We start from the raw sequence: 136,375 nt of genomic DNA, 5'->3' as shown, positions 1-136,375 counted from the left end.
CAGCTGAGTCACCAAACAGCATATCATCTGTCATACATCCACAGTGGAAGAAGTCTATTTACCTTGGCTGTGAAACACTCTGCATTGGATACCGATTACATACCAGGAGCAAAATGCTTGAACATCTTTTCAGGGCTAGGAAAATAAGACTGATATTCTGGGGGCGGGAGAGAGATTAGGTTTGGAGGGGCTATATGTCTTGATTTGTGACTACTGGACAAGCAAAGTCCTACAGTTTTCTTGACAAGGTTTTTCAGAAGTAGATTATCATTGCCTACTTCTTCCAGCTTAGAGAGAGAGATACTCGCTCAAGGTCATCCAGTCTCCCAGTGTCTAGTTTGATGCCTTAATCCCTACACCAAACTGCCTCTTATTTAGAAAGCTAGATTTTGTCTTTCAGAGTAATCGGGGAGATGTTTTTAAACCAGCGCTAATACATATTGTACATTTCCAGTAGTTACTCTAATTGCAAACTTTTTCTCCAACACTGCACAATAGCATTCACTTTAGAGCAGGGAATTTTCAGCCAAGAACCCTAATTCACTCCTGGGACCTCATAGACCACAGCGATCAGCATTGATTTGCAGTTGCTTCATTAGACAAAAGGGAATGAAAAGGCTTACACAATCAGTTGCTTGAATGATGATGCTTGAAGATGCATTTTCAATTGTTACCAGTCAAAACCCTTTTAAACACCAGCTTATGCTGAAGTCTTGCTTCACAATGTTTCCATTGTCATGAGTCAGCTGTTCTCCAGGAGCTGGATAGGTTCTCCTGGAGAGGAGAAGAACTCAAGACCAGTTATGAAATTCAGCATATTTCTGAATACAAAATGAGGGCCAATTATAGGAAAGAAATATCTAATTTTTATTGGACTCTTCCCTTGGAATGGATGATGTAAAATGTATTATGGCTGCATAGTTTGACTCCTCATGGAAATCTTTGAATCTTAGACTGGAAAAAGTGATCTACCTAGATCAGTGATAGGGAACCTTTTCAGCACTGAGTGCCAAACCAGAATGCACGCATGCACATGTGAACACATGCTGGAGCACCAGAAACAAAAACCAGCTGGCTGGTGCATATGCAGGCACTGGACACTGCGCACACTGGTTTTTGTGTTTCCAGTGCATGCATGTGCGCCAGCCAGCTGGTCTTTACACCACTGGAGCAGCGGAGCGACGGAAACCCAAAGACCAGGTGGCCGGCGCACACATGCACACTGGTCAGGTAGCCTTTGGGTTTCCAGTGCTCTGGCGCACATGTGCGTGCCAGAAACCTAAAGACCAGGTGATTGGTGCGTGCATGCCACAGAGAGGGCTCTGTGTGCCACCTCTGGCACAAGTGCCATAGAGTCACCATCCCAATTTGATGTTTATATGTAGTTATTAATTCAACCAATATTGGTTAAACTAGAAAGTCAAGCACCACTAAGACTTGGAGTACTTGCATGGGGGAACCAGTTACCTAGTTTGATAATGAAATGTCTGCAAGCAAACAACCAAGCTCAAAGGACATCTGGACACCACAATTCAACCCTGAGCTACAAATATTCTTTAAATTTTCTTATGTGGGCTGCTTATGGGGGACATAGGCATCTGCAAGGAAAGGTTATGCAGAACATACCCATAAGTGCCTTGTGATACTATCTTCCTTTGTGTTTTAATGTGCAACTAGGTTTAATGAACTATTGTAATGCAATCACAACCTGGTCCAATTTATGACTGCTAAATCAAAAAAGATTTTTGTTTATGTTATGCTACAATACAGAATGTGACTTTTTAAAAATTAATATTGATAAATTTTTATTTTGATTATAAATGACCATAGAACATAATTTCAAGTGCATTAAAATTGTTAGTATTTCTATAATATTTGGTAATTTTACTTGGGCAAAATAAATATGTTTTCTTACGTAAGTAAACATACTGAAAGATGGAGGAAGGAGACCATCAAACAAGGAATAGCATTTAAAGAGGATCTGGCTGAAAGATCCAATTTCCTTTATATTAACTTGATTACCCTGAATAGGTTGAGAGTTGGAGTGCCTAAGTGTAAAACCAATATGCTGAAGTGGAAGCTCTTAGCAGCTATGCTGTGTGAATGTGGAAAGATGCACATCTGCTGTGATGTCAGCTATTACCAGAAAAACATCCCAATGATTTATTTTTGGCTACAAAGTACAAAGCCAAGAAAGGGGAGGGGACATAAAAATAATAAATGCCAAAGCTATTTTAGATATTGTGTGTTTTTATTGCATTTACCCAAAATGCAATGGAGGGGAGACTCAAATGGTGTATATTTGTATAGATGAGTGTAATTTGTTTAAACAATTAAAATGGAACTTATGCCAAACCCAGCATCTTTTATGATTGTTATTATGTGTAGAAGTAACAGTACATTCATTTACTGCAAAGGGAGGACAACATGTTTCTTCTTCTATTTTATTTTATTATTTTTATGTCTTACACAGCTGCTCATATTATAACAAGAATCCTGGGCAATGCACAAAACAATAAAAACAACTATCATTCAAACCATAAAATAAAATAATCAATAAAATAATTTTTTTCTGTGATTCCTGAAAGGACTTCCAAGAGTGTCTTTAAAAAGTTGAATTTTCCAACATGAGAAACTCTTGAAAATTCTTGTATAAGTCCTAGAATAGGCTTAAAAACTTTATAAATACCCCTTCACCAAAAATGAAGAAAATGAGACATCCTGGCACCATCATTTCTACCTCATTAGTGTGCCCATTGCAACTTTCATTTCTCCTAACTACTATTGTCTCCTCATTTATAAAGCATTTCTGTTCTTTGCAAAATCTGTTTTAAGTGCCTGAATGGACATGCTGTTTAATATTTGAAACATCTTTTCTGAACTGGCTGAAAACCTACAAGTAGATAACTCTTATTCTTAAAATCCATGCAATTTTTGTAAAGGAAGAATGCAACCTACCTAAATCTTGTTTGCATATTTTCAAATTCATTCAATCTGTATTTAACTTTCAATGCTCCTGTTACTTTAAAAAAAACATGCTACCTTAAGCATATTTGAACAGAAAGGTAACATGAATAAAGAATGGAATGGAATGGAATGGAATAGAATAGAATAGAATAGCAGAGTTGGAGGTCTTCTAGGCAAACCCCCTGCTTAGGCAGGAAACCCTATACCATTTCAGACAAATGGTTATCCAACATCTTCTTAAAGACTTCCAGTGTTGGGGCATTCACAACTTCTGGAGGCAAGCTGTTCCACATTAATTGTTCTAACTTGTCAGGAAATTTCTCCTTAGTTCTAAGTTGCTTCTCTCCTTGATTAGTTTCTATCTACTGCTTCTTGTTCTACCCTCAGGTGCTTTGGAGAATAGTTTGACTCCCTCTTCTTTGTGGCAACCCCTCAGATATTGGAACACTGCTATCATGTCCCCCCTAGTCCTTCTTTTCATTAAACTAGGCATAACCAGTTTGTGCAATCATTCTTCATATGTTTTAAACTCCAGTCCGCTAATCATCTTTGTTGCTCTTCTCTGCACTCTTTCTAGAGTCTCCACATCGAGGCGACCAAAACTGAATGCAGTATTCCAAGTGTGGCCTTACCAAGGCATTATAAAGTAATATTAACACTTGTGATCTTGATTCTATCCCTCTATTTATGCAGCCTGGAAATGTGTTGGCTTTTTTGGCAGCTGCTGAACACTGTTGGCTCATATTTAAATGGTTTAAATGGTACTAGAACTCCAAGATGCCTTTCACAGTTACTACTGTTGAGTAAGGTACCACATATACTGTACCGGTGCATTTTGTTTTTATAAGTGGTTCTCGTAATTTGGTTGGATAGAGTTGGAAAAGTGTCCATCTGGGTTCAATTCCGAGTGGTGAAAAAGATACTGGAAACATGGTGGCTGCTTTGAAATATGATTTTAATGGTGGACAGGACCACATGGTTTGAGGTCCTGGGCAAAAAAAAGGGAAGAGATGCTGAGAGTGCCTGGGCTTTATGCCCTCTCTGGGCTTTTGAATTTGATCTTGTATTCTGATTGGTTGTCAGACTCCCAGGGGACATGCAGGGGTAACTTTGTAGGTTGTGTTTGTGTCCCAGGCTTGGTTGAGCCTTGCTGGGTGGTGATGTAATGAAGGAGCTTTGGGCAAGTGCTCCTATGGCTCTGTCTGAAGGAGGTAGATCTTTGTTATGTAAAATAGACTGGCCCAGGCCTTAATGGTCCATTGACAAAGGTCGGGGGTGTGTGTGAGTTTCTGCCTTCATTTTAGGGAAAATATTCTGCCCTTTTACTATTTCCTAAAATATCTCATTTTTCTAGGAGAGGGGTGAGTGGTAACTTCCTACAATTGAAAGTGTGCAGCAGTATTTTTCCTTTAAGGGGATAAGAATGACATCACTGCCTTTGAAATAAATGTTTTAGGAAAGCAAAATATTGATGGAAATTTTTTCAGCATCTTTTGTTTTGAAAAGATGGCTGAAGAACAGTACATATAATAAAACCTCATTTCTAAAGTTTATACTGTGATGTTCTCCATAACATACACAAGGAACTATATTACAACATTATACTGAAAATGCTCCCTCAAAACTACTGCCTAATCAGAACTAAGTTGCTTTGGAGCCAAACAATCACAGGGCCTCCAAAATTAAGGGGCACTAAAACAGGACCATAGGATTGTTGCTAATAAAAATAGTTAAATAGAAAAGAGAGGAAAGTATTTTTGAATGTTTAGAATAGTGCAATGATGGTTAACCTTTTTAGCACCGAGTGTCAAAACTGGAGTGTGCACACCAGTGGTGGGTTTCAAATTTTTTAAGAACCTCTTCTGTAGGTGTGGCCTACTTTGTGGGAGTGGCTTGCTGGCCATGTGACTGGGTGGGAGTGGCTTGCCGGCATGTGACTGGGTGGGAGTGGCTTGCCAGCCATGTGACTGGGTGGGCATGGCCAACTTGTAAAATGTGGTAAAACTCACTTAACAACGCTCTTGCTTAGCAACCAAATTGTTGGCTCAGAAACTCTGGCATTTGAAGCATGCAAGTCTTAAAGCTATCAAGTTACAAGACCCTTGCACCCCTAACCCTTTAGAAAAAAAAATCCAGAGGTGTTCAAACTTGACACACACACACACGGAGCACCAGAACCCGGAATAGAGCAGCTGGTTGGTGCACATGTGCTGGCAATGGTGCACGTGCCCAGAGAGGGCTTTGCATGCCACCTCTGGCACACGTGCCATAGGTTTGCCATCACGGGAATAGTGTAAGAATCCTGCCCTCTTGAGAACTGTAGTTTTTGGTTACAGGAATAAAAACTGAACAAAGTGCAGGTGTCAATCTAGTTCTGAGCTTTTTGGAATACCTGTCTGAAGGCCTGACTCTGCAAGCTTTCTTTCTTTTTCTTTCTTTCTTTCTTTCTTTCTTTCTTTCTTTCTTTCTTTCTTTATTTATTTATTTATTTATTTATCTTTCTTTTTCTTTCTTTCCTTCTTTCTTTCTTTATCTTTCTTTCCTTCTTTCTTCTTTTTTTTTTGAAAAGGGAAAAAAATATTTTTAAAAATGACATTGGTTCCTAAAGATTCCTCTCTTACAAAAGTGTATGTTTGTAATTACCATCTTTTGCACCTGAATCTTATCCCGTTGAATGGCACGATTTCTTCGTAATATACAAGTGCAAAACTCTGGACAGTACATTATCCGCATACAGGATTTACCGTTTAGTAATATGTTGAACGATACTGTAAATCAAACAAGGTTTCAGATTAAGAAGGTGCAGGGAAAACCCCTGCTTCATGCACAGTCTTTCTACAAACTGATAGATGCCAATTAATTGAGGGCGCCCGGCGCAAGCTCTATCAAAGGGTTCTTGGGATTTCATTTTCATTTCTGTGTCTTAAGGACTTTACTGTTTGCAATTAAACACCGCCAGCGCCACCTTATGGCTATACAAATGGTTACTTAATATTTTGCTATTCTTATTTTTCTATGCTTAATTATGGATCCAAATTTAGTTATACTGAGATTAAATTTCATTAGTTCCCTTACTTGACTCTAGCCCAAGATTTTATTATACATTTTAGTTATTTATTTAGTGCGGATTACTTTGCTCTTAATGTATAAATGTTTCCAAGGTTCCTCCCTTTGGGTACATAGTCTAATCTAATGTACATGAATCAAAAAGTAAATAAAATAGAAGGAAAAAGAGGAAAGAAAAAAATGAAAATGGTGATTGGGTTGGTTGCTTAGTTAGCTCATATTATATTGTAGTCTGATTAGCATGTGTTGTAATCTAAGTATCTGCCATTTAAACATTGCAATAAGAATGTCTGCCAGCTAATTACTTTAGCAAAGCATGTGTCCTAATTTCAAGAAAATGAGGGGAAAGAGCGCATAAGAATAAAAGGTGATTATTAGTTCCAACAAAGTTGGAAAGGACCTTAGAGGTCTTCTAGTTCAATTTCCTGCTCAGGCAGGAAAACCCATATCATTTCAGACAAATGGTTGTCCAATCTCTTCTTTAAAATGTCCAGTGTTGGAGCATCCTCAACTTCTGGAGGCAATTTGTTCTGATTAATTATCAGGAAATTTCTTCCAAGTTCTAGGCTGCTTCTCTCCTTGATTAGTTTCCATCCATTGCTTATTGTCCTGTCTTCCAGTACTTTGGAGAATAAGTTTGACTCCCTCTTCTTTGCGGCAGTCCCTGAGATATTGGAACACTACTATCATGTCACTCCTAGTCTATAAGAGACATTGCTCTAGAGCAGTGATGGCGAACCTATGACACACATGTCAGTGCTGACACGCGTAGCCATTTGGGGTGACACGCACAGGATTTCATGCGATTCATCCTCGGCTCCTGCACGGCCACCGAGGATGAAAGAATCTGTGCTGGAGGAACGGGGGGGCGGGACGTGTGATCTCCCCCGCCCACACTCACTTACTGTATCGCCGCCGCCCCTTTCTGAGCGCAGGGGCTGCTGGTAAGGCGTGCGTGCTGTGCGCACACACATCATCAGCGCGGCGAGGGAGGACCCGCAGGAGAGGAGCGCGGGAACAGTGTGCGCCTCTCTCCAGTCAGGCCGGCACAGAGAGTCTACTCCTGGGACTGTCGGTTACGACCGCACCACAGCAGGGAACAGCAGAGTGCCAACGGGAACTGTGAGCGCCATTAGCAGCAACTATTGGGGTGCCATGGACTTGTAATTGCCCACAATAACTGAGATAAGTGAGGGGGAGGTTGTGTTAGCTTGTTAGGCTAGTTAACCCCTAATTGGCTATCTATAATTCTATCTGCTGTCACTGGCCCACTGATGGAGCACCCAAAAAATAAAAAACAAAGGTTAAGTAAAGGGAGTGGTAGTGGCAGTGGCCGACCCTTTCAAGAGACATGGAGCGAGATGTATGGCATTATAGAAAAAAATGGCAGATCATTTTGCGTTCTATGTACTGAAACGGTAGTAAGCAGAACGTGGAATATAAATAGACATTTTGAAACTAATCATTCCCAGCTCTTGGAAAAAAGTGAGGATGAAAGAAGTTACTAAGCAGGTATGTTAAATAATTTGTTTTTGGTTTATTAAATACAATTATATATTGCAATTATACATTTTTGTAGTTTAAACTATAAATTGCGCAAAATTATGTTTTTGTCGAAGTGACACACAATGCGAGTTATGCTCGATTTTTTGCCGATTTTTGACACACCACGCCAAAAAGGTTGCCCATCACTGCTCTAGAGTCTGTATGTTTTCTTTATAAAAAGGGACCCTCTTGAGATAGTGCTTTGGAATTCATAGCAAATAACATTTTATCTTAGTTGCTTCACTAAAAATATCTTTTGAGATGATATCAGATACTAAATGTTGCCATTTGTGACTCTGTAATGATGATGCAATGGTAGTAATGAGTCAGCAGGGTTATTTCACTGTTACCACTTTAAGAGCCTTATAAGGAGCCCGTGTTGGGGCTAATCCCTGTCTCTGTGTGTGCTTCGTGCTGTAAACTGCTGATTGATTGTTTGACTTTTGCCTACAATGTGTATGTATATGCTTTGTAGAGATAAACCACTATTTATTATTTACAAACCTGTGTGAGATATATTTGCTCCTGGATTGTCTCAACTAGTACACTGTACGCACTCTGACATCATATTGCATAGTGAAAGAGCAATTATTTCAAAGGAGTTCTTTGAGCGGATCTTTCACCTTTTCCATTAACATACCTTGATTATCTTGAAAATTATGCCTGAGGTCATAACAACATTCACCTTCACATAATAATAATTCCACAAATAATTACAGCAAGTCTTTACTTCTTGTTGACTGTTTTCTATGGCTAATAATAATAATATCATCACAATTATTAGAGCAAAGGTGCATAAGAAAAGTATTTTCTAACTGAAAATACATGCTATTATACAGTAATGTTGCCATTGTTTTATTAACAGATATTAGTTCTAAAGTAGGATATGCTTCTTACACCAATGGCATTTATTGAAAATACCAATTAGCTCATTGGAAGCAGAAGACAACTGTAATACAAGCAGTTATATGCCAATGTACTGTAGTAAAAATGGCATCCAATTATACATATGGAATCATAAGGATTCTGCTCACTGGAACAGTGAGTGCTGCTGCTCAGAGGCTGGAGACTTGTGTATTGAGAACAAAGCACTTTTACTTTCACAGCTTGTTTATAGAGAGTGATAAGAACCAAAGGACGAATTGTTTACAGGGGTGTCCTTTTGAACTATATCTCTAACCAGAGAAAGTGAAAAGAAGATTTTACTGTCAATTTATGTTTAATCTTGTAAAAATCCTTCAAGCCAGAGCAGCAGTATTTGTCAGCTGGAAATTATGGCACAACTTCAATAGCAGAAAGAAAGAAGCTTTAAGTTTGCAAAAGATAATGTTTGAAATTCAGAAATTATCAAACACATTTGAGAGGATGGAGAAAAAGTTGGAAAATCTAGAGCATCTAACAGTAAAATATGATGAAGAAGTTGGAGATGTTTATCAAGTGGAAAAAGTGGAGGTTAGCGTCCTAAAAACCAAAGAGAAAAATGACCACAAAGAAATCAAATCTGCTGATATCTATGGTGATTGGTTTGTGTCTGGAAATGGAAAGAGTGAAATACAGAAAGAGGAATTAAATGGAGGGGAACTCTACCCCAAATGGCAGGGATACAGAAGAAAAAAAACCCAAAACATTTATGGATTTAAAGAGAGAAATTTTATTAGCAACATCATTGATAACACCACTGACAATTAAATATAAGCTGATCAAGGAAACAGAAGAAGGGCATCGAAATTACATGAGATACTCAATAAGCAATGAGTTGCAAAGAGGAGTCCATATAAATTTGATTAAGGAGATGATTAGAGGACTGATACCACAAATGGCAGAAGACATGAGAGTGTTTTGCTACTGGAAAGATACAGGTTGATAGATGAAAGTGTATTATCTAAAACTAGTGAAATTTAGTGACAATAGATATGGTTAAATAAACAACTGATAATGATAATAATGTATACATATGTATTGGTATGACAAGTAGTAATTGAATATGAATATTGAATGGTACCTATGAAAGGAAGATTAGAAATTATTTGGTTATATATAAAGGTTAATAAAAAAGAATTAAGTTGAATTTAGCTAATTTTGATTATTGGTGGGGAATGCTATGATAATGGGTAGAGTTAAATGAAGGAGGGATAATGATAACAATGTATATTGATAATGAATATATATATATACATATATATACACATACACACACACACACACACACACACACATATATATATGTGTGTGTGTGTGTGTGTGTTGTATTTGTGCTGATAAATAAATAATGGGAGACTTTATATATCTATCCATCTATACACACATACAGATACACACACACAACATAAGGAAATTGTAAACAGTGATTTGGAAAGAGGATTAGAAATATTTTACTAAATATTATTGATGTTCATTCATAATAGGCAAGGATATAGTGTTATTGGACAATATTAGAAATAACAAATGAAATGCCAGTATGTGGTCAGGTTTTAAATCCTGGTACATTTTATGATGAAGGATGTTTAAACAATTATAGTCAAATGAAAATGGAGGTATGTTGATGGTAATTTGTATAAAAATATCTGATTTAAAATACTTGAGTTAATACGAATTTTTTGACAGTGGAAGAGGCGCACAAAAGCTTTTTGTAACCAACTGGTACACTTTCTACAGTATGTAAAGAAGGAGGATTCTTTGTGTTGTGTTTGTTTTGAAAATTTAAAATAAAAAAACTTTTAATAAAAAAAGAAACAAATAACATAAACCAGTGTTTTTCAACCTTTTTTGTGCAAAGGCACACTTTTTTCATGAAAAAAATCACGAGGCACACCACCATTAGAAAATGTTAAAAAATTTTAACTCTGTGCCTATATTGACTATATATAAAGTAATTTTCCCACGGCACACCTTACACTATGTCACGGCACACTAGTGTGCCACGGCACAGTGGTTGAAAAACACTGACATAAACAACATCTCGTAGTGCCACAGAGGAGGAGGAAGATAAACATCATGTTGGAGACTTTATTTTATTTATTTAAATTTATACCGTTTGCTCAAAGGGTCCCTTCATGAATATTTCCTAGGGATGCATAACTCTTATCATCCTGAAAAGTTTGTCACTATAGATGACTCAGTGAAAAGGATTCAATCAATTGTAGTGCAAAGGAAGAGGGGAAAAAGTCTGTCTATCTATCTATCTATCTATCTATCTATCTATCTATCTATCTATATCTATCAATATCAATATCAATATCAATATCTATCTATATCTATCTATATCTATATATCTATATCTATATCTATATCTATATCTATATCTATATCTATATCTATATCTATATCTATATCTATATCTATATCTATCTATCTATCTATCTATCTATCTATCTATCTATCTATCTATCTATCTATCTATATATATATATATATATATATATATATATATCTTTCATGCTGGCAGAAATATTAAAAGATTATTTTATTCTTCAGAACAATTAGAAAGGAATTCAAATAGAACCGTTCGCATGGGGAGCTATTATAGTGCTTCCGGCAAATCTTGGTTTACCCAGCAACAGTAACAACATAAATATTTGGAAGAGAACCTCACAAGCCCATTTTATTTCAAAGCATCCATCATAAGAGCCTGGAATTTGCCTAAATCACAGTTTTTCATTACAAATGCTTTGTGTTCCTTTTTCAGATGGTCACACCAATCCATTACCATCATTCCTCTAGTTAGAGAGCCACTGAGCTCAACACTTACGCCAATTATTGTGACTTCCGTGACAAAGTTTTCATCAATGGCAGCAGCCATAGCATAAGAGTCGCAAGAAACAAAGCCCAAGTGAGGTTTTGCGACTTTTAAAGAATGAGCAAAGATTTTCTTCATGAACCTGGCTTTCTCGGTATTCTGATTTACCCATTCATGGTAGAATTCCTAGGAAGGAAAAAAAAATGTTGAACATTAAAAACCAGCCAAAGAGGGAATTATCGGGGGTGGGGGAGAGATCAATGGGCAATCAGCCTGGGGGAGTCCCATCTATCTTGCTAGAAGCCAAAAGAAGCAGACCCAATAACGTTACGTTGCCGGAACCAGTGGCCTTGGAATTCCTGCCCACGTTTTGTTTCGGAGACTTTAAGGAAGACCTAAGTCATCCATGTTGCCCTGTAAGCCTCCCAAACAGGAAAAATAAGTTTACTATGATACAGAGCATAAATCTAATGAAAGATTACCTGCTAATTTATTAATTATTATTTATTATTAAAATAATAAAATGTTTTGCCTTAGAAGTTTTATTTTTAAAAAAAGATACCCTTTGCAGTTAATACAAAATTGTTTCTAAGGTGTATGGGTATCTGTACATGTGCATTAAAAATATTTTGTGGGATCCAATAAGGATAGAAGTATTTTACTGTCTTGTTAAATTTTCACTGAACCAATCCCAAGCATCATTTTGGTGAGAATGAATTCTGAAGAACCAGAACCAGGAAAGAAAAAGCTATTAACTAAGATAAGACTACTTTAGCATTCTGTAGGGAAACTAGTTGACCCAAACCCCCTAACTGGATCAAACACAGAGATATACAAGCCACCAGCAGATTTTTCAATTACTGTAACTGGCTATGCATCTTTTTTTAACAACCCCATAAATCCCTTATGGGGTGGGAGTCTGGGCAACTGAACGAAGCTAGCCGAGTGTTTTAATAGCTGGATACCCTTCCTGTCGCCAATTCGGAGTTTTGTTCAGCAGATATATTCTCAGTGTGCCCAGAGAGAGAAATCTCTGGCTCTACCTAGGATCAAAGCCCCCTGATTGTGAGGCAAGAGCTCCACTTCTAGGCCACCCCACCACTCCAACTGGCTATGCTTCTGTGTGGTGCTTAATATCTCAGCCCCATCAATTTATACTGTATCTTTCTTGAATTCCCTACCAATACTCCACCACTAAACTGAACATATTAAATGGATGGATACAGACAATAAATGCAGCATAAATGGTGTAGTCTTTAGGATGTAAGATTGAATTGGAAAGATCTGAGACTCTTTCAAATTTCAGAAACTTATTGGAAAACTTTAAAACAGTCACTGTCTCTCAAACTATGATGTCTCACAAGGCTGCCGTGAGAGCCAGAGAAAATATGTGCATTGCTTTAAATTCTTGAAGAGCAAACAGGAATTTGTGATAAGAAACTCCTAAAAGCCTTAGTAAAGACTTGGGGGTGGGGGAAACAAAGCCCTATTATTCCAAACGAGAGAAGAAGATAGTTATATGCACTGATATCAAGTGGGTATGCTTTTACAACAGATTTCTTTTTTCTGATAAATAATATGTGACAACAAATGTTTTCAATTCATTGTTTTATAATTTTAATTATATTTTTATGGAAGCCAACCAGAGTTGATGAAATTGAACAAAATACAAATAATGTACCCTAAGTATTTTCTATAGCTATAAATCATCAGCTAGTTTCATATTTCTAATATGAATTTCCTAATATTCTGTACATTTGTACTGCGATTTAAAAGCGGGAGAACAGCTGATCACAATAAAATAATTTTAAATGGGCGAATGTTAGGCTGTGGTGAATGTTGAAGATATTAGCCTAGAAGTCTTCAATATGTTTCCTTGATGCATTTGAAAGAACAAGAAGTCTTTGACTTATGACCATTCATTCAGTGGTCATGTGAAAAAAAAAGGCACTTGGCAATCTGCCTGCCCTTAAGACCAACTGCTTATTTCCTCCTTATCATCCTGCTTTGGGCCTGCTTTCCCACCCTATTGGGTCTGAAACCCTCCGTCCCATTCCCGGCACAGATTGATCCAGGGGTGAAATTCGACCGGTTCTACCAGGTTCGGCCAAACCAGTAGTGCTGGCGGTGGGAGGCTCCACCCACCCACCCAGATGTCATTGTGTCCTATTTTTGAAGCTCTGCGCATGCACGGAAGATCCTGCTAACACACTCACATTTGCGAACTGGTAGCAAAGGTAAATTGATTTCACCCCTGGATTGGTCACTTACCTTTTTTGGTAGATTTTTGGGAATCAGCTGCTCCTCTGCATGACCTTCCTACACAGCGGAGGCAGCACAGCGCCATTCCAGAAGCGAATAGAGTGAGCCTATGCAACCTAGTTTAATTAACCTATCTACCCAGCATGAAACCCCATTGAATTCAGTGAAACTAATTCCCAGTATAGACAAAAGAGTAGAGAACTCTCTTACCCAGGGCAGTGAGCAGGCACAGGTGAACTCCCAGGCTGCAATATACATTGGGCAGGTATACTCATTTAAGACAATGTAAGCAGCTTCAGGATCAGTTGCAAAATTGAATTCTCCACACACTTTAATATTTCCTCTGGCTAAAGGAAACAAAGACAGAGTTTCTTTAGAAGAACCATTTCAATACTGAAGTAGATGAATTGGAATGAATCTATGTATAATCTCATATGTGAACCTCATGCTCATATAAAAACATATTTTATTGACAGTGTGAAATTTCATAGCTACTGTAGCTATAGCTGAATTGCAAAAATCCAGACAGTCATTTAGTTTAAACATTTTATCACATATAAATTTTGTTGCACATAAAATGCAATTCATTCATCTAACTATGCATAAATGTTCCCTTCATTCACTAACATACCTATAACATTTAAGTCACAATCTATAAAATATACCTATAAATATGGAATACATGTAGCTTTATTTGCATTGTGTGAGAAAAGCTTTTTGCAAACATATTTTAAAATGGTAAGATTGATTTCCTTTTCAAACATATGGTCTTCTAATGACAATATTTGAAATGAAATTGCAGAATACATCCAGTTTCTGAAGATCCTTTGTGAAGGAGAGTTCACCTCTTCACACGCAGCTTATATCGGAGGCTGACAAGTTGTACAGTCAGGATGTTCCTCTGTATTTTAGCCTGGGAATCTTTCTTTCATAACATATAGACAAACTTAACCATAGTTTCAATTAGGAAACTGTGACCATCCTAGATCAAGTCAAGTCTCAAAACATCAGGGAATTTCTAGAAGCCTGGCACTTTGACATATTAGCCATCATTAGACACGTAAGACATAAACAATATCTACAGACCACGCAAAAGAGACAAACAACAACCCAAAAGGGGACAAAAAACCTAAGCACCCCTCTACCAGCAATCAACACCCAGATGAGCAGAAATTAATTCCAAAATTAACATCACACCAATTTATTTAGCATATGGCACGTGTTAGCCAGGGATCACCGAAGCAGCTGGCTGCCTCTGTGAAAGGATTTTTGGGGGGCAGTGTTATCTTACTTGTGGGATGCCTGAATGCCATAGGCAATTGTGGGAGGTTCATTTACTGTCCCTATGTGGTTTATTCATTCACAGGAATCAAACCACCAAGCTGCCGATCTCAGCGGAGTGCAATCTCAGTGTCTTACCTTGTGAGCCACCGCAGCCCCCATCAAACTAATAATCAAGGAGTAAGCATTACCCCAATCAAGGAACTGCCAAGCAAACTAGCAATAAATAGCCCAACCAAAGAACCTCCAAGACCACTCTCACCAACACTGACAGGGCAAGCCTGTCAGTATTAGCATTGATGATGTTACTAGTTTGGGTAATAAAATGTCTTCAAGAAAATATCCAAGCTCAGAGAGCATGAAGGTCCCTCATTTCAATCCTGAGCTACAAATAATATTCTCCTTTATTGGACTCTTTCTTTGTATTTTAACTCACTGATTCTGGTATAAGCAATATAGAATCAATCCATACCATGTTCTGTTGAGTTCAATTTAAATACTTGAAGATCAACTTCAGGTATTTTCTCTAAACATACTTAAGTCATTTGTCTGTTCTTATAAGACTTGGTTTCCAGATTCTTAGCAACTTAGAAGCCTGAGTAGCCTTCTCTGAACTTTGCCTGACTTGTCAATGTCTTTTTTTAAAAACTGTGATGCCCAGAACAGGGCATAGTTCTCCAAATAGGGTTTGGCTGGCAGAATGGAATGATAACTTTGCATGGTCTGAACTCTATGCTCCTGTTCATGCACCCAAGATAGTGTATGCCTTTTCAGCAACTGCAACACACTGTTAGTTTATATTTCTCAACATTCATTTTCACCCTATTCATTTCAATTTGCAAACCTATCTAGCCCTTTTTGAATTGTTTTTCATCTAACGTTATTAAACTTTTCCAGCTTTGTAGAGAGAGAGCCAAGGTGGCGCAGTGGTTAAATGCAGCACTGCAGGCTACTGCTAGATCAGCAGTTCAGCGGTTCAAATCTCACCGGCTCAGGGTTGACTCAGCCTTCCATCCTTCTGAGGTGGGTAAAATGAGGACCCAGATTGTTGGGGGCAATATGCTGTCTCTCTGTAAACCGCTTAGAGAGGCCTGAAAGGCCTATGAAGCGGTATATAAGTCTACTGCTATTGCTATTGCTATTATTGTACAATTTGGTAAGAGTCCCCTCAACTCCCTCATCAAATTCATAGATTAAAAATGTTAAACAGCAGCACCCAAAACAAATTTTTATGGCATTCCATTCAATACTTCCCTCCTGGCTGAACTGGAGCCATTGATGAACATTCTTTAAGTACAGTCATTATACAGTGTCCATTAAATAGTAGCACCTTCTAGCCATGTTTTACTATTTCATGAAGGAAAATATCACAAGGTAAGTTGTCAAAAGCTTTGCTGAGGTCCAGATACACTATGGCCAGAAGTGGGTTCCTACCGGTTCAGCTCGGTTCAGTCAAACCGGCAGTGGTATGCTGGCCTGGGTTGCAGAACTGGCAGTGACCGAGGCTGGCCATGCCCCCGAACCGGTTCCTTGGTTACCGCCATCACCGCTGCCATCTTTTTTTAGATTTCCCCCCAAAAAATTCCGCTGAACTGTACTTGAGCGCATAGCGTACATTCAGCACACGAGCCGCACACACGAGTTAAGCGGCAGTAAAACTGCTGAAAACCACCCCTGAGTTAAAATATTTAGGATACGCATGCATACACTTGGTAGAAATAGATTTGAATTAAAGCAGTCAGGCTTTATCTAAGCAGCCAGAATTAGGTAGTATAATTAGATTTTTTCCCCATAAAAAATGAACAAACAGGTTAAAATTAATTTTAAGCATGCATCTGCCAAATTAGCAGCATAAACACGTCAAATAGGTCCTCTTGAGTTCACTTACATTCAGTATTTCCTCCCATGATGAACAAATTTTTAAGTTTCTTGGGAAGTGATGGGTCCATTTTCACTGCTAATGCTATATTCGTCAGTGGACCAAGAGCAACCAGAGATACCTAAAGATACATTTATTTATTGAATATTATTAAAACACATAACTGTAACACTATATTAATTTTTCTCAGTTGATTAGGCTTCACTTCTTCAGATCAAACTGTTGTGATCGTATTTTTTGGTCCACTTGGAAATAGTATAATCAGTAAATCTTGACCTGAAAGTCAAAAAATATTTTGCTGTACTCATAAGGAATGTACTGTAACTTTATTTGGTACAGCCTAGTTTTGTCCTTGTTCTGATGCCTCTGTTTCTTCTTTCTAGGTTCCTTGTGTTAACAGTAGGGCTACCTTAACTTCCATATCTATCCATCCAAAGTTTCTGAGCGCCAGGCAGCATGCAAGTAATACCTGGGCTGCAAATTCTAGAGAACCACAAGTTGTGAAAACAAAGAGATACAGGAAAAAAATTGTTTTTCATATACTGGCTATGTAGATTAAAAATGTTGTGCTGGAATTCAGACCCTGGGGAGCATTGAAGATGAAGCAAGACTTTGTTCTAGTCCAAATTTATGATAAATATTTATGATTCCTGTACCATCTCACCTGACCTGGCCGCCCATTGATTATTCTTAATATTGCAGTCACAGCATTTTCCTTCTGCAGAAGTTCTGTTCCTGGGGCATTAGGATCAGGAGCATCGCCCAATCCATCTTCACCATGGAACTGTGCCCCTATAATAGGTCCACCAAGTAGAGGAGCAGCAGCTCCAGGATAAACTGGAATCTATATGTGAAAAGATGCCAATATAATATGAATTTTAAAGAACTATTGATCTGCCTAACATTAAATAACAATGTCAAATAATTGAATTGCTCTACAAATCCAGCCACCCACTTTTTTATTTCAAACATATTTTATCGCATTTAAAAACATTTGTCACATATATGTGTGTGTGTGTGTGTGTATGTGTGTATGTGTGTATGTGTGTATGTGTGTATGTGTGTATGTATATGTATATGTATATGTATATGTATATGTATATGTATATGTATATGTATATGTATATGTATATGTATATGTATATGTATATGTATATGTATATGTGTATAACATGTGAGTGCTCTGTCTCTCTGGGCTCCTACACTTCCCTTCCTCTTTTGGACCATCCCCTTCTTCTGAAGGGAAAACATCTTCTTTCATTTGGCTGCTATATTCTGTTTGCTGGTGACTGAAGAGGCTCAAAACATACATCTTCTCCATTCTCCTTCCATCATCTCCCAGACCTGTGTCAAGGTGTAGCCTTTTTTTGCAAACTCTGCCATGCTATTGCTTGGGAGAAGGTCAAATGCGAGTGAAAGAAAGCAGCACAAGTGCCTGTATTATTGCTAAGTAGTAATTGTGTTCTTCCTCAATCTGGAAAACCCTATATGGATTGGTAGGAAACCAAGCAAATAAATACATTAAAGTTTCCACTTCAGACCAAAACTATGAACACACAGTAATCAATCATAGTGGTAACAGTTCCTACTGCAAACCATGAAGTTGATTTAACCCCATCCAAAAAATCATATGTGTAGTTAAAACAGCCACATCAATGTTTTTTAATAAAAGGCAAGCAACTGCTTTTTGAGAATTAGTGGTGTGGCCACACTTCTCTTATGTGTAAAGTGAATCTTACACATAAGCAAATAAGCACCAATCTCACATGCCAAGATCTGATTTTGTGAGTCCCACACACAATGCTATGCCAAATGTGTTGGGTTGTTCAGTTGCAATTACCTCAAGCTTATTACAAACTTGCAGCACACGGAGTACATTTCTTGATGTATTTTCCAACAGGTTGTTCCCATAAGTGCAAGTAATCCCCAGGACTTCTACACTGGGATTTGCAAGAGCCATCATAATTGCTTGAGCATCATCAACACCACAATCAGCATCAATCAACAAAAGTTTCTTCATGTCAGAAATATCTATAGAAATAAAGGAACATCAATAATTTAAAAAACAACCTGTGTATCAGCTGTAACCAGTATTGAAAGGGTACTATGGACAGATAGGAACCAAGTGCTGGATGAACCAGAGCAAGCCCAGACTTGAACAGAATATAACTTTTTTGCAGGCTTGCCTAGAATAACTTTCATAAATGATCCTGATGAATATTGGGTTTGATCAACCCTATGATGTACATTCATATTTTATTTTTAATTAAATATACACACTATTTGAACATACTAGTGCACAGAGAATGCACCAGTATACTGTGGTAGACCGAAACAAGGATATACTGAAATCAGATCAAAATATAACTGATGAAAGTAACAAGAACCAATCCCAAATTCTGACTTAAATCTGCCTAGGAGCAGCTAGACCCCTCCTAAATTGTTTATCATTGAATATCATTTTTAAACAATATTCTGCAATTGGGGCCTTGATGAGCCAAAGGGGTTTGGGTGAATAAATGAAATTGTAGGGTTATGTCATCAGATATGTACGTATATGTCCAGAAGGGTCTCCCAAAGCGAACAGGCCATGATGGATACCCCAGACTAACACTGATCACATCTGCCAACCTGCATTGGACCCCCATGGCAAATTATGGCCTGTTCCTTCCATATGCCAATACAATCTCAAAAACGGCCCTCAATCCCTGGATCTCAGGAAACATGTGGAAGAGGCCAACATCCTGCAGTGGATAGACAATGGCTAAAATGACGATGACAATGATGATGATGATATTATTATTATTATTTATACTTATTGGATAGGAAGAGATTACAAGATAGCAAATAAGTACACTGTGGGGAATGCACATTGAAAGGAATGCTTTGGTATTACCACATGCTTTTAGGAGCTTTTCTGGAACATCCCAACATGCCCCAAAGTGCTGAGGAGATGGTATCTCTGTTTCTTTCTCTCAATATCATTTTTGCACCATGGCAACCAAAACTGAATGCAATACACCACACTTGGAATACTGTATCTATTTTTGGTCGGAACAATAACAGATATTGAGACTCTAGAAAGAATGCAGAGAACAACAACAAAGATAACTAGGGGGATTGGAGGCTAAAACATGTGAAGAACAGTTGCAGGAATTGGATATGTCTAGTTTAATTAAAAGAAGTCTAGGAGTCACATGATAGCAGTGTTCCAATATTTGAGAAGCTCCCACAAAGAAAGCAGGGTCAACTATTCTCCAAAGCACCCAAAGGCAGGTCAAGAAGCAATGGATGAAAACTAATGAAGGAGAGAACCAACCTAGAACTAAGGAGAAATTTCTTGATGATTAGAACAATTGGAATGACTTGTCTCCAGAATTTGTGGGTGCTCCAACACTGCAAGTTTTTAAGATTGGACAACCATTTGCCTGAAATGGAATAGGGTTTTCTGCCTGAGCTGGGGTTTGGACTAGATAGAAGACCTGTAAGGTCCCTTTCAATTCTGTTGTGTTATTCTTTTAGCCTCCTTTCCAGCATTTTGGGGGCTTTTCTTGCCACGGAGTTACCTTACTTCCCTCTATAAGACATGGGGTTTTAAATCACTCCTCTGGAGAATTTCTGCTTTGACCCAGGTGAGTCTGGATCTTTCTGTCTTGCCCCAAACACATGTTCTTAGTCATTGCATATGTGCTTATAAAGACAATGCCTCTGTGTCTGGGAATTCATTATCAAGATAGCTGGAGTGAGTAAAGAGAGTGAAGGAAAATAGATGGAATGGTTACCAGTTCCCTATAATGCAGTGGTTCTCAACCTTCCCAATTCTGTGACCCTTTAATACAGTTTCTCATGTTGTGACCCCCCAACCATAAAATTGGTGTCTCAGTTCCTAAGACCATCGAAAATATGTGTTTTCCGATGGTCTTAGGCGACCCCTGTGAAAGGGTCGTTCGACCCCTAAAGGTGTCCCGACCCACAGGTTGAGAACCACTGCTATAATGCAAGATGGAAAATGTTAGCTTATTACATTTATAATTTGAAAGGAAACAGTTAATGTCCTCATCAGATTTTATAAGCTAACATTTGAAGTAAGTCCAGGTATGAAGCAGGTACTAAAATCCAAGATGCTTTCTCAGTCAATCATTTCCTGCACTGCTCCCCTATCAAAGCTCACTTTTTTTAGTCTTCTGTATTTTAAATTTCAGATATATAATTATTATGTGTGATGGGGCAAAAACCAATCTCTACTAAGGGAATCTTTCCAATATTCCCTTGGTTCCCATGATAGTGAGGATGATTCCGGAGAGGACGCGCCTAACTCAGTGTCCTACATCTTCCTTAGCAGGAGAACTGTCTGCAAGGAGGCCAGTGGGCTCCCTTGGGGGGTTGGTTGGCCACCATAAAAACAGGCTATTGTACTAAATAGCCAGGATCCAATCCACCAGGACATTGCTTATAATTTTATGGGAGATATTTGCATTTTATGACAGCTACCTAGGAAAATGCACCTGTGTGAGTTGTATTAAGAACTGCGAATAGATGTGCTTCCTGAACTGCTTGTGATGTAGTGTTATTCTTGATATCAGAAGATAAAGCAAAATAGAGTTTTAAATGCCCCAGGTCATTTTATGAAACCTTTTGAACTTGGTCCAGTTTATAAGCCACATTATACAAAGCAGTGAGCAGTCTGAGGGAAAGGATTTAACAAGTTAAACTTGGAGCAGCTGGACTGTTTAAGCGCATTTTGCCTTAAAATCCAAGACGAGGAATTTGCTTCCTTAAAAAGAAATAAAGATAAAACATGGATTCGCCTTTCTCACTAACAGACGCTATTAGGGACAGACGAAACTAGGCTAAAAAGCGGGATAAAAAGGCGCTAATGAAAAAACGAGCTAGCGGACGAGCGAACCTGCCGAAGCGACGACAGCAAAGACCGAGCTCGAATCTATTCCTTCCGGCAGGGCGGGACTGAACAGAGAACGAGCGCTCGGAATCGGCCAATCACAAGCTGCCCAACTGCATTCTTTTGGAGTAAATTCCCGTCGTCGTTATGGCAGCCGCCTCCCGAGCGTTGCAGGCCTAGACCCTTCTCGAGAGACAGTCCGGTAGGGAGGGTGCCTTAATGGAGAACTGGATGCTAGCAAGACGAGATGATAGCTGGGCCTCGAGGCGGCTGAGCCACGAGCCCTTGGAAACTAGACCAGCAGATACGTACCAAGATATTTTTAGCCGTGAAAATCCGCCCGGCAGTTGCCTGCCTGCCTGCGGTGTAGCCCTAAGGCAGTGGTCTCCAACCTTGGCAACTTTAAGTCTTGTGGACTTCAACTCCCAGAGATCCTCAGCCAGCAAAGCTGGGAGTTAAAAGTCCACAAGTCTTAAAGTTGCCAAGGTTGGAGACCACTGCCCTAAAGTGCAATTTCTTCAAGGATAATCGGCTCAGCATCGAACGCTTTAATATCTTCGTTGTGGCTTTGCCAGACCTGGTTTCGGGGAAATAACGGACCAAGAATCGCTTCTCCAAGAAGAGGCGCTTGTGGGTTTGTGAAAGAGCCGGCTGAAGGTGGAAGAGCTTTATTGAAACCGGAATCCTACTAATCTTCTGGCACAAAATCAGACTATCCAAACCATCCATTCAGATGCTTCCAGTGCTCTCCAGATTCGAGTGTTATACCATCCGCAGCTCCTCTCCTGCCCGTGTGAGGCCAAAGAGATCGTTCATGTTCTATGGCACTAGCCTATAAAGGCTTCCAGTTAGAAACTGCCACATCTCTCTTAAATCATCAGTCTGGCAGCATCGTTTCAAGCTAAAAAGAATTAAGGGGCAGAAGCTTTCATAATATGTAGTTCGTTTATCAGATGCCTGGAGTGGGTCAATTGGTGTAGAACTTGAAAAGGTTGGATATGCAGCTGCATGTTACTTGTGAGACAGATTTGGAGAACATCAATTAGCAATTGTAATGTATCAAACACCTATTTGTTGGAAACTTCTAAGATAACTTGAAAACTTTTTGAGATGTCAGTTTGGTGGACTCACTCTATGGTGCTGGCAGAGTTTTGTCGTAAAAAGACAACTATGAAATCTATAATGAAATATCCTGGGAAATTAAAGGGCTCTGCTATTCTTTGCATTGTGCTGAGAACTGATGTCAAACTTGTGTCTGTTGATTCTTTTGCAAAACATTTGACTTTCTCTAAAGTAGAATGCAGAGGAACAATGCTGGCAGATAACACCATTGGAAGAGGAGCATGAGAACGGGACTTATTTTAATTTTGTGTTACAAACTGTGGAAGCCTGTGAGGTGGCTGTTAGCTACTTTGCTCCCTTTCCTGTATATATACTATCTGGGTTTGTTGAAATGTCTAGTTATTATGTTAACCTCATTGTTCTTGTCACTTGTGTTAATCAGTCTCAAGGTGATCGTATGCAAATATGGCATTGTGTATGGAAGAATGCCATCTGCGGATTGAGAAAAGGCACCGTCCTTGTCATTAAGGTTGTAGCTTCGGTGGCGAGAGCTGTAGGTGACAATCAGTGAAGTTCTAGTTCTGTAGTCTTCTAGGAATTGATCTGGCTCTTTTGTCTATTGGTTAAGTGGGTAGTTTGGACTCCTGAATGCCTGGCTTAATTCTGTGAGTTAAGCATATCTGTCACAGAACAAATTCAATTGTGATGTGGAGTTTGGCAAAAGGTAGGCTTGGAGAGTTTAAGAGAGCTTTTAACACTACAATTGCTAATTGATGAAGTAATAATATGTTTCACATGTAACCACCCTTTCTTCCCTCAATTGTACTTGTTTTTAAATTTTACTTCAATTTAACTATAACATGCATCTGATGAAATAACCTCATAAAAGTGTATATCTTTCAGCTTGTTAATTAGAAAAGTTGCTATTGGATTTCTTCCAATATTGGCTGTGATAGATTAACCTGGCCCTCTTAATGTCTAGAAAATGAGACGCTTGTTTCAGAATCCAGGAATGCTGTACAAGTCTCATCCGGTGATCAACATCCAGAAAGAATTAAGCGGTAAAATTATATGTTATTGTCTTTCTATGTTAAGCAATTGTATACGTACATTTTGTAAATAGCTGTTACTGTTTTGACTCTTTTTTATATGCAGATCAGTTCTAATACTTGTAAGTTAATTACAAGTTAAAGAAAACTTCAGGAAGAATGGTCCTCCATATGATAAGTACTAGTTTAATAATGCTTTTCTTACCAATTCTCAGGATTGTGCTTTTCAGCCTTCCATTCAGTTACATTTCATGAGGCACTCTATCAAAGAACGTGGATACCACCATAATATGCATAAAAGCCACTTTTTCTGAAGTCACTCTAGTAATAAAGATTCATCCTAAATAGAAATTTGCTGACACTTTCATGTCAGATGTGGATTTAAAAAAAAAATGCCTTCAGGGCTATTTTATCATTCTAAACCTTTTTTTTCCATTTCTTGCTCCAAAATAAGAGAATGTAAATCAACTGAGCAGAGTAGGGAGCTATAAAATACTAATGGGACCTTATGATTATGAACTTTTAAAAAAAAACGCGAACAATCAGGCATGATCAAATTACTTGTGAAGAAAAAGCAGTAAAACATTGGCTTTGTGCAGTTGTGTTGTCTGTTTCTTCTGTCCCGAATTCCACACACTGCAATGGGAATGTCAAACCAGTGTGTCGTCTCCCCCCCCCCCCAATCCAGCAACATCCAAAAAGGCTAAAGGGTAATTTTACAAGGCCAACAATTTCAGGATGCATTATCGTAGAGGCTATTTGTGTTTCAATAGCTTTGCCAACAGCTAATGATAAAAGTGCTGGAGTTTGTGATTTAATAGTACAGACAGAGTTTGTTTTTGCTACAATCCATATTCTGTGAAGTTAGGTCAACAGGATTTTTTTCCGATGACCCACCATAGTCTTCCTTTGTTCTGTTGAGCTTGTTTCACTCGTAGCTGGTTGTTATAAACATTATCCATTTCTTTTCACAAATAGTTGAAACTACAATAGTGGTGGGTTCCGGATCCCGTTGCAACCGGTACAGTTGCAACTGGGCCCGGCATCCACCACATGAACGTGCGCAACGCACATGCACGCAGCACGTGCATGCGTCCTTACCTTTTGTGACGCCTCCGTGAACCTCTGCGACGCTCCAGCTGCTCGGCAGAGTGTCACTCAGGCGCTGTGCACGTATGCAGAAGCGCCGAAGAGCTCAAATACAGGTAAGGAGCTCAGGCAGGCGGGCAGGCCCTCCAGAGCACTGTACCGGAATGGTACCCGGTGCTCCAGGCAGACACTGATATGCATGTACCGGTGTGTACCAGCGCCTGCAACCCACCACTGAATTACAAAATCTGTTGTACCATTCTGTTTCTGTTGTAAAATTCTTTTCTTTTTGGAACACTCCTCCCCGCTCCTCCCCAAGTTTAGATTGGCCTTGATTCTGGATATCAACCCTGCTGGCATTTCATAACATTTCGAACACATGCATAGGGGTTGAACTACTAGTTGGAGTCCATGTAGTTATCAATTTGTAGCAAATTGGCTTTACCTCAATTGTCATTTTGCATGTAGTTTGATTTTACATTATTTTTGTTTTGAATTTAAAACTTGTTAGCTCCCAAGTCACTGTGGTGAGATGGATGACTGTATAAATAAGTGAATAAATTTTAGTTTGTTGGTCACCAGGACCAGAGATTTAGTCTTCTGAGCTTTTGGACTCATACTGGAGCCCATCCTCATGAAAGCTTGGAAGACTAAACCTCTGGTCCTGGTGACTGACCCAGATTGGATCCTGCAACATTATCCTGGAACATGTATATTTGCCTTCATGAAAAATATTTTTGTCCTTACCTGTTCAGCTCTCAAGTTCCCTCAGTCTGAATACTTGCTACTTTTCAACGCTGTGGAACTTAACCGGATTTTGTTAATAATTACCCAGTGTATTGTTAGAATATTAACAATGTATATTTACAATATATTGAATAAAAGAAATTGGAAAAGCAGCAATTTAAATCAATATTCTTAGAGCCAAAATTATGTGGCAGATAATGGAATTGAATTTCCCAACTTTATATTTCACTGAAATATAATAAAAATCACCACTTATTTCATTCTTTGATAAAGTGACTAAATTAGTAGATCAGCAAAATGCTATGGACATAGTATACTTATATTTCAGTAAGACATTTCACAAAGTAGACCACAATCTACTTCTTGGTAAGCTAGAAAAATGTGGAATAGACAACATCACCACCAGATGGATTTGTAGTGGGCTGACAAACCATACTCAACAAGTAGTCCATCCACATGGAGGGAAGTAAGTGGTGGGTACCCCAAGGTTCCATCTTAGACCCAGTACCCTTCAGTATCTTCATAAATGACTTAGATGAGGTAATAGAAGGGGAACTTATCAAATTTGCAGATGAGATTAAGCTGGCAGGAATAGCCAACACCCCAGAAGAAAAGCAGTGAAGGAAGTGGGAAGGAGAAGGAAGAGGGAAGGAAAAAAGGAAGGGAGGGAGGAAGATTATAAGAGGGAGGATCTAAGGGAAGTCCTGCCTTAGTACTTGGCCATCACAGGTGCCCCAACATCACAATCACCTTAGGAAATAGATTTGGTTAAGAAAGAATAATCAGCCCAAAGTCACTCAGTGGGTTTGCATGGTTGTGGAAAGTTGAGAATCTGGTTTTAACCTTATACAAGTTTGACCATACATCATAAAGCTCTCCCAAGTTTACAACCAGTTCTTTGATTCTACAGTTTCATTCTTGTACTTGAAGTCTGTTTCTATTTCTGTAGTTGAATACTGAAATGTTGGTGATATTTACATCTTTTGAAGATTACAATTAGCTTTGTGTTGGTCTGATTTTCTGCTATTGGATTCATGATTCATTTAGTGTTTGATTTTATTTTGATTTATTTTTTTAATTAGAAACTACAAATTTAGTATAAATAACACAAATAAATCTTTAATTATTTATTTTCATTGTAAAGTACCCAGTGATTTGACCTAAACTGTAAAAAAAAGCTTATTGATAAGGACATAGAAGTACCACTATATTTGGTCATCAGTTTTTTTAGAAAATAAAATATTAAAACCATAAATACACTTATAGAAAGAAATAAACACTTTCCAAGACCTAGAGAAAGATATTCTGGCATAATCTTTCAGAAACTATACAGCAGGTAGTCTATAAATGTTTATTCCAGAATATATATTTTTTTCAAAATAGATCAGAGCTACCACCATGAGAATTTATTGGTATGAAAACTTTAGAGAGTACAAACAAATATAGGGCTTAAACCTGTGATCATATTGATTTTTTTTTAAAAAAAATAGTCATCTCAGCATGCTTGTCAGTTCTTTATTTTTTTAAACCCTAAAGACTAGCACATTTACAGCATACATGGACTGAGTGAATTAAGACTATACAAAACAGTAACCAATACTGCTCCAAACAAATAAATAAAATAAAATAAATGCAAAAAGTTTTAAGAAATACAATTGTGCCGGGACAAAACTATGTTCTATTTTACAACAGCTATACATATTGTATATAAATGAAAAACTCAAAGGCAGCAGTGTTGTGTCTGCTTTTACAGAACATGTACAGAATAAGCTTGGCAGTAACTCTATATCCTTTTAATGTTTTGTCTAGGAATTGTACTCAAAAAGGTTAGCATGAGGTTCATACAATAATAATCCCTAATAATGGATTTTCTATGGCAACAAAACAAATATTTTAGAAAAGTCTGCTCATTTGATATTTTCTATATGGATATATGCTTTCTTTAATCCCCATGTTTTTATTGAGCTATATTTATTACCCTTTAGGGAAATCTATGCAAAAGTAATGAAATCAGAATTTTGCATTTGTTTGTCACATATGATGCAGCATTGTACACTGGAGTACTGTTCTCAGAAAGGGTAGAAGAGAAATAATTATTCATTCAGAGAATTTGGGAATTGCTTTAAAAAGTAGTACAATGTTAGCTTTTCACAGCTGTAAGATGGTATAGTACTGTAAATCACAATGTAAAATAAAATTGTAACCTAACTGAGAGTAGCGAAGTATCTTCCATGGCATACATTTTGCAGTGCTGACAGGTCTGATTTAAAGTTCTCTTTTCTGAAAAACCTATAGATTCCTAATGCATATGATATTTGTGTTTACATCAATAGAAATATGTTCACACTAAGTGGAGCAGAATTTCCTTTTTCTATTACAAAATGGGGGGGGATCCTAATTGCTTCTAGGAGAAGATTAATGAAGGAGAATAATACATCGTGCTGGCAGCAATCACTGTAATTAATCTTAAATACTTGTTGTTAGCAACAAGTTTTAATGTCAGACAATTAACGTTAAAACAATTATTTTAGATCCAATATTCTTTCTTGCCAAGGTAACATTTAAAAGGTGAATTATATTAAGTATTTAAATATAAATACATTGTGCACGCAGAGGGGTGGGGAGAGGGTGAACAGAGAAGAAACATTAAATAAACTAACATAAATCAAAAGAAGTTTCTCTCTCGCATTTGAAGTTATCCTAAAAATATAAACTTAATTTTACAGAATTCCACCATTCAATATATTGTATTATACAAACACTAAAAGCTGTAAAAAAAAAAGAGTAATAAAATATAATTCATCCTGCCCCTAGCTGAAGCATCATCCTGGGAAGAAGAAAAGGAGGGGGAAGAGGGCTAGACAGATTCATCCTGGCCCTAGGAAGAGTAGAGAGATGGCATCAGGCCTCCACATCCCTGCCCCTTGTGCAGCTGCTACCTCTGGAGGAAGAGGAAGGAAGGCCAAAGATGTTCTCAGCTGCAAAGAGATACCTTTAGGCAGGGGTGGGCTTCTGGGCGTTGGCAAGGGTTTGGGAGAACCTCTAGCTAAGATTTTGTGCAGCTCAAAGAACCCCCAAATCCCACTCCTGGCTGGCCCTGCCCACCCCGCCCTTCCCAGGAATCCCCACGTGGCCCGTTTTGGATGTGGGTAAGTGCAGGGCATGCCTGGAGACTCAGATAGGGTGAAAAACAGGCCTACCAGAAGTTTGGGACCCATTTCTGGCCTCCAGAGAGCCTCTGGAGTCTGGGGAGGCCGTTTTTGCCCTTCTGGAGGCTCGAGTAAATCCTCCAGAGCCCGGGGAGAGCAAAAATACCCCCTTGGTGAAAGGAGGCCGATTAGAGTTGTTCAGTGCCAGGAGACCTCAGGAAGGGAATATTCTCTATGCAAGATACCGCCCAACTACAGTTTGAAGGGGAACAACTTTTCATGACAGCCTGATTTGTATTTTGTTTAAAATTGTTTTGCAGCTAACTTTCTAGATCAAGGGAAACTTACTTGCAAATCTCAACTTTGTTGATTTCACTGCTTTGCCCTGCTAATCTTAGCTACTACCAGGAATTTCATTAGTAACAGATATGACTATTCCTTTGCCTGTTGGGTTTAAGACTTGAAAGCAGTGTTTCCTAAATTTGGTAACTTGAAGATGTGTGGATTTCAACTTCCAGAATTCCCCAGCCAACATGTTGCGTAAGGGGATTCTGGGAATTGAAATCCACATATCTCCAAGTTACCAACTTTGAGAAACAATGCACGATCAATCAATTCGCGAGACCGCCTACTGCCACCGGTAGCCTCCCACCGTCCAGTACGATCCCACAGAGTTGGCCTCCTTGGGGTGCTGTCGGCCAGGCAGTGTTGGCTGGCAACCCCCAGGGGGAGAGCCTTCCCTTTGGAATGAGCTGCCCCCCCCCTTCGAATAATCTGGTCCTTCTGGCGCGCCCTAAAACATTGGCTTTTTCAGCAAGCCAGCCTGGCCTGAACAGAATAAATTAAATTATTAATTTTAATTGTTAATTTGAATTTAATCCTAAATTTGATTTAAATTGTCAATTGAAAGTTATTGGATTTCCTATTTAATCTTTTTTACCTTTTGTTATATGTGTTTTTATGTTGTACGCCGCCCTGAGTCTTTTGGGAGAAGAGCGGCATATAAGTCCAATAAAACCAAACCAAACCAATTTACTGCATTCTGACGGATCCAGACCGGGCGGCGTACAACATAAAAACACATATAAGAATAAACCATTAAGCTACTAAAAGGTAATATTAAAACAAATTTCTTGGGTCTAGAAAGAACATTTATACCTTCAATAAATATAAAGTGCAAAAAAAGGCAGAATAAAGTAAAATATTTGAATAGTGAATGCATACCAGACTCTTTCTTGAAAATTGCACCATTTTTCCTTTTCATTAAATGGCCAATAATGCTAATGTAAGTAAATTCCTCAAGTATCAGTGGAATTTAAACATGTTGGGGTTAAATTGTTAGAATGAAAAGTTGGAAGGATTTCGCAACCTGCCTACAGCTTCCAAAGTCCATCCAACTGCTACTACTGAACTGTAGCATTTCAGCTGATAAACATTCACACCCATAAAAACATATATAGTGATCTTTTAATCAAAGTTGTTATATATTAATAATCATTTGATGAATATGTACTGGTACCACTATATTTTTCAATATAGTGGTAGTTCATTTTGCTTTTAAAGTTTGAATTTGTTATAGGGATAATGAACAACGAAATAAATTATAGTTTAACAACATCAGGAGAGTGTTCATGGAAATTTGGGGTTTGTTACAGATTAATTCCTAAGTAAGCAATAAGCAATTTAGCAATCTTGCTAAATAATGTGGGAAATTATTCCCCTTCTTTGTGAATTCATTAACCTGAAATTCAAACTCTGATGTTCTGGAACAAATTGTAGATTATTGAGTTTCAAAAATTAGTAATGGGTACTGGAAACATTTTATATAAGATAATATTCAAAGTAGGAGGAAACTCCTACAGGAAAATGATTTCTGTAAACTAAAGTGCACCTACATTCTGGATCGGATCTAACAAGCAAGCATCTTAGGAACTTACAGAATGCTTAAATGCATAGGACAGTTTTTGTATGCAAATATGTTTGCCTAAAATAATTCTTGTCATTAAAAAAAAGGAACTTGGAAGTTCTGACCTGCTACATTCTAGTTTATATTACATATCACTGTAGAATCAGCTAACTCACTATCAAACAAAGTAGGGTAAAGTGACAGATTAAAATTATGATGATGTGGAAGACACAGACGATTCAGCCCAATGAAGTCCTTCAAACTGCAGGTAGAAATCCACTTCTGTTTTGTAAATAGATATGGATACCATACCTTCTGTTTGGCTTCATTGTTTAGGGCTAAGTCATGCTTTACTAGATGCAAACAGTATTTTCTTATGCACAACTATCATTTCCTTGTATTTTAAAAGGATTTTTAGGTGTTGGAATGCAATAGGTTTCTTCCTTAATTGAAATTATCACCTTTCAATTCAGTTTCTAAATCAAGTTAAATAGGGTTATGTGTCAGTATATATAATGTATATACCATATTATTCAGAGTATAAGATGCACCTTTTTCCTCCAAAAAAGAGGCTGAAAATCTGGATGCGTCTTATATACTGAATACAGCATTTTTGGCCTCCCGGAACCCTGCCCCCTTTGCAAAAAATGGCCATGCATAGCCTTTAGGAAGCTTCCAGAGTGCTCCTGGGGGCTGGGAAGGGCAAAAATGAGCGAAAAACAGGCAGTTTTTTTGCTCTCCCCCCCCCGCCTCCAGAAGCACTCTATAAGCCCCCTAAAGGCTATGCATGCTTTTTTTTTGCTTTTTTTTTTGACAAACAACAGGGCCAGTTTCGCAAAAAACGGGCTGTTTTTTAGAGGTCTGCTGAGTGAAAAACTTTTTTAATTTGTCTCTTCAAAATCTTGGTGCATCTTATACACTGGTGCATCTTATACTCCCTACGGTAACTCTTATATACATAGTGTTCTAATAAATTTAAATTCCCAACTTTATATTTTAATGGACTGCTCCGTTTTTAAAACTGAGCCTTTTCTTTTCTTTTTAATACCTGTTGTACTTGTCAAAACTCCTCATTTCCAATTTATTTACTATTTACAGCACTGAGGTTTTAAAAAGTATTATGAAAGTTTTAAATAAAATCAGTATAAAAATGAGGGAAACAGCTGCCTAATTCATAAAATCCTCCACAGTCCAGGAATTATCTTTCTTATTTAGGCAAAGAGATTGATTAACTAATATATGCAGGCATCTTACAGTGGGCAATCATTCTATTAATTTCATGTTATGATTATTCAGCACGTAATTGTTTTCTTTCTATGGAATCCAGTTTAACAAAATTACATGCTCAGTATTTCCTAATGAAACATACAAAAACATTTTTTTTTCTGACATTGTCATCAAAATTCATATACTAAAGTTGAGTGTATTCACATATTTTAACGGAACAACTAATTACAAGACACCGTAATCCTATGAGTCAACTTTTCCATAAGTTCCTTCAGGAGGCCTGTAATACTTGGGGAAAGCCTTCAGCTGCAAGGAATTAAATGCATATTTGCGACATCCAACATTCTTCATTGTATTTTCTCTTCGACAGCCCTCACTGGGGAAAAAGACAAGCACAAAAAAGGGGAAAAAATGACAGCAGTAAAACAAAAACAAAATTACAAGTATTTTAATTAAAATGAAAGGAGTCAGCTATTTCATTTCAGTAAAATATTTGAATTCATAATTAAAAAATGGGCCATTGATGGTGTACATAAAAAAATGTGCCACATGGACTCTTAACAGCTACACCTGCAAATCTAAGCAAGCAACAATGCATATTTGTTTTTAGGAAAAGGAAATATAGACAAGTCTGCCAGCTCCTTCTCTGAATCACAGGGAACATATTGGCAGTATAACATCACTTCTGGAAGATTTTGGCACAGGAGAAGAAATGTTACTGCAGGAATTTTATCGCAGCATTTTCTATTTGGCTCTGAAATCTATTGCACACTTTCATTCAGCAAGACTGAACTCTATTGCAAAAGCCATTATTATTAGATATACATATTTATATATACATAATTACATAAGTAATTTGAATTCTCAAAATATACTTTCCAAGTTTCCTTCTTTGGTTTCTCTAAACAGGAGATGACAAAGGAAAATGAAAGCTACAGAAGCAGAAGACAAAAGTATACAAATATGACTGAGATATTATTTATTTGTAAGTTGACAATGAAGGACAGCAACGTTGAACATGCTCTGAGCATTAACTACAACAGTTTTGTTTCCAATAGGCACTCTGATGTCAGTTTATAATAACTTGGTCCAATTATCAGTACAATGAAAATTCTAGTCAAATAAGATTTTAAAATATTATATTGATTTCCTGGGTATGTTTTGCTGATATTTATTATACAAATATAAATAAAAGACTTTAATTTGCATTCTCTTTTATGGATCACACATATTCTTACATTAATAGGTCTAACTGATTTCATTATGTTTTAAATGTATGGGTTAAATAGTCGATTATTTGGTGTAGTTATTGTATGTAGTGACAACTATTTATATATTTGGTTTCAGCATCATTTCTACCACTGGGCATGTTTTAAACAAAATTCTCCAGACTTATGAGAGGAAATGCATGAAATAAAGATTCATGCATTTCTTGATTTAATAACTTGTGATGTGTTTGCATGTATATATACATACATACACACCCCTATACATAAAAGTCACATACAACTTTAAGTCTAAAGCACTTTAGTATATTTAATGCCACAATATAAGGCAGGACAGCTGAGTTTTTCAAACCAGCCTCCCAAATGTATCCCTCCATTTATTTAAATAATTTGTACACCTCAGTAAGAACTACATTCCCTACATAGAAAATTCATACTTGGATGTTTTCTTTGGGGAGCTGGCTATTTGTCAACCCAGCATTACTTCCTTAAACGCAAGATTGCATTTATGTACTGAACTCTATTGTCTTGGGAAAATAGGTGTGATTGAGAACTCAAGGGCTACTTATATTCATTTGCAAGGCCACACAGATGCATGCAGAGTCAAAGCCAACATTTGGAATAAGTGATCTTGTTGGATAAGCAAAGAAAATGGTGGTATGGAAAAGATTATGATGTGAATGTGCCAAAGATCATGCTTAGATTTGGCATAAAATGATCAATATATTGCTAATAAATTTGTCAAAGGACTTGTTAGTTATCAAGATGTAACTATTGTGGTTTAAAAAATAAAATTGCGGTTCAATTTAAAAATTGAACATTATTGTGTGACATCTACAGGAAGTATCTCATATTTTCATTACCTGGCAAGTGAAAAAAACATGCAGTATAATTGAGCCCTATACCTTTCGCTGCAACAGAATCATATACCTACCAGGAAAGCAGCTACTGTGCTACTCTGTCAAGATCCAAATCAATCCAATCAAGAACACATCTATATCTTATCTTTGTAATACAATTTATATAATGCAACAGATCAGATAAACAACCAAATATTAAATAATTTTATTTATAAGCCTTGGAGCTGCTTTTTTAATACCCAATAGTTAGCTGCATCTATCATCTATCTATCTATCTATCCATCCATCCATCCATCTTCTATCTATCTTTACATGTTCCTAAGCATACACTGATGTTATTTATAAATGCTACCGGGATGTTTTGGGTGAATAAATATTATAATGATAGAAATTAAGATAATTGTATTACAAATTGAATGATTAGGATTCAGGATATCACTAAAATGCATTTGCATCTTTCACATACCTTAAGATTTAAAGTTTAACATTAACCCAAAAGAGCTATTAGTGCATTTTATGGCAATATTTAATGTAAATATTAATTAACATGTGATAGCATTGAATCACACAGATTATAAAAATACTTTTCCAATGATTTGAATGGAATTAGGTGATTGTTAAGCCTACTCTTTCCATATATTCTTTCTTTTTTTTGATGCAGTAAGAAAGTAAACATATAAATATACTGACTCTATATGTTGTGTGCAGCATACTGCTTTCAAGTTCATGTGTTGCAACAGATTTATAAGAAAATGAACTTCACAGTTTTATGTATTGATGATTGTAACACTGTAGAAGTGATGCTTATAAATCAAAGTAGAAAGATGCCTTGAACAGATATGTAGATACATATGTTACAAAGCCCTTCCCTTTTCCCCCTTACCACTTAAATATGAAAAGCAAGACTGTCACTTTTTTAGGATATACAAAAATTTCTTTAGACATAGTTTCTTTTTCTGGATAACAAGAAACATGTGAAACAAAGCTGTATGTAGTTATAAATAAATGCAGGGGAAGAGGATTTGAATGCCTAAAATAGATGATACAGAAACTAATCTTCAGGTTGATTAAATCGCTGAGATAACAGGCAGCTGTTGGACTTACATTACAAGCACTGGAAGCTCAATGACAGTGTAAGCACTCAATACAATTCCTTTTCATAAAAGAATCAGATGTGTATTTTACAAGTTTAGTACAATAGAAACAAAATTGTAAGGCATACTATCATTATTCTTGGCAACAATGCTATGAGACTTTTTCGACAAATCGGTACCAGGTGGCAATATATATATTCTGGCACTTTACTGGATTTTTGCTTGGTTTATTTTACTTTATTTGCAACGTAATTTAGCCACCAAGTATGCAATGCTCAGAAACAGCCACACAATCAGTAAATTGGGGCTTAGCGCTAATAAAGGAATAGAGTAAAGAAGGCTGGGATCTAGCCTGAAATCCCGGAGGGGCACCAGGCCACACAAGTTCTTCTGGATGACTACCTCCCGTGTTCCAATACTGTGAAAAGGAAGAGATTTGGGGAGAAAAAAAAAGAAACAGAAAAAAAAACCACAGGCATGCAATGTATATATCAAAAGATAAAAAGAGAATCAAGATGGCAAAAGAAAAAAATTGATTCAGGAAGAGGAAAGAAAATAAACTTTGAAAAATTCACAACAGAAAGTAGAATGTGTGAGGATAAAGAATAAGGAAATATGCCATTTTTTTCAAAATAATAATAAAAGGCGCAATTACAGAATAAAGGAGAGAGAAAGAGAATAAAAAAGAGAAAATAAGAAAGAATACTGTAGTCTACTGAAAATAAATACATGTATGTCAAACTTGAATGGTTTTCCATGTTCATTTTTCTCATTTGGCTAAGCGATGTTCTATGCGGTTTGTGCCATGCTTTCCACATGCTGCAAAGAAAGGGAACTCTGAAAAGCAAACTGAACATGAATAACCATTGTGATATTTGACCCTTTCAATAATGCTTCAATGCTGGGTTTATTGAATTAATTCAATTATTAGTGTAGTGAAAATCTTCCCTTGAAGAAGCTAGGTAAAACTTATTTCTTAAAATCCATGGCATTAGTTCAGTGGCTTAAGAACTAAAATAAACCACATAGATGTCCTATTACCAGCCTAAAATATACTTGAAAAATGGGTGGAGAACTTAAAAGTTTAAAAAAGTAAATCTATCCACTTTGGTCCCAGATTCTGATGTTATTCACTTTGGTATTCGACGTTTTCAGAAATAAAGATATAGTGGTACGTCTACCAAAAGGCAGGGATTTTTTTTTGAAGAATTAGGTCTGTAAATATCTTAGGCAAGTTAAACTACATGTAGCATTTATTTTGAGGTTTTCAATAAATATTTTAGAAAATTATCAACTATTTAAAAAGCATTTTATTAAAAGATGTTAAATTGAAATTCTACAGAAGAAATATTGACTGCTAAACAGCCTTTTTCAAACTCAGATCAACAAAAGAGTATTCCCTTGCTTCAATTTTAATTTTTGTATTATCAATGCAATGTCTGTATTGCCAGAAAAAAAATTGCTTTGTTGTAAAATAATGCCAAAATGTAGCAATTATTTTGTAACAAGCAAATAAAACAGAATTCCTACTATTAGGTCTACTGTGTAGCATCATCCACATCAATTCTATAGTTTTATTTCTTAAATGCTCAAAGCGCAACAACATGATAATTTTTTCTCAGGATAGTATGAGCTAAAAATGTTTGTTGCATACAACTGGTCCTTGATGTGATCCATATTAGATCACTATGTTAAATTGTACTGAATGCTATCAGAAGAACAACTAATAAAATGGTAAGAATTAATTTTAAAATACTTTTCTCTTATATTAGATATAGTACTATATTCTTAAACTGCTGGCTCAATGTGAAACAATTGCAATTGCACTTTATGGAATTATGTAGTTGCTACATAGGATTTATGGAATTAGAAAACATTTACTAAAGTAAGATGACATTGCACGTAGGTTTTAAAAATAATAAACCATTGAAGGTTTAGAAAGGGTCAAATAGCAAAACATATAGAAAGGATAAGAGAATTGAACATTTGTGAGAGCTTGTGAGAAGACACATGGAACATTTACATTCAGCAAAAGTGAATGTTGAAAGCAGAACTCTATCGTCAAGTTAAACTATGATTAAACACTAAATCTGGATTTCTTATCCTTTCTTGCTTCATATGTAAAACTGGAGCTTTTCAGCAGTGCTTGAAATAATGTATTGGATTTTTATTTAAAACAGAAACTGTGAACATGTCAACTGCTTCAGAAAGCAGATTAAACTGATATGACCACAGTATGCCAGCAGGTTGTGATGGAGTTGTTTGCTGTATCATGAAACATTCATAATGGCAATTTGCTGAAGGGGCAAACCTCTGAGGAGTAAGCATAGGAAACCAATGCAACCTGCAGATGTTTCGCCTTAATTCAGTTAATAATTCTGCATTTTCACTCCCAAGGAAAACTGCAGCCTTGACAATGTTAGTTGTGAAGCTTTCATAGCAGTAAAGCAGAAAGATCTACTTGCTTAGCAATTACTTCCGTTAAATCTCAAGTCCAAGGAGACGGTTTAAATAATTTCAGAGTCTGGATCTCAGACTACTCCGCAATGGCAGTTATATGTGTAAAGAAAAAGCTGAATCATATAGTATTGAATACTCATCTGCAGTTTACAGGGCTCCAGGATTAGAAACAAGTAAGCGCAAGCAAACTAGGTCTTCTTACCTCCTCATGCACTCCAGGGCCTGAGTGAAGACCTGTGGAGCCATTCCATGTTCATGTTGAAGTATGAGACATTGCTCCAGGGTCACCGACATGGCAGTCCGATCCTTGGCACTTTTACAGCTTGTAAACCGAACACCATTTAGTCTGCGGCAAATCTGGGGGTGGGTGGGAAATGCTTGGTATTAGTTCCACTGTAACGCAGGACAAAAATATTCATAGCATTACTCCAGAATTACTAGGCTAATCTCATTGCCAAAACAGGGATGAGATTAGAATTCAAGAAATGTAGAATTTATAGTCAGTCTTGAATTATTTTAGGTATGATTATGTGCTGTCAAATTGTTTTTGACTACTAGCAACCACATATTTCCCTAGCCTATTCTTTCATATCTCCCAATAGTGTACTCAACATTAATATCTGAGTTCATCCACCTGTATTCATTCATGCATGCATGCATGCATACATACATACATACATACATACAGTCATACAGTCATACAGTCTATTTCTGGATGAGAACTTTCCAGATGACAGAGATTATAGCAGAAAAGGCACTTCCTAGTCCGTGCCAGCTGACATATCTTGGCTGATGAGACCTGTATCATGCCTTGCTGGTGGTTGCCCTGTTCTTCATCTTTCCCAGCATTAGAGTCTCTTCCGGAAAGCTGGGACTTTACAGAATGTGTGCGAAATAGGAAAATTGGAGACTGGTCATTTGTGAGAACTCTGAGATGATTTGTTCAAAAACCCATGATCTGTGTTCTTGGATGTCCACAGTATTCTCAGGAATCTTCTCCAAAATCAAAGTTTAAGGGTGTCAATACTCTACCCATGTTACTTGTTTAAATCCCAACTTTTGTTTTCATTGAGTGACACGGGGAATATTATGGCTTGCATGACTCTGATCTTTGTCAGTATAGACAAATCACAGCATTTGAATATATTTCTACACCTTTCAAGACTGCTCTACCAAATCCTAGTCTGTGGCATATTTCATATCTGCTTGTTCCTTTACTGTTCATGGATGATCCTAAAAAGCAAAAGCTATCCATCACTTCAATATATTCTTCTTCTTTCTTCTCCACCTCCTCTTCTTCTACCTATTGTCATTAGTTTAGTTAGATACAGATTACAGATATTGGAGGACATGCCATATTTATTGGGGGCACTGAACAATCCCATCGGTAGAGCCCAGATTGCCTACTTCAGCCATGGAATATCGGTTTTCAAGTGTCAAAATCTACAGAATGGTGGATAAAACTTCATGATGCATGCTCCATCCCTTTTCTATATACATCAATGCCAAGCCCAGCTTCTTGTAAATTTTTAACTCTCTTGTGAACCTCACTGGTCAGGCTATAGCATTGCAATCCTCAGTGCCCATCATTGCCATTTCTATGCAGAACAAGGCAACTGGTAACAGACCTGGCATGTATTACTGAAACCTGGCTGGGCCATGAGGGAGGAGTCCCCCTCTCAGAAATGTGCCCAGAAGGGTTCCAGGTGCTCCACCAACCATGACACCAGAAAGGGGTGGGGGAGTGGCAATTATTATCTGAGGATCATTAGTTCCTCGCAGGATCCCTGCTCCAGAGACTGGGGTGTAAGTCTCTTCTCTTGAAGTTGGACCTAGGGGTTCAAGTGGGCTTGTTTTTGACGTACCTACCTCCCAGCTGCGTCACAACAGCCCTGCCTGCGCTCCTGGAGTCAGTAGCTGGGTTGGCGGTTGAGTTCCCCAGACTGATAGTACTGGGGGACTTCAACCTGCCATCTCTGGGCGAATGCTCTGATGGGGCTCAGGAGTTCATGGCTTCCATGACAACCATGGACTTGACCCAGGTGATTCAGGGTCCGACTCATAGAGCGGAACACATGCTCGACCTAGTGTTTCTCTCGTGATCTTGAGCTAAGGGGAATAGAGATCTCGCCCTTGTCATGGTCAGATCACTTCCTGTTGAGGCTTGATTTTCAGAAGCTACTCCCCCACTGCAGGGAGGTGGAACCGATTAAATGGTTCCGCCCCAGGCGCCTGATGGACCCGCTGGGATTTCAGAAGGAGCTTGGAGAGATACCTGACTCTCTTGCCCACAATCCGACAGAGTCCTTGGTCACCGCCTGGAATACAGTGGCAACTGAGGTGCTAAACCGGATTGCGCCTTTGTGGCCTCTCCGTGGCAGTGGATCCAGGAGGGCACCTTGGTTCACCAAGGAACTCCGGGAGATGAAGCGCCAAAAGAGATGCCTAGAGCGACGTTGGAGGGCTAGCAACTCCGAATCCGACCGAACACTATTAAGAGCTTTATTAGGACTTATTTAGTGGCGATATGGGTGGCAAAATGTGCACATTTTCCCACTCTTATTGCATCCGCAGAATCCCGCCCAGCCGCCCTGTTTAGGATAACCCATTCCCTCCTGAAAGGGGAGGACACGGGGGATGCCTTACAGGGACGGGCTGAGGAATTTGCTCAGTTTCTGTTGGACAAAATCACTCAGATTCGGACAGACCTTGACTCCATTTGGACAGTACCAGCGGAGATGCCGAGGGAGGGTCTTGCTCAGATTTCCTGGAATGAGTTCCAGCTTGTCACCCCTGAGGAAGTGGACAAGGCCATGGGAGCAATGAGTGCCTCCACCTGTTTACTGGATCCATGTCCCTCCTGGCTGGTCTCGACCAGCAGGGAGGTAACACGAGACTGGCTCCAGAGAATTACGAACTCGTCTTTGCAGGAGGGATCTTTCCCACAACCTCTGAAGGAGGCAGTGGTAAGGCCCCTCCTCAAGAAGCCTTCTCTGGACCCAGCTATTCTTAAAAACTATCATCCGGTCTCCAATCTCTTTTCTAGGGAAGGTTGTTGAGAAGGTGGTGGCCCTTCAACTCCGACGGACCTTGGATGAAGCAGATTATCTAGACCCCTTTCAGTCTGGTTTCAGGCCTGGATACTGCACCAAAACCGCTTTGGTCACACTGACCGATGATCTCTGGCGGGCCAGGGATAGAGGACATTCCTCTATCCTAGTGCTCCTTGACCTCTCAGCGGCCTTCGATACCATCGACCATGGTATCCTTCTGCGACGGCTGGAGGAGGTGGGAGTGGGAGGCACCGTTCTACGGTGGTTCTCCTCTTACCTCTCTGACAGGTCGCAGTCGGTGTTGGTTGGAGGGCAGAGGTCGACCCCTAGGCTCCTTAATTATGGGGTGCCGCAGGGGTCGGTCTTGTCCCCCCTCCTATTTAATATCTACATGAAGCCACTGGGTGAGATCATTCGTCGGCACGGGATTAAATGCCACCAATATGCGGATGATACACAGTTGTATCTTTCCACCCCGTGCCAGCTCAGCATAGCGGTGGAAGTGATGTGCCAGTGCCTGGAAGCTGTTAGGGTCTGGATGGGAGTGAACAAACTCACACTCAATCCTGACAAAACCAAGTGGCTGTGGATGTTGCCCCCTAAGGACAGCCCAGATAGTCCGTCCCTAAGCCTGGGGGGGGGAGAAAATTTACTCCCCTCAGAGAGGGTCCGCAACGTGGGGGTTCTCCTGGATCCGCAGCTGACGTTAGAACATCACCTGTCGGCTGTGACCAGGGGGGCCTTTGCCCAGGTTCACCTGGTGCACCAGTTGCGCCCCTACCTGCGGCCCTATTTGGATCGGGGGGCACTGCAAACAGTCACTCACGCCCTTGTCACCTCAAGACTTGATTACTGTAATGCGCTCTACATGGGGCTGCCCTTGAAAAGTGTTCGGAGACTACAATTAGTCCAGAATGCAGCCGTGCGAGCGATACTGGGTGTACCAAGGTACACCCACATTACACCTACCGTCCGCAAGCTGCACTGGCTCCCTATCGGTCTCCGAGCATGATTCAAGGTGCTGGTTATTACCTTTAAAGCCCTACATGGCCTAGGACCTGGATATCTGCGAGACCGTCTTCTGCCGCATACCTCCCAACGACCAATAAGATCGCACCGGGTGGACCTTCTCCAGGTGCCATCAGCCAGACAATGTCGGCTGGCGGCTCTGTAGCCGCTCCGACCCTATGGAATGAACTACCCCCAGAGATCTGGATCCTACCCACTCTCATGGCCTTCTGAAAGGCTATCAAAACCTGGCTATTCCGGCAGGCCTGGGGCTGTTGACCTCTTGACCGAGGTCCAGCCCCGATTAGACTGGGTGCATGATGTGCTTTCTTTTAATTTGTTTTCCTCTGTTTGTTTTTAACTCTTCTTTTTTAAAATTTTATTTTCTATAAGCCACCCGGAGTCCTTCGGGATTGGGCGGCCTATAAATTTATTAAATCAATCAATCAAATCAAATCAACCTCAGTAGAAAATGCGTCAGGCTTCTTCTTCTAGGGCAGCCAGGTTGGCAACAGTGTCAACAGTTTCACAGCATTTTCTTTTTAAATTAGGGGCTGCTAATGAGATTCTTCTAACATTTCTTGAGATATCTACAGAAACTACACAATTACAATATATGTAGAGATATATGGAAAACCAGTTTGGTTTAGTGGTTAAGGCAGGAGACTGTGAGTTCTAGTCCTGCCGTAGCCATGAAAGCCAGCTGGATGACTTTGGGTCAGTTACTCTCAGCCCAACCCATCTCACAGGGTTGTTGTTGTGGGGAAAATAGGAGGAGGAAGGTGTACTGGATATGTTAGCCACTTTGAGTTATTTGTAAAAATAATAAAAGTTGGATATAAATAATCAAATATTATAATAATCAAATAAATGTACTTTAACATCAAATTAACAAGGTAGAAAAAGCATGGCTTCTGGATTTCTTCCCACCTCCTTTATGAACAATGATCATTGGAGTTTTTGCCTTCATCAACCCATAAAATAATGGGTTGTATCTGATGTGTATATATGAGTCTGCTCTTTTCCCCAAAGGTTGTGCATATCCATTTCCTATATACATGAGTGTCTATAAACATGTTTCTACTTTTCCTACATTTCTTCTGTATTGTGTTGTGATTTGTGTATATGTACGCAATGCGAAATACAGAGCAAGCTGCATACATTCCACTATGAGTCACACGATAGGAGGGAGGGGCCTTAGACTGAAGCCATCACCAGCATTCCAAGGCTTTGCCCATCTGGGTTTCCCATTGGGACAGACTGGGGAAATCTGCTCAGCAGGCCTCAACCTTACCTAGTCCATTTTCAGACTTAAATCTGTTTTTTACTGGCATCTTCCTCACATCAAATTTAGTCCTGTACTATTTCCTTTTCAGATAAAGCATATATAATCCTGAAGCCCTTTAAATAAGTTCCAGAATTCTGATGTTAGAAATATTAAAAATGGTCAAAACCTTACAAGATTGTAGCCATTTTTAATTTGATTCTATTTTCTGATGCCCAGACTAAATTTATGCCAACAGTGCCCAGAACCTAAAATTTTGCTAAATCCTGGAGGAAATCATGCCACAATGGAACCAAATGTCAACATTTATTCATTTTTATGCCTATCTTAAAATCAGAAAATTGGAAGGAAATTGGGGTTTACTATAATGCTCTGCATCTTTTTGGTCAAGGAAACAACCTGGCACAACAAAATAGAACATGCAGGGATCTGCAGCTTTCTGTACTGCTGCTTATTCTGAAGACATAACATTGTCATGGGGTGACAACATACTAAGTTAACTTTGTTAAATCTTACCTCAGCAGCTTGCCAAAGAATATCAACATTCTTATTTTTTCTTGCATGTACATTCTGTCCAAGGAACCTCAACAGTTCAGGCAGGCACGTTTGACTCCGAGATCGAGGTAGACCTGAAGAAAAAAATAATAAACACAACTTAACAAAGGCCCGATAGCATTTTTTTCATCTGAGAATGAATAGGTTATGTTTAGCAGCAGACAGTTATTGTTATGACTGCATCTCTCCTATCCAAGCTTCATTAGATGACAGCCTGACATTAGCAATTGGGGGGAGGGGGGATATTTGAATGTAAGGCGGAAGGCGGGAGAGGATGGAAGCTTGTGAAAAGCTTCAGCCAGCCCCGATCAACTATCAGTATGCAGAGCTGGGAACCAACAACCTGTTTCCTAAACATTATAAAGTTAAAGATTCCCCTCACACATATGTGCTAGTCGTTCCTGACTTCAGGGGGAGGTGCTCATCTCCATTTCAAAGCCGAAAAGCCAGCGCTGTCCAAAGACGTCTCCATGGCCATGTAGCCGTATGCCCAAGGCACACGGAACACTGTTACCTTCCCACCAAAGATGGTTCCTATTTTTCTACTTGCATTTTTACATGCTTTCGAACTGCTAGGTTGGCAGAAGCTGGGACAAATAACAGGAGCTCACTTCGTTACTCACTCAGGAACTGGGACTATACATAATAGGAATTCAGAAGCCATTCTTACACATCATATCAACTGATGTGTCGCATCTGATATGGTGAGCTCCATGAAAATTGGTATTTTTTAATAAAATGTGTTAGTTGGAAGAAGTACTACTAGATCCCTTCAGATTTTTGGGAACTGCCTATGAAGGTCACAAGCACTCTTTTGTAATGGTTGCACTTCCCTTTTGAGGGAGCACATAGGAAAAAGAGGTTTGGTGAAAGGTAAGCAGCAATAGTGAAGGGGAAGGTCTAGTATTCTAAACTGTTAAGTTCCTTGAACAATATTTCTAAAATTAATATGAATATCCCTTTTCTTATCCACAACTGAGCATAGAATTGATTTAGTCTCATGAATGTGCTGGCATCATCATTGCAGGAATCAGACTGCCAGCTATTTAAAACAAAACAAAAAGTAGCAAATAAAACCAGTGTTATACTTTTTCATTTCAGTAAGTAGAAGGACTTGAAAAAGGTACTCAAACGCCATGGCTGTCAAAGTGACATACAAAAATCAGAATCATGCAGGCCATTGTATTCTCCATAAAAGTGAAAGTTGGACTATGAAGAAGTAGAATAACAAGAAGATTGGTGCTTTTAAATTTTGGTGTTGGTGAAGACTCTTGAGAATATCCTAAGCAATCAAGAAAACAGATCATTGAATAAATCAACCCTGAGTTCTCACTCAAGACATACTTGACTAGGCTCAAATTATCCTACACTGGACATTATGAGAAGCATTAGAGCTTTCTGAAGAAGGCTGTAATGCTGGGAAAAGTGAAGGAAAGAGGCGAGGATGACCATTAGCGAATTAGGTGGACACCATTACTGTGGCAATAAGTGCAGTACTGGACAAACTGAAAGACCAGGTTAGGGATAAAATCTATGAGGGGTGTCAAACTGGCAGCCCGTGGGCCAAATGCATCTGGCACAGGCCACACCTACACCAATTCCAAAAAGGGGGAGATATCACAAAACTTGTGAGGCCACAAGTTTGACATCCATAGGATAGATTGTCATGGAAAATATTTATGTGGTCACTAAGCAGTGAGTTGATGATGCATATCAATCAATCAACTTCAATTGGAATTGCATTTTTTTAACTCTTGCCATCTATATGTGTCCATGGCCACACAACCACTTCCATATCAGGGTTTAGGGACTGTCCACAGGAGGTTGATACTGTTCCATTTTACCAAACCCAACTCAAAACATTAACTGAGATTAAAGAAACCTCAATATATTCGGGAAACATAGCTACTGATTTTTAATTGTTTTGTTATCATATAAAAGCAGATCTTTTCTTGATTTAAATTGTTTTAAATATATATATCTGTAATTTACACTTACAGTCTTCAGGCAAAACTTCTTTGAACTGTTCAAAGTAGGAATTCAACCGTACTAAGCTTTCCATGTTAATAATTTCCTGCAAGGAGGTATCGCCAAACCTTTAAAAATTTAAAGGTCCATATTAATAGATCTTCCAAACAAAAGATGGGAGAACATCTGCAAGCTTTCAAATAGTTCTTTTCATTTCCATTATTAATAGTTTAGCATTTGCCTTAAACATAGAACAGACAAGGTAACTCATTTATACAAGTGTTTTAAATAGATTTTATAAATTATTGTGATACTAATTTTAATTACTCTATGTTTACTTATTCTATAGTTTTATAAGAACTTTGCCCTAAAATTCAGTAGTAAAAATACTGAAGTAGATTAATAAATTTCAAATGCCATAGACTGCATGTATTGTCTGATTGATTTCTACTAATAATATAAAGAAACAGATACCCCATTTAATAGCTTGCTTACTGTTTCCTTAACAAAAGTAGCTTCCTTAACATAAGGAAATCCAAATACAGACTGCTATTATTAAAGCCATCAAAGCAATACAATAGATTCTCCTATCTTAGGTTTTGCTATAGCTCTTTTGAAGTGGCAAGCACCAGATATTAGATTCTTCAGGGTTTCTGATTCAAAAGGCAAAAGGAGTCTGGCACATACTATATACTAGAACACTTTAAAGCAGCTGTGACTTCCCTGGATTGCATGGTTGCTTTTTATAGTTGAGAAACAATCTTGGCAAAAAGACATCTTATTTATTGTCCATAAGCATTACACAGGCATCCATTTCTTATTCAGTCCCTAAGTTGTGGCAGACTCCTTACAATCCCGTGGAGTACAGCACAATAGGCCTCCCCGTCCTCCACTGTCTCCATGCATGCTCCAAATCACATGTTGCCTTTTGAATATGGATACTGCATGATCTACTAGATAATGTTGTAAATGTCTCAAGGTATTCCATGAAGCCAAGCTTGCATCTAATCTTAAATATAGCAATAGAATTTAGACTTATATACTGCTTTAAATGCTTTACATCCCTCTCTAAGTGGTTTACAGAGTCAGCATATTGCCCCCAACAACCTGGGTCCTCATTTTACCCACCTTGGAAGGATGGAAGGCTGAGTCAACCTTGAGCCTGGTGGGATTTGAACTGGCAAATTGGAGCAGCCAGCAGTCAGAAGAGGTAGTCTGCAGTACTGCACTCTAACCCCTGCACCAGCAAGGCTCAAATATAACATCAGCAGACTATAAAGTGTAGAAATCTATGTAGTACACATATAAGTACTGATTCCACAAAAGTTTTCATGTCATTTAACTTCTTCCTGAGCTATCCTTTAAATAACCTCTTGGAAATTCATTCAGTATATATTTAGGAGGAAAACCAATTCCTCTGTCATCTATTAAACATGAAAGATTAGAAAAGAGAATGTATAGGTATGTACTTTTCTGCTAAAGTTTGCTGTTCATTGATTCCCACGTTGAAAAGTACTGGTTGAACTCTCAGCAACATGCCACTCTGGATTTCACGAGGCAAGGCATCGAATAAGGTGCTTGGTAGTGGAATCCTCACATTAAATCCATCCCTAATTTAGACAAGAAATGTGAAGCTAATCAAGCAATAGTAATATTTTCAGAAAAGCCCCTTTAAAAATATTTAAGACATACTGTATGTTGCTCTCTAGGAAATTGCTAACAGTAACTAAAATCAAAACTCTAAGCATCTCCATTCTTGGCAGTTTTCAGAAAGCAATGGAAAATACAGTATAATAAGAGAATCTAAAGACCTGACTCGAATGTCATATCAGCCCAAGAGGCTAAGCTTAACAAACCATGTTGCACAAGAAAAGCACATTGATATAACCTATTAATTAGCACTTTGCTCAAAATGAATGGATACATTAACTACCACAATACTATAGTTACATGTGCCCAGACAAGGTCAAATTAGGCCAACTTAAATCTACATGAAAACTCACTTCTTGTCCTCCTTTGATTATTATAACATGAATTTCCTAACCCTTTCTGGTTGGTTGGTTGGTTGGTTGGTTAGTAATACAAAACTGGAATGAATAGGCTATATCATACTGCCTGGGAAATTCTTGAAGTGTACATCTCTTAGGGTTGCTGAGATTAAGAAATTCTGGACTAGATATATGCTAGTTCTGTGTGAGAAGACTACATGTCCTCCTCAGAATACTGAAAAAACAACATTTGTTCTCTTCTTGCATACAGTACCAATGCATGTTATATTTATTCCTTGTACAAATCCTTATCCGAGAGCTTCATTCATAATATAAAAAATAATAGCATGGCTTGCATTTTTATCTTAAGCAAAACAGATGGTCAATTATGTTTATATGTTGCACAAGAGTAACACATTGGTATAAACAGTTTACTAATTAGCACATGTTCTAAAATGTTCCTTATTAGGAAACACATTTCTCCTTTCTTTTCCTTTCCCAAAATCTCTTCTCCATTCCCACTCCAATTTTTTACCGATTTCCTGTAATGACTGGCAGCATATCAGCAGAAGCACCGGAAGTGGCCTGAGTTACTTTAAACGTTACATTTCTCAAGTCCATTATTCCCACACTCATATCTTCTAGCATAGCCAGTTCTTCTCCTAAATGAAAAAAATGAACACAATATTAATAATATATATTACAAAATATATGTTTACATTTATTGCCAACTAAAATAAAATAGTATTTGAGGCAAGCTAAAGCCCCAGTGATTCTGAATAAGTTCGTTTAGTTTTCTTGAAAACGAGAGATAATGTATGGGATTTTCTTTTCAATTTCTTAGTTAAATTGTATCTCTGGAATTCCCTAAAGCAGGGTTCCTCAAACCCCAGTCCATGGACTGGCACCAGTCCACAGCATGCCAGAAACCAAGCCGTGCAAATAAGCGAAGCCTCATCCGCGCACTGCAGGCAGCACACGAAACCATGCCCTCTCCAGTCTGCAGAAAAAAATCTGTCTTCATGGAACTAGTCTCTGATGGCCCAAAGGTTGGGGGCCAAAGCCCTAAAGTATCTCTCCAAGAACTAACCAAGTTTGAGCTGCTTAGATTCTGAACCCAGATAAGATGAGCTATGGCTACTGTTCACACTTTAATTGCAATACAACAATCCTACAGCCTAACAGGAACTAGCCGTGCTTCTGGCTCCAACATCACACTCTCATACTAATATGGGTTCCGAGTTGCATCAATAGTGAGATGAGTGGTATATACATTTAATAAATAAATAAATATGATAAAGATGTCTATGCACTGATAGCTAACATGGAGGCATTTCCCCGCAGACTTTATGCCAGCACCATAAGCAGAAATGAAGCCACCGAAAATTGCTTCGGTTTGTCAAATCAGTGGCATGTACATTTAATTAATAAATAAATCCAATTTCTGAAATAACTCGTAAGTTTGGATTGACGTTTCAACTTTAATGTCTCTATTTTGCCAAGGCTTTCAGCTAGAAGGAGTTGCCATTGTTTGAGACAATGTAATCCAACTAAAATTAATTTCAACAAATCCAAATATTTAGGTACCCTCCAACAAAAAGTTTTACATTCTAAAAGGCAGCCAGTGTTCAAATTTGTTTGTTCTGCTGAACAACTCTTCTGAAATTGCTCTTCTGTTGCTTGAGGAACTTATCAGTACACACCAAGTTCATTACAGTTTCTGAATTTGGATCCTGTCCATAATTATCACAAGCAACTTTGATTTTTAGTTGCATTGGATTCTGTTGACTAATTTAAAATTTAATTGTACGTCATGGTTTGATTCTAAACCTACCTAGAGCCTGTTTGTGTTTGAAAAATAAGACCTACATTATCTATGCATATTTCATTAAGTGTAACACTTCAAGGAATTAATAACTCTGCATGCTTTCCCCATGCAATGTTCTTTACCGTAAGTACTTAAAAGGCTTTCAAATTGGGCCAGCAGACCAATGGTATACAGCTGCCTCAGGAATCCGTTATCGTGCAGGCAGTTCCTCAGCTTGATAATGAAACCACAGATCAGGGCTGTAAGCTGCATGAAAGAATACAAAAAGAAAATAATTGAAGATACTTGCCAAGGTTTCTCAAGCTTAATCAGCCAGTACTAATATGGCAGATTGCTTCTGAATGGATGAATCATAAAGGTCATTAGGCTTCCACTGCAATCTGAAGACAGAATTGCAATTGTTTTTCACGCTATCGGTCTTATTGCACTTTTTGTTATGTTCATCCATCAGTGCCTCTAGTAACTGCTATTGGAGATTCAGAAGTTGGAGATCCAATTCCTCTATGCAACCATTTGAAACTTCGCACAAATACTTATCCAACCTTTGCAGTCAGCATCATTTTATTAAATTATGCTTTACTAGATCTGTAAATGACTGTTAAAAGCTTGTCCACCTAATATTATTACTGAAAAATGTGACTGAATACTTTCAGCATTTGGTCAACTTTGCCAAAATGGTAAATGGATATCAGGAAGCAATATTCTATAGATAGGATGTCACCATTCAGTGCTGGAATCCTAAATTAACAGCTTCTAAAAGGATAATCCCAAAGTAAAGTCTTGGAGGAGTTATTAAAATCCAGATGGTCTAGCAGCCCTTTAGGTATACAATTCCCAAATGCCCTTGTTGATTGGAAGCAGATTAGAACTCAGTGCCATTATTTTAAAATTTTCTGGTTAGTTCTATATATTTGGTGCCAATTAATACTGCATGTTGTAATCATCTTGCACCAAGGCTTCAGAACAGTTTCAAAAGCAGGCCAATATGTGATATCCCTACTATGACCATACTTTTTTGGGAAATCATAAAGGTCAAATCTGACAAGGGGCAAATATGAAAGAAGTTTGTAAAGATTAAAAAAAAATGTTTATTTTTATAATTTTGCTTTACAAAGGAAAACGCAGTAGCAAAATGAAAAGAAATTTTACAAAGATGCAAATTCTAATGAAAACATCTCAAATTAAACACTACATGTCCATTTATTTTAAAGAAACAATTCAATTGCCATATTTTTCACATGAATATGAAAGACTGTGCACTAAGTGGTACCATTGATACAGTAAAAGTTAAATGAGCAAAATAAGAGATGGCACAGTGGTTAGAATGCAGTATTGCAGGCAACCTCTGGTCACAGCTTGGAATTTGATCTTGATTGGCTCAAGGTTGACTCAGCCTTCCATTCTTCTGAGGTAGGTAAAAGGAGGACCCAGGTTGTTGGGGGTAACATCCTGATATTGTAAACCACTCAGAATATGCCTGTAAAGCACTATATACGTCTAAGTGCTACTGTTATAAAAAACAAAAGCGAGTTTTTAAAAAATAAGTCTAAAGTACAGCTTTCTTATTATAAAGTGCTGTCCTTTGTAATAAAGGACACACACATATCCCAAAGGTTTATCAGTGCAGAAGAGAAATCTGTGACTGTGTTATCTAACTCCAAAATTGCTAAAGTGCCCTAGGTGATCACTATCCCCTTTTGAGTCTAATCACTGTTTTCAAAATGCTAATCCTCCAAGCACAAATCCCCAAAGTCCAAAACATACATTCCATGTTCTTGCTTACAGTTTGGCAAAAGACCACATCCCTCCGGTACTGAAGGCTTAAGCAAAGAGCTATGGTGGGGGCACTGTCCTGCATTAAAAGAAAGACCATTGCTTTCTTTGCTTTGTCACTCATCATGGCCACACAGTCCGTGAGTGTTGTCAGCAGAGGATAAAGAGCCTCACTCCATTCACCTGCAGGTCAGAAAAGAGAAGAGAGAGCAGTGATAAGAAAGCCACTTCTGTATGTTTATGCTTTTGGCTTTTAAGTACAATTTAAAATCACTTGAAAGCACCTAAGAATCCCAAGACTGCACACATCTCAGTATCAGTCATGATCTATCAGCTGTGTTCAAACATGGTAGGTAGGTAGGTAGGTAGGTAGGTAGGTAGGTAGGTAGGTAAGTAGGTAGGTAGGTAGGCAGGCAGGCAGGCAGGCAGGCAGGCAGACAGACAGACAGATACAGTAGATATAGTTTAGACCTAGTGATAATCAACTCAAGGTAGTATTATCCATTGTTTATTTTGTGAGAAAGAGGCTCTCTCTCCCTCCCTCCCTCTCTCTTCCTCCCTCTCCCTCCCTCCCTCAAAAGTCACTGTAGTAGAAAATTTACGATCAGCAAAAGATGTTAGTATTAAATTAAGAGAATCATTCTGCCCCAAGTTTTTCAAGTACAAATACAATGAATGTAGGGGAAAAATATACATACCTGGGGTGGATTCTTCAGGAGTAGGACTGCAATCTGCATAAAAATGGAGGTGTAACATGCATGATTAAGGGGCAGCAACACATTTTAAAGATAAGCAACTGAAATGCTTAGCATAAGCAGTCTCAAATATTTGGGAGGGGATATCAATTTATACAGGAGTGGGCCATCTATGGTTGTAGGGATGCACATCAGTGGTGGGTTCCTACCAGTTCGGCCCGGTTCAGCTTTGTGCATGTACAGAAGCAAAAATTCGGCCAAACTGGTAGTACTTTAGCGGACTGGGTCACTGGAACCAGCAGCGACCCAGGCCTGCCATGCCCCCGAATCGGTTCTTCCCGCGGCACTGTAGGTGCCACTATTTAGTTTTTTGCTTCTGCACATGCATAAAGCAATTTTTATTGCATTTATGGTCAAATGTGCACATGAACACCGAACCGCCAGCAATGCCAGCAGCAACCCACCCCTGATGCACATGTCCAGAAACTTTTTTCAAAAGCCTTCTGCAAAAAATTCATGTTAAAAACAATATATCACAACTGTAGAGAAAGGCAAAGGAGAAGAACAGAATTCGCACAGAGGGGGGGGAAATTGTGAGAAAAACAGCAAATTGATGACTCAACTCATGTTGCTTCTAGTCTTGTCCACTGTTTGAATAAACTCATTCATCTCTGACATGCAGCTTCCTATAAATTTCTTGCAATGAAAGAAAACACATGGTTGCTTCTTCTTGCTGTAGCCTCTTTCAAGATCCTCTTTTCTGCTTAAAACACACTATACCCTGCTGCTGGGAGGACCAAAATCCCTGTGCTACCAATTCATGGGAGCACCTAGAAACTAGGAAAAATGCAGGTGTATCATTTTGGGCCTTATCTAGTACAGCCTACAGAGTTTGAGCCATCAGCGTCATGGCTTGCATTAGAAGCCACTAAATAGAATAGCAGTATACCAACTATTTGGGGTGTACCAAATAACCCAAATATACACAAATATATTTTAAAGGTGTGCACCTGAAATATTTAATGTGTAGATTTAAAAACGTGAAGAATAAATACGGTGTTTGTAAAGAAAATTCACCAGAAACCAAAGAAAGGAAATTTTCTCAGAAGTGTCAATTCAGTGACAAATTCCATTTCATTTCAAATAACTCTCATTCAGGCTCTATTGAACAGTACAACTGGCAACCCATCACATCATTTATTCCAGCTTTTATGTATGTTTTACACACTTAACCAATGTTAAAAAATTATTTACAACTTTCGGCAAGAAACACATTTATGGAAATTTATTAATACTGTTTAATTGATTTTATTGTCTGTTCTTTAACATTTTTAATAATATTTAATCTCACTACACCACGTTTATTGATGGATTAGAAGTATACATCAGCAACCTAAAGAGCTGGCAGGAGGCTGGTGAAAGCAAAAATCTGTTGGTTTGCTGCAGACAAACTAGAATCTGTGCTTAAAGTGCATTCATAAAAAATACTATTATTCCATTATCTTCCCTATCTTCTTTTAACCTTTTTAACTTTTTATAAGTTTAGTATGTGGTGAAATCACAAGGCAAATCATTCTAACAGGCAACTCTAACTAGGAAGATTTGAGTGATTTATAGTTTGCTGAAAATTTTGTCTCAAAATGTGAGGTTTTTTTAAATGCAATTAATAGGATCCAAACTCTGTCACTGTGAAAGTTGGACCATAAGGAAGGTTGAGTGCCAAAGAATTAAGGCCTTTGAACTCTGGTACTGGAGAAGACTCCTGCGAGTCCCTTGGACTGCAAGATGATCAAACCGGTCAGTCCTAGAGGTGATCAACCCTGACTGCCCTTTAGAAGGCCAGATCCTGAAGATGAAACTCAAATATTTTGGCCACCTAATGGGAAGGAAGGACTCACTGGAGAAGAGCGTAATGCTGGGAACAATTGAGGGCAATAGAAGAAGGGGACTGGACAACAGAGAATGAGGTGGCCCGATGGAGTCACTGAAGCAGTTGGTGTGAGCTTAAATGGACTCTGGGGGATGGTAGAGAACAGGAAGGCCTGGAGGAACGTTATCCATGAGGTCGCGATGGGTCGGACACGACTTCACAACTAACAACAACAACAACAACAACAACAACAACAACAACAAACTGTCACAAATAATAGAAGAACTTAACTCCAGCAGAATTTACTTGGCCGTTATATACTCCCTGTCTCCTCTTCTGTTCCCTTGAACTATGATTTCAAAGCTCTAAAATTAGTTTACACCAAGAGAATAAAAGCCTTATGTTTAAGTGATAATAATCCACCAGAATCAATCCACCGAAGTAGATGGTACTGGATCCCAATCTACCATGCTGAACCAGTGCAGGTTGGTAAAGAAATATTTTTTTTAATTTTTGGGTCAGGGCTGAGTGACTGGCTTAGGCAGCTTCTGTGCCTAAGGAGGATAGGACCTGAGCTTCTCTACTCCTACGCCAGCACTTTAACCCTTTCGTTTTTCTATACCATGATAGATAAACAGACATCTAGATACCTACATATTATATGACAAGTTCCTTAGGGTTGTTCTATGGATGGAGAATGGAGGTAAGGATAAGTGCAAGAAATTCAGGCTGGAACTTCATATGATGGAAAGCCATTAAGGTCAGCATCTTATCATCTTCTCTCAAAAGATTTTTAATGAAGTGATTGCATAACAGTTCAGCTGTCACTTGCTAGAGCAAGAAAACATTCCCCAAGTGACATTGCATTATACATTTAGCATTGGAAAATATTGTTAAAGAGAGAGAGAGAGAGAGAGGAACAAAGCTATGTTAGTTTACGTCTAGTTCCAACCACTGAATTTAATTTCGCAATTTTATAGCATACCTGCAACTAGAATAGAAATAGTATTCTAATAATAGGCAACATTAAAAACTTATAAAATGTTTATTGTTTATTGCTCCTGTGACCCCCCGAGGGCATGGACAAGATTATGGGGAGACCCAGTGCTGCCACTTGTGTGCTGGACCTGTGTCCCTCTTGGTTAGTCTCGGCTTCCCGGGAGGTGACAGGCGATTACCAATGCTTTGTTGAGAGAGGGGTTCTTTCCCACCGCCTTGAAGGAGGCAGTGGTGAGGCCCCTCCTTAAGAAGCCTTCCCTGGACCCAGCTTCTTTAGCCAACTATTGTCCGGTCTCCAACCTTCGCTTTGTAGCAAAGAGTGTGGTAGCCTGTCAGCTTCCCCAATCACTGGATGAAGCTGTCTACCTGGATCCGTTTCAGTCGGGTTTCAGGCCCGGATACAGCACTGGTTTAGTTGGTCGATGATCTCTGGTGGGCCCGGGACAGGGGGCTGCTCCTCTGTTCTGGTCCTATTAGACCTCTCAGCAGCTTTCGATACCATCGACCATTAAATAACCTCGTGATGACTCGGGGGGTTGGGAGTGGGGGGTACCATTTTATGGTGGTTCTCCTCCTACCTGTTGGATCGGTCACAGTTTGTGTTGACTGGAGGGCAGGGATTGACCCCGAGGCATGTCACTTATGGGGTGCCCCAGGGGTCAGTTCTCTCACCCCTCCTGTTCAAAATATATATGAAACCACTGGGTGAGATCATCCGTGGTTTTGGGGTACGGTATCATTAATATGCTGATGATACCCAACTTTTCATCTCTACCCCAAACCACCCAAACGATGCCCTTGACATGATGTCCTGATGCCTGGAGGCTGTGCGGATCTGGATGGGGAGGAACAGGCTCAAGGTCAATCCCTCCAAGACTGAGTGACTGTGGTTTCTGTCATCCCGATCTGTGCATCTTATTCCATCTTTGATGATGGGGGGAGAAATTCTAGCCCCCTCAGAGAGGGCCCGCACTCTGGGCGTCCTCCTGGATACGCGGCTTAGTTTAGAAGAACACCTGATGGCCGTGACCAGGGGGGCCTTTTACCAGGTTCGCCTGGTACGTCAGTTGCGCCCCTTCCTGGATTGGGATGCTTTGTGCACAGTCACTCATGCCCTCGTCCTTTCTCGCCTGGACTACTATAACGGTCTCTACATGGGGCTGCCCTTGAAGAGCACCCAGAGGCTTCAACTGGTCCAGAATGCGGCTGTGCGGGTTATCATGGGGGCACCTAGGTGTTCCCATGTTACATCCCTTTTAGGCGGCCTGCACTGGTTGCCGGTTGTCTTCCAGGTGCGATTCAAGGTACTAATTATGACCTTTAAAGCACTCCATGGCTTAGGCCCGGGTTACCTGTGAGACCATCTACTGCCACCAGTAGCCTCCCACCATCCAGTGCGATCCCACAGAGTTGGCCTCCTCAGGATGCTGTCAGCCAGGCAGTGTCGGCTAGCGACCCCCAGGGGGAGAGCCTTCTCTGTGGGAGCGCCTTCCCTCTGGAATGAGCTGCCCCTGGAGCTTCGTATAATCCCCGACCTCCGGTCCTTCTGACACACCCTAAAAAATTGGCTTTTCCAGCAAGCCAGCCTGGCCTGAACAAAACAAAACAAATTATTGATCATGGTAAATTTTAATTCGATTTTTTTTAATGTTATTGTCAATTCTAATTGGGTTTGTTTGGGATATTCTATTTAATTTTTTTTTAACTTTTATATTATGTGTTTCTTTTAATGTTGTATGCTGCCCTGAGTCCTTGGGAGAAGGGCAGCATATAAATCTAATAAACCTAAACCTAAACCTATTGTTCTAATGATTCTGCAGTCATGCTGATTTTTACAATTTCATATTATAAGCATTTCACTCCTATGCAATTTCACACTTAGAAAAAAATCCTACACGGTTTTAAAACATGACTATGCATTCTCTTCCTAATCTTCTCACTGATGTGTTTTTAAAAATACATACTGCCTACCATGACTTCAGTTGTGTAAATAATCAAGTTAAAAATATCCTGGCTTAGAATGTGATGTTACTCTAATATTTTAGTATGCATTGATTATAGATTAAAATACTTATTGGGGGAAAAACTTTAAATCTTTATACACATTAGCATAAATGTGACACTGACTGTATCAATCCATTGTTTCATTTGTTATCAAACAGGGCAGTATCAGGAAATATTTGATGTAAAAATATTCAATGACCTAATGCTATATACATGATATTGCTCTAGTTGGGTGGGATTCTTTTCCTTATTACCCATCTAGTATATGAGATTCTTCTTAGAAATTGCCTTTATTAATCTGATGTCATCATTGGATTATGCCTATATTTTGCACAGCTTCACAATAAAATCAGAATGTGTATTAAAAATTTAATATAATTGCTATTTGCTATTTGCACATTAATACACTATTCCATAAATAATACATTATTCATTCTTTTACTTTGCTAGTGTTTAACATACAAACTTCAAATAGTAACTAGAATTCTGAACAAATCATACAAGTCCTGTTCTAAATTAATAAATTAAAAGAGACATCAGCTATTTCAGATAATAACACAATTTTACTATTTTAAATAATAATTTATTGTGAAATCACAAACATAAAAACCTGCTGTAAGGAAACATAATGAAGAGACAATATAAGACTATATGTGTTGTAAAAATTATTTTGAAATGTCAAGCAAGCACATGGACTACAATACATTTTTACTCTACATTCTGAAACATTATATATTTATATATAATGTTATGTATTATTCATATTCCAGTATGAACATACTCTGTACTACTTATAGAATATGACCAGCAATTAGGAAAGTAGATTTGCAGATGATCACAGCTTTAGAATAATACTAGTGTTTTTGTAACAAGTGCTATTAATGGATGAATCTTTAAATGTTTTAAATATTATTTAATATTTATAGGTTTGTATGCAAAAAGTTAAATACCTCTGAGCAAACTGTATGTTTCAGAGAATCTCTAAGTAAACAAAAGTTGATACAGCCTCTACCTACCCAGTACAAAATTAGAAACGGCATATTTCTGCAAATGTAAGTATATATTTAGTTTTTATGCGCATTTGTTTCTCTTTGCATTTTCCCGATTGTCCCTTGCAGAATTCTTGTAGCTCACAATATTCTTAAATCTCCTTGCATGTGTTGTATTTGGAGATCTTCCCATTGATTTTCAAAGTATGAGAATTCCAGATCAATATCTTTGATCAGGGATTCCTAAACTTTTGAATACAATGAACTGTATTTGCATGATACCTTAATCTGGAACTGCTATACAAGTATTGGCCTAAAAGAGTCTTTCCCAAAGTGGTGTCCTCTAGTTATCTTAAATTTCAAGTCCCATAACACCCAGCAAATAGATCCAAGAGCCATGTTTGACGTGGGAATTACAGAAGTTTGTCTGGACATCTCAGGGAAGGCTCACTTAAAGAATCAAATTAATTAAAGAAATGCTTAGATGGTAGTTTCCACTCTAGAATGAGTCTTGAATGAGATTAGAGTCACAAAACTCATACACAAATCCTGCCCTGTAGACTGCAAAAATGTTCCTCTTCCAAAGAAGAGAAGAACCACATATCCTTTACTTGTCCAAAAAGGGCAAATACCTACAGGTATTTGAAATACCTTTAGGGCAGTGTTGGTGAAACTTTTCGGCACTGAGTGCTGAAATGGGAGCACACACATGCACCTGCAGGAGCACTGGAAACTGGAGGAGCACTTCCTTGGTGCACATGTGCGTGCCAGGAAGCTGAGCTTCCAGCTTCTGGCATGCACATATGTGCTGGTCACCTGGTCTTCTGGTATGCATGCGTGCATGAAGACCAGCCGTCCAGCGTGCATGTGTGTGCCAGAACCCAGAAGAGCAATGGGCGACGGCTAGCGTGCCCAGAAAGATGGCTCTGCATGCCACTTCCGGCACGCATCCCATAGGTTTGCCATCACGGCTATAGGACTTGCAATTTGCTTTCCAAGCTCACTTTAAGACAATAATGTTGGCCTATAACAGGCCTGAAATTACTATAATTGAAAAAAAAATACTTTTCCCACTATAAATTTGTTTGGACTCTGTGGAGATCTGTAGAATTAATGCAACTAAATTTTTAAATGTTTTCATGTTACTGCAATTTTTATGATGGATGGGCAATACATTCTGTGGACAAACCATTCAATGAACAAAATATTTATTTCATCTTGGTATAGATACAGACCCTGCATATTTTGAGTTCTATATACACCTGAAACACATGTGTTGCAGGCAGAAGTGTTCTAGGGTGGGGAGAATGAAGAAAGGGAAAGCCCCTGGTGGTAGCAGGGGTCAAAAGGAGATAGAAGAAAGAAAAGCACAGAGATATGATAGGAAAGGATGGACAAATAGATCATTCACAATGGTGAGAAAGGGATTATAAAACAAGGTGTGGGGAGATGGAAAAGGGCAATTTGGGAAGTTGGTTTTGTAATGCAGGGTGATGATGTTGCTATGTAGATAGCAGTGGGAGACAAGTGAAAAGAAGATGAAGGAAAATGGGAGGTCAGGGGAAGCATAGCCAGTTGGAGTCATCTAAAGCATGGTGGAGTTTCTGGTGGCACATAGCTAAACAGAGGTGGGGGAGGGAAGGAGTGATAAGATCACTGGAGGGACAGGTGTCCAAGCCACATGGAAAAGGAGAGGACAGAGAAGCAAGGAGCTCCAGCCTTTCCCTACTTGCACTTTAAGACTCTTTTAGAGTTCTCTCAGCTCAAATCCTGACTCACCAAGAAGGTCCAGCAATACATGCATGCATACATACATGCATGCATGTTGTACAGCATGAATACCTCTGGTCTCTGAAACATATGACAGCACTAAAGGTCTTCAACTTAACCAAGTACTTACTAGGTGGCTTGAAACAAGCCACGTTCTCACCTCAGTGTCTTACTTCCATTCGCAAAAAGAGGGAACAAAATACCAGCCTACCTTTTAGATTCTTTCCTCATAGAAACATGCCATATAATATAATCATATGAAAGTATCCTAAAATATCAACCAAATTGAAATCATCAGTTGATTTCTTAATTAGGAGATATACTCACTTCTGAAATTATAACTTTTTTCTATCTTCAGGTATATGCAGGGTCATCAGACATTTTTATAAATATCGAAACTAGAGTCTGGAGTTCTTTATTTTTTTTAATTTCAAGAATGTAAAGAAAATTAATTAAGGCCTGGAATGGAACTTGGTAGGTGTTGTGGCCCAACAGCGGCCGGCTGAGCTGTTGCTGGAATCTGACAGCGATGAACACTATGGGACTACCCTGAAGGCTGAGGAAGACTCTGGGGGGTGTTCGGAGTCAGAGCAGGGACTAGAGAGGCCTGTTGGCCACCAGATGGCATCTGAGTCAGGGAGCAGTGAGGAAGTACAGGGGGAGGCTGTCCCTGACATACATATGCATAGGGCTGAGAGGAGGACGTAGCAGCTTTGGGAAAAGGCTCACAGAAGGAAATAGGAACAGGTGACTACTGATTGGCCCCTCCCGGAGAGCTCATAGGTGGGGGCGACGGGAGGTGAATTTTGCAGGAAACGACAGTTTACAATACCAGGTGTAGTGAAAGATTGGGAGAACTTCGTGAGTTCAAGCCTTGTTTTCATAGAGATAATTTTCTGGGCTCCTAGCCAAGGGGCTGCTTATCTCCCTCCTTAGTTGTGGCAGACAGCCAAGTCAGCATCAGTATATATTAGAGGCTTGAGACACAACAGTAGGTGAAAACATAAATATCTACAGGTACAATGGTGCCTACTAGCACCATGTTATGTACTTCTGATAAAATAATCTACTTTATATTCCAAAGATATTTTACCTAAAAAGGCAACTGGATTTTCTTTGGAAGGGGGGGTTTCTCTGAAAACATTTCACTTTTCATCCAAGAAGCTTACTCAGTTCTGAACTTCTGAACGGAAGAAGCTTCTTGAATGACAAGCGAAATGTTTTTAAAGAAAGAAAAACAACAAGAAGAAAACCCAGTTGCCTTTTGGAAAAAGCACTTTTGGGACAACCATGACCTTGATGATTAAGAAGCTCCATAGACAATCTAATTTCTACTATAGCTTTTTGGAGAGTAATTAGAAGCACTCCCTATTTAATCCTTTTTAGGAAATGCTCTGAAAATTAAAAATGGAAATACAGCAAAAAGACCATGGTTCTCTCATTCCTGGGACCTTACTATTAAATGAAGATTCCTAATATACCGAAAAATGCTTACAATACATGGATCATGATTAAGGAAAAGCTAAGAAATGCAACAAAGCAGAACAAAATGACAACAGCAAAAAGCCACGGCTGTCATACGCACTTGTGATTCTGGGAAAATGGCATGCAGAGGATGAAATGGATGAAGATGATGGTGGGGATGATGAAGATGAGATGATTTCATTTAAGGTCTCTGGCTTTATCCAGTATGCACGGGTATCTTGTTTACCTTTCTTGCTAGAGCAGCTAACTTCACACAGGAAAACATCTTCACAGCTATCACTTTGCAATCGTTCTTTCAGGAGGAGCTTGTCTACCCTCTGGATAATGCATTCAAGACTTTTATCAACATTCACCCAGACTTTTTCCTGGGAAGGAACAAACAGAAAGGGATCAATTACATACTGGTGTGCCCAATATAATGAAAAGAAATAAAGAAGTATATTGAAATAATATTTTGAAAACACTATTTTCACTACTTTCAGTAATTCATAGAAACCATGCACATCAATTGAAAGGAAATAAAGAAACATACTAACCATTTCCATCTAATTGAGCAACTGGGTAAGATAATATTATTTTCTTCTGGACAAAATTGCAAAGACTATCAGTTCATTTACTACTTTCCAATTAATAATAGGAAATCATCACATCTCCAAGATACCTAGAATTAACTCCATAGCAAGGTAGGCAGCAAATAAATTTAACAAATAAATAAATTTAGTTGCTCCATTTTTACTGGCAACTCAAAAAATAGAAACAGAAGTAGAGAAAAAGAAATGAACACCCAATGTCTGGGTTCACAGATTGCTTTATGTCACCATATCATTCATTTATTGCAAGAGTTGCATGACCTCAGCTGTTGTGGTTCCTAGTTTTCATCATATATGTACCCAGCTACTTATTCCACAAACTATATTTAAATCAGATAATGACAGTGCAATCTGTAAAGAGTCTGCTGGAATTAATAAAAAAGGGCTCCAGAAGCATCAAAGCATCTCCCAATAATGATTGCCACAATTGGGTGCATGGATTTTTACCAGTATTTTTAAAAGAAATATGACAATTGGAACACAGGCTCTAAAACAGGCTTAACATCATTAACATCATAATCCTTTCTTATAAAGGACAGTCCTTTATTTTAGAAAACTATCCTCTAGATTTATTTAGCGATTATTTTCTTAGTTTTGCTCTTGAATTTTCCTTTGTAAAGCAAAATTATAAACCTAAATACTTATTCTCTTATCCTTGAGAATCTCTTTCAGAATTGTCTCTTTTTCAGATTTGGCTTTCATTTTTTTGAAGAAAATATGGTCACTATATTTATAGCACAAAGAAAAAAAGATGCAATAATCCATGTTACGTTCACTATGCATCACTAATTAATGCCCACCATGCCTTTTGCTCATTCAAAGCATTTTAAACATAGTTTCTAACCCACAAAACATGATTAAATACCTGGCAGCTGTAATTTTACAAAAGGGAATTGTCTGAATTAAGATTCACTGTAGTATAGGAATGGAATTTTAAGGTAACAGCCTACCCATTCTTCTTCATGCCAGTCCACCTGTAGGGAAGAACGGCTATTTCTTCCTGCCCACCTGGCCACCAAAGTATCTTGGTCATTTCTTAGCACCACTTGTTCTCCTTCTGTAGATGTTGGAGAAACCTTTGAAGCTATATAATCTGGTCTTGCAGTATTCAGGGCATGAATTGAATTTGCCAACAGCTTGCAGTCACAGACAGTGACAAGCTGCCTGGTCTAGAAAGGATAAAGATGACACACAATATTTGCAAACATTGTCTATTTTATAACATGATTCTTTATTGCTGTCCAATCCCAACACTACTAAAGTACAGTAAACAAACCCAGTAACAATTATGTCACTTTTTAAAAACAGTTTAATACAAGGTACACTTTTCTTAACAAATGTGGATATGATTTAGCCTTATGGCTACAGTACAAATCTTAACAAATAAAAAGGTTATTTTAGCATACTAAAAACCTGCTAAGACTGTTCTTTAATGTAATTATAGTGATCTAGGTACTGATTGAGGTAGATGAGCAATCTTTCCATTACTGTAATTTCCATTACAGTGCCAATTGAGAGCACAGCTCCCCATAGAATTTATCATAGAATAATATATTTTCTATAGCATTTCACTGTGAATTTAATTTCAATTTGAATTCAATGAATTGATTCATACAGCACACTAAGCAATAACCTTTCTTAGCTTAATATGTTGTGTAACCTAGACATTGTGGCATTTAATCTGCATCTGATAATATGTTGTATGGATCCCGCCAATTATGGCTTATTTGTTAAAAGAAACTAAATTTAGTGTCAAGTGAATGTAATTACAGTACAGCAAGGAAATATAACATGATTAGCAGGAGGCAGTCAGCACTGACATGGATACCATTACTTGAAAAAATGATCAGGGCCATAAAGATTCCCCCCCCCAAAAAAAACTTTAATTAGCAATTTGAAGAATGTTGTTTTACAGCCCTAAGCATCACCAAGATTTATGATATTAGGTTTTAGATTTTCACAACAGAAATGAAGGTTGGAGAAGGAGACTCTTTTTGCCTCAAGTCTAGTCTGCTGTAGTAGTAGGACTTACAGCAAGATGGGTTGTATTAGATCAAGTGTATTGAAATACAATAATCTTATATGCTGACGTCAGAGAGGTTTAGGGCTCATTACTGATCATTAAATATAGACCAAATAAAGTAAGTTCTTGTTGTCCTTTCAGAATTCTCAGATTTTGGCAGGTCTACAGAGAAGGAAATTCAAAACTGCCAGTATAAGAATATTCAGTTAATATTAAATTAAAGAGGGATCTCAATGGTATAGAGGAGAGGGTGAACATATCCCCTACCTTATCTGCCAAAATGGCAAGTGTTCTCTCAAGTCCATTCGCTGATTTATCCTTGGCAGCTCTGGAAAGTCTTTCTGCATAATAACTAACTTGAGTTTTCAGGGTATTGATCTGTGCAATAATCTCCTTTGCTCGAATAATATCCTGTGGTATGTATACTATAGATTGAGAATTGGTCGCAGTGCTAACAACAAGGGGAAAAAAGAGTATTTTTTTTAAAAAAAATAGAGGAAGATATTGGTTTGGGATCTTGTTCTAACTATCAAGCCACTAAGTACAAAGACTGACAATCTACTATGTTGCAACCATCTTATTCAAACTATCTTGAGATGCACATGATGACAGCATTTGAACAAGATGTATTTATCAAACATGCCATGTGATTACTCAGAAACTACATAGGGAACAGAAAACTGCCAATCAAACAATGCAGCAATAACAGAATTAACAGAATTATTCCTGTTAATCCGATTCCTTGGCTAAGCGTAATTTATTCATTCAAATGGCTGGCCGATCCATTTGCCTTCAAAGATTTCCAGATTCATCTTAGAAAATACTACTGCTATATTATCCTTTCCACAACCATGTAATTGCTCAAGATGATTGAAGTTTCATATGGCTTTGTTTTTAACCTTCTTGCCAACGTCAGAATCCTGCTTAATAAACTCAGATTTGCACTATTTTAAAAGACTAGCCAAACGTAACTCAAGATAGATTTATAGTAAGCTATTTGACATTCCTTTCCTTCCATATATCTGGATTTGTTTTTGTAAATCCAGATATATACTCTACCATCTATTGTTGCTGGAGAGCCATCAGCTTAGTAGTTTATACAATGTACCTGGAAAGGTAAAAATGGTAGGCTAATTCCTTTCTCTTGGCAGATAGCTTCCTTCTAATGTCCCACTGCAAATTTCAGATTACCAGTTGTCTAATTCATTCACAGCAAAACAGATTTATTTAACAAAATTTAAATAAATTTAGCATAAGACAATGCTTCAGAAACAATGCAAGTTTTCAGAATCAGCTTCCAATATAAAATTGAAGCAGGAAATTGTCTAAAAATGTTTTTGGTAGTATGAAACTTGAAACAACATCTCTTCCTTTTAATAAACTTTTAATCTATCTTTGAAAGAATCTAGATAACAATTTAAAAGCTTTTAACCAAAGCTTTGTTCAGCTATCTGGAAAAATACATTTTCAGAAGAAAGGATTTAGACTGTAATTTTTTAAAAAAGGGGGGGGAAAGGAAAAATGTGTCTTTTTATTTTTAGAATAACTTCAAAATTATTATAGGAGTTTTCTTTAAAATGTGATACAGATTGTTTATTTTAAGGACAGATCTACAGTTAAAGCTCAGGCTTTTAAATATTTTTATCATATTTAAATATTTTTAATATTTTATTATAGCAATATATGCATCTTATTTGAAAGTGAGACATCATGCAGAATCAATCTATATACAGTAGCAAACTACATGCAGCATTATTTGTGTTAGACTCATTCTCAAAAAAGAAGCAAAACAAATCTTTTGCTAGAATCAAAGGAAACAATTCGATTAGCTTCTCATGACCATTTCCCCAAATGAACAGCTATCATCCTTCACTGACTTTTAACTGGAAAACATTTTTTCCATCTCCCCCCAAAATTTTATTTCTTTTTTAAATTAGGATTAAGTAGACTAAAGCAGTCCAACTTTTGCTATTAAAGACCCAAGGTCACAATCTTACAAACATAACAGTGTAGTTCCATGGATACATAGGCCAATTATCTAATGCTTGGAAGTATAACTGTCAATTCATGTGCATGGATTAAAGTTTTAGTTCATATCTGATCCAAATCTATGTAAACCTTTTGTATACAAGCTGAACCCTTATCTTAAAAATGAGCCACTTTGTGGGCATAAAATGAATAAATCAGAGGCATATATTCAATAAACTGCTACTAGCCTCTTTACCACACCCCTAGGATAAATACTAGAAATACCTAATCACTAGAGTCTAAACATAGTTGATAGAATTTCCTTTAATGTCTAGGATCACGTAGTAATGTGGTTAAATGTTTTAGCAACATCATACCACTGACCTAAAAATATCTGAATGATAAGGGTAATGGCTTCCAGGCTAGATGAGTTAATATGAAGGCATTTTCATCCTTAGCACTGCAATTTTTAACAAAATAAGCTTGGTGTCTACTATCTCCTTTTCAAATAAACACTTCTTAAAACTAGGTCCAATCAAACTATTTTCTCTTTCCCCTAAAGTAAAAGTATTCAAACAGTATTTGATTATTTTAGTTTTTTCATGGATGAGCAGTTATACATTTAATATTTCCAAATCTCTCTTAAATTGCCTTGTATAATCTAAAGGTTATTTTTAAATGTTAGCTGTTCATTGATAAAGCAAATAATGCAGATGAAGATTACAAATTCATGCCTACGAAATACCGCACTAAACATTTATTTAATGAAGCAAATTAGCGAAGTCAGGATACAATCATAAAATACACCCTGTTAATACATTGTCTGCTTTAGAAAAGGAAGAAAGCTGTGCTAGCTCAGAAATAGAAAACTCACCAACTTTCCTCAAAACTGCTAAAAAAAAAGAAACCAAAAGAAAATTAGCCTTTAAGCAAATATCAAAAGCCAAATGATGTTAGATAAATGTTAATTGCTTTAATACTTCTTAATAATGCTGTGTTTGTATGAAGCAGATGAGGAAAACAAAAAGTATGCAAAATGGTAAATGTCTCCTAAAATGTTATAAGACCCCACCAAAAAATGTATAGATGACTGATAGAACACATAGATATTTTTATGAGACATTCAGTATATACCCTAATGAATTTGAGTCCCTCCTTGACTGCCCTTCTGCCATTCCTTCAGAGATCCTTAATCTCATTTTCCAACCAATAAATGGCAATGCTACTACCAATGATCTAACTCTGCTTACAGTTTTAAATTTTAAAATTTAAGATGATATGGAGATCCAAACTATCTGTGTTCTGTGTCCAAACTATCAAGATGATTTTCCAAAGGTAAAATAGTTCAATCACCAATGTTAAAGGGGTGGTAGGTCCAAGTCACCCAATTACTATCTACTTACTCTATCTAAATATAATAAGCAAGCTATATGCTAGGCATCTCTTCACAAAACTGATGGAATTTAAGAAAAGATTTTAAACTCAGTACATGCCAACTGGAGTAAAATGTTGGCATGTGTTCCAGTTAATGGCATTTCTTATTGCCATTCTTATTGTCATTCAAAAATAGCTGGTATGTCTGAAACATAAAGTGTATCCGTTTTATTTATAAATATTTTTTTTAATGTAAACCTTGATGTTTCAGTAATGTATAGGCAATTTCCAGGACTCAAAAAGATAGTATTTTTGTAAGAGATGCCTGTAATGGTAAAGCACAAACTCGTGCTGTGCACCAGTGTTTCTCATCCCTGGCAATTTTGAGATAGGTGAACTTCAGCTCCTAGAATTCCCCAGGCTGGCTGGGGAAGTCTGGGAGTTGAAGTCCACAGATCTTAAAGCTGCCAAAGTTGAGAAAAACTATTTACACCAACAGAGTGTGTTTAATATTAAAAGCACACTGCTTTCCAGTAGTGCATATATTGCAACAAATCAAATAAACAATAGTGTACAATACTCAAAAGCCACTATCATAATCAGTTAAATATAGTTTCAGAATCCTTATTTCATAAAAATGCATGGTCATTTAAGGGTGACATTTATATTCTCCTTATTATCCAAATAACCAGTTTATTCAGAGTATTATTTTTTATTTTTCCCAAAAATAAAATATAAACTACAAAATAAAAAAAATCACAAGAAGAAAAATAAAAGAAAAATATAAAATTAACAGTAAACATGTAACCTCCACCTTGGTTGAATGATGACATCTGTATCTCAAACAAATATTCAGAACTATATTTTGTACAATTGCTACTAGCCTATCAACATGATTAAGTTTCTTTGGATGTAGTCGCATTTTTACTGTTTATAAATCCTACTGTAATGAATCTTACTAATTATTTAGCTTTGGTTATATCTACTTTTATTTTTAAATTTTTAGCTTTTTAAGTGGAATTCTGGTCATTGACCATAATTAAGAATTAACTGATCTCAGAACAGAGTTTCACTGGATATGAAAAATGGTCACACTGCCTACTAATGTAAGCACAGGAATACAAACATGACATATATTACAAGATGTCAAAAAGACAAAATATGCACAGATCTTTAGATATAGCTTATCTAAAAAGCTATTTTGATTATTTTAACAGAAGCAATTAATATGGCAACTAAGTTACTTGAAGAAACACAATCAAATAATATGCAGATTGTGATTTTTCTAAATATGGTCCTTCTAAGGGAAAATTTACCCCTGGATTAACTGCCTGGTAGATGACTTTTTTTCTGTAGCTATTATTAAAAGTTATGCAAGTAACACAGACTAAAATAAGCAGTGATTTAAGATATAAAACTAAAATAAAGTGCAGATAGGAAGTGTCAGCCTAAATTTAATTCTGACTTACTAACTTTAGAATATTATTGTTTACTGGTCATGTATTGTGGATGGAAAACTGTATCTGATTTGGCAGCATTTAAAGCAACAAAACATCTATCTAGATTCTAGACGTGTCCAACTATTTTGTTCCTGTGAATTCTCTCTTTTTAAATTAAGACTATAAAGGCAATATACTGTAGCTAAGGCAGAATTACTCTACTCCTGAAAATAATAGAAAATGATATATTAATGGTACAATAGGATATTTCAGCTTTTAAGAATCTTCAAGGATATTTTTCTTCAACCTTCTTTAGCCAAGATACCCTGAACTTTTAACAGAATCTGCAAGTTATAGAATGTTTGACAAGCATAATGGTTCCAGTGTTTACATGTTCTCATTATTGGTTAAAATCTCTGATATCCAAAAAGATAAAATTAAAGGATAAATTAATTTCTCTGCTCAAGCAAAAGCAGTACTAGCACTTATTTCAAATCTGTAAAAGATCTAGTATATCCATGTGTCCTGTTTTGGCCCCATTGCTGTATCTTTTAAACTTCTTTCCATCTAGAAAGTAGGGAAATTGCAGAAGAGTGTTTTCAAGTTTCAAATAATGTCATATATAAAAATCAGTTACAAAAGTTATTAAGGTTATCCACTTGAACTCCGCCTCCTTCTATGGCTTTGAATACTATTCTTTATACATCTAATAACACCTGACTCCATACCTCTCTTTCTTTATGGGCATACATGTTTCTGTTTTACGCTACAGTTTCTATCGGGAGAAGGTCACAGGATCAGAATTGTGTGAACAAAACGAACATAAACCTGTTTTTCTTTTTAGCATGTTCTTTCTTTTTTAATTGTTAGCCACACAGAATCATCAGACCTCCAAATTGCAAAAAGAATGAAATAAACATGGAATCATTCATCTCAACAGCAAAAAAAAGTGTTCTGTCTGCTCTTGAATAAGTAACGTAGTAAAAAGCAATATTAGTTAATTGGGCTGTAATCCATGTAATCTGAAGGCACATAGAAGAAATTGTTTAAACTTTGCCTTCTTCAAAAATATTCCTTTTATTTTTTTAAAAAAAATCCCAGTCTAGCTTACAATGTGGTATTTTCTGGCCATTCTCTCATCTAAGTACTAAAAAGCCAACCCTCTTTATTTCTAAATTCAGACAAGGTCAACAAGGTGCTTCCCCCTCTTGAGGGGGTGACCCAAAAAAACTTCAAATGGGCAGTGTGTGTGTGTAAAACAACAGCACCAGGAACAGAGGGGGATCTGGAGGAAGTACCTCTTTGAAAATTCAGCTACTCTGATCAAAAAATCTTGCACAAAATTTCAAGGGAAGTCTCTAACCAATGCATGATTAATCAGCTTTTATATGTGATTAAATAGAAAAATCTGCTAAAAGCTAACATACATTGATCAATTTAAAAAGGGAAATCATTTTTCTAAATTCTTCACAAAAGGTATCTCTACTTGCTATGTGGTTGAAACTTTCTATGTGTGGATAAAAGAGAAAAGAAGGAATGACATTCTGTTTTTTACAAAACTAGAGTCACCAAAAAAAGTGTGTGTTCAACATGCCACTTACTGTTTCTTTGCATCTTCAAATTTATGTAGCTTTTTCCGCAAACCTCCAGATTTAAATGCCTGGCAGTGAGCTGCTGGTGCTCCTATAGTTACAATGTCATAATTCTCATCTAAATATTACAAATGACAGGGAAAAAGACACCATGAGAATTACTGTCAGCTGTCCTAGAATGCAAATATGCAAAAAACCCAACAACAACCATATTTTAAAGAACCAACAACACTTTCTATAAAGTTTATAAACTCTTTAAAATTTCTGAGAATTGCATTAAGGTATCTTTAAATCAAATACAAAGTGACATTTCTGCATCAGTTATTTCTAGTAGAGGAAATTCAATAAATGTATGAATTATAAGAGAGATTGAGATTTGTTTTATTTATATGCCGCCCTATTCCCAGCGGGACTCAGGGCGGCGAACAACTCAAGGGGGAAAGGGAACACAAAAGTACAATACAAGCATTTAAAATAGCCAACAGCCACACAGGTCGAGAGGGGAAGGGAACTCATCAACCCCAGGCCTGCCGACACAGCCAGGTTTTAACGGCTTTTCGGAAGGCCTGGAGAGAGGTGAGGGTCCGAATCTCTGCGGGGAGTTCATTCCAAAGGGCCAGAGCTGCCACAGAGAAGGCCCTCCTCCGGGTAGTAGCCAGATGGCATTGGCTGGTAGACGGAACCCAGAGGAAGCCAACCCTGTGTGATCTAATGGGTCTTTGGGAGGTACTTTCCATTCTACTAAACGGCATGCCATTTCTTGCATTTTTGTTATAGGCCACAGAATATCACGGGAAATACACAACCATAGGATGTGAGAACTGATTAGTGAGTAAGATGGCTAGTCATGTGGACAGTCTCCATGTGTATAACAATACCTGCCAAGAATGTAACTATTAGAACATTATTCATTTGGCCTTAGAATTATGTAAGAGAAATTTATATTTGTTCATGAAGAAAGTCAGCATAGACTTTCTAAATCAACTTGTACTTCTCTGTAAGGTGCTCAATGGGGAAGATGGCTACACATGAACATTTATTTGCAAAGATGGTCATTTTCTTCCATTGGAAAGTATGCAAAATTTTGAACAGGCCTACCCTAGCAAAAATTTCAATTTTATTATACTTTGTAAAAAGATGGGTTAAAATAATGCAGTTTAAACCGGGGATTTTTATCACTTGAATATGAACACAATTTAGATTTATCTGGGATATTTGATTTCCCTCCAATGAAAAGCAGAATAATATAATTTGTAAATGGCAAAGGCCACAGAAAGCTGCAGTTAGTATCACTGTTTAGGTCAGGAGAATGCTAAGTACTATCAATATCTCTCAATTAAAATATCAAGATTTCCTGCCAAGTACAGGTAATTCTTGAGTTACAAATGTAATGGAGCCTGCCCATTCCATTCGTAACTCAAGGGTTCATGGGAGTGAATCTCATAGGTTGAATGGGATCACTCCTTCCTTTCGCTCACGCATTCACTAATCAAATGTGAGGCTCATTAAGTGTACATGAAGTATTTCAAGGTGAGGAAGGCCATGGAGAGCCTACTGATGGAACAGGCCACCCGCCTAAAGGCCTCACCAACCCAATGAAATACCTCATACTCCCTACAATTGCTTCTCTCCCCCATCCTGCCATAGCAGGTCACTTACCAAGCGAAGATCTAGCAAGCTGTCTTCTCTCTAGCCACTCAGCTGTGGGACACTTTGAGGGAGCGAAATCGCACTGCCTCAAAGCATCCCGTCAGCTTGCAAACATTTTGCATGGAAACTGGAAATTTCTGGGTGCCGTGATTTCGTACCCTGAAGTCCCATGAGATGACGGTTCCCAAAAAGTTTCTAGTCTTTGCACAAAATATTTGCAAGGCAATCAAATGCTGGAAGCGAAATTGTCCCGTTCTCAAAGAAACCATGACAGAGAGGAGACAGAGTTTCACAAGGTGAGTCAGGATGGGAAGAGGGAAGCAATTGTGGAGACCTGTTGGGAGCGGGATAGGTAGGGTGAATGTTGCAGTGCCTCTACAGTTGTTTGTAAGTGTGAATAATTGCTGTGGTGCTACAACATTTGTAATTTTGGGACTGAGTCGTAAATATTTGGGGGGATGTTATCGTATAAACATCCACTAAGTGAACTATTGAAACTCAAGGATTACAGGTATCCATTCCTTGGTGTTTAAAAGTTTTTGCAACCTTCTTCATCACTTTTCAGCACAAGCCATTTGTTCTAACCAGCAAATATACAATATACTTCCAACCTCTTTATTCAGGAAACAAAATATATAACCTTTTCCAAATCTCTCATTTTCTTTACCCTAAGGTAAAGAAAGAAAACCAAGAACAAAGGGCACCTAACTCATATGAGCAAAAGAAGCCAAGAACAAAATATGTTTTCTTTAAAAGAAAGAAACAAGAAGTGGGCTCTACAACAGCAAAAATTCCTATTCAGGGATCTAACCAGTCAAGAATATTTCATTTCCTGACCCTTCCATTTTAGAAATATTCCAGACAAGCTTAATTTTCATTAGGCTCTAAAGACTTTTCTTCTTCTGAAAACTTAAATGTATCATGTTGCTAATGAAAAATAAAGATTCATACGTGGAGAACTGACCTTGCTAATAATATAAGTATAAAATGTATTAAGAAGCATAAGAATACCTGATCCCGCATCATCCTGGACTCTCATTCGTTGTATATGTAAATTTGTGGGCATGAATTCAAGCTTTTTATCACCTTTCAGACTACTTGCTTTGAATGATGGTCCTGGAGAAATGAATTGAAAAAGATCAATGTGTATATATTCACTTCACAGAAATATAATAATTAATGAACAGAAAAGAATAATGACCATAAAGAACAATAACAAAATGATAAATAGATCAGCAATTGTATTTCCTATATGTAATCACGTCACAATGAAGAGTCATGCTTCCAATTTCGATCCCCATGAGAAACTGTTGGGGTGTCATTTCTTTTGATTAAAAGAAGGTAGACTTACTTCCAGATGTCATAGTTAACCACCATTACAGTCTCTCACATTACATAATTATTTTTACTTGTATTCACCAAATTGTTCATTGCAATTTTAGTTCATTCTCTGATGAGCTTGAAATGTAACAGGAATATGGATTAAACAACTATCTAAGAGTTTCCAATATACTTTTTGATGGAAAAATAAATGTAGTCGATACGTTGCTTTCAATAAAGTAAATAGAGAAAATATGCCTTTAAGATACTGTTTTAGTGCTGTCTATAAAGTATTTTGGACTAGAGAAACGCAGAATATTTTTGTAAAACTGATTGTAAAAGCATGAAGATAATTTTAGAATACTGTAAGACTTTTTTAAAAAATGTACAGGACATAATAGCAATGGTACATCTTAAAGGCTTAAATATTTAGAGAATAAATGGAAAGATCTGCCAAATTTCATAATTTCGACTTAGTCCTTTAAAAGCAATGTGAAAAAATTTGAACGCTGACTAATAAAAGACGCACACAAAAAAAGAAGAATGCTCTTTTGCCTTGAATCCTTATAATTCCAAAACTGGGCATACTTATTGTCATCTATTTGAAAATGTTAACATTATAAAATGTTGGTTCTAGGATTTTGCTTATATGATTAAAGCTTATGCGAACAAAGCATTTCTTTGCAACAATACTCATCCATCCTTGATGTGCTGCTTTAAGTTTCATTCTGCAAAGCCTTTCCATTTTTTGATTGTATTGCTGTTTTCCCTTTATTTTAGTAGAAATGTTTTCATCAACCTGGCAAAGCTAGCATTCTGGAAATGTGCCTTCTCTGCCGCAGCCCCGATATTCTGCCTTCAGATATCTTGGTTTTTTGTAAGGTCATGAAGACTTGGTTGTAAGTCCAGGGTCTAGAGCTCTGAGTATAGTAAGGTTCCAGCTGTATTCCCATCCATAGTAATAGTTTTTACTTGGTGCCATATATATATTTATTTTGTATTCTTTTACTTAAATTGTTTTATGTCATAAGATGCATGTTGCCCAGAGTTGTACCTACCACCCTGTTAAGGTAGGTAGCTATCAAACTCAAATAAATAAATAAAATTTGAAGAGATCTTCAGAATCACCAGTTTAATGACAAATCAGACCTGACATCCATCTTTTTGTATGATTAATGGCTAAATGTCAAGGACATTGTAGAATCAGGCGGTGGTGGTGACACCCCTCCTGAAGAAGCCGTCCTTGGATCCAGCCATTCTAAGTAACTACCGTCCAGTCTCCAACCTCCCCTTTGTTGGGAAGGTTGTTGAGAAAGTGGTGGCCTCTCAGCTCCGGCGGTCTTTGGATGAAACCGATTATCTAGACCCCTTTCAGTCTGGATTCAGGCCTGGCTACAGCACAGAAACTGCTTTGGTCGCGCTGATCGATGAACTCTGGAGAGCCAGGGACAGGGATTATGCCTCTGTCCTAGTGCTCCTTGACCTCTCAGCGGCCTTCGATACCATCGACCATGGTATCCTTCTGCGGCGGTTGCGGGAGGTGGGAGTGGGAGGCACCGTCCTTTGGTGGTTCTCCTCCTACCTCTCGGACAGGTCGCAGTCGGTGTTGGTTGGAGGGCAGAGATCGACCCCTAGGCCCCTTAAGTATGGGGTGCTGCAGGGTTCAGTCCTGTCCCCACTCCTGTTTAACATCTACATGAAGACACTGGGTGAGATCATTCGGCGGCACGGGATAAAATACCACCAATATGTGGACGTTACACAATTGTATCTGTCCGCCCCGTGCCAACTCAGTGAAATGGTTGACGTGATGTTTCAGTGCCTGGAGGCTGTTAGGGTCTGGATGGGTGTGAACAAGCTTGCACTCAATCCCGACAAGATCGAGTGGCTGCTGTTTTTCCCTCCCAATAATTGGCCTTGTATTCCAACTCTCAGGCTGGGGGGTGAAATTATACGCCCCTCAGACAGGGTTCGCAATTTGGGAATCCTCCTGGATCCACAGCTTACTTTAGAGCATCATTTGTCAGCTGTGACCAGGGGGACATTTGCCCAGGTTCGCCTGGTGCACCAATTGCGTCCCTACCTGAACCGGGAGGCACTCAGAACAGTCACTCACACCCTTGTGACCTCAAGACTGGACTACTGTAATGCGCTCTACATGGGGCAGCCCTTGAAGAGCATTCGGAGACTGCAGCTTGTCCAGAATGCAGCCGTGCGACCTATTGTGGGTGCACCTCGGTACCCCCACGTCACACCTATCCTCCGCGAGCTGCACTGGCTGCCTATTGGACTCCAGATGCGCTTCAAGGTGCTAGTCATTACTTTTAAAGCCCTACATGGTATCGGACCTGGGTACTTGAGAGACCGCCTTCTGCCAATTACCTCCTCACGACCGATTAGATCCCACAGATTAGGCCTCCTCCGGATTCCATCAACTAGCCAGTGTCGTTTGTCAACCCCCTGGGGGAGGGCCTTCTCTGTGGCTGCTCCGGCCCTCTGGAATGATCTCCCCGTGGAGATCTGGACCCTCGCCACCCTTCAGGCTTTCTGCAAAGCCGTTAAAACCTGGCTGTTCCAGCAGGCCTGGGGCTGATGAGTTCCCAGCCCCACTAGAATTGTTGCGGCTGTTGATGAGTTTTTAATCTGTTTGTATTTGTCTGTCTTTTCATTTTTTGTTTTTCCCCTTTCCCCTATTTAGTTTGTTAGCCGCCCTGAGTTCCCTCGGGGAATAGAGCGGCATACAAGTTCAATAAAATTATAAACTATAAACTGTATATATTTGGACTATAATGGAGGTTTGGGAATATTCACCCCTATTCCAGTAGTTTGCATTCAATCAGAAGATTTTAAGTTAGGCCTTGCCTAGATGAGAACTTATCAATGGAAATACTTTTGTCAAAGTCCTTGAATTAAAGCTGAAAGTCTTTACCATTGACATCTTGAATGTTTCATCTGAAATTCAATGTGATGATGTACAGAGGCTGGATGCCAAAAAACATTGTCCCAATAAAGGCAAACCTAACTTTTTTTTAACCTTGACTTTTTTTAACCTTGACCTTGGCAAAAGAGTCATAAAAATGACAAGTCCAGATCCCTCCTCAAAGTTACAGTATTTTGCCCAACCATTTCTTCTTCAACTGAGCTCCAATACGGGAAGTGGCCTCAATGGGCAAAGTGTGTTTAAAACTGCCAGTAGAGTGAAATGTAGTAGACTTCATTATAATGTTCAGCATCCCTTAGTTGTATTCCTCTTTTTTTTTAAGTTAAACTTGTTAGATCAAAACTGAAGAAGTCCAGTATTGTAAAGATATTCATGTAGCTGTTCCTGCTCTATCTAGCTTAGTAGAAAAGGGTTGTTGTTTAAAAACTAGAATTCCATGCAAACACCGAAATAAACAATGCAATTTTTAAAAAGACAAATTATTTATTTATTTTTAAAAAGGCAAATTTTTTGTAAGCTACAAATCCCAGTATGATTCAGAGCATTCTTTCTGTTCTTCCTCAACCTTAGTATTTATACAGACTCATTTCTGATCTATTTTGGACACAAATATATCCGCTGTTCTTTTGCTTTTAATGGCATTTCAAAATGTTTTAGTGATTTTTTTTGTAGCAACTAGATCCATTATTATTTTACTTTGTGGTTCTACTGCCTTTCATTTGTACTGAATGCATAAGCTGTCATTAGTTTTATAGAATTCTTCTTCTATATCCACTTCCAATCTTCCTGGACAAAGAAAACTAGTATGCATCGTAATGGATAGTATACAAGGTTCCACATTCTATACCCATCCTGGTAAAACCAAATGACATAAGCAAACAAAACAATTTCTATGAAACTATGCAATTGGGTCTGTATAAAGAGTACACTTAGACAGCAATTTACTTCTAAAGAAAAGGCAACAAAAACCATCTTAAAAATTATGTCTGAAGCATCTACCTTTATACTGATGAAGATTTGTCATGTTGTCCTGATACGTCAGAATAATTGTTTGGTACTGAGTGACTATTTGCCGACGAAGACTTTCCCAGCAAGGTGACAGCTCTCCCAGTTCTTCAAGTTCACAAATCCTACCAAAACATCCACAAAGAGAGTAAAATACTATTAGATCAGTTATATACTAAATGAAAAACAATATATCCTCCTCGTCTTTTAAAACTATCTATTCAAGCTTACCCATGGACTACTTAAATATTTTATTTTAATTAGAAAACATTTTGAATTTTTTAAGGCCTATGTTAAGCCGTGATTTTTTCATATATTTTTTTCATAAATGATTTTGTCCTTACATGGAGAAAGGTCAAATATTAACCACATTCATATCCCAACTGTTTAATTATTACATTTTCCAGAATTAAGTGAGACTGATGGCTATCAAGTAAATTTTTTGTTTCTTTCAAGCTCTCGTGATGATGACATGCCAGCCATCACCCGTTGCTCTTCCAGGTTCCAGCACACACATGCATGCCGGCCAGCGGGTCTCTGTGTGCTGGGAGTGCTGGAAACAGGAAGAGCAGCTCTCTGGTGCACATGTGTGTGCTGGGAAGCTGAGCTTCCAGTTTCTGGTGTGCACATGCGCCTATGTTCCCGTTTTGGCACTTGGTGCCAAAAAAGTTCGCCAACACGGCTCTAGTGGGTCAAATAAACACTTGAAATGGTTTTAAATCCAACAGATTGCAATTTCTAAAACTCGGGAATTCAGTGGAAATTTTTCTATTGAATTGTCTGCTACTAATTCCAAATCCAAAACACTCTGGATGGAAAATACAAGTTCTATGTAAAGTGCTGAAAAATATTACTTTTTACTGATGTGATTTCATCAAGTTCATTTTTTTCTTTTCAAACTAATCTCTCTAAAAATTTTTCTTTCCAAATATATCAATTTGTAAATACAAGATATACAGTACCAAATATGGAAGATTTTATAACATATTTTTACTAGATCATTCTCATTTGCAGAAAAAGCGGCATTGGGTCACTCAATTTATATCCATACTTTCAGCATTTGGAAAATTATATCAGTACTTCAGCTCACTATAGAATAAAACTAAATAGTGTTGAGATTGCTCATATAACATAAATATGTATGCTTTACCAACAGTAGTGGATTAGACATCCAATTCATTCATGGATCTTATTGAGTGAGCAGAGCTTAGACTTCTCTCCGCTCAATCTAATTGAGTCAGTCAGTCATTGCTTCCTAGCTCAGTCTAGCCAAAGTCCATGCTGGTTGAGAATTTGGGGAACTGAAGTCACACATATCTGGGTAGACATTAGGTTGGGAAATGCTGAATTAGACAAAATGTCAAGGGCGGAAAAAGTTAAATAAATATACCAAAAAGCATTATTTGTCCAATTTATAGCAGCTGATCTACTAAAATTAAGCATTTGATGGTTAATCACAATTAATAGAAAAATAATGATATATAGCTGTGATGGCGAACCAATGGCACACCTACCAGAGGTGGCATGCAGCGCCCTCTCAGTGGGCATATGAGCCATTGCCCCAGTTCATCTCCACCATGCATGTGCACATGCCTCCCACCAGCCAGCTGGTCTTTAGGTCTCTGCCGCTCATGTATGGGGGGGGCATTTGTGCACATGGCATTTGGGGGGGTTTGGGCATGTGCATAAGTGCATACACACACACACACACACCCTTTGGGCATTCGGTCCAGAAAAGGTTAGCCATCACTGGCATACGAAAATCTGGTTTCCTGTAATACTCCCACAGATCCCTCTATGTATGTTCTACATTGACCTATCTATGGATATCTGCTAATTTTATCCTGAAACTGCTCTATTGGGAAGTGCTAATCTTGGCAAGGCCTAATTTAAAAACTTCTGATTGACTGCAAATTACTGAAAAGGAACTGGATAATCCCAGACCTCCATTAGAAGGTGAGAACCATCTAATCACTGTATGAATTACACTGCAATAATGAATCACAGAAGCTGATGACATTTACAGACATCATAGTTTAAAATACCAAAAGGCAATTTTTCAACGAAGGCATATAATGCCAGGATTCTGAGACAAAAAGAAAGACTGCAGAAAACCTAGTAATTTCTCATTAAAAATTTATCTCAAAGCCTGAAACTGCTTTTTATATAGCTCCGGTAATATAACAGCAATTAGATCATTTATCCTGTACACTCATTCTTACAACACAATTACGACAGTGATGTGACAGATTCCCTTTATAGCCAAAAAAATAGCAGGAATGACAATTAATCAACAAATCACTCAATCCATCTTTTCCCAATCTAGTGCGCTACAGAGATACCTTGGACGTGTGATGTCATCCAATCCCAACTTCGAAGTCAATTGTCTAGTGGCAATTGTAGGCCCCAGATTGGACAAAGCACTGGCATGAGAATGTCAAAGATGCCTTCCATGGTAAGAGTCAGATGGGATTTTTTTTCTATCAGTTTATTTACAATACTGAAAATAATCTAGGACAGATATTATCATTACCTTACTTCTACTGTTAGGCCAATTAAACCTGGATTCAAAGTAAATTATGATGAAAAGTAAAATGAACCCCAAATAAAATAGATACCCAATGACAGAAATATCTGGACCAGCAAACTATGTTTGTTAAAAGTGTTGAAAATTATATTACAGGTGTCAGCAGTTGATAAATTAATGTTTCAGTTAAGTATCCCACCCCCTATTCTTCAGAATTATCCTGAATGAACAGAAGATGTGAAATCATTCATCCTATCCATGCTAGTGAAACTTCTGAATACTTTTGATTGGTCATTGTATTACACAGCATTCTGAACTTCATAGGCAGAGTTCTTCTCAAATTTTTATAAACTAGTATTTCAGTATATAAAATTATCTGGATATCAGAGCACTCTTAGCAAGGAGTTAAGCTAGGAGCCACATCTTCCAGAAGACTCAATGCAGCTGCTTTGAAAGCTGTTCCCAGCTACTTCTGCATACATGTGCATGCACAGGGAACACCTCTGCTGGGACGGCACACAGAATAAAGCAGCTCTGTGAAGTGACTCATGAGAAATCCAAAGTAGCAATTGTTCTGTCCCCCCTTCTCAGCTCGTTAACAAACGGCAGGCAGACAAACTTAAAAGGAACTCTCTTTATCAGTCCTCAGCTCAAACTGGCTGCGAGCCCAAAATAAACAGAAATAAAGTCTCTTTCAAGTAGATAACAGAATACAAAACAACTCTTACAAGCAATGCACTTCTCCAAGTGTAGCCTTGAATCAGGGTTACAGGAAACAAAGCACTTCTCCAAGTGTATCTTACATAAACCACGACTGATGATCAATCAATGTTAAACGAACCAAGGAACGTTGACTCCTGCAACCAGGGCGTGGCACCATCCGTCCTTTTATCCCCAGAACACACCACTCACAAGCCCCAGCTGCAGTGTTAATCTTGCATCCTGAAAAGACTCACAGAAGACATCTGCTGAGTCACAACACTATCCCCCACCGCAGGGCCCATTCCCCGGGTTCCGATGGTCTGGATGCAGTGGGAATGACGTGACCACAAGATGACCCACCCCCGTTTCACTTGGTGCCTTTTTCATGAGTCCCAAACCTCTGGAGGCATGTTTCCTTCCGCCCTTCACGGCGTCGACACCCCATCCAGGGTCCTTCACCCTCTGCAAGGTCGACCCACCAGCCCCCCTACTGTCGGAGGTTGACGGCAGCTCTAACCGCTTCAGCCGAGCCTTAACACCCTGTCTATTTTTTTTTTTTTATTTTATTGGGAATTTATATGTGAGTAAGACCTTGTCTAGGCTCCTTCACCCTCTGCAAGGCCGACCCACCAGCCCCCCTATTGTCGGAGGTTGCTAACAGCTGCGGCCGAGCCCTAACACCCTGTCCTGGGTCCTTCACCCTCTGCAAGGCTGACCCACCAGCCCCCGTACTGTCGGAGGTTGACGGCAGCTCTACTAGCTCCGGCTGAGCCCTAACACCCTGTCCAGAGTCCTCCACCTCCTCCAAGGCCAACTCATATGCCAGCTCACCACCGGAGTCTGGCGGCAGCTCCACCGACTCCTGCCGAGCCACCACGCAATCCCCTCCCACAGAGCCCTTCCCCAGGTTCCGACGATCAGGGTGCAGCCCAGAAGGGGTGGTGGCGGTCTCCACGGAAGACGGTCCAAGACACTGGTGCCCCACCAGGAACCTAGAAACAAAGTCCAGTGCTGCGGGGACCAGAGTCGACAATGGTTGGAATCTTGGTGGAGTTCTCCTTGCAGACCTGGCCCATTGGCACTGGGCACATGACTTCATGCACCTCCGCACATCATTTTTCAGATGGGGCCACCAAAATTGATGGCAGGCCAGGCACAACGTCCAAACAAACCCCCAATGTCTTGATGCAGACATGCAATGAATCTGCAAGAGCACCCGTCGAAGGGTGTGCCCTGCGGGAACATAGAGCCAGCCCCGACACTTCAAAAGATCCCCTTTCAAAGTCCATGGGGACGCCGGCCCCACTTCCACCTTTCGTCACTCTACCCAGTCATCACCCCGCTGCGCATCCCGTACCAGAGACTGCATGCTCACGGGATGACAAACGGCAGCGCAGGCTGCAACGGGTAGAACAGTCCGAGGTGGAAGCAAGTTCGCAGGGTCAGAGTTCTCTACATTACTCGGCAGGGCATCCGCCCTGGGACTCCCCACCCCCTGAACGCACGCTACCTTGTGCGAACGGGGTATCACGTCCGCACAAACGTGCTGGTTGTCCGACATGATAGTGCGTTGCTGGGGGACGGCTGCAGTCCGCGCAACCCTTCTGTTCTTCTTGGGGCAGCTCCCCGCTAAGTGTCCAAGATCCCCACAGTAGAAACACAATCCCTCCGCATGTCGTCTGTCCATCTCTGTCTGTGACACTCAAGGTCTGACAGCACCCAACTCCATGGGCTCCTCCCAGTCCACTGCAGTCCCTTGCTGAACCAGCATGCTGGTGGTCTCCTGGAGTACACGGTGAGGCTTTCGCCTCTGCAGCCGAGCGTCTATCCGGAGGCCCAGGTGGACCAACGCGTTGAACATCGGTGGCCTGTCCGCTAGTTCATCCTGCACGGCCTCAGACAATCCATCCTGGAACGTGTCCATTAGAGCTGGTTCATTCCACGTGGAATCCTGGCTACGTAGCCTGAATTCAGTCACATAGTCCTGCAATGAACCACTCCCCTGCTGCAGTGATTTCAGACGTCTAGCAGATGTTTCCCCCTTGATAGGATCTTCAAACATCTGTTTGAAGTACTGGCAAAAACCCTGGAAGTCATCCAACAAAGGACTCTGCTGAACTAACAAGGGGGTGGCCCAACGGGCAGCTGTGTCTGAGAGCAAACTGATAATGAATCCCACCTTCATCTGGTCAGTGGGAAAGTCCTCTGCTCTCAAACTCAGGAACAGCTGGCATTGTCCCAGAAACGCAGCAAACATGGCCAGACTCCCATCATATTTATCTGGCATGGCTACTGGGCACTTCCTCCTTGGCTGGGGGGGGGGGTTTGCAGCTCTCTGCAACTGTTGAATTTGGTCCGACAACATCACGATTTGTTGTGCCATTAGTCTATTTTCAGCCATCAACTGCTCCATAATTACGGAAATGAAGGCTTGTCAGGCAGGAGTCAATCTCTTCTGTCCCCCTTTCTCGGCTCGTTAACAAACGGCAGGCAGACAAACTTAAAAGGAACTCTCTTTATCAGTCCTCAGCTCAAACTGGCTGCGAGCCCAAAATAAACAGAAATAAAGTCTCTTTCAAGCAGATAACAGAATACAAAACAACTCTTACAAGCAATGCACTTCTCCAAGTGTAGCCTTGAATCAGGGTTACAGGAAACAAAGCACTTCTCCAAGTGTATCTTACATAAACCACGACTGATGATCAATCAATGTTAAACGAACCAAGGAACGTTGACTCCAGGGCGTGGCACCATCCGTCCTTTTATCCCCAGAACACGCCACTCATGAGCCCCAGCTGCAGTGTTAATCTTGCATCCTGAAAAGACTCACAGAAGACATCTGCTGAGTCACAACAGCAATACCAAGCAGTTGTTTCATTAAGGTGGATCGGTGCATTCTACAGAACTGCTCTTTGGAAAGCTCTACTACTCTATACATAACATGAAACAAATCCTGTGAAGTGTTACTGTACAGTACTCTAGTACTTTGATGAGGCTGGTGTGTTTTGAACACTTCTTTAACCAGTATCTGTTTTGCTTTTTATTTATTTAAAATTGCTATTTGTTTATATTAACAAATGAAAATCAGCCAATAAATACTTGCTGTGTTTCAGAATTTGATCGTATAAATTTAAAACAACAATGATAAGTAAACTTATAAATAAATACAAAACTTTACATCATGTGTTTTGGGGTGGTGGAGTAATTTCAAAGCAATCAAAGCAAATTCCAGAGGAAACTGAAGGCAAACAAAAATTATATGCTTCTCCCATGAAGCCATTACACAAAAATAATTGTTAATAGTCATTTTATATAGTGATTTCCCCCCTATAAATAGTTTTCTAAAACCAGCCTTGAATCAGAAGCTCAAGCAAGAAAAACTCAGCATGTAGGTAAATGGAGGACAAATTGCCCCCATACGAGTGCCAGTGTACACCTATGATAACTGAAACAACAGATATTTGCCTAAACAACAGCAGCAGCTGCATAGTCTGGAAGAGAACAGCACACATCCTATTCTTTCTTTCTTTTTTTTTTTCATTTATTTCACAACATTTTACAGCATGCTTATTCCTAGAGGACATTGGTTGGGAGACAAATAACAAATCAAACAATTTTCAAATAACAGCATTAATGATGACTAGCTTTGACTTGGTGAGATTTAATCCAGTCTTGTTTTTCACTCACTGACTCCAGGTACCAGTTTTACAGCATCTTTGGCTCAGCTTGATGAGATAATATAAAACATCTCCACATTGATAACCTGGATCATAACTCTGAACTCTGAATCATAATGGTTTCCCCAGTCAGTCTCATGAATGTATGAATTAACATGGAGAAACAAGAACACTAAAATATTCAACACTCAAGTTTACAAGGACTCAAAATGTGATTCCCATGACTATGGATTGTTAGTCACCATTGAGGAAAGAATGGAACAATCACAGAATGGTGCTCCCAGTTTACAACCCTGAAAACAATCCGAAGGATACCAAGGTCAATGGTATCAATGGTATTAAACACCATTAAAAGCTCCAATACTACTCCCAACAAAGTTCCATCAAATGTAAATCAACCAAAGCGATCAATGCCTTTTCTACCCTGTAACACTATAGAACAAACAAGTAATTGTGCTGCATTATTTTCCAGCCTACCAATTATTTACAAAGAAATAAAAGAAAGGTGTCAGCTAATCACTATAAGCAGTGTGCAAAGCTGAACTGTTTGCCTTAATATTGTATTTCCTCGTTAGCATCAACAGTTAAAACTTTATTGCAATGACTTTTACCTTGCAGCATCTTCCTCTAGCAGCAATTTCACAAATTGCCTGGGAATGTGTAAAGAGAGCACACTCTCTCCCATTTGCTCCAAAATCCTCAGATGGTTGCCATCAGTGGTAGGAAAACGATACATCCGACAAATGGCACCTCCAAACACTAAAATATTAAAACATTTAAATAAGTACTTCATTGCAATTAGGCCATGCAAGCTCCATTCCCCTAACACATTAATTTAACAAACCGTTTAGAGACGCTAGAAACCCTGTTAACCTTGAAATGCTAAAAAACCTACTTAGCACATCCAAGCATATTAAAAGCATAGCTTATAAGGTACACTCCTCTCAACAAAAAGCAGAAACAGAAAGTTGAGTTTTGATACAATATGCACAAAAGTTGACATTGAAAAGATTGTTAAGTATTGTATGACCATACAAATGAATATTTAGACTGCAATATTCAGGTCTTCCTAGTTTTTCAGCGTAATGCATTTAGTGATGAGACAAAAGATAGACTTATGGACTGTTCTTGTTTGAAGAACAGTTCTTTTCACTCTGCCATCCATGCACCTGCCTTTGATACCACAGGCCCTGTATGTTTCAACTTAAAAGGAAGACACAACAGAAAGATTGGACAACTAAAATCAGAACCTATGCTGGAAACAGTTACTATGTAAAGAGAACACAGGCTAATGTGCATTCACAATATGTGAATGCCTTTTTAATCACATAATATTTAAGACAGAAACATCAGTGGTGCTAAGCTTTAAATAGTCCTACAAGCATATTAGAGGCTTCTGATCAGTTTCTTTCAGCTTGCAAATTCTTTTGCATCCTCATGGCCTCCTAAAGATCATGGCTTAGATTCAAAACAACACAAAGCTTACAGCCAACTCCCCCTCCCTCTGAAAAAAAGCCAAGAGATCTCTTATGCATAGACAGATGTACAGTAGATCAATGCCGTATTTTCATCTGCATTGCAATCTAGGCCAACTACTTCTGGTGAAGTGACTTCTGCCATCCTCCCCCGCCCTTAATCTAAGAGATTTCAGTGAAATCCTGGAAAAATATTTTTACTTAGAATAAAAGAGAACAATGATTTAATCATTTCTGCACATAGATGACTGACTGACCATAATGCAGATGTAGACGTGTTCAAATGCTTTTATATAGTTAAATCTGTGATGTAGCACAATTTTAAAGATTTGAAAACCATAAAATAATGCAACGGAGCTTTTCCTCTTCAGTATTTATTCACTCTTTTCCATTCACTCTTAAGTCAGCTCCGATCAGTCCCCCTAATACTGATGATGTTAATATTCATTGGATCTTTTCTCTCCACAAAGCCAAATGGAAGAATCCTTTGTCTGATCAATCTGATTACATAAACACTGACATAATATATGGAAGAACAGGCATGACAATGGACTAGAAAAAGACAAATTAAGATGCAGAATACCCATCCATTCAAGAAGCTATTTACCAGATTTTAATAGTGCATCTTTTCGTAATGAAGCATATTTGGATCGGATTCCTAAGGACTCTGTCAAACTTTCATCAACTGGTAGCACAGTCTGAAAAAAAGCAGGAAAACTTATTAATTACAAATACAGAGTAATCAAGCATCATCATTTGTAAGGGCTTCTCAAACTGAAGGAGCACCCTAGAAATTCAGAAACTTGACAAACAACAGATTCCTATAAGTGGAGTTGCAAAGCGCCCCAACCAAGATACCTCAATTCCTAAAATATATTGTATTTGTCTGAGAGGAAAACAACAGTTCTTTTTTTTTTTTAAATCATCACTAATTTACTTCTAGCATGAAAAAGATGTCTTAGATTTATTGATAACACATTAAAGAAAGCAAGTAAGCTTTTTCCTCATTTTCACTTTTGCAGTTGAGATGGTAGTTTATACAGGTCTCTTCCTTTTAGATACATAACAGAATATTTTTATCCAACAAAGGCTGAACTGCTTTAGGGAAAAAAAATTGACTCTGAGGAATGGTGTGGGAAGAATAAGAAGAGTTAGATATATGACAGAAAGACAGCCAACTCACCCTTCCATTAATAGTATCAGGAGATCTGGTCACAGGAGGCCTTTCGTCTGTGTTTTCTTCCATTTGCCATCCTATGGCTGTAATGTTCCCGACACGGTCATTTTCAGCAGATCTACAATGTACAAATTACATGGGATAAATCAATCAAGGTCTATGAGATACAACAGTGACCCTTTCACGAAGAGAGATACAATTGTGCAAAATGGCAAAATTGGACTCACTCTGGCCTCCAAATTCTGTTGTTTATAAAAATGTTATTTCTTGAATGGGATTTTATTCTCAGTGAAAACAAGTCTAATCCCAAATTTCAGACTCATAATTTTGTCAGTGGTAAAGCATACTAAAAAAAGTTGAGTGCACACCCTTTTATTCTTCAGTCTAAGCCACATAATATCTTTTGGAAATAAACAATAATAAACAGATATAGTAAATAAACTATAAACATGTATAGTATAGGTCTTTACCTGGCTCAATAGTAGAAAATACTCAATAGTATTTTCTCATTATGAACTGGGAAAAGCTTGAAATTTTTAATATGGAAACAAAACATTCAAGTAAGAGTTTTAGGAATAAAATGAACAAAATGGGCCTCTTTAAAACAGAAAATATTTAGGACTTAAAATAATTTTAAAGAAACAGTATCTTCACACTCAAAAAGGAAAGGCAATGTGTCAAATATAACCAATAAATTATAGGATTGTATCCTTTAGAACAGGGATCAGGTATGATGGTCCTTTTATGACTTAGGGAATTCAATTCCCAGAATTCCTGAACCAGAAAGGGGGCATTATATCCTACCTTTGCTTTAGAATGAGGGTATATATAATGAATATTTATACATTACAGATATAATGGTGGAAGACAAATATTGTATAGCAAACTGAAGAGGTCAAATGTAATCGATGTGTGGAAAACCTAAGATTAATCATGGATGATTAAGTCCAAAAATTGGGAAAAACAGAGAAATCCGGAATTACAGGAAGATTGGGATTTGGTAAATTCAGTGATGCAGGAAATAGAGCAATCAATTTTTGGGAAGAGAATATTCACAATATTCAGAAAAGCTTCCCTTTCATCTGTTTCCAAAACTAACCCAAACTCTAGTGAGAGATTGCTCCAGAGGTTAGTGTTACTACAGAGAGACAATTGTCTTAAAGCATAAACCTTTGGTTTTGATATGAGTTTTAAAAATGAATTAAACCGAACTAGCATGCAATTAAAAAGCCTGACTTTCTTCAATTAGCATACAGATTATTTTCATATGAAACAAGACTAAATACTAACCTTAGTGTTAAGTGCAGCCTATGACTTTTCTCCTTAAGTAGATCCTGTACAGCAAATATCACAGAACCCAATAAATACATCTGAAGAAAAAGAACAAAAACAGTTCAGTAATAAATTATTACCATTTTTAATTCCAGTTTTGAAAGGCCATTAATATTTCATGTAAAACTAAGTCAAAAATTTGATAGAACAATCCCTTTCTCTCTCAGTTCTCACTCAATTCAGAAACCATGCATCATAGAACCCAGTAATTATAATTCAGAAGCTAAATGATGAGTTAAGGGCCCAAGCATTTAACATAGCTAATAGGTATATAATGTTGTATGTAATAGGTATCTACCATATAATACATAATAGGCTTTCATTTTCCATTTTTATAGTAAATACATGACTCCGTAATCCAGTTACCTCTTGTTTATGTGTTGCTAACCAATGCAAATTCTATCAATTCATATTTAAAATGGCTTGCTTTTGACTGCCTCCATATTAAGATTATACATCTATAATATAAACATTGTTTATCTATATCATGGGTGTCAAACTTGCAGCATCACATTGCTATCACATGACATATTGAGACATTTTCCTCCTGCGATGGGCATGGCCTACCCATGATGCATCTGGCCTGGGCCGCCAGTTTGACATCCCTGATGTATATAAACATGAAAGAGGAAGAACTTTTTTTTCTTTACTTTATGGGGATAATTTATGAAAACAAGAAGAGGAAAGAACCACTAAATGTCCATCATAATTATTTTTTAGAATTCAGATCCAAAGATTCATTTCCTCCCTGCCACAGCAAGGAAATCTTTGGTTCCATTTTAAAATAATCCACCAACTATATACTATGTTTAATTATATAGCATACTACCATCCTTTTTTACTCAATAGATAATAAGCAGGGACATTTAAGATTCATTAACAAGGTAGGGTTGCAGATTTCCTTTTCACACCTGCAAACCCCAAAGAAAATGCCAACCCAGCATTAGAAATGCAGCTGGGGTGATTTTCACTTAATAAATATACAGTATGGCTCGATTGAATTTGTATGTATTTTTGAGCAAGGCATGTAATATGTTTCATATTTAATATAATCTTCAAAATCAGGCTCAGACTGTTATATTTATAATAACTATAATAATGCCATGGCCTCCAGGATCAAAAGCATGCAAGCTTTGGTTCAGATGTGCAGCAATAAGATATTTTAAACTTACAGTTCCCTGAGATCTATCTTTTACATCGTATATAGAAAGCTTAATTTGTGTCATCTGATTAATAAGAGAGTCTTGAAAAAAGGCAATGCTGCTTAGAAAGATGGGATTATTTGTGCCCTGTAATGGAAACAAAAATATATGTATATCAAAAATTAGTAGAGACAAATTGGTACCAGTTGAATTTAATCAGGTTACTGATGTGGCAAACACAATACAACCTACCTCAATAATTTCTGTTTGAGCATGCTTTGTCCAGAATGCTTGAGGTGGTGTAGTTACACTCACTGCTACAAAACAATTTGGCTTCCTATCTAGTGATGGAGTTAACAGTTCACTGCAAGCTGTGGAAAATCAATAGCACCGTTTGTACACAATGAAGGAACTGAATTTCACAAATAGAATACAAGAAATGAAAAATTGTCACTTGCTAAATACAAAACAATCATAATTGCTGCCATTCTGATACACGTTATACCACAAAACACTAGGCTTCTGTCTGAAATAAAGAACAAGTGAAAAGAAGAGAGAGAAAAATAGAAGATACTGATTATGGAAACAATAGTGTGAAAAATGCTTATCAATTAAAGTTTAATTATAACTTAAAGTTGGATAATTTTCAAGGATTAATGAGAAAAAACAGAATTAGTGCCGGCTGTATATTCAGATGACATATTTCACACAAAGGTGTAGAATGGAAGATTGATCAAAAGTGGTAGTGTGCAGAAACAGATTATTAGAATAACAAGCTGCCCAGTTTGTATTAATTTTGATACATTTCTGACATATTTTACACTGCTCTTGCTATTTAATGTTTTAATTTAACAGGCAGTTTTCCTAGAAGGGTGATATATTTAAAATAAATTACCAAAATTAATCCAAAATGATAAATCAGAAAGTGCTGGGGAAGGTAGCTCTAAGTGTGATAGGATCTTGTAAAATACATTTTTCTATAACCAACCATTAAACTGTACATAAACTAACCCCTATATAAGCAGCAAGTATAAAGGTAGTATTTTCAAATGAGTGAGGAAAAACATATTATGAAATTACTTACCTAAACTAAATTCTAAGATTGGCTCGTCTGGATCTTGAATGTTTCCTGTAAAGCACAAAGGTTAGCAAAATTGTGTGCTGCTTTTGGAAAACCCAAATTATTTTTCAGAAAGACTGAAAAGATCCAATAGAATCAAAAGAAATAAAATAAATTGATCATACATTATGAATTTGCCCTCCCCAGATTCCTAGAAAGCCTCGAGGCTGGGGAGGGCGAAAAATGCATGCCAAAATAATTCTGAAAGTGACTCTAGACTTTCAGAATTATTTTGGCACGCATTTTTCGCCCTCCCCAGCCTCGAGGCTTCCTAGGAATCTGGGGAGGGCAAAAACCGCCTCCATCTCCCTCTCCCCACAAGGCCCTCCAGAGGTTTCAGGAGCTTCCTTGAAGCCTCCGGAGTGCGAAAAACCGGCCCTACGAGCAAACTGGAAGTTCGGGAATGGACTTCCAGTTTGCAGTATGGCCGTTTTTTGCCCTTCACAGACTTCAGGGAAGCCTCCGGAGGGTGAAAAATGGCCCTACAGACAAACCATACGTGACTTCCTGTTTGGTCGTATGGCTGGGTTTTGCCTCTGGAACCTTCAGGAAAGCCTCCTGAAGGCAAAAAACGGCACTACGGCCAAACCTGAAGTGACTTCCGGTTTGGCCATAGGACTGTTTTTCGCCCTCCAGAGCCTTCTGAAGGGCGAAAAATGTCTCTACGAGTAAACTGGAAGTCTGAACTTCCAGTTTGCCTGTAGGGCCGGTTTTTCATGCTCCGGAAGCTTCAAAAGAAGGCCAAAGTCAGCATGCGTGCTGGAGCTGACAGAGCAACGCCTCATGTGCCCTAACAAATGGCTCCGTGTGCCACTTGTGGCACACGTGCCATAGGTTCACCATCACGGACCTATACTATATATGTTTATAGTTTATTTACTATACCTGTTTATTGTCTAAATGTAGAACCTTACTTTTTCACCATAAAATTTCATTTTCATGGTCAGACCCAATGTCCAAGTCTGTCAAGATCCTTCTGTATCTTAAGCCTATCGTCTGTAGTGTTGCTGTTCATGCTAGCTTGGTATCATCCACATATATGATGAGTTCCACTTCTATCCCCTCATCTAAATCATTGATGAATATATTGAAGAGTACTGGGCCTAAGACAGAGCGTTAATAATTAATACTAGAAAAGCACAGGTAGGGAACAGATAATCACCTGTCAAGGATAAACCTGACATATCAGAGGCAACATCAACAGTAGAGGCCCGCTGCACTACACGGGATTTTGAATTATGTCGGGGGCTGAGATCTTTCACTGACATGTTGTCATGAGGAAGCCACTTCTTTATACTGCTTGAAGCATCCAAAGAGAACAGAGATTTGGTCTTTTTGCAGCCCTTATGATGTTAGCATGCTAAAATTAAAAAAAAAAGTAAAGTAAAGCGCAAGTGAAATTTGATTTCACACGACAATCATTTTAATGCTTATTTTACCATTCAATTAATTAAATAAATAATGATAATATTAACCCTTTGCTGGTGATGTTAACAGTATACCATTAGCTTTAATAGACATTAACTTTTAAGTCAATAAAGAAAACATGAGAAATAAAACATGAATCTCAAAGTTGCTCTATCACAAACATAAGTACCCTAGCCATAAATTGAGCCAACTGAGCTCTGTGACAGGAATCCTAAATAACTTAATATTGATCTCTTTTTGCAACCAAAGGTAAGACTAACCACAACCTGCTTGAATTTAGATGCCATGAAGAACTGGAACCAATCTAATGAAAGTGATCACAGGAGAAGAAAAGAGAAACACACAAGATTATCTTGCTTTCCCAATTGTATATTGTATTTTATTTCGATGCCAGAATTAAGCTGATTCAAAATTGTACGTAATGTCTCCGTGACTTTGTTTTTAATCTATGATCTGTGACAGCTGGAAAAATAATAGCTCAGCTCAAAATGCAGTAGGACTTCAGTTCAAAATGTTGAAGCAAGTGAACAAAATTCTCCACAACAACTGGAGTTCTGAATATTAAGACCTATCAGGATGATCTTGTTTTGATATGGTACATAAAGAAATGTTTCCAGAGTTTCAGAGCATGCTGTTCCATATAGTATATGTGACTTTGTACGCTATATTTATACTTACAGGAGGGCTATTGTCCTCTTCGATGTGAGCATGGTATTGCATTTGTTAAAGGCCAATTTATTTTCCCATCTGAAAAAAAGCCCATATTTAGTTATTCAATAAAGCATGCAAAGTGGAGATTGATTTTAAAATCCACATTTTTCTTTGACCTTTTTAAAAATCTTTAGCCTCTTTTACTGGCATGTTAACTATTGCAGGTCTTTGTTTCAGTTTCAGATGGAGGCCATCAGCAGTCTTGCGCTTAGAATTTACCAACTTTACTCTAAATGTATTTTAAGACAGAAAGAAAGCAACTAATTACATTATGCAAGTTCTTCCTTCACTTCCTTTCTTCGCTAGCAAAACTATCACTGCTGATTTATGTTATTTACCCATCCTCAAGATGTATGAAAACTATACAGTCATGACATTTGCTATTCTAGAGAGCATGAGCAGCCTGCAAAGTATCTGAGCTGTTGCTAGTACTGCACTTTTCTGGACAGAGAACTTCGAAGTTGTTCCTGGGATCTATTGGAGCCATTCTCCCAGTTTAGGAGTCACAGCTTCAAGTGATCCTACTACCACTTGGGACCACTTTCTCTCTAGCTCCTCCTTCAGGCCCCTGGTATTTCTGCAGCTTTTAATATTCCTCCTTTAATATTCAAAGGGATGTCGCTTTCACTTGGCACCACCTATTATCACTGATGTCTCCTGGTGCTTGTCTATTACTACGAAACGTGTCTATGTGTGTTATATAACATCATCTACCTAGTTTCAGAGATTAATGCTCTCTCTGGGAATCCACATATATAAAATCGATTCTTCAACTCAAGTTAATTTCAGCTATAAATAGAATGCTTAAGAAAATCAGTAGTGCCTGGCAAATTCTGTTTTTCTTATTCATCCCTTCTATGTTTCAACACACACTGTCTTGGCTACAGCATTTTAAATAAGCTATTGGGATATTTTTAGATTTTGGGGAGAGATCCTAGGAAAAAGATACTGTGATTTGAAATCCTTTAATAGAAATAGTCTGGCTTTACTCATACAAGAAAAATAAACTTCAGAAGTCTGAAGAAACTGGTTTATCATTTATTTTTCACAAGTCATGCGGTCATATATACTTTTGATCCCATTTTATTTTACTTGCTGTGAGGATAGCTATGTGTCTTCTGCCTAACACAGTCTGCTTGCTTAGTTTAAGATGCTTGACTTCCAAGCTACACAGCAAGGTGGACGTCCAACTTCAGATGACAGATTCAATGTTGCTTAAGTCAGTTCCATCCAAAAACACTAGTAAAGGCTCTTCCACATGATTGTGCACAGTTTGTGAATACGACAAGAAGAATTTTGGTTTATCATTCTTTGCAGATATAGCTACCATGTTCTCTCTCTCTAACACAATATCCTATGGATTTCTTCCAAACTGGAAGATATAAGAAGCAACTTAAAGTTTGCTTTCATATGAATTTTTAAATGTGAATGTAAGATTGGTAGTACATAGTGTGTTTTGCACATGTGCTGCATATTTTATTGGTGGATTTTTATCTATTAATTCATTTTTAGAACCCTCTTGACAAAGGAATATTATTTCAAAGTATTTTTAACTGGCACTTTAGAATCCCTCCCTTACTCTTTTCCCTAGTTTTAGGGCTAATCCCTCCTCTTTTTCCCCCCTGGGGCACCTTCTGAGCAATGCCAATGAGTGTTGTAATGAGCAATATGCTCCTTATTCCCAAGCCTATGCTATTTTGGGAACTTTTTAAATATTTGCCCTTTTTTTTCCTGATCCCCACCATATACCATATATAGGAGTGCTACCGAAGCTTTGCTTAAAACATTGAAAGCCCTTGTCAAACAACATTTTTTTTTCCTGACTCTTTTGTCCCTTATTTAAAACTGCACTCAGATAAGGTGTTCCTATATCCATTTTTAGTGGAAGCAAGTAAGACTTTTGTGACGCAGTTATTATGGTATCTGACTAGCAAAACTATCTCTTGTATATGTTACATGCTCTTAACTCCCACAGCTTCAACCTTAAACTCTGTCTATCCTGGACCTCACCCGATTCCTAAGAGGTCCGTAAAGGAGCACACCAGCGTGCCTTCCATCCACTCATTTCCCTCGTTCATGTCCATGTTTATACTTACACCCGTTATCTTGTACATGTTTAACAAACTAAATAAAATTAAATAAGAATAAATTAAACCCATGAGTTGCTAAAATTAGCAAGTTTCACTCACACTTTCTCACATACACAAACACACACAGAGCGAGATGAAAAAATTCAGTGTGTCCCACCCCAAAACTAAATATTAATGATGTGGCATAAGCATATTTCTTCCCCACCTTCCCATCCCAGTTGTATAAACTTTCAACCTGTGAAGAGATTCTGTGTCCCAAGCATGCTAGTCTCCCTTGTTAGACAATGCCTTCATGCAGCCTTTTAATGCAAGGATGGTTATTATTGGCTAAAATGAATCCCTTACAGTAAAAAGAAACATTTTCTTCAGAAACACAATTCTCTTCTTTGGAATGATTTTGATCTCTTGGTTATTTTTCTAGCAAGCTAAGATGTCATACTGGCACACTAGTGTTTGCTTTCCTCTAATAATTGGCCCCAGGAGGAATGCTTAGAAAGTAGCATGCATAGGAAGGAAGGAAGGACGGAAAAACACTGTCCTGTTTTAAGGGATTCAGCTTGTTAAATCAACCAAGCAATGATTTCTATCATGCCCACCAGCATCACAATGAGGTGTCTTGGTGGCAAGGATTTAGGATAATTTTTATTCTACATTTCTAAAGATAATCTGATATATCAAAAGACTCAGAGATTGTAGATGGCTGATTCAAATCTTTTGAAATTTTTAACACTGCTAGCTAGGACCACAATGAGTTATTTCAAATGCATTTAATTTTTTGGGTAACATTGCACAATAGACACCAAAGATCAGAGGTGAAATCATTCACAATCCTTTCTTCGAGTTAATATAAAACAAATAACAATTTATAAAATAAACCATAAATTTATTAAAGATCTGCATGGTAACACTGTTTCATCATCATCAGCAAAAGTTGAGTCTCTTTTAAGTCACACTGACTCCTTTGGACTTCATAGGCACATGGGCAGTAATGCAAAAGTGGTTTGCCACTGCCTTCTAGCCTGTTCTTTTCGACTTCCTGGCCCATAGTCCTGGTCTTCTTATCTCCTATCCAAGGACCAATCCTGCTCAGAAGCCAAATCCAGACAAGGTAAATCAACTTAACTAAGATGGATTTGGATCTGAACAGATGGGGAGGCAAGACTGGACAATATAGTGCTGTACAGACTAGGTTTAACTTAGTATTTAAAAAACTGAGTATTAATGTTAAAATTAAAGCAAGTTATATAATTTTAATTGACTGACACAACCTTTTTCTCTATATAAAGAATTAAAATATAATTTAGATGTGGGATTTTTTCTTTCTCATTAATTTTACGTTTTGTTTCGATTTTTTTCAGGGCAGGTGTCCTTTTTCCTTTTCGCTTTTCTCCTCGGTGGTTTAATATATGATGTTTTTCCCCTCCTCCCACTTTATATTTTTTCATATAATAGATTAGGTTTCTTTTTTATAGTCTTTTATGCAATAGGAATATAGTTGTATAATTATATTGCTGTTTGATTACATAAAGAATGATAAATAATTACTGTTTTTAAATAAATATTAACTGCTAATATCGTAAATAAAAGTATGCTAAGCCAGATGCTAAGCCCTGCTGAAACAAATACTTAATAAAAGTACCTAATACAAAACAATATTGCCCGTATTACATACTTGCATCCAAATACCTCTTTCTATAATGCTATACTGACTTGTTATATTATCCTGCAGTGACAGATTCTTCTTTTCTTTTAACAAATGTTTTTTTTTTACCTTACACTAGGGGTCTCCCACTCTGGCTGCAGGTGTGAATTTAACCTTATTTTATTTTTTAAAATGCTATGGTCATCTATAAAACCTTATATACATCAAAATAGAACCATATTAAAACCATATTAAAAATAATCATAATCCAAAACTAAAGAAATGAGTCAAACTCTTAACAAAGAAGGCATTCAAAACAAATTACAATTGCAACAACATACAATAAGATTTTGTTTCATCCTGGTGCTAAAGCCCTTCATACAGAAAAATAAATAAATCAGATCCTAGGTCCGAGCCTGATTTAAAATGTACTACTCCTTTCTTCAGTTTATTTCCTGAACCTTTCAGGCAGCATCAATTTTTAACATGTTTCATTTTGACCACAAGAGGAACAAAATGAACAGGAAAGACTGTAGAAAGCTAACAAAGTCGATATTCTAAAATAGGAAGCAATGGATTTTCAACTTTGCTCTGAAAAGATTCTTACTTCAGCAATTATAAATTCTGCTACTCTAACACATGATATAGAAAGACATGCAGATCTTTCATATCTTCAATTCACATGTAACTTTAACTAAGCATGCTGGGTTTCACCTTGACTCCTTGAATATTTGAAATGATCACTAAAAGGCATATTCTCCTATCCTGTCTCACCACTCATAATTACTGCAAATCCTTCAGGAAAATTGATTGGATGTAATGGATTTTTTCATTTAGAAACTTTTGATAATCTTCCAGAGATCTTCGGTCTTTCTTTAAAAACTGCTTCAGTAAACAGTATCACCACAGAGGTTTGACAGCATGATCTTTCATTTTCCAAGGCTTTTAGCATTCTAAAAAATCATGTTGTAATCGCTTTTATTAAAACTAAGTGCCATATTCTGTACTTGAAAAAATACAGAAATATAATCAAGTGCTGTAATAAGGAAGTTTTCAAAGGGAAAAAACAAAGCCAGATGATCTAAAAGAATCTTATTTCTGCTAGCAATGGAAGGGTAGAACCATTTATTTTTTTTACATTTGCAAAACTGGATTGGAATCCTACTCTGAATCAAAACCAGTTCAACACGGATGTTACAGATGCTTGGTAGAAAATGCCTTATCCCTCAGCTATGCCTAAGCTATGATAATAAATTAAAAGGTTACCTTTCTGGTTTGTCAAGGAAAAGCTGAAAATCACAGAGTAACTAGAGCCTATTTAGCACTTGCTCAATATAATTGCAGAATGCGAAATGAGCCTTGGTCATGTTGCTTTAATTCATTTTCCACAGATATCACATCAATCTGGCTGCCAATCTTTCTGATGCTTTTACATGAAATCTGAAATACAAGCAAAGAGACTATTTGGTCATTGTTTAAATATTTGCAGAATGCTCTGATCAAAACAAAGTCCAAAGCATGTCATTCAATATCTTACTGTTATTATTTAAAAGTATCCCCATGCATCAATAAATATTTGATCAAATTAATGAATATTAATGGGAAAAAGTTCTCTTAGGCCAAGATATTCTGCAATAGAAAAGGAATTTAAAATTTAATTACAGGTCAGAACTTCTATGGTTCAAAAATGTTACTTCTAGAAGTCGTAGCATCACCTTCCCTGAAAAACTATTGTGGCAGGAGTTTGCATAGCCATTGCCTCTAGAACGCCTTGAGAAATTTCAACCAAACTTGGTATACAGATGATTTACTCTCTGAAAAAAAATTGTAGGGGTAAGACACTCCTAAAACCCCAGTGTGTGTGTTCTCATAAGGTACAGTCTGTTGTACCTTAAAATGGCTTCTACTATACTGCCATAAAATGGCTTCTACTGTACAGCGCAGTGAAGTCGCCGTGGTAACAGCTTCACAATACTCCACAAGGGGGCTCCCTCTGGTAAGGGGGAAAATCCAACATTAGAAATTATGTTTGGCCTGGACATTTTCCCTCTATAAATAAATACCCAGGCAACGCTGGGTTAGCTAGTAGAATATAAAATTGCCACTGCAAGTTTAGGCATCTAATCCATTTCAGCTGCATTCTGTATTAGCATCCAGGTTTGCCACTTTTATTTCTAAAAATTTGGAAATTAGCTGCAAGGAAAGGTGAGAAACCAGGTCCCTCAGAATGAGAACTCTTTTGCAATTTGGTTCAGTGATTTGTAAGATTCTCATTTCAAATTACACCTAGAAGAACATAGCAAGGTAAAGTATGTTCAAAAACATACTGTCTTATTTAACATATATATTTGTGAAGAATACATATGATTCATGAAAACAAATGCACTAGAAAAGAGGGTATACAAAATTACAGGCAATAATTTGTGCATCTATTTTCTGTCAAATTTGGAAAAAAATGGGCCAAATTCGCAGCTCACAATAAAAAAAAATTCAGCAGAATCAAATTGATAATAATCAGAAATAAGGCATGTATGCTTCCTCATTCTCCCCCCCCCATTAAAAAAAGAATAAAAACTAGCACAGCTGAAAGAATTTCAGTACAAAGCAGCAGTTAATTTTCCATTTGCTAAAATTTGAAACTAAACCACACACTTTCAAATGGCACAGGTATAGACTTAATACAACAGCTGTGTGTAAAATATACACACAAAAAAGAATCTTGTGTATGCATGGCCTTAATTATGGTTGAAACTACACCAACACAAAAATCCAATCTAAAAAGGAGTTCTTCAATGGATTTGGCACAATAGTTGAACTCTCATAAACATCCCAATCATAAAAACAAGAATATCAGATTTTAACTAAAAAGAAATCTGCTTTTTTAACACATTGTGATTTTTTCTGATTATCTTAAGTCAAAATGAAAATTGACACCTCCAGGGAATTATGTATAAAACTACCAGGGACGTGCAGTCAGGGGAGGCAGGGCCTCACCACTGTCATGATAAAAAGAAAAGAAAAATTAAAAGGAAAAAGGCTGAGGTAGTTGCTGCTAGAGTCACAGTGGATGACTCTGCTTAGTGCTTAACTGCAGGAAGAGGCGAGAGAACCACGTGCCTCCTTTACTCCATCTTTATGATCACTTGAACAGAGTTAAGCAAGGGTTAAAAGGCGAAAAATTCCTTATGCAAAGGAGGCACGTGGTTCTCTCGCCAAGTCCTGCTCTGGCAGCAGCAGCTTTTGCCTTTTTCTTTTTACATTTTTTACATTTTCATCATGGCAGACAAGATGAGAGTTGAAATCCTCTGTGACACAGCTGGAAAAGGTATGTGGGTCGGATGGAGGCATCTCACGTCTATAGCGGACATAAACGCGAGATGCCCCTGTCGGGGACAGCAGCAGGGATGCTGCTTCTCGCCGCTGCCACACTCTGCCGCCTTGCCCCCCGCCTCCTCCGTCCCCGCCGCTGTGTCCGACAGAGGCGTCTCATGTCTATGGCGGACATAAATGTGAGACATCTCTGTTGGGGACAGCGATGGGGACTGCTTCTCACCGCCGCCGCGCTCTTGCCTCACCAACCGTAAACCCCACTACACGTCACTACTTATTTCTTGCACAGAATCAAGATACAATCCTAAAGAATGACTTACTGAATATCATTCTTTCCTATCATTTGACTGAAACCTATATTGCTCACCACAAACACAACTTATTTAACTGCAAAGACTTATCCATCTAGCTAGCGTATCATGTGGAATACAATTGAACAAATCTAATAATTGTCTTTTGCCAACTCCAGACAGCCAGTTTGATCTAGTGATCATTAGGCTACAAAGCTGGAGACCATGAATTCAAATCCCATTTTAGCCATGAAAGCCAGCTGGATGATGGCTCAACCTCTCTCACAGGGTGGTTATTGTGGGTGGGGAAAGGAGAACGAATGTGTGTAGGATATGTTCATCAACTTGAATTATTTGTAAAAGTAATAAAAGTGGGATTCAAACATACAAATAAATAAAAATACAAATTATGGAAATCCCCTTTGAAGGGAGCCTCTTAACCATTAAACCTACACAAAGCTTTCAGCAATACAATCCACAGAGGAAGTCATACTTCTTTCTTTCAAAAAGGAAAAAAAGGTGTCACTTCTCAAATTTTATCTAAGAAAACATTTTTTTTTTGACAATTTGCATCCTGACTAAATGAACATCTGCTAGGACAGTGATGGCTAACCTTTTTTGGCTCGGGTGCCGAAAGCACACATGCCCACACCCATAATTCAATACCCCCTCACATCCCCCCGTGTATACATGCACGACCCCCCCCCGCCCTCCTGAAGCCTGGGGAGGGTGAAAATGCCCCCCCACCCCGCCCTGGAGGCCAGAACTTCCGGTAGGCATGGTAGGCCCGTTTTTTGCCCTCCCCAGGCTCCGGAGGCTTTCCTGAAGCCTGGGGAAGGTGAAAATGACCTCTCCCGGTCCTCCAGAAGTCCTTCAAAGGCCAAAAATGAACTAGCCAACTAAAGCTCCCAGAATTCCACATTCATAGAGTTGAATTCCATGCATCTTAAAAAATTGCTGAGGCTGATAACATTGAACTAAAGGAACTTTGTACAGTTAGTCCTCAATTTACAACAGTTCATTTAGTGACCATTTAAAATTACAATGGCACTTTTTTCAGTGACTTATGACCATTTTTCACACAACCATTGTAGCATCCACAGGGTCAAATTTGATTGCTTGGCAATTAGTTCATTATTTATGACCATTGTAGTGTCCTGGGGTCATGTGATCCCCTTTTGCAAACGTCTGAAGAGCAAAGTCAATGGGGAATTCAGATTCACTTAAAAACCGCATTATTAAACAAATTCACTGATTCACTTAATCACTGTGACAAGAAATATCTTAAAATGGGACAAATTCACTTAATAAATGTTTCACTTGGCAACATAAATTTTGGGCTCAATTGTCGTCGTAACTCGAGGTCTACCTGTATATGGATTAATCCACTGCAGTTTCCATACAAACTTTATAGTTGTGTTATAATCTGCTGTAAAAACCTACACTATGCCGCATATAAGAATGCAGAAATATATGGTACAAATTGAACGAAAATTGGTCCCCACCACAGCTGATAAATGTATACCGGTAATAAATTTGCCCTTACTATAGAAACTATACTGAATGGACTCAATCCTGAATTTTACATTTTTAATCCAGACTATTGCAGAATGGTCAATATCTGATTTTAGATAAAATCAGAATTTATTACAGTGGATACAACAACACAGATATTCCCCCAAAGGCCAAATTTTATGAAACACTGCAGTCCCATGTGATAACTGAAAGTGTTCTGCATTGAAGAAAAGCGGAATTAAGTAGCTTTTCCCTTCTTAACCACTTCCTTCTTTCCAAAACCTTTGCCAGCAGCATTTCCCTTCTACAAAATAACTGAATCCCAAATAAGCGATGGCCGTGAAAGTCAAGGGGTTTTGCATATCTAAACAGCACTAAGATTTTTTTTCCTCCGTCTCCTTTTTCGTTGTTGTTAAGCATTATTTTAAAAAAGAAGGCATTGGGTAACAGCATGATATATTTTGTTACAGGAAGATTTCCTGAGCTTCTTGCCCAAATGAACTGGAGTATAACAAATAAAAAGTGAAACAACATATATTAGCAATAATCTTAAAGATACCAAATCCTGTTTATTCAAATACCTATTTATTACATGGCAAAATACCCAGAAGCAAACATCAATTCAATGTTTATATTGTATTTATGCAATATCTTTCACGTCCAAAGTATCACATAGACAATATCTAAATAAGATGAATATGGGAATTATTATGTTTCTCCATTACTTCAGTGGGAAGCTTATTCTATTTTTTGTGTCTCTGACAGTGGGGGGTTTCAAAAATTTTTAGAACCTCTTCTGTAGGTGTGGCCTGCTTTGTGGGAGTGGCTTGCCAGCCATGTGACCAGGTTGGAGTGGCTTGCCAGCCATGTGACTAGGTGGGCGTGGCCAACTTGTAAAATGTGGTGAAACTCACTTAACAATGCTCTTGCTTAGCAACCAAAATGTTGGCTCAGAAACTCTGGCATTTGAAGCATGCAAGTCTTAAAGCTGTCAAGTTACAAGACCCTTGCACCCCTAACCCTTTAGAGGAAAAAAAAAACAGGGGTGTTCAAACTTGACAGCTTTAAGACTTGTGGACTTCAACTCCCAGAAGTCCTCCTCCAGTCATGTTGGCTCAGGAACTCTGGCATTGAAGTGTGCAAGTCTTAAAGCTGTCAAGTTACAAGACCTTTGCACCCCTAACCCTTTAGAAAAAAACCCCAGTGGTGTTCAAACTTGGCAGCTTTAAGACTTGTGGACTTCAACTCCCAGAATTCCTCCTCTCGCTCTTCATCTTGATGATGTGCGGACGGGCGGGGGGAGGGAGCTGGAACCGGTTCTAAACAGCACTGTAGATTTGTGGAACCTCTTCTATAGAAGAGGTTAGAACTGGCAGGAACCCACCCCTGGTCCCTCAGTAATGCATGATTTCTCAAGACTAGCTTGGACTGCACTGAGTGAAGATGAATTGTCTTGATTTACACACAAAATATATATTTAATGTATACAAATAACAAGCTTCTTTTTTTTTAATTATATTGTGGGACCACTTTACATAGCTGTCCATGCATGATCCATGAATTGGACACACCTGCTATAAGGTCTGTTTTAAATAAAAACTTTTATATGTCTATTCTATGTCTAATGCTACAAAGAAATAAGCTTCAATCCATTCCTACCCAAAACATTCAGATATATTTGCAATGCTGCAGTACAGATTTTCTTAAAAACAGTGCTACTCATAGTTAATTATGACAGTATACCTTAGAAGGATTAGATTAATTAATTAATCATTTAATTTTAATTAATTTGTTAAAATCTGGTGTTATTTTAATTGTATAAATTCTGGAGACACTCTTTATGGATTTTGTTAATGCTGTTTTTGCTCCATTTCTTTCCTATCTAATCATTACCATATTTATGGATGAATATAATGCATTTTATGTAATATTATATTTCAATATTATTAGATGCTATTACAGTTTAACATTTCAACAACTGGCCATCTAAAACCAGAAATGTATTTATCCCTAATGTTATGAGGAGGACAAAAAAGGAAATCATTTCATTTTTGCAATATGAATATGAGCAAATCATTTACTAAGTGCAAAAAAGGAGTGCCACCTTCAAGGAACTTTCAAAGTTCAGACTGTAACTCCTTTCTCCAGTTGTAAGTCAATTCCTAAATTGTAAATATTTGAAGCAAGAGTTTGCATAACTAGGAAGACAAATCCCAGTTTGTTCTTGTTCTAGTTTAAATCCTACATTAGGGATGAAAAATCCGTTGGGTGACTTTCAGCCAGTCACTCCGTCTCAGCCCATCCCACTGCACAGATTTGTTGTTGTCAGGAAAATAGGAGGGGGAACAGAGACGTGCGGTGAGCTTCACGGCCGGTGAGGAAAGTGCGAAAACCCCACCAAAGCCCCGGCGCCGCATCCGCCATAGAGCGGGACCGGGTCGGGACTTTAAAGTCCTCCCGCCAGGGCCCTGAAGTGGAGGCCTGCTCATCTCGCCAGCCGGCGCGCGCACGCTCCACGAGGGAGAAGAGGGCGAGCGTTCAGGTCCTCCCCCGGGAGCGGCTGCGGCGGCTCCTGCGGTCCCCTGGCTGAGGAAGCGTTCGCTCGGCGGCTGCTCCGATCGGGCAGGGAAGCCCCCCCACGCTGGCTCCCCTTGGCACACTTGAATGCCACTCCTGCCGGCCCAGGAGTTGCCCTTCCCCAGGCGCCAAGCCAGGTGTTCCAGGGTTAAAGTCCCCCGCCGCCAGGGAGATCGTCCGTCTCCCTCTGGGGAAAAGGCACAGCCATGGAACCCATCTCGACATGCAGGGCACGGGGAGGGGCGCAGGGCTTCTGAGAGGCCCTGCTGGCGGGCGACGGCTGCACCCTTCTCTGCTGCCTGAGCGACCCCGAGAGCGGCGTGGGCCCCAACTCCATCTTCGACACTAGCGATTCCCACGAGTGGCAGCAGTATCGCTCCAGTGCCTGCCAGCTGAGTGCGTGGAGAGAGAGCGTGCGGAGTGGGGCCAGCCAGCTTCACAGAGAAAGGGAAGGCGGCATCTGTGGACGCGGAGGTCCCACTCCCACCCCACCCCTTCTCCCTCTGCCGGGATAGGGAGCTGGGGCTAGGAAGGCCGCCCACCCCCAGAGGCTGCCCCGTGGCTCAGGCGGCTGACCCTCCACCTTCTCTCCACAGGGCTGTGGTCTCTGACCTACGAGCAGGAGCTCACAACACTGCTGCACATCACGGCCAGCCGCAGCTACCTAGACTGTTTGCGCCACCTGCTGCTGCGCGGAGCTGAGGTGGATCTGGCGCCCGGTGGACAGACTGCCTTGCACGCGGCTTGCGCAGCAGCCACCACTGACTGCATCCGGCTGCTGCAAGAGCAAGAGCTGAGTGCTCGCCCTGAGCAGCTGGCTGCGGAAGAGGAGGGGAGGGGGCTTCGGAAAGCTTTGGTGTGTTTGAAAGTACCCAGACGTTAGGTCGCCAGAGCCGGGTTTCCATGCCGCATTTCCCCCCTTTTGGCTTTTTGAATTGTTGCAAAACAGGGCAGCTGCACTCCACACAGGCAGGCAGGCAGGCAGGCAGGCAGGCAGGCAGCCCCTCCCTCCCTGCCACTCGCGGTTCATCTGGTCGAGATTGAGCCTCGATCATCAAGGTCTATCTTGACACGTGCCTGAGGGCCCAAAAGGCAGCATGCCGTTCCCTCCGGCCAGCGCTCCGCTTACCTTCCACTCGGGCTGAAGTTTGCTCGAAGAACTGACTCCTCCCACCCAACGTAAGCGTACTCAACCAACTTGAAGGCATGATTCGCTGCTCCCAGATCAGGAGGCGGGAGAATCAGTGCCTCCTTTGCATACAAAATTTTTTGCTTTTTAACCCTTTCTTAACTTTTAAAAGGCGAAAAATTCCTTATGCAAAGGAGGTCCTGAGTTCCCTCGCCTCCTCCTATAGTTAACACTAAGCACAGACTCCAAGTCACTGTGACTTGGAATCTGGTAGCAACTACCTTGGCTTTAATAATTTTAAAAAAATTCTTCAAAATTCTTTCCTTTCCCTCAGGAGCCTGGGGAGGCCCCGCCTTCCCTGCCTCTAGTGACTGCACGTCCCTGAGGAGGAAGGACTATTGATGTGTTTGCCCCCTTGAGTTCAGTGGTGGGATTCACTTACCTTTGCTACCGATTCACAAATGTGAGCACGTGCTCGCTTCACTCGCAAACACCATCTGCGCATGCACAGGTCGCACATTACGTCGGGCGGGTGGGTGGAGCCTCCAGCAGCCGCCACTACCAGTTCACCCAAACCAGTAAGAACCAGCAGAATACTACCTCTGCTTGAGTTGTATATGAAAAAAGAGTGGGATAAAATTCTAAAATTTAAAACACCCCTTCTATTTCCCAAGTGAAGTGGAAAGCTTATCCCTGTTGCACTGGCTTTGGAGACACTTGGAAAGCAAACTGTTATCTTGGCACTTCCTAAGCCATTATATTAGGGCGAGCTCTTTTCATTATAGTATCAGGAAAATGAAACCAACTGGTAAGTGCATTTCTGAACCTTCAGATGAGTTATAAATGAGAGTCTCTATTCCTTCAGTATATTCATGCTAGTACAAGGTTTAAAAATGGTTATACTCAAATGTAAGTGCCATTCAATATAATGTATTTCACAGTATAAACCAATATGGTAGCAAAAAGGAATGTTGGCTTGAAAGAAAGATCTTAAATTGAAGACCAAGTTTGTGTAGAATAGTACACCATGATTTTGGTTAAACTGGATTATGAGAATGCCTACGACAGAGTAATCAATATGTTCCAAAATGCCATGTGGATTCTGACATAGACTATAAGAGGAATAAATTGTGAGAAGCATACTCACATGAATAAACACATGAAATGATTAAAAGAAGAATAAATACATTGTGTGTACAGTATATGAATCTAGAAGAAAGGGAAGGACATAATAGATCTGGGTAAATTTATGTATATTGATTTTATGTAGGGGAGATGCTAAATACAAGCAGGAATATTAAGTACATTGAGGCACTTGGTCACATCAGAAAGTGAAAGAATTGAATTGCAAATCATGAAGAATAAATGGATTGAGCAGAAAGAAAGATCAAGAAATTGTGATTGGATGGGGTGATGAAATTTTCAAAAAAAGGTAAGTGAGAAGCTTAAAAATATACCAGTATAATATAATATATGGCAAAATATATGGAAAAGTAAAAGCAACAAAGCCCATAAGGAAAGAACTACATGGAGATGTATAGTGAATAGTGGTCTTGTAAAGTAGTTTTAGCTGAATTTCCCCTTTCTCTCATTATATGTCTTTAATTCTTCTGGCTTAGTATTTCTTATTCCTTTTCTGTACTTTGTATAATGATGCTTATCTCAAACATGCATATGTGTATGTACATATATAAAACAAATAATACTATAACCCAAGACTTCATTATATTATTCTTTGCATCCCTTTGATTCTTTTAATTAGACTCCAAATCAGTAGTCTCAGTGCCAATTTGTCTAAATTTCATACATTGCACAAATGAAACTGCAAGACTTTGTTCAAAAATAGAAGAGCCAATTAAAGCACCTAAACTCCTGGAATTTCAATAATATGAGTGGTTTTGTAATAGCAATGAAACAGTACATTGGATACATAACTTTACATACGAAGATTAAAAATCTAATAATAACACTGAACAGATGTTTTAAACAATATATGCAAAAACTAACATGGTGATACTCATGCCTTTTAAAAAAAAATTAGTTACCAATTAATTACAAAACTGAAACAGGAATCTGTGTGAGATAGGGTTCTCTTGGCTATAGTTAAGAAATTAGAACCAAATAATGTTGAAATAGTATTTTTAAATTACTATATTGAGAATTTCTACACATTCTGTGTACAATAGACATTAGGATGTTCATTCATTATTGAATGCAAGTTTCCATTAAAGGAGAATGGCCAGGTTACAAATCCATGTCCTGTAGAAGGATCCAGAACTGATTTAAATACATTCTTAAAAACCAGAGTATTCATCAATAACTCAACAAAATGAAGATTGGTATCAAGCGGAATGCCAAAGGACTTGACATTTTTATTATTAACTTAGTAGCAAAGAAAATTCAATTTGGAGATGGCATCAAATTAAGATACAGGTAGCCCTTGACTTATGGCCACAACTGAACCCCAAATTTCTGTTGCTAAGTGAGATAGTTAACTTAGTTTCGCCCCATTTTATGACCTTTCTTGCCATGGTTATATAAGTGAATCTTTGCAGTTAAGTTAGTAACATGTTGTTAAGTGAATCTGCCTTCCTCATTTAATTTGCTTGACAGAAGGTCACAAAAGGTGATAACATGATCCCAGGACACTACAACCATCGTAAAGATGACTTAGTTGCCAAGTGTCTGAATTTTGATCGTGTGGGGATGCTGCAATAGTCATAAGTATGAAAAATGGTCATAGTCACTTATTTCAGTGCCGTGGTAACTTCAAGTGGTCACTAAACAAACTGTTGTAAGTCAAGGACTACCTCTACTCTAGAAGACAAAAATAAATTTAAGTCTATCTTGATATATTAAAGTTGGACTGAAAGTATCAGTATAAAATGTATCAACACAAATGCAAAGTTCTTCACTTAAGAAAAAGTAAGTTTTTTATAGGAATAGGGTGGGTGAAAAATGAAACAAGAAAAGATCTTGGAATAATAACTGCTCACAAATTGAATATGAGTCAGCATGGCTGCTAAAAAAGCAAATGTAATTTTAAACTGCTTCAAGAGAAATCTAATTTACAAGCAACTGGAAGCAACAGATACATTATACTCTGCATGGCCAGACCTCATTTTCAGTACAGTTTTCAGTTCTGGGTATATTTAAAGATAGATTCTGAGAAAACTGGAATAATGCAGAGAAAAACAGTCAGGATGTTCAAGGAATTGGAAATTAAGGAGACACTGAAGGAACTGGGCCTTAGGAGACAAAGGAAGATTCTGAAAGCACATGAAAGATGATAAAAGCAGATGATAAAATAAAAACTTCATTGAAGGAGGTAGTATTCCTCATCACTAGATGTAGTCAACATACATCTAGTGCAGTGTTTCTCAACCTTGGCAACTTGAAGATGTTCAGACTTCAACTCCCAGAATTCCCCAGCCAGCATTCGCTGGCTGGGGAATTCTGGGAGTTGAAGTCCGGACATCTTCAAGTTACCAAGGTTGAGAAACACTGATCTAGTGATTCATCAATTTAGGATAGCCTGCTTCATTGTCTGGCGAGTTGGATGTGATGGCCTCTTCTGGGCTATATAATTCCTTGATTCTGCAATTATTTCTGTCTTTCATAACTTCTACTACTAAAAATTACAGTGCTATTTTTTTCTTTCAAGAAAGATGTGGATGAAAAAAGTAGGGTAATATATTATTGATGGTATAAATGTCACAGAACAGTGATGAAACAATGAATGTCTGTAGATATTAAAATGAATACAGTGAAGATATACCTTGATAAGATTAACCAAATCTGAAATTGAATGGAAAAGGAGTAAAAGACCAAAGTAAAAATGGATGTAATAATACTCTGCTCCTCTAAGAATTGGAAAAGACTACATGTTAAAAAAAATCTTAAAATATATACTCAGAAACAATGAAATGATGATTTACATTGATGTACTGTATATACACAAAGAGAACACACACGCATAGTAATATTGGCATATGTTTATATCTGGCATGGGGTTTTTTTGTGCATGCACCAAAAAAAATTTCTATTAATATCTTTGGATGATTCGTAAGGAATAAATGAATAACTGAATTTACACTGGATATAGGGGAAAGAGAGTCTAGAAAATCAAAGGAAGAAGAGTCAAAAATGGAAAGTGTTGGAAACAAAGGATGATGGAAGAACAAAAAATAAAGTGATTGTCTGAAAGACAATAGTATCAAAGGAGTAGAATGAGGGTTTTTGACTTTGGTTATAGGCTTTTGAAGAGTTGTGACACAGAGAAGACAAAAGTGTAGGAAAGTGAAAATGAAAAGAGGAAGATCTAGTGTTGGAACAATGTGATGTGTAAAACAACAGCTTGGGAAAGAAATAATAGAGAAGAATAATTTGTTGGATAAAGGAATATTGGAGCTGGTAATGGAATAAGATAATCAGTTCTTCCATTTGGTCTGTCACATTTGATATTCTGAAATATGATGTCCAGTGATCCAATATTCTGATGTCTGCAGCAACATCACTGCCACCATTGTCATCAATGCAGTTTTACCACAATTGTGTGCTTTGTCTGCTGTGTTTACCATCTCAATAGTGAGTTTTGCCTCACCACTTGGATAGGATGGCAGACAGAGTTGGGGGAGGGGCAGAGTTAAACATGACATCAGTGTATAGTTCTTGTGTTGCCATAAAAGATCAAAGTGCAGCCCCTCCCTGGATTTCATTGACTCTTATCTAGTGCCAATTTAATCCAGCAGATTCTTATGTACAGATTTGAATAAATCATCTATAATGCAAACTATAAATGATCATGATTCTTTGTGCCCTAGCAGTAACATTTTATTATGGTTAAGGTGCATCTACTGAATCTGTCCTTCTATATAGAACAGCATCCCCCAACCTTTTGGGCACCAGGACTGGTTCTACAGAAAAAAAGAATCCATGGACTGGGAGGGGCATGATTTTGCATGTTACCTACACCCCATGCATGCACAGATGAAGCTTTGCTCAATTACATGGCCCAGTACCCAATGGGCCATATACTGATACCAGTGCACAGTCTGGGGTTTGGGGACCTGTGTTGTAGAACACAGGCCAATTGTGAGAACCTATTCACAGGTAACTCTGGATCTAATGAAATGCCACAATATGCTTAACTATAGTTTGCTGTGGCACTAAATCTTTCAGTTGAGCTTTTGATAGTAGACTGAAATATTGAGCCACATCAGATCATCGACTATCACATGATCACTGCCCACTCCTTGAGCACACAGATCCTGTTAATCTGTCAAAGAACTGTGGGCTGTGAAGTAAGAAAGCAGATGTCTCAAAACAGATATGATTTACCTCCACTGAGAACATAGTGACATGGCTATATGTGGCTTTGAAATAGAGGAAATTTAGTTTTTCTCCTTTGTAAAGCTTGTAGAAAGCTTCCTTACATCCTCAGCAGTGAACCTGAGAGCTTAACCGATTTTTTTCTCCTCAATCACTCACTCATATCTGCAAGAAAGATGTCATTAATGCCTCTTTCTAGAGGGTGTTGCTGTCTTCTCTAAAGAGAATTGTAGTCTATCCTTCCCTCTAATTCCTCTATTTTTGACTATAATGACCTACAGTTGAGCAGATGGTGGCCCACAACTTAAGGCACTTCTGAATAATCCTGATTATCTAGATCTGTTTCAGTGCTACTCATTGCACAAAGACCTCTTTGGTTCGTTCCCCTGTTGGACATTCTCTTGAGGAAGCAGCACAGGGGAGTATATATATATATATATATATATATATTAGCATATAAATGTAATAATAAATAAACAAAACCTTTGCTAGTACTCCTGCATCTATCAGATGCTTTGGATATCATCAATCATTATATCCTCCAAGACCATCTGAAGAAGTTGGGGGTTGGAGACATGGCTTTGTCATGGTTTTGTTCCACCCTTGTTGTGACTGATATCACTGAAGTATACTGCTTTCTCAATCAATTTTGAAGTGTTTGTTTTAATACATAAATACCTTTATAGCTTGGGTCCTGCCTCTTTAAAGGAATGATTTGCCCAGATCACCAGCAAAATCTCAATTTATCTTCTTCTGGTCTGTTATGAATGCCATCCAGAAAGGAGGCCTGCTACAACCAACCAGGATTAGGGCTTCTCAGTGGCAACACTGGGTTTGTGGAATTCCCTCCCTGCTTGGTTTTAAGTAACTGATATTACTTTGTTAAAATATTTATTGTTATATTATAAAGCACCAGACTGTTTTCCCAGAAACACGTGAGTATATAAGTCTATCAGTAATTAAATTAATATGAATTGCAGCAACAAATTCCTCTAACAGCAGCACTGCTGGTTGATCAAAGAAAGAACCTTTCTAGCACTTCCTATTTCTCCCACAGTAACAAGCTGCTATAAATATCACAGATATTGTACCACACTGTTTGATATATACCTACTGAGCAATAACTAGATTTTGGAAAGTGCCCTTCAAACAGAAAAGGCTACATTACAGATCTTCACCAACTAAATTCCAGAAATGCATATCAAAACAAAGTATGAAAAAGCCCAAATCACTATATTGCAGCAATGTTGTCATCAGTGCACCATGTTTCACAAGAAAAATGATTCCATTTCAAAAGTATAAACTAAGAGAAATGTAGCTGCCCCTTCACAGAAGGCAGCTTCTAAGTAAGGATTGTAATGAAAATAAACTACACTGATGCTACCATATTGAATATAATAAAATTAATTAATGTTCTACCTTAACCAAGGCATAACCAGTAAATTCAGTTCAGCAGCAATCAAGAGAGTCAAAAGAAAGAATATAAAGTTGGCTTATTTGATCAAGGTTATAATGATTTTATCTCTGCTAACCCTTAATAGATTTTTGCTGATGAGGACTGACAAGGCTTTATTGATTTTATAGGTTAGAGATGAGGTACAGGAAGAAGAGATAATGTGTCGTATTTTAAGAGAAGGTAATGTTACTAAACATATCTATGCTTATATGTATGCATTAATGGTGGGTTGCAGGCGGTATGCCCCGGTACAGGCATACCAGAGCCAACCCGGAGCACCGGATACTGTTCCAGTACGGTGCTCCGGAAGGCCCACCCTCGCTCCTTACCTGTGCTTTAAGCTTTTGGTGCTTCCACGCATGTGCACGGCACGTACGACGCCTATGCAATGCTCCGCCGAGCAGATGGAGCATCATGGAGGCTTGCGGAAGCGTTGCAGGTAATTACGATGCATGCACGCGCTATGCACATGCATGTGGGTGACGCCGGGGACGTTCCAACTGGTATGGTTGGAACCCACCACTGGTGTGTGTGTGTGTGTGTGTCCATTCTAATTGCTTTTCCTTCTTTTCAGCATTATTTTTTCTTTATATTCTTTTATTTCTGTTTAAATTATATTGATGCTTATTTTTTACTACTGTGTTTAATAAATTATTAAAATGTTATTTAAAAACCCAAAGAACTCTGTTCCAGTTCCAACTTTAGTAGTAACTAAAGTTCTTATATGATTTACCCATAAATATAACTAAAGTGAAAATCATTATTTTAGGGTAGTTTAATCATCCTTTGCCAGCTCATGTTAGTTCTAAATGGATACCGGGAACTTTCTGCTATTTAAACCTTACAGCTTTTGACTTAGCTATATTTTGCTTAAAGTGGTAAATGGAAATGTCTTTATTGTCAACATTTAGTGGTTGCATAATACATGTTTTTCTTGTAAAAGGCCTCCTGCAAAAATAGCTCCTACATAAAATAGCTCCTTGTTTGAGCATACACTGTATTTTGCAGGTATAATGATCCCGCTGTAGTTGCAATCCAAATGGCCAAACCAAATAGTCCAATAAGGAACATTCATTTCTAATTCAGTCTGTTTCTATGTGGGAAATACATACTGAGGGCAGAACTTAGTCCCTCAGTCAATAAAATTCTTTGTTCAGTTCTGACTGGTAGAGCACATATTTTGACACCCCCTTCTGCTGACTGAAAAAAACCCCTTCATTCCTGGAGAGTGTCTGAACAAGTGCCCTGAAATTTTCATAGCAGCATTTTCTGAATTGTTTTGCATCTGCCTTCTTGTTCCTAGAGCGAGGAGTGGATCAAAAGTCATCCATCTGTCTTTGTGGCTAAGGCATCAATAGAACTCAAGGTTGATGTCTCAAATCCTTTATGTACAATCCCAATCTCCATTTCTGGTCTCTTCAGAAAGGAGCTTGGGAGTCTCCAGTTCATTGGAAGTGAGTCTATCAAGCCTTAATTCAGGAACCAGATATTTAGTGTATATCTTTTAAATGTGAAACATCTAAAACATCTTCTCTTTCATCACTGATCAAATGCAATCACTTCTAACATATCCTTGTTTTCATCATTTGCAATGTCCTGTGTTGGAAACACCTACATCTGATATGATTCATTTATGCATAAGCCACCTGGCAAATGCATTTACTGAATTAACCATAAGTATAAGCTACTCCAATCCATGCAAAATCCTGGTACTATATACACTACCCATTGGGAACATTACACACCATATTAATTCAGAAAAAGTTTTTTATTCAACAGATCCTGACTCTTAACACATTAATTAATTACTTCCTAGGCAGTCACCTTCCATTCCTGATTTCTTCTTTTTTTTAAAAAAATATTATTTAAAAAGTTAAAGCATGGGTGTTCAAACTTTTAACTTTCCTGGGCCCCATTGAGTAAAAAGGTATTGTCTTGGATTATGTAATAAACTATACAATATGTTTAATGTATAAAAATAACAAACATACACACACACAAAAGAAGCTTCCAATTTTCTCTGCAGCAAATATAAGTAGGATTACAAAATTACCCCTTTCCTGATTACTGAACTGTTTCTATTCCCTATAATATGGCATGGATATATTCCCCACAGAGTCCTTTTTGCAGCTTGAACAATTGCTCATTAACTTCTTGTTGCTGATGTAATTGAACAATTGCTTTAGACACCATATCTGAACCAGGCCATTGTATGTCTGCACAATAGTGAAAGAAAAAACTAAGATCCAGTTAAGTATATGTCAGTGATATGCTAATTACACACTATTGTCTTCTCTTAAAACATAATTCTAAAATCATATATTGTGGAATAATTATGCACTTGTCCAATGTTCTATTCACTTATGGTTTTGCTGCACTGTTTTCTGTAAGACTAACTTGCATTCAGCAACTGTAATATTTTCAGTAATAGACTTATTGGCATGCTGCAAAAAATTACATATAAAATGAAGGATCTAAATTCTAAATCCTTACATGTGAATTATTATGTAAAATGCTGACCAAGATACTTTAGTCTTTTTGTAGTGTGAGAAGAAATACTCATATAGTTAGAGTGCATGGGTACTTGATTTTTTGTAAAATGTTGGCCATAAGCAGTGGTGGGTTTCAAAATTTTTTAGAACCTCTTCTGTAGGTGTGGCCTGCTTTGTGGGAGTGGCTTGCCGGCCGTGTGACTAGGTGGGAGTGGCTTGTCAGCCATGTGACTGGGTGGGAGTGGCTTGGCAGTCATGTGATTGGGTGGGCATGGCCAACTTGTAAAATGTGGTGAAACTCACTTAACAACGTTCTTGCTTAACAACCAAAATATTGGCTCAGAAACTCTAGTATTTGAAGCATGCAAGCCTTGAAGCTGTCATGTTACAAGACCCTTGCATGCCTAACCCTTTAGAAAAAACCCACAGGGGTGTTCAAACTTGACAATTTTAAGACTTGTGGACTTCAACTTTCAGAAGTCCTCCTCCAGTCATGTTGGCTCAGGAACTCTGGCATTGAAGTGTGCAAGTCTTAAACCTGTCAAGTTACAAGACCCTTGCATCCCTAACCCTTTAGAAAAAAAACCCAGGGGTGTTCAAACTTGACAGCTTTAAGACTTGTGGACTTCAACTCCCAGAATTCTTCCTCTTGCTCTTTATCTTGATGATGTGGACGGGCGGGGGGAGTAAGCGGGAACAGGTTCTAAACGGCACTGTAGATTTGTGGAACCTCTTCTATAGAAGAGCTTAGAACTGGCAGGAACCCACCCCTGGCCATAAGGATCCAATCCATAACAGCAATGAATTTATCAGAATGGTTCCTATCTGTTCCTCTACTACTTCCTCCTGTAAAACATGACTTATTGTCTCTTTTTATTTTTGCCTTTTTTCTGGAGAGACAGATCCCTTTACAAAAATAACTACTGTCAATAATTGCTTATGTTCTAGAAAGCTTATGAGGCCACCTGGGACCCAAAGACATTTTTTTAAATAACGGTGACACTGGAAGCTGCTGTCTATTATGCTAACTTTATTTTTAAAAAATAAAAAGTACTTAAGAGTTAGGAACCTAACCATGGCCACCATCCTGGAGATTTCAGATATACATTTTCTATTTTATTTAAAGCAATGAATGGTATGAATGGTATGTTGTATATTTTCACATGCCACTGATAATATGATAGATTGGAGAGTTTTTCAGGAAAGGTAAAAATTGGGTTACATACTTTCAAAGATATGCATAGCCAGAAAAAAGGAATGGAAAATGGCTCATGTAATACTCACTAAATCGAACAATTCACAAAAATGGCTTTACCAAGTCAAATAATTTTCATTACTGAAAGAGAGAGAGAAATGCCATACTTTTTCACTATAAAAAATGTATTAACTAGCTCCAAATATGGAACAATCTTTTACATGAAAACAAAATAACACAAAATAAATCTTAACCTAGAATTCATATCTCATATCATACAAACATAGACTTTGTATAAAGTCTGACATAATCTTAATGTTTCACTTCCTGATGGAGGTTCTCTTCATTCTATTATTTCTCTTTCATCTTATCAAGTCTATACTTATTCCTTCTCTTTCAGTTATCAGATTTTATGCCCAGCATAAGCAATAAATCTTGACTGTGCAGAAACGTCAGCCATATTTAGGAACTTGGTTGCTGCATAAATTCACTGATGCAACATGGACAGATGCTTTATTGCAGACAAGATAGAAGCCTTATAAATAGAGAAGGCATACCTATTGCAGAACACAGAAATCAAAGCCAATATAATTGTAGCTGCTTCACAGTTTACATTCTAGACCAGGTATATCTAGCATGACTGACTGGGGAATTCTGGGAGTTGAAGCCCACTAGTATTAAAAAGTTGTCAAAGTCGGGCAGCCCTATTCTAGGCCTTTCCATCCAACTTTTCTGAATCTATGAAAACAGATCTTTTTCTGGCCCAGACTGGGAACACCTGCACAATATTTCCATTCCAATTTAAGTCCAGCCTGAGAAGTGCTGATTCTCATCAACTTCAGCCCTTAAAAGAGCCTTTTAGGGAAGGACAGAGCTGTTCCTTATAGTTAAAGAAAAAAGAAAGTACAGCTGTCAGAAGCAACTCAATTCTAATGTATAAACAGCTAGCAAGCCAACATTCATGTGTTTTTTTCTGCAAAAATTATTGCAATATATATGTGACAGAGCCTGGCAATCTAGGACAGTTCAAGGATAAATTCCAGAACACTCATTTTACTACAAAGCTTGAAAAGCATGAACAAGAAAAATATACATTTAAACATACTACAATCCTTTTCTCTTAATGACCAAAAGAAACTTAATGAGATATCTATCATACATCAGGAGTTTTTTCTGTGTCTTACAGAAAAGAACAGCCACAAGTACTTATACCTCAGTCTTCCACAACACGTTGTCTAAAATGAGTTTATTCCTAGCCTGCATCACCCAACCCAATCTGGGATGATAGGATCTGTGGACCCTCGGATATGGAAACCTGATCAACAACCCATGTCTTTATCTTCAAAAGCAGACATCAGTTTTTAAAGGAAAATATACTAACCCACATTTCTGCAAAAAATAAAAAAGTAAATTAAGTTTGACAATCAAACTTAAATTGACTTTACGCCTTTGGGAAATTTCTCAAAAACTAGGCCAAGTCAAAAGAAAAACGCCGCACACCTTCCAGAAATGCTACTCTTTGACTGCAAATGGGCTGCAGAGTCACTGGATTGTTTCATATTTCCAAATTCTACAGATATTGATAACTCTTCAGAAATTCAGCTTTGAATCAGCAGCTTATTTAACTCAAAGGAAATATCCCCCAAGCCTGGTAGCTCATTACCTGAATCAAACTAAAAATAAATAACTTTAGAAAATAAAACTATCCAAGAGTATACATCTTTAAATGCGTGTTTAAAACTGTATATCCCAGAATTGTTAAATCAAAAATTTTAAAGGTCCCTGACAAAGTAAAAAATAAAGCCAAATAATATGCAAACTTTCTTTCATAGAAGCTATCCCTTTGAGGAGCAGAAAATCCCAATATTTCCCCCATGGATGATATTATGTTAATAATAAGTGGGTAATAATATTTTTCTTGCTTGATATGGTAATCTTTTCATGAGTGATTTAAAAATACCTTTTAATCCACTTACTTGTAAGCCACCCAGTATGCTGGCAAACTTGTGGCTCTCAAAATTTCAGAAATAAATAAAATGTGCTGTTTTCTTTCTCTTTTGAAATCCAGGCATTTGTGTTCATTCTGTTGAGAGCTCAGAACGTTCCCCTACCCCTAAGAAATATCATAAAGCATAGTTTTATATTAAGGCACATTGCTAGACAGCAGTTAAGTGATTAAAAAAGAATCATAAATAGTAGTTTTGTTTAAAAACTTGTAGCTATGACATATAAAAAGAGAACCTTCATTTTTAGTGGAATATTCTTTATTTTTTATTGAATTTGTGCCTTATATTTCTTATGCCTTTGTTGTGAGCTTTCCAGTAACTTCTATAGTAGTTGCACTTAGGTTTCATCTCTAGAAAGTTAGCTTTTCTGCTCCTCAGAGGGATGCTGTTCCATGAAACAGGCACCATGTATTTCTGCCTCTAATTTTTTTAGATTTTTTTCAAAAGGACATTAATGAATCACTATATCTTCGTACTCATTTATTGCATATACCGTAAGAAATTGCAGGAATAAAAGCAATCACCAATTGTAGAGTTCTCTCCATACCATCAAGTGTCTCATAATGAATTCATTTAGCCTTCATCCCAAATTTAGGACGAATGTTAAAACTAGGTTACACCTATATGGCACACTAGTGACTTAAGCAAATTTACTTTTTCTCTTTTCATTATTACTGGGCATGTATAGAATAGCAAGGATGCAATGGCTCAGTCGCTAAGATGCTGAGTTGTTGATCAGAAAGGTCGGCAGTTCGAATCTCTAGTGCCGTGTAATGAAGTGAACTCCCATTACTTGTCCCAGCTTCTGCCAACCCAGCAGTTCAAAACCACATAAAAATGCAAGTAGAAAAATAGGAACCACCTTTGGTGAGAGGGTAACAGCATTCCATGTGCCTACGGCATTTAATCATGCCAGCCACGTGACCACAGAGACATCTTTGGATAGCGCTGGCTCTTCGGCTGAAACAGAGATGAACACCGCCCCCAAGAGTCAGGAACAACTAGCACATATGTGCGAGGGGAACCTTTACCTGATGAAATAGTAGAATTATGTTTTTCTTGGATAACTTTCATTGAAAAAAAAGTCCAAATTATTTGCTGCACTCAAGAACTATTGTGAGAGAAACCAGGAAGGAAGGGGCAGAAACTCTCCTTTCCTCAAATTGTTAAAAGTTTCTACTTGAAGCATGGTATTGTGGCCTGATTTTAGATGACAAAGAGACTGATTTTAGACAGTTATTTTTCTTTTTGTAAGTTATTTACTTCTCCTTTGTTAACATACAACAATGTCATATTTTCTGTTAATACTATCAGTATCTATTGTTATTGACATAATCATTATTACACATGAATTCCATTTTGGTGGCACAATCACATTATTATGGTTCATCACACAGTCAGTCAGATGTTTAAACTGAATTTGGCATTCTTATCCACCTACTGAATCCTTCCCAGGGATCTAGGATAGGCAGATACTGTTTGTTGGATGGCATTAAAAGTTCTGTCACAAGATGTAAGCTGTTCTAAGTAACTTTTGCAACTTGACCGCTGGAGATTTTATCAATGCCAATGTTGTTCAGGTTCCAGATATTTTTGATGGTTATATTTCACCAAAAATGTGGTCTATTTTTAAGAAAAACAACCACCATAATAAAAATAAGCACAGGCTGACCACATGCTGCCACTTTACTACATGCCACCCATATAATTCACATTTTATTTGTAACTTACTCTAGATAGATAAATTCATACATATGGTATATCTCTAAAGAACATTAATTCTATTTTTGTTACCATTGAAAACAAGTCTAGTAATCTTTGGGCAGAATTTATTTTGAAAGGCTTGCAGGGAAAATTATAAAATGCAGCTATCTATAGTAATTTTTTTAATCAAATATGCAACATTCTTCAGACACCTGGTGTTTTCCGTAAGTTTTTAAAACGCTTAAAGTTGGACAAAAATATATCTAGGAGTATAACAAGAAGGAAACCAATGATATAATGAAACCAAAAACCACCAGTTTTTAAATTTAGAAGTATGCAGTTAAGAAAACACCCTCTTATTATTGAGCAATTCCTATGGATCATACTGGGTAGCAGATTTCACATTAAGAGAAGTAAAAGTTACAAGAGATAGAGACTTAGAAGTCAGGGAGGCTATCACAGGTTAATGTAGCCATTATAAAGAGGAAGGAAAGTAGAAAAGCAATCAGTAGAAGAAAAGATAACCCAACAAACCAAAATTGTAACAAAAATAGATTAACTTTTGAAGAAACTTCACAATAATGTATTTCATTTTTGACACCATGTTGCATAGGCAGTGCCACATAACCTCAAAGCAACTGATACAGGCTTATGAACCATGACTACAGTCAAAGCCGCATATAGGTAAAAGTTGAATATTTACATTTTAGTCCACAGCACTGTCTATAAATTAAAAACTTTTCTAGAGAAAAAAGGTACTGACTTGGATCCACAGTGATCACCATGCAAACACAAGTGGTAGCAGACACAGCATTTTATTAATGTGCATTAGGTTCTAAGGCAATGCAATACTTCTATATTGCTCTGAAGTAAACCACAAACCACAAAAGCACCTTGGAGATAGACAGACAGACAGACAGACAGACAGGAAGGCAGACAGATATATAGATATAAAACAATATATAAAACAAGACATGGAAAAGAAATTATTGTTGGGCATGTAGCTACATGAACTTAAACCAGTGGTGGATTTCAAAAATTTTCACTGCCAGCTCGGTGAGTGTGGCTGGGGGGGGGGGGGGTTGTCAGTGTCCAAATTAGTCCTAATCTGACTATTCTTTGAAATAAATTCAAAAGTGTCCTATAATATTTGGGAGTGGGGGTTAATTCCAAGCATACAAACTGAGCACAGTCTAGGTTTTGCCGATCAACATTCCAAAATGCAAAACTTCTCCTTACTGATTCTAGGGGAAACCAGTCCCCTCAGACTTGTATCTTATTACCTCTTGTCCTGCTAAAACAATACAGCTCTAAAGCTATATTCTTCATTCATCTATTCGGATATTTGCCAAACATTGCTACTGGCATTCAACAGGTAATTGCTAATAAAAAGACATCTTCCCAAGTTAAACTTCTCTAGCTAGTTTGATAATTTTAACAGCCTCTTCCTATAATCACAAAAATATGAAGTTGGTTTTCACTGATGTAAAGCCAGGCAGCCATAGGAGAAACTAAAATGCTGTTCCCAAACAATCACTAGAGAAGAAAGGATTGAGCCCAATAGCAGAGAATAAAGGAAATGAAAGTCCAAAGTCACTTTTGCATACAGAACATCCATCAGAACATCTATCCAGACAGTATTTCCCTTCACACAACATAGATGTTACATCAAGTATATTTTCAACACTGAAGGGCAATTTAATTAGGTCAATTGGAAGCTATTCATATCTAAACTAAACCTTCTCTTCACTGATGATTTCCATGTTGGTTGGACCCTAATTCCATAATCTCCATCATCAACAACAACACATTTTTTTAGTAGCAAGAGCCACTGGAATTGTTCTATTCTGGAAAACTAAAGGACCAAAATAAACACTAAGGATTTTCAAAAACTTTCAAAGCCCAAAGTTACCTTCATGAGATGGGCACACGCGCGCACACACACACATATTTGATAAACAAATAAAGAAGTTGCATTTTTTTAAAGAGAACATACATGCATTTTTTACTTACATCCAGATGGGCTTATAGCTGTGTATTCTACCTGCAATTGCATTGTGAGAGTTGCCAGATACCAGCTGTGAAGCCATCAATGAGTGCTTAGTTAGCACATCATGTTGATTCTTCCCAAGTTGCACTAATTGCCCACCTGTTTCCAGACAGAATTCTACGTACTAGAAATCACCACTAAAAGCTTTCAATGGATTTAGATCCACGATGTCAAAGGGATTCAAATTCAACAGAAGAGAGGCATGCTGAATTAAAGAGAAAGTGTTGGGGTTAGTGATTTACTTATTGTATTTATATGCTGCTGTAAGGTCTTGCCTCTCCAATCTTCTCAAGAAAGCAGGACTTGAAACTCCGATGGTTCCAAAAGGTGCTTTTATTGGAAGGTTTGTGATAACAAGAAATTTAGGCAAGAACTGAAGCTTCTGATTTAAAACCAGCTGTTTAAAGCAATGCTAACCAAACCCCTCCCACACTACATTATTGCAGGGAAACAGAAAGAGAGACTTAATATAGAGATTAGCACAGTAATGCAGGAAACAGAAGCAGAAACTTCATATACAGACCACTCCATTACTCCCCTCCTTCCTTCCACCAAAATGCCAGCATCCTGGTATATCTGGACCTGACAGCTGCCTGCTTTTTGGGTTGGCCAAGCTCTTTCTATGCTACTGATATTTATCTTCGTGTTTCAACAAGGAAAATAAAATACAAAGCTTGTTTATGTAGATCCCCATTTTTTCCCCCATAACTATATTGCTTTTGTTTCTGGCAGATACTTGAACTACAAATTTTACTGGACAAATGTATTGTGTTGTATTATTTATCTGTTCATTTGTAATAATTGTTTTTAAATTTTAAATTCTTCAGTTTTATATGACTATATTAATTTTAACTATCCTTAATACTGTATACAATTATACATGAGGTAAAGGTAAAGGTTCCCCTTGCACATATGTGCTAGTCATTCCCAACTCTAGGGGTGGTGCTCATCTGTTTCAAAGCCGAAGAGCCAGCGCTGTCCAAAGAGGTCTTCATGGTCATGTGGCCAGCATGACTAAACGCTGAAGGAGCACAGAACGCTGTTACCTTCCCACCAAAGGTGGTTCCTATTTTTCTACTTGCATTTGAACATGTTTTCAAACTGCTAGATTGGCAGAAGCTGGGACAAGTAACAGGAGCTCCCTCTGTTACGTGGTGCTAGGGATTCGAACCACCTAATTGCTGACCTTTCTGATCAACAAGCTCAGCGTCTTAGCCATTGAGCAACTGCACCCCTTACAATTATACATACTTACATATATTTTCTAATATCTAACTAATGTATGACTCTTAGACAGTACATCCAGAATAGTAGGTCAATGTTAGCTTTTGAGGTATTATCACTGCTGCAGGGGTAAAAGTATGCTGGTGGTTAAGAGTCACATACAAATGCCTGAAACTCAATTAATCTGTTTCAGGTTGGAAATTTTCTTCTAGTTCGTGCAGTCTAGCAAACCCACATGAGAACGTAAAAGGATGTAGCTAGCAGGAAGCAGAGGAGGAAGAATTCTTGTACAGTGACTGAATTCCCAATATAATAAACAGATTTGATCTTGTCACAAGTCATATTTATAAAACGACTGGTATTCTCTGTGGAAACTATTAGTTTTATCCAAAAATATCTACTTTTTTTAAATGCCTATTTTGCAAGAAACATGTTCCAAATTCAAGCGAAGGAGGGTTATGCATATATAGTACTTGAAATTTTTGTTAATAATTTCCCCCCCAAAGGATATATTGTTCTTCCACTCAAGAACAACCAGCAATGACAGGTCATCTTTTAAAAAATGAAAATGCAAAGTACCCTTTCATATTACTCTCTCTCTGTTTAAATGTGGACTCCTTGGGCTGCATCTTATATATTTGGGGATAGGAGCTGTGGTGGCGCAGTGGTTAGAATGCAGTATCTGCATTCCACTGCCAGGAGTTTGAACATGACCAACTCAAGATTGACTCAGCCTTCCATTCTTCTGAGGTCAGTAAAACGAGGACCCAGATTGTTGTGGGCAATATGCTGACTCTGTAAACAGCTTAGAGAAGCTGTAAAAAGCACTGTGAAGTGGTATATAAGTCTAAGAGCTATTGCTATGTGTGGATTATGAAGTACATGATGGGAATGTATATTATACTTAGAGATATGTGACCAGGAGGAGCTAAGAATGGAGTGTTTGGCAGCATTCAACACCACATCCCAACTATAGCAATAGCACTTAGACTTATATACCGCTTCCTAGGGCTTTCAGCCCTCTCTAAGCGGTTTACAGATTTAGCATATTGCCACCAACAATCCGGTCCACATTTTACCCACCTCGGAAGGATGGAAGGCTGAGTCAACCTTGAGCCGGTGAGATTTGAACAGCCAAACTGCAGAACTGCAGTCAGCTGAAGTAGCCTGCAGTGCTGCATTTAACCACTGCGCCACCTCGACTCCCAGGGGGATGCACTGGTGAGGGCTTTTTCCTGGAATTTTTTTCTTTGTAACCTCCTAGAGTCCTAGACTGATCTAGTTCATTCTCTAACTTGATCTTTCCTTGGTTGACTTCTCCCACCATTCCAAATTTAAAATAAATAAAATAAAATGGGAGTAGAAAAAAATGTAAATCAGATCAAATGCCATTATGGTTCAGGACTTCAGCATTTGATATGTCACCTTATCCTGGTACTCTTAACTGGTTCTGCTAGTTCATTTAAAAAAATAAACCAGTAATCACATCACAATTGGGAAGGCTAATGCAGCAAAACCTGCCACCCTCACAAAAGCCATGGTAAATGGCACTAGCACTTTTCAAAAGCAAAGTCAGATCTTGTCTGTCAGTCATTCAGCGGCTGGCAGGCAAGGTCAAGAATCAGGCATCACAAGAATGTTCTTTATTGTAGTATGGAATAAAGTAACTTGAAACCCAGGTTTTTTCCCATTCCATCTTATTCTATTACACAGTACCAAGGTGGGGCATTCTGAGTTTCATTTTTCAAGTCTCCTCTCAGGGTTGAGTGATCTTTTCTTTTTTAGAGCTTGCTGTTCCTTCTCAAGATCAAGAAATGTAAAGCTGACCTTATCACCCATTTAAATGAATGGACTAAGAAATCAAATAAATAAGGCAAGTGTTGCTTTTTAGATCTATGTCATTGAATAGTTCAATGACTGTTCATACATTTCAAGTATCTGTATTAATTTATTTCCCCAAAATTGTAGGCAGGGAGTGCCACATGATATATCATTATAACTGGTTGGTGTGCTAAGCAAATGAGCTGTTCAGAGGGTGGAACTGCCAAGAAACTCTGAAATTTTAAAACATTTTAGAATTTGAGAGGAGGCATTATATAGAAAAAAAACCAATCTGTTTTCCAGATGTAGCTTAATAGTTATGCTACAGAACTAATTTAGCTCACCATGGTAATGTCTCACAGGAGTAGCTCTTCTAGGTTAGTTCATCTTCTGCAAATTCTCCAAGGCAAACATCAAAGCAATTGACCCATCTGATTCATCTCTATTCTTGCAGAAGTTGCAGTAAGGACACATATGCTACTAAATTTAGGTTTCTGTCATGACCGTCATTTGTAAAGATGGTCTAATAACTTTAAAAGCCAGCTTTTAAACCATACCTTGAGGCAGCCAGTTCCCTAAATTTCTTCTAAAAGCCTTACTACTCATTTCACTTAATAGCCCAAATTATTCTGGAGAAGTGGGGAATTTATCTAGACTTCATAATTTTAAAAATCTCAGTTGTGTCCTTCTCTAGCTGGTCCAAATGCTCTTTCTTCAGGTTCATCTATCTCCATGTGTTCATAAAGAGACAACTGGAACTAAGTACAGAGCTCCAGATATGGCTGAATGCCATATGAAAAAGCACTAGTAGGAAATAATAATAATTATTTTCATAACTTTCTAGTAACAAAATATATAAACAAACCAATATATACAGTATTTTCTAATTAGACTGGGCCAACTCAAGAACAACTTATCGGTTATTTCGGAAGTTAGGGATTTTTACTTTAGGGCATATCACTTGATACATACAGTGATACATATTTGACATTTAACTACTTTAAAAAATGATTATGTTAATTATATACAGTATTTGTTTTCACTGTTGCTTCCTGTTTTAACTAGTTCCTAACTAATACAAAAAAGGACCTAAATTCTTATTTCATAACTCTTAAAATTACTCATCAATGAGAGAAAGGAAACTATCAAAAGCTTTTCAAAACTACAAGTTTACGTAATTTCAAGATCTTTATGAAACAGGTGTTCCTCTTGAGAAACCATTGCTATTTTTAAGATATTCAATTACGGTAAATTCAGTATTACTAAATACAACACAACCACCAGAAATACTTCACACAACAAAATTAAAGGCAGAAAACATTACAAATCCAATGCCCATGGGGTTGGCAACTAGTTAAATGAATTTTTAAGAAAAAAATTAAATTCATGGCACGCAGACCGGAGGTGAGTTGCTCCCAGTTCAGCCTGGATCAGGTGAACTGGTAGTGGTGGTGGTGGGAGACTCCACCCACCCGCCCGGACACTTCGGCGCATGCACAGAAGCATTGTGCGCATATGAGTGAACCGATAGTAAAAAAATGGAAACCCACCACTATTAGCTATTAGTCCTATCTTCAAAAATACTGCAAAAACTACCACCACCCCAATTTCAGATTAAATGTAAAATAGAATTCCTTCTACTTCTTTTTTTAAGATTATTCCTCTAGAATCTTGAATCGTTTAAATTTCTCTACAGGAGTAAGGGCTGGAATACAGCAGGATTATGTAAGGTAGAAGAGAGAATTAAACCTGGTCCATGTCACATTTGTAAGCTTAGTGCGATGTGTCCGGGAAATGAACTCTTATTTCAGCCAAAAGAATAATTCTCATATTTTTCCAAGTATATACAACTTATTCAAGAATGACAGAGTTTAAAATAAGAACTAATTCATTTACTTGATTAATCTTAAAAAGAAAACAATTTATCCAGACTTTTTTGCATCACACTACGTCTTAAAAATATTTGCTTCAACTATGGCTTTAAAAAAATAATTTAAAAACAAAATAAACTTGGAAGTCATAATGAAATAATTTAAGGGACTTAAATTGCTTAACACAATGGTTTAGAGACCCCAGAAAAATTGTTTTTTTCAAATACTATCATCTCCATGGCTCTAGGTTATTATAATAACCACGGTTCTTTTAGTTTATCCAAAACCAGAAATAACATATGAATATGATTTATTAAATATGCAACAGTACCTTAGCCACAATTCATTTTAAAACATAGAAAAAATATCTATGTTTATTAAAAGGAAGTCACAAAATTCACATATTTTATGCATGTCAGAAACAATGAATTTATAACACCTATTAGCAGAGCAGGTGTATGTTTCCCACTTGAATCTCCAAAAAGAAGTGCTGTAGATAACTTTTGCATGAAATATCTGCTTATCACTGTTGACAATACAGGCTTTGATGAACTAAGAGAAAGAAGTTAGCAAATGCCCTAAGCATATATTTCACCTCCTACTCAACTCCCATAAACGTAGGCATATGAGAATATGGGTAACTTGTAGCTGAGTGTTCGCACCTTCTTATGCAAATATTCAGCACTGGAGGAAGGTGGAGGCCTCCTAAATGATTTGGCTTATTTACTTCCAGTGACATCATCAACATTCTTATAAATATCCTTTGACATGTTGATCATTTCTGGGTTGAGAGGAAACCAAAATTGATGGGAATGATATTATTCTCTGAAGTATCTTTCTTCCCCTTCTATTTGAAACCACATTCTAATTAGGGGCATGTACATACCTAATAGAGCTTGACTTGTTATTTTTTTCCAAATGACTCACATTTTCAAAGAATAATATACCGTATATGGTTTATCATCTCACAAGTGAGTACATTAAATCTGGGGCCTAAATTCATCTGACTATATTATTGCTTATTATACAATATGAACATGCCCACCTGTTTATTTTAAGATATTTAACAGAGCTTTGGGCATACAAATATGAAATACCCAGTGTATTTCAGCAACATCCAAGCTAGGAAAGCTCCCACTGTTCTTTTCCACTGGAAAAGGAAGGAAGGAAGGAAGGAAGGAAGGAAGGAAGGAAGGAAGGAAATACATTAATTACTATTTTTGCCTTAGCTAAAAGCATTCTAGAAACTATAGAGTCAAATTTATAGCTATAATTTCTTGCAAAACAGCAAATATAACTGCAATAGCAATTTAGCCACAATAACAGGCATAGTTATGAAAAATGAAAGAAGGTATCTATATAGTATTACAATTATTGTGTCTGTAACCTTTAACTGAAATGGTGAAATGGTGTATCATAAGCCAAAACTTTTTTAACAAAGGTATCTCAAAAGGGCTAACTTACGGAATGAATCCCAAGTCAGATCCATGACTCTCCTGGAATTGAAATTTGGCAAATTTTATAAAATATTTTATGACATAAAATTATTATGAAGCATGTTATGACATAATACAAAATGTCATAAAATATTTCTTCAATCAGCTCTGATATTTGACTGTGCTATACAGTTCAACAGGGAGTACTTTCAAAGATAGGTACATCTCTGAATATCTCTTATGAATTCTTAAGAATTTTAAACTTTTAAGTGCATTAGAAGTTCTGCCACTATTGAGGGATCTGGTAAGGAAGCATCTCTGAAACAGTGATCAAAAGGTCACAAGTTGCCTCACTTGAACTAAAACTGCACAAAAATAAGACAATAATCATAACTTGGTACAGAATTGCACAATCTTGTTTTCTACTAATCTACCCAGAGAGATCGTCATTAAAGTACCGTAATACAAATTTAATGTCTCATAGTTAGACATTTACTAAACGCATCAGTCTGATTTCCCAACCAGAAAACAATCTTTCAAAATAATTAGGAAATCACAGAACAGACACCTCATACTTCTGCTAAGGTTCTAATAATCTTCTCTGTTTTGTGAACTGTTCCTGGCCATCAAAATTAACAATTAATAGAAAGTTCATTGTTTAAAACTGGAATAATGTCTTCACTCTATAGTTAACACTGATTAAACAGATAAGCAACATTGCAAACAAAAGTCAGTATCTCTGGAACTATTCAATGTGATTTTACCAATTCATACGCACTGTGTTCAAACAAACTTCCTTGAAATACAAATTGTTAATCACTATAAATCTTGTACAAGAATACTAAATTGGGGGGTGGGGGGGATTTGCTATGCTCCAGTACTTGCTCATTTGAAAAAAAGGAGTTACCGGTAGTCCTTGATTTACAACCATTTGTTTAATGACCAGTGAAGTTTCAACAGCACTGAAAAAGGATGACTTACAACCAGTCTTCACACTTAATGGCTTTTGCAGCATTTCCATGGTTATGTGATCAAAATTCAGGTGCTTGGAAACCCACATGTATTTACAATGATTGATATGTCCTCAGATCACACAATCACCGTTTGTGACCTTCCCAGTCAGCTTCCAAGAAGCAAAGTTAATGGGGGAAGTTGGAATTGCTTAATGAGTGTATGATTCATTTAACTGCAGTGATTCACTTAACCACCATGACAAAAAGGTTGTAAAATCCACTTTGACAATCACCTTGCTTAGCGATGGAAATTCTAGTGCCAGTTTTGGTCATAAGTCAAGGACTACTTGTAAAGAGGACTAGAGTCCTGATCAGAGCATGGATGTGAACTGAATACCACCATAAGTATTCCCACGGATTCTGCAACATGTGTTTCACTGCATAGTATAGCCTTTATTGTCATTGTACAAAATAAATGCAATGAAATTGGTTGAATGTCAGAATTCAGCTTCAGAAGCAGAAGTGCAAAGTAGAAATACTACTTTAAGAAATATATTTTATTATTTGATTTTCATTTGTCATAATTAAAAACAATTAATTCTCGATTTAAAATATTATACTTTCCTTATTTTTAATCCTTTGCTCACAAGAGAGGAAGGAAAGGGAAAATAATAGCACTTTGTTATTACAGAGCTACAATATTAGGCAAAAGCAGAGCCAAATTCTTAAACTTAGCTGGTTAAAAGCTTTTATGCCAAATGTTTTTATCTCACTTCACAACTAAACCAAATTATACACATTTCTTCAGACTGGACAGATACAACACGACAGACAAATAGTCTGGTTTAATTTAAACAATGGAAAACTTCTTTCTGTGTAGAGAAGCAAATATTCCCTCACAGTGCTCCAATCCCCTGTTCAAAAAAATGGTATAGACAAAAACCCTAACAAGCACAACTGTGATGCAAAACTAGTTTTCCACATGAATGGATATGTTTGCTTCTCCTCAATAATGGCAGTCACCTAAATAGGCAAATAGCAGAGCAAATATATAATGTTCTCTCCTAGGAAGCAATCATACAAATTCATTTACGGAATATATTCTCTGGAAGAGATATTTGCAGAGTCTGGAGCAGCAGGTGACATGGCAATGCTTCCTCAATTACCCAATTATGATAATTGCGACTTCCTTTGTGCATCATACATAGGCCTGTCCAACATAGGCAACTAGAATGCATGACTTGGCTGAGGGAGACTGAGACTGCCTATAAAAAACATATAGTTGCCTTTCACCTATAGTTCTGACAAGCAACCAAAGCACATATATGCTATACCTTTTGAGTTATTACTACTAATTCTACTCAGACCTTACAAAAACACACAAAAATAAGATATTAAATAAATGTTTACTTTATTCTGAATGTATATTTGTAATTAGATGCTATTCATTTTTCCTGATGTATTTCTTTCAGGATCTTCTTCTTCTTCACTTCCTCTTTTACCAGTTTGGGTGTCAAGGGATCTTTCAGGACCACTTTAACTATTACATAATCTATAAAAAATTAGACCTAATTCCATTTCTCTATAAATGGTTTATTTCAAGGAAAGCACGGATTATATATTACAATGCTGTTAGTAGTAAAAAAAAGTTACATTTCTCATCTGTTTAAGGTATGGTAGTTCTAAATTAATTCAAAACTTTTTTAGAAGTGTTATCTTAATGTTTTTAACAGATGAGTAAACAGAAAAAACAATAGCAGAGAATTTAGCACTTAAGGTAAGAGCAGCAGGCGGGAATAGCTGTATTTGGTATTTCACAGATTAGTATTTCTACCAGAGGTGGTATTCAGTAGGTTCTGACCAGTTCTGGAGAACCGGTAGTGGAAATTTTGAGTAGTTCGGAGAACCGGTAAATACCATCTCTGATTGGCCCCACCCCCATCTATTCTCTGTCTCCCGAGTCCCAGCTGATCGGGAGGGAATAGGGATTTTGCAGTAACCTTCCCCTGGAGTGGGGAGGGAATGGAGATTTTACAGTATCCTTCCCCTGCCATGCACACCAGTTCATGCCTACCAAGCTATGCCACACCCACCAAGCCACGCCCTCAGAACCAGCAGTGAAAAAATTAGAATCCCACCATTGATTTCTAATGTATGAAACATCTCCTGAAGCTGTTATCAGCTACCAGGAAATATAAGATTAACATTTTTACAAGCAAACATGTACAACCATGTTTGCATTTTGCAAAGAATCCAACTATATAAAGTTCAACATAAATAGGAGAAAACACATGATGCATAAATAAACCCGTTAGCAAACCAGGATTAAAGAATGTGGGTGGCAGTCTTGCAGCTGTGGAAAAAAAGGTTTCTAGGATAAACACAACTAATTTCATCAGGATTTATTTCTATCAGACTGAGAGATAAGTAACCTTGATTACAATACTTCTGGTTGGGGAAAGATCTGCAATTAAAAGAATTTCCTCCTGAGATAGAGAGAGCAATTCCAGGAGTTATCAAATGACATCCCGGAAAATTATAACGTACAATGAAAAAAATCATATATATGGAAGCAAAAAAGTACAGCACAGAAGTCTGCTATCTATAAATGCTATATGTGCCTAATTTAAAATGGCCTTTTAAAATGGTAGACACACAATTAGCATAATTATGACAAGAAATGTGATACAGAACTTGTACTATCACTATTAAATTTAAAGCTAAACTAGGCAAAGAATAAAATAGTGAATCTGTTTTGTCAGACAACCTTTGATCCTAAACAATATGATTCAGCAGGTCTCTACTGATTAAAGAGTCTCTATAGTAAAGGACAATCCCAAAGATCTAAAATAAGCTAATTTTAATGGCTTAACATAATAACATGAATATATTTTATTTCTAACTCCAAGGTTAAATCAGATGTAAGAAAGACTAATTATTACACAGAAATTAATTTTACAATATGATAAAAATGCAAAAGTTTTGTTCTCAAAGATCGATAAGTATATAAATTTCTAGCATTAAAAATATTTGGAGAATAATATTGGAACCTATTGATGAAACTATTTGGAAGAGTTGACTGTATATTTCATTAAAAAAAAACCAAACTGTATCTGCCAAAAACAGAATATATCTCAAAATAATTCATAGTGTTCCCCTTGCCCTTCCTCTCAGTGAGATTGTAATTTAAAAAGTATAATTTATGTCATAGGAGAACTGATAGATTGGTGCTTGCTTTCATATAAGGTGGCAAAGCTTATTCATTTAAAAAGAATATCTATCTATATAAATGTATCTATCTCTATCTATCTCTATCTATATGTATCTATCCAGCTATCTCTCTATTTATCTATCTATTTTGCAGGATTATTCAGAAAGAGCGTGACCTGACAATTGCGCGATAGACATATGCGCGCCGACAAAATAGTGCCGATTAAAACGCAACGTCGAAATCGGGTGCCCATAAATTCGCGACATCAAAATCGCACCGACAAAAGCGCGATGACAAGCACAATAAAATTGAAATTTTTTTAGAGTTAGGGTTAGGGTTATAACGTTGATGACGCGATTTGTTGATGATGCAATTTTGTCAGCACGCATTTGTCGGCACACTTTTGTCAAAAATCAATTAGCGATTTTGACGGCGCTCATTTGTCCATCGCGGTTTTGTCAGCATGCATATGTCTATCGCGCATTTGTCGGTGAACCCAGAAAGAGATAGCCCCTTCCCTAGTACTGACTTTATTATCACCATATAATACCTTGCATATAGAAGCATCAAATAAAGAGCTATTGTCTCCTGCCAAGCTATATTGTAACTTAGTTATGAAGAATGAAGCAGGATATTTAAAAGCCAGAGACTATGGACTATGGACCGAGAATGTAACTAAGCAGGAATATTTTTTCTTCAATACAATCTAGTTTTCTGGTATATATTAAGAGAATATCCAACCCTTAGTTTTTTGCATAATCATGAGCATGTTGTAGCAAAGAGTAACTTCTTGTACAGTTACATATCATTAGTTGTGTTATTTTACACAATTACTGTTTGTTTGTATGTGTTTGTATAGCTGTGACTTTAACAAAATAAAATTTAAAAAGATAAATTGCAAACACCTCAGTTATTCTATTCAAAACTATTGCAGGATGGTTTCATTAAATGTTTGGCTAACATTATTTTTAAAGCTCAGTTGTTTCAGGAAGCATCAGTAGCATTTGTATTCTACTTTCCAGCAAAAATATTATTCTTTTTAATGATCATGGGTTGAACCCATGCAAGGCATACTCAGACCCCTCCCCCATCAACTGAAATTGAGCTGTTTATCCCCCCATTGATCTCTGTAGATCTTCTCCATGTATGACAAAAGTTCAGCTGCCTGTTCTGTCTGCTGCACTTTTAACCTGCCCACATTACTATAACCTCCATCTTGTGGTCAACCTATTGCTAAGGCAAGATGAAGCTAATTCAAGGTGCTTTTGAAGAATGGAAGCATCTTCCTAGCAGCTGCAAAGACTTTTCACATGGACAATGGCAATTGGAGGATGGCCCTCCAGAGGTCAGTGAACTGCTGGATTACAGATGGACCAGCCTCTCCCATCAAACTACTGGGCTCTGTGCCTGCACATCCATTTATATTTGGCTGCCAAAGAGACTAGACACTTCCCTTGCAGCTTTCTCCCCCCCACCTTAAGTTCAAACACAGCAATATCAATATAATGTAAAATCAAATGCAGTTCTTCTGGGAGATTGATATTCCCATTGACAAATAGAAATACTGTAGTCCTAAAAATCCTACTGTAATCCTAAAAAGCAGAAACATCTGAAACTGACAAATGAAATTAATTTAACATCAAGCACCAGGCCAAGGCAAGATAGGATGAGATATTACAAATCATCTGGAGGTTTGGTGTCACTTAAAAAGGGTCAGATCAAGGTTCAAAAATAAACCAACAATTCAAGAAGGTTTTTAGATTTAACCCCAACCCCCAGTAGACCCCAGATAAAGAGAAGGAACTGTTCTAGCAACAGCACCTTCTCATTTGAGATTGGCCAGAGATGAGCAACACTATGGGTCTTTTTGCTGAGGCACGGTAAAAAGTAGACTGTGTGGGCAATCGTTTAAAATTAGTAACCCAAGCCTAAAATTAAGCTAGTCTTTATAACAGCTCCTGGGTGACTAGCACTCTTCAAGAAACACGTGAACTGTGTGAAATAGTTTTAACAAATATCTTTTGTCACAAGATTTAGGGCTATCTTGGGAAGGTATCAAGTCGATCCTTTTAAAGGTCTCATCAATTCACAGATGAATCAGGAACATATCATGTAATTGCATTCCATGCCAAGAAACCAGATTAATGAAGGAAAAGCCTGGCTCCAGGGCAAGAACTCCGGGAACCCATTCCGCAAAACAGAACCCTGGAGGCCCTAGAAAAGAAAAGAAAAGCCCTGAACCTGCCAATATACAACCATCTTCTCTTCCTCCTTTTTTATTTTTATTTTTATTCAATCCTGTCCGACTCACGCCCTCCAGTTTGCATCAGGCAAATGCAGCTATCGGATCACACACCAAGCGCCAGAGAAAGACATCAGCATCCCTCCTACTAGGAGACGTGCACATCCGTGGTGGTTAAACATGCCCTTCCCCCCCCCCCACGGCATCGGCGGGCCGAGGCAAAGCAAGAACCCGTCACGGGCCAGTCTCTTCCACCCACCCACCCCAAGTTACCCAAACAAAACCGAACAATGGGGGGGGTGGATGCAGCCCCTTCTGAGCAGAAGCGGGGCAGCGCGGAATCCCACCGCCCTCATTGCTGTTTATTTGACAGCTCCTCGCAAAGCGAGGGAGAGGACGCGGCGTTGAAGCCGCCGACGCCGTTACCCCTCCCTACCGCCCCTCACCCTCTTTTGCTGGGACTCTTGCTGCAGAGCTTCCACCCCCCCCTCTTCTCCTCGGGGGAGCGGCGTTTGCAACCGAGAGCGCGGGAGGCGACCAGCAGCAGCAGCGAAAGAAGGGAAGGATCCCGTTTTTGCAAGGGCGCCCGCCTTACCTTGCGCCCGCTCGGACTAGAGGAGCCGCAGCTTCCTCAGCAAGCCTTGCGCGGCATGCTGGACTGGCTCGTGGCCCTTTTGAGGTCCGAGGAGCTGCGGCAGCAACCTCACCTTCCCGTCGGATGTGGCTCTTCTTCGCACCCGACAACAGCTTCTTCTGCTACTGCAGCAACCCGGGCTCCCCAACGCGCATACACCCAAGCAGCTATGACGCCATAATCCATCCAGGCTCCTCCTCCGCCTCCAGTTCTTCTCCGGCGCTTGCACCGCCCACCGCTTCTCTGCCCTCGCGGGCCGCACTTCAGGCTCGCCCGATCGCTCTCCCTGTCATTTTGGGGTCTGGGCTCGCGCGCCTCAGCTGCGGGGATCCGTATGAGCGCGAGGCGGCAGCCGAGGGAGCGAGAGACCGAGAGCGCGATTTCGTAACTTCTGGTGAGCGCCATCTAGTGGCGGCCTGATCTTTTACGGCATCTCTCAGCATGTAACATTTAAGACCTTGAGGCTCATTTTGAATGAATAGTGCGTAAGCACAGGAAATGCCTGCTCGTATGAATCTGAGCATCATTATCGTCTCGTTTTAGTTGTATATACTGTATTCTTAAAATCAAACTGCCCTAGTTTGATCATGGCAGACAGATCTTATCACATTCTTTGATAAAGTGACACAATTACAGCACCAGAGAAATGCTGTGGATATCATTTAATTGGACTTCAGTAAGGCACTTGATAGACAACAACCTACTACTTGATAAGATAGAAAAATGTGGATTAAACGGCATCACCACCAGATTAATGCTCCAACAGTGGAAGTTTTAAAGAAGAGATTGAATAACCATTTGTTTGAAATTCTATAGGTTTCCTGCCTGAGCAGAGGGTTGGTCCAGGAAACCTCCAAGGTCCCTTCCAACTCTGTCATTCTATTCTATTGTATTCTGAATGGGCTAAAGCAGTATTTCTCGAACTTGGAAAATTTAAGACATTTGTTCAATACCCAGAATTCCCCAGCTAGTAGACACACTGACCCAACAGAATATTTTGATTTTGCAATTCATTAGTTTCATTGCTAATCTCCGTGGTTCTCTTCATGGTCCTTTGCAGTCAGCAAATAGTTTTTACTAATCAATTTTCAAAAAACATAAAACAAAAGTAAACTCATCCTTTCCAAAACAAAGGGGAAATGTACCGGAGAAGTTTTTCTCTTAACATGCCTAACAATAGGCAATAATTATAGCTTCTGCTGTGATGAGTTTAGGCTCCTTTCACTGAAAAGCTTCAAAATGGTTTTACAAATAAACAAACTTCATTTCAAATTTTATGAGTCATTCTAGTGTTTCCTGTTTCCTTAGAAGACTAAAAATTAGTATACAGTGAAAATAAACATGAAAGAAAAAAATAAAGTTAAAAGACATGTGTTGCTACTTTTGTACATTTTGTTTTGGAAGTAGCTAAATCCAGTCTAACAAACAGGATGGTTCATAATCATCATCTCAGAAATGTCACCCACACACATACACATATAGAGTACACAGTACTTTTCAGAAATTGGAGCTAAGTATACAAATACATAGTACATTAGCTGACCAGGAAATTGTGTATCAATTGTACTGTGAATCAATTATTTAATAGTAAAATTATGGGAAAATATCATTCATAAGCTACTTTGGATAAAAACATTTACAAAAAATATTTCATGATATGCATGAGCACAAAGGAAGCAATTCACCTTGAATCATTAAAATGACTGCATCTTTTTTCAGATTATTTATTAAACTTGTACAATGCTCAACTCTTACTAAGATCCATTCAATATTTCCAAAGCTGTTCCTGATCATCTTTGCACCTACAATCACTTCGAAATGACTCTTTTTCTGAATAACGTCTTTTAAACGCACAAAATTGAAAAAGTCTTCCTTAAAATCAGCTTGGTTCCCTATGGGGTATTTTGAAACAGGAAAATAATTCCTTTTAGTTCATATTAAGAGCAATCAAGATTATGCATTAAATTGAAAATAAAATACATGCTATCAGTATGCAATAGGAAGTCACAAGTTGTGGTCATGTGATGTCACGATTGAAGAAGACCTGACTGATTCACTTAGCAAGCAGCAGCAGAACAGATGGTATAAGTCTGGTGTGATGATGAGATGTTTCAGTGTACAACTGTGTTGCTTAGCAATGGAGATGCTGGTCCCAATTGTGGAGACCTATGACTGGTTTTCACACTTATGACCACTGCAGCATCCCTG

At 38.1% G+C, this 136,375-nt stretch overlaps 2 protein-coding genes across 15 annotated transcripts; both read right to left on the bottom strand.

Annotated features, from left to right (window-relative positions):
- Window positions 1-10,966: 10,966 nt before the first annotated feature.
- On the bottom strand, window positions 10,967-25,627 carry LOC106543455 (inosine-uridine preferring nucleoside hydrolase). Of its 3 annotated transcripts, none has more exons than XM_087726646.1 (6): window positions 25,584-25,627; window positions 18,577-18,767; window positions 17,401-17,580; window positions 16,746-16,857; window positions 13,787-13,923; window positions 10,967-11,500 (listed from the first exon to the last, which is right to left on the bottom strand). In XM_087726646.1, the coding sequence occupies exons 2-6, from the start codon at window positions 18,754-18,756 to the stop codon at window positions 11,180-11,182; spliced, it is 930 nt and encodes a 309-aa protein (XP_087582772.1). In that variant the 5' UTR covers window positions 18,757-18,767; window positions 25,584-25,627; the 3' UTR covers window positions 10,967-11,179. The 3 variants fall into 3 exon arrangements, with proteins under 3 accessions (XP_087582772.1, XP_087582770.1, XP_087582771.1); XM_087726644.1 differs by lacking the exon at window positions 25,584-25,627 and adding an exon at window positions 21,643-21,894; XM_087726645.1 differs by lacking the exon at window positions 25,584-25,627 and adding an exon at window positions 21,242-21,286.
- A 5,813-nt stretch (window positions 25,628-31,440) lies between these two features.
- INPP4A (inositol polyphosphate-4-phosphatase type I A) lies at window positions 31,441-134,431 on the bottom strand. 12 transcript variants are annotated; one of them, XM_014059471.2, is made up of 27 exons: window positions 134,129-134,415; window positions 96,967-97,140; window positions 91,936-92,004; window positions 90,992-91,189; window positions 89,794-89,838; window positions 88,962-89,080; window positions 88,740-88,856; window positions 87,526-87,605; window positions 86,242-86,353; window positions 85,666-85,756; window positions 84,195-84,342; window positions 76,672-76,802; window positions 72,423-72,527; window positions 69,771-69,879; window positions 66,231-66,248; window positions 63,656-63,839; window positions 62,316-62,534; window positions 60,876-61,140; window positions 51,662-51,694; window positions 50,974-51,146; window positions 49,313-49,436; window positions 47,898-48,024; window positions 46,844-46,984; window positions 45,405-45,502; window positions 43,368-43,480; window positions 37,708-37,862; window positions 31,441-32,241 (listed from the first exon to the last, which is right to left on the bottom strand). In XM_014059471.2, exons 4-27 carry the CDS (start codon window positions 91,095-91,097, stop codon window positions 32,109-32,111), a joined length of 2,946 nt encoding a protein of 981 aa, XP_013914946.2. In that variant the 5' UTR covers window positions 91,098-91,189; window positions 91,936-92,004; window positions 96,967-97,140; window positions 134,129-134,415; the 3' UTR covers window positions 31,441-32,108. The 12 variants fall into 12 exon arrangements, with proteins under 12 accessions (XP_013914946.2, XP_013914952.2, XP_013914947.2 ...); XM_014059477.2 differs by having other exon boundaries at window positions 61,002-61,140; window positions 134,129-134,412; XM_014059476.2 differs by lacking the exon at window positions 31,441-32,241 and adding an exon at window positions 32,716-32,797 and having other exon boundaries at window positions 134,129-134,418.
- Window positions 134,432-136,375: the final 1,944 nt, after the last annotated feature.

This window comes from Thamnophis sirtalis, unplaced genomic scaffold, assembly GCF_051295495.1.
Source record: "Thamnophis sirtalis isolate CommonGarterSnake01/CBP01778 unplaced genomic scaffold, rThaSir2_p1.2 scaffold_12, whole genome shotgun sequence".
Taxonomy (NCBI): Eukaryota; Metazoa; Chordata; class Lepidosauria; order Squamata; family Natricidae; genus Thamnophis; species Thamnophis sirtalis.
This window is presented reverse-complemented; position numbering and strand designations above follow the sequence as displayed.

Bases quoted from the DNA above. Each gene is read 5' to 3' on its own strand.
- LOC106543455 (XM_087726646.1), bottom strand. From the start codon at position 18,756: ATGAAGAAACTTTTGTTGATTGATGCTGATTGTGGTGTTGATGATGCT. The intron at 17,581-18,576 runs GTAATTGCAACT...TTTCACATATAG, and splicing joins AAGTTTGTAATAAGCTTGAG to ATTCCAGTTTATCCTGGAGC. The intron at 11,501-13,786 runs GTAAGAGAGTTC...TTTCCTTCCTAG, and splicing joins GTGCCTGCTCACTGCCCTGG to GAATTCTACCATGAATGGGT.
- INPP4A (XM_087726582.1), bottom strand. From the start codon at position 91,097: ATGTCAGTGAAAGATCTCAGCCCCCGACATAATTCAAAATCCCGTGTA. The intron at 84,343-85,665 runs GTAAATAGCTTC...TTAATATTTTAG, and splicing joins AGATGCACTATTAAAATCTG to TGTTTGGAGGTGCCATTTGT. The intron at 51,695-60,875 runs GTGCGTATGACA...ATTTTTATGCAG, and splicing joins CCATTTTCCCAGAATCACAA to ATTGCAGTCCTACTCCTGAA.